The sequence below is a fragment of the Cibotium barometz genome, chromosome 1 (genome assembly GCF_041138505.1).
Source record: "Cibotium barometz isolate CiBa-2024 chromosome 1, ASM4113850v1, whole genome shotgun sequence".
NCBI lineage: Eukaryota > Viridiplantae > Streptophyta > Polypodiopsida > Cyatheales > Cibotiaceae > Cibotium > Cibotium barometz.
Genome location: NC_141046.1, coordinates 35422814 through 35566992, shown reverse-complemented (window position 1 = coordinate 35566992; position 144179 = coordinate 35422814). Strand labels below are relative to the sequence as shown.

Below are 144179 nucleotides of genomic sequence, written 5' to 3'. Positions count from 1 at the left end.
CTTCTTTTATCTATAGCCTGCATGTATTGATGAGAGTGTAATCTTGTCGACATTTTCACTTGTTGAAATCTCTTTCTTTAGAGTTCAACGATTTTATCTTGTTGTGTTTGGATAAGGAAATTTAGATTTTTCCTTTGTTGGCATTTCTTTCTCTAGTTCCGTACTTTAGGTGATTTATACAATCAACCTGATGGTTTACGAATGGACATATGTGACTCATCGAGACGCTGATGACTCTCTATGTTGATATGGGTAATTTGGGACGTTGATTATTCCATGTGCAGATGTAGGTATGTCGGGGCGTCGATAAATCCCTGGTTTTTGCTGTTATAATGCCATGTTTTCCTAATTTATTCCGAATGGTTACAACAAGGAAATTACTTTGAGTATGAATTCCTATGATCATCCACAGTTTTTGATGGGCAAATATAGCATATGAATCATATTGTAGAGGATATGCTTCGTGCATATGTCTCTGGAAAAGCATCAAATTGGAAAAAATATCTTCCAATAATGGAATTCGCCTATAATAGTTTTAAACATACTGCTATTGGTTTTAGTCCGTTCATGCTTATGTATGGGTATCAACCCAGGGCACCTATTGATGTCGATCTTAAGGACATTGAGCTTGATGCATCAACTTGCATGATATGCAGGAAATGCTGACCGAAGCTCGGGATTCTATCATAAGTGCTCAGGATAGGGCACGGTTCTATGCTGATAGAGGACACTCAATTTGGTCTTTTGTACCAGGAGCGCTGGTTTATTTAAAAGTTCCTAAAGATTCTCAAACTTTGTCAAAAGGAAAATGCTCAAATTTATCTCCTAGATATTGTGGTCCATTTTGATTTATACATCGGATTGGCACGGTTGCATATGAACTTAAACTATCTCCACATGTTAGAGTTCATCCTGTCTTTCATATCAATAGATTGAAAGGGAAACTAGGAGGTGAGGATAGCACAGTTACTCCTCAAGAACTCGTTGAAGTCGAAGAATTATCCTATGTTCCACATGAACCTGATAAGGTACTTGAATTCAGGGAAAGGAAACTTTGTAGTTGACTAATCCCTGAGGTTAAAATTAGGTGGAAAGATAGGAAAATAGAGGATTCGACTTGGGAGTTGGTTGAGATTGTTCATCGCAGTTCTCCTTCTTTTCATTGCAAGAGTGCAATGTTCTGAGAGAGGGGAAGTATGTTATATGCACATTATGTGTGCATATACTAGGATGCTAACCCACATTAGGCTTGTGAGCATGGGAGCATGGGAACAAGCTCTAGTGGAGCATGGGTTAAGACTAACCTTATGGGTTAAGGTTAGGGTCAAGCATCCAAGGGTCACACATGGGAAATGGAGAGTCAAGAGTCACTTAAGGGCCCTCCTATATAATAGGGATATGGGGTGTTGGAATTAGGGTTGCAGGAATGCACACACAACTTCAAGAAGATGAGGAAGCTTAAGCACAACACAGTAGTGTATTATGAGTGCCAAAAATGAAAGATAACCAACCCTAAAAGATAATGGGCGTATATACAATGCACAGGGGAAAAAACCTCCTAGTGAGGGAAAAAGTGCCCCGGCGGTCCTAAGTGTGTTCACACACATCACTACTATAATATGGTAACAAATCCCCCCTGGAGTGATGCGGTGAACAAGAGCTAGCACTCATGTATAGGGAAGTGTCTAGCTATGTGGACGAATCCACAAAAGGGAGTAAGCCCAAAGCTTTGCGAAAAGCTTCGAACTTTTCACGAGGCAGAGCCTTTGTGAAAAGGTCTGCAAGGTTATCCTGTGTTGGCACATAAGCTAAACTGATCTCTCCTGCAGAGAGTCTCTCCCTGACATAATGGTAGTGCACCTCAATGTGCTTCGTACGAGCATGGAACACTGGGTTCCGCGCAACTGCCAATGCGCTCTGACTGTCAGTGAAGATGGTGGTGGCAGATGGCTGCCCAACACCCAAATCAGCCATAAGGCGTCTGAGCCACACACACTCAACCATAGCTGTGAAAGCTGCCCTGTACTCAGCTTCACAACTAGAAGTGGCCACAGTAGGCTGCTTCTTGCTCAACCATGATATGCATGAGCTTCCAAGCATGAAGCAAAAACCACTCGTGGACACGCGTGTGTCATAACAACCAGCCCAGTCAAAATCTGAAAAAACATGTAAATCTGGCGGCAATGATCCCCCCTTGGGATAAAACAACCCAAGATGCCGAGTACCACTCAAATAGCGAAAGATACGCTTCACTGCCTGCCAATGCTTAATGCCTGGGCTATGCATAAATCTGCTCACCTGTGAGACTGCAAACTGAATGTCTGGCCTCGTAATGCATACATAAATGAGGCAACCAACAGCTGTCTGATAGAGTGTGACATCAAAGTGATCTCCAGCATCATGAAGACTCAACTTCAAACCTGTCTCCATTGGAGTAGCAATAGGCTTGCAGTCTTCAAGGCCAAATCTCCGCAACAATGTTTCAATATACTTTGTCTGACACAAAGCAATACCTCCATCACACTGCTTAAATTGTATCCCCAAATAATGATGCAAATGCCCCAAATCTGACATCTCAAAAGAGGCATTCAAATCAGCCTTAAAATCAGCAATATGACTCTCATTTGGTCCTGTGAGCAGCATGTCATCGACATAGAGAGCAATGATTAGATGTACACCATCCACACGTTTAACATACAAAGTGCTTTCTGTTGGACTATTCTGAAACCCATGTGCAGTCAAATATGCATGTATTTTTTCATACCAAGCTCGTGGAGCTTGCTTTAAACCATATAAAGCCTTTTTTAACCTGCACACTTTGTTTTCCTGCCCTCTTTGAACAAAACCACGAGGCTGCGATACATACACCTCCTCATGCAAATCTCCATTTAAGAACGCAGTCTTTATGTCCAGCTGATGTACATTCCAACCATTATGAGCTGCTAATGCACAGATGCTACGAACAGTGGTCATACGACATGTGGGAGCAAAAGTCTCATCAAAATCAATGCCCTTCTCTTGAGCATAACCTTTTGCAACAAGCCTAGCCTTATGGCGATCCACTGTGCCATCAGGCTTACGCTTCAATTTGTATACCCACTTAGTGCCAATGGCCTTCTTGCCAGGGGGCAAGTCACATAAAGACCATGTACTATTCTTCATAATAGCATCGTATTCTGCTTGCATAGCAGCCATCCAATTTTCTGAACTTTGTGCCTCATCAAATGAAACAGGCTCACTTTCATCGCACATACTAGAAACAGCCAATGCATAACAATCTGACGCATAAGAGGCACCATGAGAGCCAGAACGAGTGCGACTAGACAAAGGGGCATCCAACTTGCTGTCACGCAAAGTCTGCACCAGCCATCTAGGCATATTCCTAGAGCCCTCAATCTCTTGTCTCTCATCCTCAAGTGCATCATGCACATCTGCAGATATAGGCTGATCTGTGCCATCATTTAAAACCTGCATAGGCTGAAAAACTGCCTCATGAGGTATTGCACTTGACTGTGCACCACTGAAAAGAGGCAACAATGTATCATAGACATCACGTGAGCTGATATCTGTCTCCTTAGTACATGAAACCAAGGGCTGAACTGCATCTTCCACAAATACAACATCACGGCTAACCAAAATGCGCTTTGTCTGTGGATGATACAAACGATAGCCTTTGCTCTCAGCACTATATCCAACAAAAATACATTTGACAGCTTTGTCATCCAATTTTCTGCGATGTTGCACAGGCACTAATGCATATGCCAGGCAACCAAAAACACGTAAATGGCCAACAGATGGCTTGCGGCTATGCCAAGCCTCATATGGAGTGACAATCTGTAATGCTTTGGTGGGACACCTGTTTAGTACATAAGTGGCACACATGACAGCCTCAAGCCAAAAACCATGTGGTAGACTTTGACTCTTAACCATACATCTTGCCATTTCCATGAGAGACCTGTTTTTTCTCTCAGCCACACCATTTTGCTGTGGTGTATACGGCACTATACATTGGTGTTTTATCCCACGCTCAGCCAGAAATGCATTAAATTCTGAAGACATATACTCCCCCCCTCGATCTGAACGGAGGGTGCCCATCTTACTTTCTGACACATTTTCAGCCATAACCAAAAACTGTTTGAAGCACAAAAACACTTCGGACTTTGCCTTCAAAGGATATACCCATGCATGCCTGGTAAAATCATCAATGAAAGTCACGAAGTAAAGGTAGTTTCCAAATGATGGAGTTTGCATGGGACCACAAACATCACTGTGAACAAGCTGCAATCTGCGTTCAGCTCTCACTGATCCATCTTTGGGAAAGGAAGCACGCTGCATTTTACCCAATATGCAGCCCTCACAAACATGCTTGACAGGTGCCTCAAGCTTAGGCAAAGAAGACACCATTTCAGATTTCTGCAGGCGCAGCAAACTTGCAAAATTCAGATGACCAAAACGTGCATGCCACAGTTTTGCATTTGAAATAGCCTGCGTATCCATAATAGCACATGCTGAATCCTCTACACATTTGCCATCCATATTGAGCTTATACAGCCCTCGACATAGTGAACCAGATGCTACAATGATGTCACCACAAGAGAGATCATGAACAGTACATCTGTCATCCACAAATTTTACAACCAAACCTGTTTTGGCAAATGCGGACACTGACAGCAGATTCTTTTTGATCCCTGGCACATACAATGCATCAAAAAGTGTAAAGGTGTTGCAATTTGCAACATTCAGCACAATCTGTCCAACTCCTTTAACGGGATAAGAGGAGTTATTGGCACAAGTGACAGTATTCCCTGTGGGAGCAGACTCAAGGAAAGTGAATAAACTGCGCTGCGAGGTGATATGCTTAGTGGCACCACTGTCAAAGTACCATACATCTGAATCTACTGCAGACATACATGTGTCATGCAAAGATGGGTCATAACTGCACTGCGCATTGAATGCCCATTCTGTATCTTGAACAACATTAGCAGATTCATTGTTAGAAGGAGAGGCATCTGCAACAGCCATACCAGCCTCTTTCTTCTTAGCCTCTTTCGCAGCCAGCTTAGGACACGCTTTGATGACATGATCATTTCCCTTACAGTACTTGCAAAATGTCTTCTGTTTGTCACCCTTCTTCTCATCTTTGTCTTCCTTCTTTGGTTGCGCAGCATTTGCAGATTTCTGCTTACTAGAAGAAAAGCCAGCTTTACCTTTCCCGCTTCTCTGACTAGCAACGAAAGCTTGATCTGCGACACGCATAATATTCCTGTTTTGCCTTGACTGGTCTTCTTGCAGCAAAACAGAAACTAACTCCTCAAATGATAAGGCATTGGGATTGCCTTTCATCATCAAGCGAAGAGTGGAAGCAAAACCCTGATAAGAATCTGGTAGACCATTCAAAACAGTCTGCACAAGTGAACTGTCTGACAGGATTTCATCTGCAGAAATGAGCTACTCTTTGAAATCCTTGATCTTTGTCAAAAAGCTATCCATAGAATCACCTTCGTTCATATGCTCACTCTCCAACTGTTTTCGGAGGTAAGCAACACGAGCCTCATTTCTTGCCTGATACAATGTGGCAAGTACATCCCAAGCATCCTTAGAAGTCTTGCAGGAGCGAATATGTGGGATAATGGTACGTTTGACAGACAGCGCAATCAAGGCATGAGCCTGCGCATCTCTACCATCCCAACGAATCTGCTCTGCTGAAAGTGGTGGTTCTCGAACAGCTGCTACAGCACTTGTGCCTGCACCATCATCAACAGTACCTGTTTCTGATGTGTTTGCAGCATTCCCAGCCACAATAGGACGTGCATCAATACCCTGCACAATGTTCCATAACCCCTTTGCTACCAATACATGTCGCATCATATATGCCCACAATGGATAGTTGGTGCCATCCAACTTATCCTCAGCAGCCAACATGCGGAATACATCATTGTTGTCAGCCATGGCCAATGACTGTACTACTAGATGTAAATGCTGTTTGTAAGAGGTAAACCTGTATAAAATCGACCTGTGCTATATAGCACAGCCCAAAACAGACGAATGGGCACCTGTCCTGCAGATTTTAATCTTGACAGAAAATCTGCACAGTAGGACGATTTTGCCTGCGCAGTACTTGGAATGCAAAAACGGAGGGCGAAATGACTTCAGATCAAAATTCTGAAACGAACAAGCCCTACGGGCTCTCCCACGGCATATACTAACCTACAGACGCTCGTGAAACCTTGTCGCAATCGGAGGAGATGAAGCGGCAGGTGCCGGTGATGCTGCCCGGGAGGAGGAAGCCTGCTCTGATACCAATTGTTGGAATTAGGGTTGCAGGAATGCACACACAACTTCAAGAAGATGAGGAAGCTTGAGCACAACACAGTAGTGTATTATGAGTGCCAAAAATGAAAGATAACCAACCCTAGAATATAATGGGCGTATATACAATGCACGGGGGAAAAAACCTCCTAGTGAGGGAAAAAGTGCCCCGGCGGTCCTAAGTGTGTTCACACACATCACTACTATAATATGGTAACATGGGGTACACTCAAGGGAGGCTTGGAGGCTTGGGGCTTGTGAGGCCAAGGCTATGTTATACTCTCTTATGTAGAGGATCATATCTACTCACCTACCATTTCGCACTATAGCTACATGCTATTGGATTGGAGTTATACCTTTTGATGGTATGGGACATCAAGGTAGAGGTTTGATGTATTTCATTAAATATATTTACATTTCATGTGTGCATCCCTTAAGCTTGAGGGTGGTCGGGTGGATGAGTTTATGCCTGATTTATGCCAATGTCATTTTTGTTCCCTTATGGAGCCCGATAAACACAGGGAAGCGGGCCATGATTGAGGATATAGAAACACCAACCACGCTGACATCAGCTCATGTAGCAAAAAAGGCATCAATTCTGCAATCCCTACAAAAAAAGCAACCCAAATCACAAGGTACACAATAGTGGGTGCCTAAGGGTCAACTTGGAAACCAGTTATACAAAGATGAGAAGAAGGGCATCAATGAGGAATCAAGAAGAAAGGTTTAAAGAGGAGACAAGGGACATAAATGGTCTTCACAGGTAAGCTAGCGGTACTCCAAAAAAAATAGCACTCCACAAAGCCCTCCCTCATAAGCAATGGGTTCGAAAGGACTTGCTAATGGCACAAGGTTATTACCATGGCAATACAACATTATGGGTGCCCAAACTCCACCCAGTGGCCACTATTGCAAATACATCCAAATACAAAGAAAAGGGGAATAAAGGCATTCAAAACCAACTCCCAAACCGTGATCAAGGAGCTGGACAAAGACATTGAAAAGAAGAAAAAGAAGGTGCAACAAGTAGACATCGATACAAACCCCAATCCACAAGACTCAGTAGAAACACTCTTCAGTTGAGTGGATGAAAGAATCAAGCACTCTCACATGGACTTAAAACACCTGCAAAACAACACCTACCCAGAAGTGCCAAAGTACCACCTTGGTTTCCATGGTAATAAAAAGATGAAGGTATCCATTACTCAAAAATGGATACAAGGTAAAAATGGGTATCATTCACTTCATCCAATCTTTGAATGCATGGTTGAGTGACTGAGCATGAAGAGAAATATAGGGTATCAATCTTGCACACACTTGGTCCAAAAAGGTTCACGCCGTGAACTGGTATAAAGCAGTTCACGCCGTAAACTGGTACAAAACAATTCACGCCATGAAACATTCTAAGCTGTTCATGCCGTAAACTAGTCCTAAAAGGTTCACGTCGTGAACTGGTTCGAAAGGGTTCATGTTGTGAAACGATTACTTTTTCTTGACCAATCATAGGAAGACACATGGCATTCTTCATTAAGGCATCCGCCCAGTCCGACGACTGTGCTATAAAATCAAAATTCCTTCCTTTTTTGTCATTTTGCATTCGTTGCTCATCGTGTGCACAATGCAACCATTGAGCCTTGCTCTCATCGATTTCCTATTTTCCTTCATTGAGTGTAAAATCAACATTTACGGGTTTGAGGTGGGAGCTTGTGCCTTGGTTTTTCATTTCCTTTCTTTTCATGTTTTCAAATCTTTTCTTCGTAAAGCATAAAATTGCATGATTAAAAATCATTGATTTTCCCCTTGTAAACAATATCATTCATTATCATCATTGCACAAACTCTGCACTCTGCAGTTCAATAACAGATGTATTGCACACACGGGCGTCCCCGATATAAAATAAGAAATATAATTCCCATTAAACAATAGTAATTCTCATAACATGTCCCGCAAGGCACCCAGGCTATGCTCACAAGTCTCCCCACTGTGTACAAGGAGGATATGATTCCATTTTTGTAGCACTTGGTGGACTTGCTCATCTTATACTGGCAAAGAAAACCTTCAAAGCTTATGATGTTGCTTGATCATTCATCAAGGAGGTCTTCAAGCTTCATGAAATATCAAAAAGGATAGTTAGCGACATCAGGACTTCGGCTTCACTTCAAAGTTCTTGAATTCCTTATTTCAGACCTTGGGTACTCAACTTTACTTCAATACAGGTTACTATCCAGAGACTGATGGCCAAACTGAGAGAATCAACCAAGTAATTGAAGACATTCTCAGAGCATATTACGAGCGGGAGCCAAGAATATGGATTCAATACCTTTCTCTAGTAGAATTTACCTATAGTACATATTATCACTAGAGCATAGGGATGTCACCATTTAAGGCACTCTATGGGCAAGAATGCTTATCTCCTCTAAATTTCTCTGGTCCAACCTTAAGAGTTAAAGCCTCTAGAAAAATGATTGAGGAGATGGAAGAGCAGAATAAGGCTATCCAAAAAGATATTAAAGATGCTTTAGATCGGCAGAAACATTATGCTTACACAAGGAGGTTTGAAAGAATCTTCAAGGAAGGAGACAAAGTTCTTCTACGGGTGTGATCCAAGCATAGTTCTCTATCACTTGGAAAATATAAGAAACTCAGCCCAAGATATTGGGGGCCCTATACAGTCATTAAGTGTTTGGGTAGAAGTGCCTATAAGTTACATCTCCCAACCCCTCAGGGGGGGTTCACCTAAAAATATGTAAGTGTAGCATGTGCGTTCATCAAGAGGGGTATATTAATTCAAAAAAGTTATAGAATTACATTTACATGAGGGTTTTTTAAACCAATTTTTAAAAAAACGTAAGTTTATGGTCATTTTATTCATAAAAGTATGTAAGTGTAAGGTTTTTTTTTAATACCCCTTGAATGCATGTATGTGATACATAAAATATCTTAGAGATGAACCCCCCAAGCCCAGCCCATGTTAAGGTACATAATGTATTTCATATAAGCTTGTTGACGCCTTATGTACCTAGTCTTGATCATATTCTTGATGATGTCGAAGCCTTATGTACCTAGTCTTGATCATATTTCTTAGAGGTGAACCCCCCAAACCCAACCACTATCAAGGTCCATAATGTATTTCATGCAAGTTTTTTGAAGCCTTATGTACCTAGTCTTGAGCAAAGTTCTAATCCCAACTCAAGGAGTTCTTGAGTTGCAACCTAGGAGAATCATAGATTCTAGAGAAATGCAGCTTCGTTAATTAAACCCTTACTACATAACATCTAGTGTAATGAAAAGACTACCCTGAAGAAGATGCAACTTGGTAAGATGAAGCTAAACTCTTAAGATATTACACCAAATTCATGACGAGATGAGGATATCTTGATTTCTTTAAGGGGGGAAGGATGTAGCATGCCCATCTTTAATAATAATATATGTCCATTTTATAGATGAAATTATGGTCCTTTTTATAGTGAAAAAAACATCATTTTAATAATTGAGCTATTTCTACTTAGAATCTTAAAATTTTGAGTCCAAATTTAAAATCTACGTGAAATTTTATTCTATTGTAGGATTTTATAGTACTCAAAACGGATATCGGACCTCTACGTAAATTTCTATTTAAATTATGGTAAACTTCCAACCTTAATAAATGCATGTCCAGGTGTCCGATTGACAAACGGAATGCACCCCTATGACTACGAAATCACCCTAGACAATTTTATTGAAAAAAAATTTGGCAAAGCTTTTGGAAACACCAGCATGCATATCGAGACTAACATCCCAAAAAGGGGATCCTCGCCCCAAAAGATGTCTCCTTGGGAAGTGTGCATCAAAGGACCTTACGTGGACTGTACACATACCAGGACGCCCACACATAGACCAAAAATTGATCGCCCTAGCGTATGGTCTCCACCACTAGCCACCACAGACCACTGCCCTAGAAGGCCCATGTATACCCCACCTTTGGCCCGCTTTACAAGAACCATCCTTTCTATAAGCCCATGCAGCCACAGAGCGATGTACTTTCACGTACATCATCCTTTCCACCCCTCTTTGCTCTCTCCTTACCCGTACCTGTACCAGACCCTATATAAACCTCTTTGCTCTCTCCTTACCCGTACTTGTACCAGACCCTATATAAACCCCCCTGCCCCAGCACCCCCCTCTATGCCCAAAAGTTGATTCTCTGAGTGTAGAATCTCCCTGACACGCCTCTGCAGGCCAACCTCCCAGCAAGCCCTTTTTCAACCAAGTTCCCAATAGCCTCCCACCCTAGTATTGTGGAGGGGGTGTCCTCCACATCTCTCCCCTGTGTGAATAGACTTAAGGGGAGAACCCTTCTCCTCCTCCCCAGCCCTTTGGTTCAGTTTCCAGCGAGCCTTGCTCTCAACTTAAGGACACTCTACTTTTTGCCCACCGCCCCCCATATAAAGAGACTTAAGCAAGCACACTCTAGCTCTTAGAGGTGGTTCCCTCACAGGTGAGTCTTTTACTCATAAAGTGAGCAAATGGATTCCAAATTGTGATCCATTTGGATCGTTGAGTTCATTGATTGCACAAGCTATGAGAAAGTGGAGAATATGGATCCTCCTCAAAGATGTTAACATGTTACCTCAAGAAGCGTGCACGATAATGACATAAGAGGGAATGCTCCGAACACGGCCCCAACTCTTCCCTTGGGAGTCCCTCATGAAGGCAAAGGCTAAACTTATTCTTGTTGAGGACTAGGTCAGCGGCCATGCCTTGCATAGATGGGGGAAAAAGGCATTGCTTCTAGGAATCAAGGATAAAGGTTGCCCAAGATAGGTCGATCACTCTATGGGTGATTTGATTTTTAGAACCATTTAGGAGACCACGCTCTACATGATCAAGATGTTGATGACTAGGAAATTCTTTCAAAGACTTAGTAGACTATCTTAAGGATTCTCCTTTTTAGGTTGGGTATCTTACACATGGCTATATACCTCTTCTTCATGTAAGGATGTTATGAAAATCACTTTTAATTCATTGAGAAGTGTCTTTTTTTTTAAATATCAGGGATGCCCATATGTGTTGTGCTAGTGGGTATGTGAGATTTGATATTATGGTTGCCTATTTCTCATGACATCGTTGTGATTTATTGATGTGTTCAATTAATTATTTAATTAATTAACGTGGATTATGTCTATGAGTATAGGTAGTGAGGTGTGCGAGGGTATTGATTGTGGTGTCTTATTGTATGAGTGTCGTAAGAATGGTGGACTCAGTGTGGTGGTGTGAGGATAAATATCTTGTGCTAATCATGATATTTTTCTATTAACATTTAATTGATCATTTGTAACCTATCATGCGGCTAGAGTTTATGTGTGTACGTACATAAGGTTATTTAATGTGAGTGTGTGTATAAGTAGTTGTGTATGTATAATTCCATTTGATTTATTATTTGGACAAAGGTTTTAGCATGTGTAAACCTTTGACAAGGTTATTTATATTTGAAGAAAAAATCCAAAAGTGAAAAAGGTGCTATTATTAGCTCCAAGGACTAAAAATATGAATATGCCATAAATACCGCATGTGGGAGAAGGAGCCACACATGTTGGGGGGCAGGGGAGGGGGGGAGATTGCACCCAACACTCTTGTTTTTGTGTTGATAAGTATTTGTTTCTTCTTATGCTATGGTGTGTTAATTTCATGTGTTGATTTATTTCTTCTATGCTATTCTGTGGTGTGTTAACTTAATGTGTGCATCATTGTTTATTTGAATTGCAAGCTACGTAAATACTTAGAGAAAAGATTCATGTTTTGATGGTATTAGAGCTAGACCAAGTACAACACAGAGGGTATGATTTGAAAAAACAAATTCAAGAATTTTTGAAATAATTTACAAAATAAAGGTAAGCCTTTTTTCTTTGTTTATGTGCGTAAATTAATTTACATAGATTTCTAATTGTTTGAAAAAAAAATGGGTAAATGCCTACAAAAGTCTACAAACCCAACCGTGAAGGAGTACAAGTCGTGGAAAAGAGAAAAGCTTTCACTTATAATTTTTGGACAAACAAAAAGGGGTTTAACCAATGGTTAAAGAGAAGCAAAGGGGTAGAGACCTTGGGGCAAAGGATTGAAGGCTTTAGTAAATATTCTCATCCATGCATGGGATCATGAATTGAATCAAGGGCAAGGAGAAAATACTCTCGAGAATTGAGCATGGTACCTCAAGCTTGGCTATGAAAGCTTGATATAAACCCTAATCCTACACTAATGGTGATTAAGACTAAGCTAAGGTGGGTGATACCTAATTACATACACGGTGATGTGAATGTGTAATAGACTCAAATCAATTAGGTTCCAAGATAGATTAGCTTGGACTCATAGAGAGACTTGAGATGTGTGCAAGTGCTTGTACTTCCATTGCTTGAGAATATGACCCCTTTTATAGGAGTTGGGTACAATCCTTGAGCTCATGTGGGATAAACTACTTTGCCATATGGCTTCATGCTCGCCTACTCACTCCCTGCCTCTATACGTGCACTATGGCACCACACTTCTCAACACCCCCCCTTGTTGGTGCCATATCTCTGGGCTACTCAAGGTGGTCGGCGGATGTGAGCTACACAACAATCATTACCCCCACCGTGGCTACTCTCAAGTGGTCGGGTAGATACACACAACAAAGAAAAGATGATAAGATAGGTATCTACTCTTTAGAGGAGCTGATCACTCGAGATCTCTTCGTACTTTGGTGGTCGAAGTAGTCTCCATAAAGTGCCTTCGCTTTTCTTCAATCTGTAATCTTCTTCTTTGTGCCCGAACTTATTGTAGTAGTTACACTTTGGCTTGTCTTTGAACCTGCATTCATTTTGAAAGTGTCCTTTCTTGCCACAATTATGACACTTGAAATTGCTTTTGGTGAACAATACCTGCTCACCCTAATGTATTCATTCTATCCACTTTACATCACATCCACATCATCCACATGCACGACTATCCACATCTATCTATACATTCACATCTATCACTTCACATCCACATATATTCACATCACATCACATTTCATCCACATCTCTTTACATCACATCACATCTCATCCACATCCACATCACATTCACATCCACATCTCTTTACATTACATCAAATCTCATCCACATCCACATCCCCTTACATCACATCACATCTCATCCACATCCACATCACATTCACATCCACATCGAGGATATTTTTATTCTAACGTAGTCAAGGTCATCACTAACCAAACTGATCCGACCGAACCCGTAAGTCACATGGTCAGATCAAGGAAAAGACTTGCACTTGGATCATAGAGACCAACGCGTTTTTCCTCATCGAGAGGCATAGCCGTTGATTCTTTTCCATAGAACAAGGATTGTTTGGGATTTACTTCATCTATTGTACCATAACAGAATTGAGTCTCATTTTAGGGATCCATCAGTCCAGCCTAACCCCATCTAGTCCCATGGGTTCGCCAACTGCCCAACCACTGTAGTGATAGAATCCGTTTAGGAATTTGGTTATGTTTTATCCCGGGTACCAGGGAAAAGAGTTCCCAGGCCCCCTAGTCGATGCTTCATGCAAACTTCAAGATAGTCACGCCACTTACACACCCAATATGAAATTGCCTGTTTCACAAATTCAGCTAACTTTAAAACAATCTTTTAATGAAATCATAGTATCACTGATCATAATCCTCCAAAATATCCGGTTGAATTCTAGTTTCTAATCATTCCTTCATCGGTGTAGCTATGGCATCATTGGCAACCAGAACATTCACCACCTGTTCACTCTCAGGGGCCTTTTCAATAGTTCCTAGTTTATAGTACCCGGCATTATAATCACATAAGAAAATCCAGATGGACTGTCCGTTGAAGATCAGCAAGATCAACCAACAGATCCATATAAAAGAGCCATGGACTCATCTGTTGAAGATCAGCAAGATCAACCAACAGATCCATATAAAAGAGCCATGGACTCATCCGTTTTGAGGACTAGCAAGGTCAATCAACAAGATCCATGCCCGAATTCAGAAAACAACTCTTACTCCTTGTTCCAACATCTTTCTCGATGCACGCGTGGGTATCTTCGGCGACCCAGAGCCCAAGCACCGTATATGGTCAGCACCCTCTAGGATCCTTCGCAGGTCACCTAGCGCTTCACTCATAGGCCGCTTCCTTGGTCCCTCATCCAGAGCCCGAGCACCGTATATGGTTAGCACCCTCTAGGATCCTTCGTCGCTCGCAGGTCACCTAGCGCTTCACTCATAGGCCCCTCATCCACCGTACCGGAAGCTCACCATTTAAATCGAACCGAGGCTGGTCAAGACCTCGGCCGACCATGCTACGCAAGACGTCCTCTGTTGACTCTCCGTCAGATGTTGCAACTTTATCACTTAGGTCTCCACAACCTCATTCACAAGACAATCAAAATGCTTCCCCAGCATTCTTGACATAAAATAGTCATTTAAAAATAGGTCATAAATACAGTTTCTATAACGAACTCTCGTCTTTCCACATTGTTCCACATCAATCCACATTACTTAATCCAAGTCCAATCATATATATTCCCATCGTCCTTCATCCATTCTCATCCAATCACATCATTTTCCATCTTATCACATCTTTCCACATTTATACTCATCACATCTCATCCACTCGCATCTACCCATATCCACATCTCATCACATTTATGCTTCCCCAGCATTCTTGACATAAAACAGTCATTTAAAAACAGGTCATAAATACAGTTTCTATAACGAACTCTCGTCTTTCCACATTGTTCCACATCAATCCATATTACTTAATCCAAGTCCAATCATATGTATTCCCATCGTCCTTCATCCATTCTCATCCAATCACATCATTTTTCATCTCATCACATCTTTCCACATTTATACTCATCACATCTCATCCACTCGCATCTACCCATATCCACATCTCATCACATCACATTCATTCACATCTCATCCATTCATATCTACCCCGATCCACATCACATCGCATCCATTTCACCTCACATCTCATTCATTCACATCTATCCCGATTCACATTCCATCACATCTCATCCACACATCCCATCTCATTCATTCACATCTATCCCGATTCACATCACATCACATCTCATCCATTCACATCACATCTCATTCATTCACATTTATCCCGATTCACATCACATCCATTCGCATCACATATCATTCATTCACATCTATCCCAATTTACATCATATCACATCACATCCATTTCACATCACATCTCATTCATTCACATCTATCCCAATTCACATCACATCACATCCATTCACATCTATCCCAATTTACATCATTTCACATCACATCTCATTCATTCACATCTATCCCAATTCACATCACATCACATCCATTCACATCACATATCATGCATTCACATCTATCCCAATTTACATCATATCACATCACATCCATTTCACATCACATCTCACCCATTCACACTTATCCCGACTCACATCCATTCACATTCATCACATTCATTGTATCCCCATTCCATCACATACATTCTATCCACATTACATCACGTCCACATCTATCCACATCATATCTCATTCATTCCATCCACTTTACATCACATCCACATCATCCACATGCACGACTATCCACATCTATCCATACATTCACATCTATCACTTTACATCCACATATATTCACATCACATCACATTTCATCCACATTTCTTTACATCACATCACATCTCATCCACATCCACATCACATTCACATCCACATCTCTTTACATTACATCACATCTCATCCACATCCACATCCCCTTACATCACATCACATCTCATCCACATCCACATCTTTTTTCAGCACATCACATCTCATCCACATCCACATCTTTTTTTAGCACATCACATCTCATCCACATCCACATCACTTTCACATCCACATCCCTTTACATTACATTCTTTCACATACACATCCACATCCATTTACATCACATTCTTTCACATACACATCCACATCCATTTACTTTCCATCTCACCCTTTCACATATCCTCTCATCTCATTCACATCCACATCCACATCCACATCCACACCCACATCCATTTACTTCACATCTCATCCACATTCATTTTCATCACACCATACCCTATCACATCCCATTCACATCTTATCACATCCATTTACATCCTATCGCATCCCATTTACATCTATTCACATCCTATCACATCCCATTTACATCTATTCACATCCCATTCACATCTTATTGTATCCCATTCACATCTTATTCCCATTTAGTAGCTTTTCCTACTTCGATGTATTCAATATTCCTCTTTTGAATATAAGAATTCATGGGATTTACAAAAATCAATTTTACCCATATTTTCACTTTTGATAAATATTCATAAATTGAATTATACTAAAAATTCTTCTTTTTTCATTTAATTTCTTGGATCTCAAATATCATGGAAATTCCTCTTTTTACATTTAATTGCTTGAATTCCAAATGTCATGGGAATTCGTCTTTTATCATCAAATAAATTTATCTAAAATTCCTCTTTTCTTTAATAAAAATATCCATTAATTCAATATGCCAAGAATTTCACTTTTACTATTTAAATGATTGAATTCCAAATGTCATGGGAATTCCTCTTTTAGCATTTAAATATTTCTCATAAAATAAATTTATCTAAAATAAAATATCCATTAATTCCAATATGCTAAGAATTTTAGTTTCACTATTTAAATGATTGAATTCCAAATGTCATGGGAATTCCTCTTTTATCATTTAAATATTTCTCATGCATAAAATAAATTTATCTAAAACTCCTCTTTGAATTTAAATAAAATATCCATTAACTCCAATATGCTAAGAATTTCACTTTTACTATTTAAATGATTGAATTCCAAATGTCATGGAAATTCCCCTTTTATCATTTAAATATTTCTCATGCATAAAATTAATTTACCTAAAATTTCTCTTTGAATTTAAATAAAATATCCATTAATTTCAATATGCTAAGAGTTTCACTTTTACTATTTAAATGATTGAATTTCAAATATCATGGGAATTCCTCTTTTTATCATTTAAATAAAATTACCATAATTTTTTCTTTTCTTAATTATTTAATTATACATAAACCTTAAAAATTAGTTTTCCATTGAATGTTATGAAAATCATTCTTTTAGTCTAGGATATTCAATCCTAGAATATGGTAGGAAGTCCTCTTTTCACGTTATGCATAAGAAATAATTATGTATCAATTTCTTAAACCATAGCTCCGCTGTATTACTGATAATTTTTAATATTTTTAAAAAGAATAAGACTTAGTAATGTAATTATGATAGTTTAACTATCTTTTAACCTTAAATCTAATTTATGGATTTAACTCATAAGATTATCATAATTTACTAGCATATAAGTATTAAAAACCATTTTCTTAACCTCTAGCTTCACAGGCCTAGAGTTTGATTTGTGAATTGAGAATTTCTCCATGAGAAGCATCGATTGAATAGAGAATTAGGCATAGGAATGACCATTCTTTGGGGGAGAGAGAGATAAACATAAAAAGCATCCTAATTAAGCATAAATATAAACCTTTCTTAATTATTCATTATAACTCTTAATAAAAGCTTGATTTGCATTATAAACACTTAATTTAGAAACTTCTCAAGCTTGAGAGGGGTTGAGAAGTGAAAACATTGAGAATAGTAGAGAAAAACCATAAAGTTACACTTTACCTCTTGTTTTTGCTTGCTTCTCTATCTTAGAAGAAGCCCCCAACCAATCAATTGGTTAGTGTGTTGAAAGGAAAGCTCCAAGGATGGTTGAAGAGAGATAGAGGCTCCACTCTCTCCAAAAGTCGAGGATTTTTAAGGAATAATAAAAAATATCATTATTTTAATGTAATACTGGCATGGTATAGTTCATATATTTTTTTACAAAAGACTAAGGATCTATTTATAGGTGAGGGAAGGGAGGCCTCTAACCAAGTCCAACTAGGTTCTAGAATTTTTCGGGTTCAATTTGGCTGAATTTGGACAAGATTTAGACCTAGTTTGGCTCCCTTTAATTTGGTTTGATCCATGAGAGAGGAGAGATAAAAATATCACAATTTTTTTGAGTTAAAAACTCCACCACATGTGTGAAATAGGCGCTCCCTTGAAGTCTCCCCCCCTCCTTACCAAGGTGTCAAAAATGTATCATTATACCAAAATATCTCATTTTTTTAGTAATATCTCATAGTTTTTAACTAATAAACCTTGTACTCAGTCAACTCTTCATCATATGTGGACATTTACTCATTTTTGGGTATTTTCTTTTATTCATTGGATTTATCTCCTCCCCACACTTGGATTGATCCTATTGGCCCATAAGGAACCTTAATTGGACCATAATCCAGAAATTTCTTAAAATCTGGACCCTTAGGCTAAGGTCCTTTACACACGTTTTCAATCAATTCCAAATGCACATTGGAAAGTTGTTTTTGAAATTTTGTTTTAGGGGAAACCATTTTAGACACTAGGAGGATTTTTATATCCAAAAATATCTCAATTTTAGATTATCTCTCTCTAGACATTTTCTCTCTCCAGGAAAAAACAGGGTAAAACAAGATCTTTCTTTTATTCCAGAGAGGGGAATAATTTCAAGAACAGTAGATCCTGTTGATGGTTTCATTGCTGCATGCATATCTGTTCTTATCTTATTCTTGTATGCTGCAACAATGACGTCTGTGCAGGAACAGACCCGTTCTTGGCTAGACAATGGTGGTAGTGGAATAGACTCCAATCTACCAAATTATCATTTGCATTAGCCAAAACATACATGAAATTATAAAAGAAGATTCCCTGTGCTACTAAATGGCTCGGTGGGTTATCATATAGCAATGTGCCTATCTCTATATGGAAGACATTAATTCTTCCACTAATGCACTTTACATTCTGTCACTCCTCCACATTCGATAGGATATAAAGCTGCAAGAAAATTTTAATGCTTAGCTATAGAGCACAAAACAATTACGCATTAAACACAAAAAACAAAGACTACTTATTGAATCTTAATATTTGTCTTAGATCTTGTACTTTCATCGTGGTGATGTAGCATTATGTCCCTATGCATATAAAAATGCTACACAAGGACCTCGATTGCACCATTTGGCCGCCTGTAGAACTCCATGATTCTACCTTTCCAATGCTTGTTAGGATCACCAATGTCTTTTTGTTTTACCTTGAATGCTCCTCGAGTGCTGGGTCTCATCGTGATCCAGACTAACTTCCTAAACCACTAAGAGATCCACTTGTCATCAGCATCCTTCTTGTTGAAAATCTCCATATGTTCAATGTCGCAGATGTGTTTTCTCCTAGAGTCACCTTGCACTCCATTTTCCTTCTAGTCAAGTTGACAAAAAACCCTCTAAGTTTTCACAAATGACATACATCATGGTCAGGAAGATTAACGAACATAACAAACAAAATAGAAATCATGATTAGCAAACATAGCTTAATGAAGTTTACCAGACTATGAAGATGGAATAAAAAAGGAGGCTAAGAGAAGAAGAAGAAGAAGAAGATATGAAGCATATATGGCAAAAATAAGTGATGTTGTAAGAGAGGCGAGAAACGAAAGGAACTAAGTTCAAATTGAGGAGAAAGACTTGAATCAAACTAGCTTTCAATAAGTTTGACCTCTTTTCTTGATATTCCTTTTGGCATACGTTTTGGTAGGTGGGATTTAGGCCTGACATTTTTATATTTTTGAGTTTTATGCCAATATATTTTATTCCTCTTTTTTGAGCTCAAAATTTTGGGGACCACTCTGAAAAAAAAGATCCATGTTACATGGACATATAAATTTTTAATTTTAACAAGAGACGAGACAATAGGTGAAATGAAATGTATGTGTATATCTATATATGTCAATATACAAAATGAGGGGTATAAAGACTATAAAATCCTAAAGGAAATATATGTTGTCTCAAGGGAATATACACCTGCTGCGCGGCCTCGACCCTGACCATGGTCCCGGCCCCAGCCCCAACCATGAGTGTCCTCTGTATCATGAGGGAGGGAGGACTCCTCATCCCCTCTGATGCTTCGCCCATGAAGCTCTCTCTGAAGTCCCTCCTACGTTTGATGGTCCACCTCTACCATATCATGAGGGAGGGAGGACTCCTCATCCCCTGATGCTTCGCCCACGAAGCTCTCTCTGAAGTCCCTCCTACGTTTGATGGTCCACCTCTACCATATCATGCTCACCCCATCGCTCCTATAGATCACATGATGAAAATATAAGTAGCGTTAATTCAAATTTTAATTAAGAAAAATTATATTATCTTACTTATTGAATATACTTACAAATACATTCGGTGGATCAGTAATCTCTGATTTCAATGTTCTATAGCCACGATACGTGGCAGTCTGTATCTCCTCTGCACTCGATGTACGGTCATAATCTTTCGTTTGTTTTTTTTTTTAATAGTGGATGTCAATTGTGTATACATATACACATGTGCACACAAAATAAATTAAACATAAAGATTTAGCTACATACAAAATGGGCAACAAAGCCCCTCCTCCCCATCCTCCCAAGATGGGGTATGGTCACTCTGCACCCTCGCTCGTGCAGCCTCCTACATATAAGAAAATAGATGCCAAGAATATGTTCACATAAGTTTTATGCATTCATTACTTAATTATGAACTCGAACAAAAAAGCTATTATACTTTACCAACTTTAGACGCATCTCTCTCCCGAAAGTATCTCCATGACTTCTCACACATAGATGCAAGTCAATTATTATCTCCATGACTCCTCACACATAGATGCAGGTCGATTATTATCTAGAACGAATGCAAATCGATTACATTGCAAAAATATATATTTTAGAATTAGTATTTTCTAAATCATCTATATATCTATACTAGCTATTAAAAGTAAGAAAATTAAAGACAATAAAATATTATAAACCTTAGTATAAAACAAGAAGATGACATACTATAAGCATAGGCATGGTATAAAAATTATTACGCTTGAAATAAAGGGGGTGAGTCATCTTGCCATGCCATTAATACATAGCATTTGAAATTTGAATTTTCAAAAGATATCATACTTAACATGCGCGGGTTGTTAACTTGTTATTTATTTATGACTTTTCAATCATCCATACAAAATGGCTCCAAAGAGGTTAAGAATGTCCATTACTATGTTCATAATATTTTACTATATCACAATTTAATGTTTCATATATTCTAAATTTTTTGTATTTTAGGTTCGGACTCATCATCCAAAACACCGCCACCTCCATTCTACCTACAAGCACCTACGGCAGGACGAGGTGTGCCCTCTACTTCTGAGCCTCATTCTATGCCTACTAGATCCATGGCCAATGATTACTATGAGGAGACAATTCCATGCTGCTGTGTTGATTGTCGAGGCTTGCATCGACGAGAGCGACGTGTGTCGTTCTCATGAGCTTAGGGTTGGCAGGTGTCGAGATGCACCTGCTTTACAAGGACAAGGGCAACCTAGGGTATGTGATACAATTTCTTCTAGGAATTTAATATTTATGTCATTCAAAAGATAGTATGTTGATAGGCAAGTACATCCATGTAGTTATCATAGGTTCCACTTATTAAGGATGATGATGACACCTATGGGATCGATCCATCTACACATCATTGCACACGACATAGCCAGGCCATTTTACAGCTACAAATGGAGTCACATTCACACCAGTTATCACATGGTCCAAGCCTAGAGACAGCTAGCGATCTTGCCTTGCCTACTCGCTACCATCATCTTGTGCATACTTATGATCGCAGATGTTATGGAGGCTGGTTGTTTGGGATAATCTCTTCCAAATGATGGAGATATTTTCTCATTTTGGGATGCTTGCTATGTCATTGCACTATCTACGATACCTGGTGGAGGACGAGGCCTTTTCATTTCTCATGATTTACATGTGCCTCAAAACTCAGAAGTCAATTTGATAACATTTTGTGGGCCTATCTACACTTGGGGTGCATGGCATCAACTTGTTTGCTATGTCAGGAGGAGTATGACCACATATGGTTTATGTGCTAATGCTGCCTCTCTTGCTAAAAGGGATATTACTCATGCAGAGGGATAGAGATTGTATATAGATGCGAGACCATATGCTCAAGGAAATATATCAGGACTAATCAATAACAATAGACGAAGAAATGAAAGAAGTTATTGTACTTTTGTGGAGTGTGAGAATAGTCATGAACCAATGTACATGAGTAGAGATGTTCCCATTTACATTGTTGTAAATGCAACTAGATCATTGCATGTGGAAAAAGAGTTGTTAGTGAATTATAGTTGGCATAGGCGTAGACCTGCAACCCATAGAGAGTAGATAGTGTTATGGTCAGTTTTGTTTATTTTACTAACACTGTTATATAAAGATGGTCTTTTTGGACTCTATGACATGGTATTTTTTGTTTAAATGACAATGATATGATCCAATCATAATGTATTTTGAGATCAAATATAAAAATTTGTCTTTATCAAATGATATTGTTGTGATATGTTGCTCTTAAGTTTTTTCCTTCCAAGTGATTTTGATCCAATGATAATATGTTTTTGACATCATAAATATGTAAACAAGAATTAAATGACAATAAACATTTCTTCATTTGGCCACAGGTTCCTGACTATGATCATGTGGAGGATGTACCCTTATACTAATTAGGTCACTCGATTATCAATGGAGTGTATGAGACTTCTTCAGGCACAAGATCCCATTGCTTTTCGAAGATTGCGAGAGCAATATTCCTCTCAAACAAAGGAAAACGAAAATGAAGAGTATGACCGTGATAACATGAATGAATTTTTAGATGATTGATTATTGTCATGTAAACAAGAATTACATGACAATAAACATTTCTTCATTTGGCCACAGGTTCCTGACTATGATCATGTGGAGGATGTACCCTTATACCAATTAGGTCACTCTCGATTATCAATGGAGTGTATGAGACTTCTTCAGGCACAAGATCCCATTGCTTTTTGAAGATTGCAAGAGCAATATTCCTCTCAAACAAAGGAAAACGACAATGAAGAGTATGACGGTGGTAACATGAATTGTATTTTAGATGATTGGTTTCAAATTGATCCTCATGAAGACTACCTTCGAAAAGAAGCAAACACAAAAATCTTTGAAGGTTCTTCAATGATAAGACTATCAATCACATTGCTTCTTCTCAACTTAAAAGGCCAATTTTCTTGGAGCAATGCATCCGTTTCAGCATTATTAATGTAAGTATGATACACATAGATGCTCAATAATACTTTGCTTGTAATTTGTTTGCCAAATGTAATTATTGTATCTATTGGTCAGGTTACTTTCAAGTAAGATTCTACCACCCGATAACAAGATCCCAAAAACATATACTGAAGCGACAAAGATGATGACCAATCTTGGCCTTGACTATGAAACAATCCATGCATGCATCAATGATTGTATTTTATTTTGAGGAGATCATAAGGATGCAATTGTTTGTCCTAAATGTCATACGTCACGATTTAAAGAGGCGATGACACTTGTTCCTTAGAAAGTTCTAAGCCATTTTCCATTTTCTACATGTGTGAAATACAAATTTTAAAGCGTAGATTTAGTAAAGCTTATGGATTGGGCATCAACCAATAAGAGCACATATGGATTCCTACGAGTCCCATCTGATTGTGAGGCTTTCAAACACATTTATAGAACCTGGGCAGAGTTTAGAGAAGAACCCCGCCACTTAAAGCTCAGTGTTGGACTTGATGGAATTGATCCCTTCTCAAATCAGTCCACAATATGGTCAACTTGGCCAACATTTCTTATCAACTATAACCTACCACCATTCTTATCCATCTAAAAAGAGCACTTGATATTAAGCTTGATAATTCTAGGTATATGTGTTATTTAGTGTTTTTCTATTTCACTCTTTATGTGGTATTTCCTAGTGCTTAATAAAGGATGCGTATAAATTCAGGAAAATGACAAGTAAAAGATATCAATGTATACTTGGCTCCACTCATCGATGATATGCAAGAGCTATGGAAAGGAATAAATGTGCTTGACATGTCCAAGCTCAAGAGGTGAACACAACTTTATAGTACGAGGCATTCTAACATGGACAATTCATGATTTTCCTACTTGTGGATATTGTTGAGGTATATCATAACAACCACCACATCTCATTTCTTCATACATTTAACAATAAAAAGAGTTGATTGAATAACGCCTGCATAATCACTTTGATCATTCGCAAGTCTATCAACAAAGGAATATAAGGCATGTCCACCTTGCGGTGATCAGTTTTTATGATCAAAGTATAGCAAGAACTTGAAGAAGAACATATATCTTCAGCATAGAAGATTACCCGAGGGACACATATTGAGATCGTTGGCAACAAGCAAGATGTTTTAATGGAAAGGTTGAGACAGGGATGTGCCTGCAATGGATGACTCCTGTAGATTGGTATAGAAAATGGATGTTTGGTCCTATTATAGATCCCAATGCAAAGTTGACAAGCGATGAAGAAGATGATAAATCTCACAGAGACAGAGATAAAATATCAATGGCAGCAAATATTTCTATTTGGTATCAACTAGAGTATAGGAAGGACTTAAAAATTATGCATCCTCTCTCGATCCGATGAATATCTTTAAAAATTTTGGACACTCACTATGGAAACATCTCATGGGACTCAAAGATACTGAAGCTACGCCGAGAGCAAATTTGAAAGAACAAAGAGTCAAACCATTTTATGGCCTATTATAGATAGAAGTACAGGAAAGGCTTCATATCGTGCAACACCTTGGGTGCTTACAAAGGAAGAGATGAGTACTATTAATTCTAGGATAAGATCAATCCGTACACCTACATGCTAAGGCGCTTCCCTTCGCAACATGTTTACTATGGATAATAATTCTTTGTCTGGATTAACGATGCATGATTAGCATAACTTTCTTAAGGTAAGCATTCTCTATTATGATATTCCACACCTCTTAAATTTTGTATATATACCAATATGTATTATGATTATGTTATAGCACGTATCACCCCTTGCTTAACCAAGACCATTCAAGATATAATATATCGTCTAGGTTCATTTATTAGGTTAGTCCCTATGCTCATGTATTTTTATTTATGGCTTTTTATTTTTTTATTTTTTATTCCTTAACTAATTTACCAAATATCATTGACTAGATGGATCACATCAAAGGAGATAGACACCCAAGAGATATCACGTCAAAGGAGATAGACACCCAAGAGATATCACGAAGAAAATTGGAGTGTATAGAGCTCGTATGTCTAATGGAAAGAGAATTGCCTACGTTGTTTTTCGATATCCAAGTTCATTTGCTTAGCAATCTCATTGAAGAGGTAGAGATTATGGGCGTTGTTAGCACACGATGGATGTTTTTTGGGTAGAAAGGTTTATGGGTGTCTTAAAAGGATTTGTGCGTCAAAGAGAAAGGCCTGAAGGCTCTATGACATAGGGATAAATACAAAGTGAATGCATGTATTATCTCAATGAATACTTACAAGTTATGGATGAGGAGGCACCCATTGCTTGGACAATGAATGAGTCAGCCCAATTATCAAGCAAGTTATTATGTGGCAAGGGTCTCCCACTACGTCTCTCACATGAGGAGTGACAGAATTTAAGTGTGTGATTTACAATTCCGAGTGCATGCAAAAGTGGATTGAAGAGTACAACAAAGAATGGGAACTAAGGATGCAAAAAAGATCAAAGAGGCAACATGTGACCCCCGCCATGTCACTGAAATGGATATAAGAGCGGATTAAAAAGGCACAAGTAGAATGCGAATAAGTCACCTGCGAGGAGTTTGAGATGAGCCTCGGCGGATGTGATAAGGAGGTACTATATACTGAGAGTATATAGTTAAAATTTAGTAGATGATCGTATTATCTTAACATCTAACATGTCTTGTGATTATAGGTTCGCACATATAGTAGCATGTGGGCTTATGGCCAACATCTTTGTGTCAAGAGAATAGATGATACTAGAGTTACTCATGACTCATGTATCATTGTTGAATTCCAACAACTATCTTGTGCAAGTTCTCATGACACAAACCTCGTCGAGGATGACCTCAGCTATGTTGGAGAACTAGACAGCATTTATGAAGTAAACTATCGTTACATGAAGCAGGTATTAATAAATCAAGAATTAAATCAATTTTCTCGCCCTTGAATGTCCAGAAACAAGACTAAGTTGGTGGTCATTCCGAAAACTAAAACCGGGAAAATTTCCCATGCCCGAAAAATGGGGACGATTCCACCATTTAATTTCTTAACGAATTTTTCTAACGAGGTCAAGATACTGAACTAACTTTCATCTGAATAAACCAGATAGAAGGGAAACTATTACAGACTTAACTTAAAGGGATCAATGCTTTTTTCCTAATTGAATCAGGCACAGCCGTTGATCTATTCATTAGAGAAGTCTTCAGGCTTTTATTTAACTACTCGAGTTCTAAGCGTACTCCTATTAATCAATTTTATTATTAAAACTCTACTGATTCTAGCCTAACCCCATCCGGCCCATGGGTTAGCCACCACCCAACCACTGGAATTAGTAGAACCAGACAAGTACTCACCCACCTATAATTAAATGCCTTTCTTAACTTTTGCTTTAGAATACAGATATGCACACACTCCTCTTTAAACTTTAACTTTTAAAAACAATCCATTGATAAAAATTATTGGTTACAGATATCATAACTCAAAATTTCCATTCAATCCTTATTTCTCACAAAACAGTATCACTCTGGACTCTCCGTTGAGACCAGCAGGTCAGCAACAACGAGATCCAGTAACAAACAGATTACAATAATTTATCGTCTCATCATACATATATATATATCTTCCACGACATACGCATGGGTGTCCTAACATAAGCACCGCGAGCCCGTGCATCGCTTGGTCAGAACCCTTCAGGATCCTCCTTAGGTGTCCTGGCACTTCACTCAGGGACCACTTCGTCGGCCCTCGCCCATGAAGCACACCATTTTTCACCATACCCAGGCTGGTCAAGACCTGGGCAGGCTTTTGCTGCGTGAGCCGTTCTTTGAACACTCCCCGCCAACTGTTGCAACCGAACTTCCCTTAGAAAAACACATATACCAAATGCTCCCTCCAGCATTCTGGCGTAAGACAATCCTTTAAGAAAACAGGGTTTCTATGCAAGTTTTCAGTTTTGATTTTCTTTTGAATACAATGGGTATATATATCTTAAATCCATATCCCAATACTTCTAGATCACAGGTCTAAAATTCCAACTGAATTTCCTAAATTCTGTAACCTTGATCCTCATATCAGAATCAAGGGTCTTAACTTGATTTCGGATTCGGTGGTGGGTGATTTGAGTGAAATTTTCCTGAACTGGTCACATCGTCTTTTCTTGAAATTGACGTAGGAGATTAAGTCTTGGTCATAGTCTGATTCAGGGTTTGAGTCTGGAAAGGTTCTCCCTAAACTAACTTTCTCGAAGGGTAATATTTCAATTACTACTTTATTGAATTTTATTCATTGAGTATTTTTCTTAACTAAATTTAAAACTAATCATGAATTCCTATGAGGAATAAATTAATCATTTATCTAAAATTCTGACTTCGATGGTTTTTCTGAATTTTCTCATTACCATCCTAGAGAATATGAAATGGTAGAATTTTCTCTCACATAGTATTTACTTATTCATTTACCAATATTCATGGGATTTAAACATAGGATTAAAGAGAACTCTTATTATGATATAAAAAATTTTGTATGCATCTATTTATGCATAAAATCCAACTTCTATGAAAATAATACTTTTATATAAAAGAAAATCCTTTTATGCATCTATTTATGTAAAAAAATCAATTTTGATGAAAGTAACACTTTTATAATAAAAAAATTCTTTTATGCATCATTTTATGCATAAAAATCAATATTGGTGAAAGTAACACTTTTATAATTAAAAAAATTCTTTTATGCATAAAAATCAATATTGATGAAAGTAACACTTTTATAATAATAAAAATTCTTTTATGCATCATTTCATGCATAAAAATCAATATTGGTAACACTTTTATAATTAAAAAAAATCTTTTATGCATAAGAATCAATATTGATGAAAGTAACACTTTTATAATTACAAAAATTATTTCCAATATGCATCTTTCTATGCATAGAATTTAATTCTAATAAAAATCACACTTTTATAATAAAAAAATATCCAATATGCATCTTTCTATGCATAGAATTTAAATCTAATGAAAATCACTCTTTTATATTAAAAAAATAACCAATATGCATCTTTCTATGCATAGAATTTAAATCTAATGAAAATCACTCTTTTATAATAATAAAAAATAACCAATATGCATCTTTCTATGCATAGAATTTAAATCTAATGAAAATCACTCTTTTATAATTAAAAAAAACCAATATGCATCTTTCTATGCATAGAATTTAAATCTAATGAAAATCACTCTCTTATAATTAAAAAAAATAACCAATATGCATCTTTCTATGCATAGAATTTAAATCTAATGAAAAACACTCTTTTATAATAATAAAAATAACATGCGTCTTTCTATGCATAGAATTTAATTCTAATGAAAATCGCACTTTTATAATTTAAAAAATATCCAATATGCATCTTTCTATGCATAGAATGAAAATAACACTTTTAGAAGACATAAATGGTGGGGATTACTCTTTTTGAATAATAAAAGATAAAACTTATTTCACAAAATTTAAGAAAATTTTGCCATAACCTCCTTTGTATGGCTGACCATTTTTCATTTTTTTCTATCCTCAAGTTACTTAAAAATTATCCCAAATGGTTTAAAGCATTCTAAACTAATCAAATTCCACTTTTAAAAGAGAAACAATATGAAAAGTTTAATTCTAACAATTTGATTACTTATCTAGGATAAAGAAAGGCTGAATTTAAGAATGAAGAGAGGGGGAAAGCCTTTCCAACAAGGCATAACATCAATTTTTTCATTTTAAAGAAAATAAAAATTAGAAAACCATTAAAAAGAAAAAGTAGGATTTCTAGCTTACTTGAATTTCTGTGAGCTTTCCTTTGGCTTGATGGTTTGAGGGATCTACCCTTGTTTGTAACAAGAGTGGCCACCAACTCTTTTGAAGAGGAAAAGGTCAAAAACTAATGAATTATCAATAAATTCAATGTTTTTGGCTATGGGGTAGAGTAGAGTGACAATGCATAAAACACTATTAAGCTTCTACAAAGGGGGAGGCTTCTATTTATAGGAAAAAGTGAGCTTCTAACCAAGCAAACTGATTCTAGAATTTTCCAGATGAGTTTGGTCAATTTTTGACCATTTTTGGGTCAGTTTAGCTTACTTTTTGGAACTAGACTTGAATTAGGAGAGAGGAGAGATAAAATATCTCAATATTTGAGAATTTAAAACTCCACCACACATGTGAAATAGGCGCCTCCTTCATGAGGGGGAATCCCCACTCTTGAGGTGTCAAAAATTCATTTTTTTAGTATTTCCTTTGGTCCTTAGTCCACTCTTCATCTTATGTGAGTATTTACTCTATTTTGGGGGGATTTTCTTTACTTCTTCAATTTATCTCCTCCATACATTTGGATGAATCTGATTGGCCCCTCAGAACCTTAATTTAAAATTTTCAAAAAATTTGGACTCTTAGGATAAGGCCTCTTGAACAGATTATAATTTATTTCTAATGCACCTTCTGAAAATCTTTTTGAACTTCTATTTTGGGAGAATTTATTTTAATAAGAAGAGATATTTTTTCATCCAAAAATATCTAAAATCTGAATAACCTCTCTCTAGAATATTTTCACTCTCTAAGCCAAAATAGGTAGAAACAAGATCTTTTATTATTCTGAAGAGGGAATTGATTACAAGGGAAGATCTGGACATCTTGAGGGGCTGGGGAGGAATCTTACAAACATGAATCTGAAGAAGGATACAAAGAAGAAGATATATCCAAGGAGCATAAGAGAGATGAAGATATATTGAACAGTGGCTTAGAACCAGTAATATCTATGCCTATCCCACCGAACTCACAACAAACTCACAACAAAGGAAGTACAAGAAGCCACGCGAGACAACGATGACTTTGTCTTGTTCGTTGATTTGTCTACAGAGAACAATCCTTAAAACCAAGGTAAAAGTATCTATATGAACTAACTTCTAATCGATTTCATGTTTGGATGATATAATGACTTCAAATGATCTTTTAGATTTTATTCAATAGGTTGGCACCTACTAATGCAACCAATAGTTGATATGACATCTAACATGTTGGCAAGTGATTTTTAAAAGTGTTTTTGTACATGTTTCCTTTTTATTGAGAAAGTTACTAACATGGACCTTAGGGTTTGCGAGTCTCTTAGTGATCTAGCCATATTGGCTATGTATTGGGGTTCAATTCCCCATAGACTATGTTCTTTTAATACAATGTATGCAGATGAACGGGAAAACTACATGCAAAGTTTACTCACTCAAATATCTACGTACAAAAAAGGTACACTAGTATTCTAGGGCCATAGTTTTTTTCCATACATTTTCAAGCACACACATTATAGAATCACCAAATATGTATATTTCTATGTCCAACCAAAAATACTATTATCTTACCGTGCATTATCGTGTCGATGTCTCAATAACATAGCAATCTCTGAAAGGAGCGGCTCCATCCCACTCCAAACTCTCTCTCCAATTGGGTGATCACGTATTTCTTTGTTGTCTCATCCTGATCACTGGAATTTAAACATAAACTATGTTCATTAATCACATTATTAAAAATACAATCATCATCTAAAGAGAACAAGTCAAATTCACTTACGCCTATAATATGTGTATAAGTGGCATGTAGAGATCTACAATATCTCTCATCCGACAATGAAAGACTTTGCCACCCCTTGATGCCATGATGCTACCATCGTCTCATCAATGACGCATGGGTCACCTGTACAGGTGCATCATGGAGGTGCGTCATGGAGGTGCGTCTACCAGAGGAGTTGACGCGGTCGGTGGAGTCTCCATGGTTCGACGAGATCCATGTACGCTAAAACTACAATGCGTATTGTATGCAATTACAAATTGTACTAAGAGAATCCCTAAATATTAATAAATACAAAACAAAGTTAATTAAGTTTCATACCTCTCTCTATGTCGCACCTCTCTAGATGGCTGATCGTCAGGGGGATCCCGTGTATCCCTACAAAGTAGTTAATAGCATATTAAATAACCGACATTGATAAATATTATCATCAGTCTATGGTGAATGTATGAAAAATACCTCCTCTCGGATCACATGTCCCTGCATGGCTGTGTCTAGTGCAATAATGTCATGTGCAGAAAACAAGAAGTGACAGGAAATTAAATCGCTAACATTGATAAAATCTATCTTAAATGGTGAAGAAGCAAAAGATACATGTCAACATCGCGAGCTGTCTCATGTCCTGATCTAACTCCCTATGTGTGGTGACTCGATGTACCCTCACCAAGTTGGAAAGGACGTACTGCAATCGTGAGGCGACCTACTATCGCCTCTAGCTCGGATGCACTCAACTGTGCATACTCCACCAAATCCTCCTCGATCTCCTCCCTCAAGTGCCCTAAAGATCGTAATAGCCTCTTAATAGCTATTAAGCGGCCAACCTTCCGTGGGTCCATCATGGGTACACAGGGAAGTGAAAGAACTGCACCCATAGTCCATGGTGAGAGGATATCAAACACAAGTAAACTTGATTGAACTCTATTTATGACTATCAATGTAACCAAAATTCTCAACCTAGCTTACCATTGAATATGAATATGCACTAGTTCTTAACCTATGCACATTGAAGGAATGCACAGCAGAAGATGGGAAAGTGGAAACACATGAGAGAGAGAGAGAGAGAGAGAGAGAGAGAGAGAGAGAGAGAGAGAGAGAGAGAGAGAGAGAGAGAGAAACACAGGTATGGACCTGCTCTCAATCTCACCAAACAAGAAGCACAAGCTAGTACAAGTCTCAAGCAAGAGGGGAAGATGACCTCATATGTGAGAGACTACAAAGCAAGCCAATATGCAAAGGCACTAAGGCATGCAAGAGGCACAAAGCAATGAATGTGAGGGAGGGGAGGCCCAACTATATATAACTACCAAATAGGGTCAGCTGACCAACTCCTCCCGAGACTAGGAATAAAACCTCTAGAGAAGAAAACACAGAGCCAACTAGGGGCCTGCAAACCTAAAAATGTAGGCCGACCAGCTTCCACACCTCATATGAGGAAAAAATGCTGAAGAGAAGGTACCTTCGGGTCCAACTGATGAAGCCCATGTGAGGGTAGAGCTACCAGCAAATACAATCTAGAAAACACAGTAAAACAGGGCTCCAAATCTGAAAACATAGGGGTGAAAGAGGCAATAGATAGGGCAGAATCTGGAAACGCAGAAGTGAAGGGTACCACAAAGCCTCATATCATGCAATCACCATTAGCAAACAAGCTTGTGGGAGAAAAAACGCAGCACATATATTGCTGTTGTCTTGCATAGAGCAGGCCGACACACTATAGTAGTCCTTGGAGACAAATGTTGATGAAGATTGACACCAACAATGTTTTCCTCGCCAATCAGCTTCAACAGTGCCTCTTGTGAACCCATTCAAGCCCAAACCACCAGTCACCCCTAAGCCCCTTTGGAATTATGTCACTCCTATAACTGCATTCAGTAAAGGGGGAAGCAAGAAATGGAAAAGTAGCTTCTACAAGATTGAGTTTGCTGGCTCCTATCCTCGAGTGCGAGCCCATTTGCTTGGCATAACAAGGGAAGGTATTCAAGTTTGTTGCAAGGTTACTCTTGAAGACCAGGCAAATATGGTTTGGGAGGACCATGAGAGTGCTCTCAAGAAGCAAAAGACTTAGCAAGGTGCAGCTAAGAAGACAGTGCTGCCTCAAGTTACACAGCCCTCTTTGCAAGGCATGTTCAAGGAGCAGTCTAGAGAGGAGGTAGATGAGGCGGTGGCTCGTTTCTTCTACACGTGTGGTCTTGCTTTTGCATTGGCTCGCTCCCCGTATTTACATGGGATGGTGTCATTTGGTAAAGGATACAAGCCTCCCAACTACGAGAAGATGTGGACTAAACTTCTAGACAAAGGAAGATCAAGGGTATGTTCCCGTCTCTCTATCATTGAGTCTACTTGGCCTCATTATGGTTGCTCCATAGTTTCTGATGGATGGACAGACACAATTAAGGGGCCACTCCTTAATTTTATGGTCTCAAGTGCGAGGGGTGTTGTGTTTAAGAAATATGTTAACACCAATGGGAGTCAAAAAACAGGACAGTTTATTGCAGAGGCTTTGAAGGATATCATCAGGGAAGTAGGTGTTGAGAACGTGGTGCAGATTATCACGGACAATGCAGCAAATTGCAAGCTTGCAAGACACTTGGTGGGCGAGGAGTTCCCTCATATTTTTTGCACTCCTTGTGCAACTCATTGCTTAAATTTATTATTGAAGGATCTGATCTCTATCACTTGGATGGAGGAGGCAATCACAAGTGGCAAGGAGGCTCAGCAATTTATTGCAAATCATGATGCCACAAGAGCGATGTTTGGTAAGCTCTCCAAACTCATGCTAATCAGGCTAGGGGATACACGGTTTGCCTCTAACTTCATTATGTTGCATCAACTAGTGATGGTAAAGAGTTCACTCAAGCATCTTGTTACAAGTGATAAGTGGGATGCTTGGAAGGCCCATAATGAGCCAGCCAAGGTAATTGAAAACAAGATCTTGTAAGATGCATTTTGGGCCAATGTGGAGAAGTATGTGAAGGTTTTGTGTGGCCAATTATGGCCATGCTTCGTATGGTCGACAAACATGAGCCATGCATGGGTGTTGTCTATGAAGGCATTGATTAGATGCTGGAGAAGATCAAGGAGCTATTGAAATAAGAGAAAGAGGGGGATTCTCATTATGAGGAGATCCGAGCACTTGCACAAGAAAGGTGGAAAATGCTGCATTCACCTCTTCATGCAACAGCTTTCCTTCTTAATCCAAGATGGTTTTCAAAGAAGCCACATACTCACAAGGATGTGATGAGAGCGTGGAGGAAGAAATTGGATAGGGTGGGCAAAGATCTTGCTCAGAAGTCAAAATACAAGGAACAGCTGTCTAATTACATTGGATTGAAGGGGGACTTTGGTGACGGTGCAGAAACTATGCAGACAATGTCTTCTATTGCATGGTGGGAGAATCATGGCAGAGATGCTCCACATTTGCAAAGATTGGGCATTCGGGTGTTGTCTCGGGTGTCCAGTGTCTCAGCTTGTGAGCACAATTAGTCTACTTATGGGTTTATTCATTCGGTTAATCACAATCGACTAGGTGACATGTATGTGCATAGCAGCCTTAGGTTAATATCTAGGAAAGAGGCTTCCTATGTCTCAGGGCCATGCAAACAGGGGTATGTATTTGAGGAGGATGCTTTAGAAGCATGTATTGAGGATCTACTTGATGATGAAACTGTGGAACCTATGTAACTGTATCATGTCATTGATATGTCACCTATGTATTTGTCTCTCAATGTTTGATTCATGAGCATCATGGCATTAAGCAAAGGTATTCAGGCATTATCCAGGTATTCAGACTAAACACTCAAAAGGACTACTCTTGAAGCATAAATGGAGAGGAGAAGCTATGGAAAAGCTTAATCTCCCATCTACCCAAGACCACAATCTAGTCACAAATCAATACACACGAGCAAGTGCACATTGAGCTCTTGTTAAGTATTCAAGCATAAACAAGACACATGCACAAATCAAGCGAATTCGGCAAGTATTCACTTCCAAACTCATGCATGCACTCAACAAGATAATGTAGATTGCTAGGAAGCAAGCATAGATTAGAGAACAGTAGAGAGAAGAGAATAGACAAGCTAGATTTCTTGGGGAAACTCCATTTCCATTGAAATCATTAAATCATTAAATCACTAAATACCTATTGGAAATAGGCCAAAAAATTGGAAGGAGATGCACCGCCATTGCCACCACCACCGCTGTTGCTACCAATCTCTCTCTCTCTCTCTCTCTCTCTTAATTACAAAAAGCGACCTCTCCTTGGCTTGCACAAAGAAGGAAGCCTCAGCACCAAGCACATAGGCCAGCAGTTTATAATGTTCATCAAAGATGGATGCCTGTGCATGTGCTTCAACAACAAGGATACCAAAATCAAACAATGTGAAGAAAACCTTACCACCGACTTCAACCCCAAAGCTTCACCTAAAGTTCGACAAGCATGGAGGCCCAAGAAACAACAAGCAAATCACTCAACCACTCTCGTGCATTCAGCACCAACACAAGAGCTTGTGTGTTCAAACAAACAATCAGCAATCTTACCTACTGCCTCGACAACATTTGAGCAACAAATTCAAGAATAAATACCCACGTCTGCAAACGGAGACTTACGAGCGCATCAAGAACAAAATAACCATGCTCTTGTCACCCCTTTGGATGTGAGAAATAAGTGAACAAGAACTTGTTGCTCACAAGTCATGACCTAGCTGACCCATAAAATCAAATAAAATAAAAAAATATCGAGGTCAAAACCTACAATTTCACGATTTAAGCCACATCATAGATTAAACCATCTCATACATTAACACTTTCCCAACGATCTTCAATAGTCATTATATATTTGTTGAGCTTATTGCTTACTATTCTTATAGCTAAATTAATGTAGCAGCTACTCCATGAGTACATATCCATACTCATGTATTGGAGAACATTTGCACCAAAGCCTCACCACCATCAACAACTTCCAGGTACATCCCTGGATGGGGGGGGCCATGGTCGGCGAAAGCCTGGTCGATGGTACAACCCATCGCCTAGAATTTTCCTTCAAATTATAAACCTCTCCAAACGATGCTACCATCTTCACAAATCAATGATCTTCAATCCTTTATGAAGATATCTATATTAGCCTCGCAAGTCAAAGTAATTCTTTCAATCCTCACCAACACGTGTCTAATTCAACACATAGTAGTTCAATAAGAGTCTATATGGCTCAATTCTTGTACTTCATGTAAATCTGCTTCATAAGAGCACTTAAATATACATAAAAACATAAAAAGCACATGGGTAGAAGAAGACAGGAACAGGTCTTTCTCAACAACATTTGACAAGAATACTGCCACACAAAGGGACATCATCAAAAGCCAATTACTTCAAATGATGAATGTTGCTTCAATGAATCAAATGAGGAATTGAGAATCAATATCTCATTCTGATGATTAAGTCTATGTTCCTCCGGATCCTTCCCTCTCTTCTCTCCCATTATTAACATCTCTTAGTGACTCCACTGACAAAAATCACATGTAACCTTGTCGATGATTGGCAAAAATAAATTAAGCAAAAAAAGGGGCTCACACAAATATAAAAATGCAATCATTTGCAAAAAAATCCCACCCCCTCACCCCGTTAGGAATCCCAATACACCACTAACCTCTTCATTTATTAACTAGCTTTTCTTATTCCTTCCGGAGGAACAAAGACCATTGAACGTCATTCAACATCAAAGCCATCGATGAAGCTTGTTCATTCTCCCCACACAAAGGTCTTCAACGCGATCACGAGGACGCGATCGCCATCAGGAAGGGGGGGATGTTAACCTAATTCTAGGGTCAACAAGAGCTACCACCATTATCTTACATCAAGGAGTCACGATAGATACACCAAAGGGTCAGACATGAAGCAATAGTGTCCAAAGCTACAACTTGGACGGGTGCCCGTAATGGTGTGACGGATTCTTTTGTATCTAATTCCTTGCTTATAGGATTTAGCTTAATAATATAAATTTCCTACTTCTTTCTAAGCCCCTTCAATACTTAAAATGCCTTTAGAAGTTGTAAGGTAGGAGCTCCATGTTAGCTTAGCAAACTACCCTTAGTTTTGTTAGTCACTTATACCTTATTCATTTACCTTAGCTTAGGGGTTGCTTAGGAATGAGACCCAAATAGCTATTACAAATCTTAGGTGATGCTTTGTTCCTCGATTCATGCCATTATGTAAAGCACTAAGTGCTAATGGAAGAGATTATGATTACCATAAGGGATCAATATAGAGAGAAGAAAGCAATATACAACTATGTGTGGTATATATATATAATTATGCATGGTTGTGTGAGTGTTGTGATGCTTAGTAATATGTGTATCACATAATCTTGAATGCTAGAATGGTGATTAATGTTTAATTTATAATTTCTATGTTGGTTTATCCGCCAACACTTTTGGCTCTTGCTATTCTCAAACATGCTCTGGTTGATGTTTTGACAAATTATGCAGTCTACTACATGGATTTTGCTTGGGTGGATTATCTTCTCTTGCTAGTCACAGGATTCCATATTACATGTAGATGTGTTTTCCTTGTATGATAAGGTTTTTTCCATTCTAGAAGCATGTATCTGTTTTGATAGTTTGTTTGTGGCATCTGGTTGATTGCATAGAAGTGGGCACATTTTGTGCATGTTTCTCTTTGGGTCTCCTAGAACGACTTCCATTTTTGAGTTCAAACCTTTTATCTTGCGCGTGTGTGGCTATCTAGTGGCATTTCCAGTCAGCGCTCAATTTGACATGGACTTACTTCTTCTAGAGGTGGAGTGTAGCACAATGACTCTTTTTAAGCCATCATCCCCGTCACTTAATTGTTTCTCTATGATGGACCGATAATGTCATTATTAAGCCATTGTTTGATGTTTTATTGTTACTCTATGATGCTCACCAGGAGTGTTGCAGTTGTGCCACATTGGCAGACTGCACTAGAAGATGATTCAAGTTAGGAGCTAGGTCTAGAGAATCTGTGGGGGAGGATGCACCCGGTGGAAGAGGAAATATATGGTTGCCAAAGAGGACTATGAGCAAATAAAAGAGGAGAATGAGCCCTCATAATCGAATGTCACAAAAAATACATTCAACGACCATACAAAGGTTGGAACGACCCTAAATTGACTCACGTGCAGTTAGGAATCTTTTGATCTTCGGATGTCTACTTGCTGGATTAGAGCAAATCTTCCTTTGACACATCATCTGATAATTCTAGGCTTAGTTGGTCTTCCTTTGATACATCATCAGAGCGATTTCAGGATCAGTTAGTCTTCTGACTATTTTGGGCTCCGTTAGTCTTTCGAGACGACTTTAGCTCCATTTGTCTTTGTGAGAGTGTCATTACCTCAACATTAGTCTTTCGATGACTTTAGCTCCATTTTTCCTTGAGAGAGTGCCATTACCTCAATAGTTACCGATCATGGCTCCACATGTATCCCTAAAATAACCAAAGTTTCATGGTAAGAAGGAGGAGGATCCAAATACACATGTGGAAAATTTTGAGAATATATTGTTGGCTAATGGCATGTAGCCTATGGTTTTGGCATGAATTGTGGAAAAAACTTTTCCATCATGAAAAACGAACCATTTAACTTCTTTATGTGCTGCTTGAACTTTAGCAAGTTTGATGCTTCAGTTGTGCTGAAGTGAGAGTATTCATATGCAATCCACACCTTTGTACCCTTCAATTTTCAGATTACTTGAAGGACATCCATTTTCTTGAGTTTGGTCTCATAGGAGAGGAATGCGTGATGAGTGCCTATCTCAGAGGAGAGGAATGCGTGATGAGTGCCTATCTCAAGTTTTTTAATTGTCGACTCTTTCCATAAGATTTTTGCGCTATTCCTCCCAATCTATCAATCCCATAATTCTCTCATCCTTCTGCTATTACTCCAACTTGGATGAGGGCCAGTGACTCCCTTTGTTTACTTTCCTTAACATGCTGAATTTGACTTGCAGTAACTCTCCCTAAAAAAATAACCATCAAATTGAACGGAAAGCCAAGCATTTCTTGTGATTATGGCACCAAAATGTTTATTGTATTTCCATTAAATATATTCTATGAGATTTGCAAGAATAATAGTGTTTTTCTAAGGTTTTATTTTAGTATGTAATGATTAATGCTTGAAAAAGTGAATGAAATGATGACCATCCATATGCTTTCTATTTGCATTCATTCACTCCTCCATGTCCTCTCTATTTAAGGCAATGAAATGATGAACCCCCATATGCTTTCTATTTGCATGCATTCACCCGTATGCTTTTTATTTCCATGCATTCACCCCATATGCTTTCTATTTGCATGCATTCACCTGTATGGTTTTTATTTCCATGCATTCACCCCATACCCTTTCTATTTGAGGTCTTACAATTCTCTATAAAAGGCCACAAAGGGCTTATTTAACAAGTAAAGGGAGGGAGAGAGAGAGAGAAGGAGGAGAGGGAGGGGTTGGCCAGGGGGACTCATGCCTAAGGTTGTATTAATTAAATGTCACTTCATTGGCATTTAATTAATACACCTACAAAGTGTGAATACATGGATAGACATCCACATAAAACATATTACCGGACTTTATAGAAGTGAATATATAAATTATAAATGTAAAGCATAACCTTTGACCCATGATTTTTTCAAGCTTAGAATATAAATTTTAATTCAAAATGGATGTACATTTCATATGTTTTGTATGAAAAAGCAAAAAATAAATTCAATCGCATGAACATAATTTGAATGGAATAACTCGTAAAAAAATTTACAATTCAAATGTGCAAATTTAAAAAGACAAATACTCAAGAATCTCAAAGAAGAGAACATTTTATTTAATACAAAAGGTCATAAAACATAAGTGGAGTAATTACATACGAGGAGAATTCAAGGATGAAATCAAACAAAACAAGCTTCCTCTTCTATAAGGCCTACAAACTTGCAGATTTCTGGAAAGAGTGGTACAAATTCATCACCATCTACAATAGCTTTTTTGAATTTATATGCTCTCTCCCAAACAAATAGATAAGATGTACTGTAGTCATATGGTGATTGAGGTTCTTCATCATCATCATCAATAATTATTGGATTTGAACGGGTTCCCGGTGTTGTGTTGTTGTGTGCAATTTCATCAGCATCAGCATTGCCTTCCTCTTCATAATCTCCATTGTTTCTTGCATTGAATGGGTGAAGTACCTGGTGGGAGAAGTATCGACAAAGAAAATCTCTTCTATATCTATGCATTGAGTAAGATGTGGGAGTTTCACGACTTTCCACACAACTACAGATCTTTTTTTACTCATACCAGACCCTGTTTTTGGAATAATCCATGAGGTTGACGAGTAGTACTTTCCAGTACGAATCATTTTTAGAAGAGTGTTTTGTAAAGATGCCCCCATTTTATTAGCTATATAATTATCCATGTAGACATAAACTCTCTCAAAAAGATTGATAGGTGATAAACATACTTTATTCTTCAAGTTAGCCTAGCCATATAAGGCATATAGCTGTCGACCTCTAGTAATTTCCTCAACACATGTTGTGCGAGAAAAATTTAAAGTGTGGTTTATGGAAATATTTCATGCAATAACCCACCATCCCTTCAAGAGTGTGCACCTTAACTTGCCTAAGTCCTCTACACATTACTAGTGCACCCTCAGGCTTAAACAAATCCCATCCTAAATATCTTTTTATAGTTTTTCCTATGCTTATTAGAGATGGTGCCATTAAACTAGCTACCATTTGAAAGTGCAAATGGTTTAAGGTTCCTCCTTTTTCTAGTGCAAAAAGACCTTTCATACATTCCATCCTCACAAATTCCTCCAAGGGTTCCCAATAGGACAAGTAAATATCTCTATTTCCTATTGCTATTGTAACAGACACCTCAAAAAGCCTGGTTTTTTTTTAAGCGCTAGAAAAGACGGGACTTTGTGTATGGAAGGTTCTGAATCTGCATTGCAAGATTGTGTAAATAATTAATCATAATCAATTTAATTTGATTTTTTGAGTTCAATATATTTTTCATCGGATTTATTTTGTTATTTTAATCATCTTTTAAAATTTACTACGGTATTTTAAAAAAGTTAGTGAAGATAATTATCTCTTGAAGTTTATTATGAAGATAATCATTTTGAAATTATGGTTGTATTTATAAATAATATTTCATCATCAATTTAATACGTTTACTTCAGTTTATTTTAATTGACCATCTTATTCGATAATGTATGTGATGATATTAACTATAGTACTTTATAGCAGCAAAGAAGAATTACCAGGACGATCAAACATCATGATGTTATTGATGTCGTCCAAAGGCTTCTTCCTAGGAGGCATGATCAGTAGGAACAGAAGGATAAAGGCTTCTTCCTATGATAAAACAAAGAACAAAAAAAGGCATGATCAGCCCAAACAGAAGGGTTCTTTAAATAAGCCACACAATCGTTCTAGAAACAGATTGTAACAAACATAGATAGAGCATGGACATAACGAGGACGGCATGAAACATGTCAAAAAGCACTAATTAAATTTAAACTTCGATACAGAAATCACTTGAGAAGCACATGACCAGAACAGAAACATAGGAAAAGAAAGGAAGTTTGTAGAAGACCAACACATGATCGACAGATGCGAGAGACGCCACCACCATCTGCACTAGAAAGCGAAGCAAAACGAAAAGCTACAGCAGCTGACGTAAACCGAAGACGAAACCGACAGCGCATGAAAGAAAACCTGGAGACAACGCAGAGCGCAGATGAAATTGACAGCACACCGCACGACCTGCAGAAACCAAGAGAGAAGGGCGCCATAGTCAAAAATTGCAGACGACACCAAAGAGCGCTGATGAAACCAAAACAAACCGCAAGACCTGTAGAACCCACGAGAGAGGCGCAAAAAAAGAAGTAGGGGGTTTGCATGTAGAACCCACGAGAGAAAGGCGTGAAAAAAGAAGTAGGTGTAAATTAAATAAATGCGTGTCAATGAGACACATGTCTCAATGACATGCATCCAACCCCAACAAATGTTTGGGGTGCATAGACACGTGTATCAATTTTAATTAATGCAACCATATTACCGGACTTTATAGAAGTGAATATATATATATATCCACACTATTTATATAAATGTATATATGTAGGAATTATTTAAAACTTGTTTTTTTTTTTGGGGGGATACTTGTTCAGATAAACCCTTGTCAGCTAGGCAAGCAATTGCTCATTAGCTTGCGGCTTCTCCTCGGCCATGGCTTCCATGTGAGTTGTCTTCTCATAGCTTTTCTGTAATTGTTGATATGACTGCTTGAGCGTCTGTGTCGTGTTGTGAACTGTCTGACGCCTCTTTGATTTTCTGGGCACTCACATTCTGATGAAATGGCCAGTTGAAATAAACCTACATGGTTTATTGTTTATTGCCGATGTGCTAGCTGAATCCCCTTTGTTTTGTTCTGTCGAAGGGCTTTGCAGTTTTGGCCTGCATTCTCTGTGGTTGTACTGCTTGTTTATCTGCCCAAGTGTTTTTCCCTCTACAGACAACACTTGCTGTTTGCTTTGACAGGTCCAAACAGAGCTTGGATCCCACATCTCAGGAGTGCATAGGCCTTTACACTCTGCACCTCCAGCACAAAGGCTCTTCTTCCATGTCTCCCCTTGCATCTTCACAAGGAAGCAAGGGCATCATCTCCCTTGGTGGTCAGGGTTCCACAAACCCAAAGCGTAATTCCTTAGGTGCAAAGAATTCTGGGCATTTCAAGATCTCGATGAAAACAATGGGGTTGGCCACAGTTGGATCTGCAGCAGGCATTACCGGAGGGTGCCTCTTTCAGCTGATTGGTTTTGGAGGCCTGGGAGGAGGAAGTGGCTTTGGCAGCGGCGGCGGAGGCGGCGGCAGTGGGGGCAGTGGGGCTGGTGGGTTTTCGTGGAACCATTGGGTTGAGAAGTTTATGGCCTTTGCTAACTCAGAAGAGTCGGAAAGTAGCTATGATTCTCATGGGTTAAAAGTGGGCGTGAAGGTCAATGCAACCAAGCTGAATCCAGGAAAAAGGTACAAGGTATCTAGCGTGGACTTGATAGATAGCAGGATAGAAAAGCCTGTTGGCATTGATGATCCTTTCCATGAGCTTATTACACTAAAGCCAGGTGGAATCTTTACAAGAGCACAGTTGCAGACAGAGCTGGAAAATCTATCAAGTTGTGGCATGTTTGAAAGCGTGGACATAGACACATTGCCACAGAAAGATGGGACCCTCAAGGTGCAGATCACATTTGCAGAGAGTGAATGGCAATCTGCAGATTCTATAAGGTGTGTAAATGTTGGGCTGATTCCTCAGTCAAAGCCGCCTGATGTGGATCCTACGAAGATGTCAGATAAGGAGCGGGAGGCATTCGTGAAATCGCAAGAGGATGATTACAAACAACGCCTTAAGAAGACAAGGCCATGCATACTTCCAAAGGCCGTAGAGAAAAACATCATTATGTGGCTTAGATCAGAAAGGCGGGTGACAGCAAGGATTCTACAGAAGATCAGAGATCAGATTCAGAAGTGGTACCATGATCAAGGTTTCGCTTGTGCTCAGGTGGTAAATTTTGGTAATCTTAACACTAAAGAAATTGTATGTGAAGTTGTCGAGGGCGATATTACTAAGGTTCTTGTGAAATATCAAGACAAGATGGGCCTTCCATGTGAAGGAAACACAGAGATGCAGATTGTTGAAAGAGAACTACCTACCCAGGTGCACTTTACCTTCAAATTTTTGACTTGAGTTGCTATGCATTGGTTAGTTGTAACATGCTAGATGTATGCAGAGAGAGAGAGAGAGAGAGAGAGAGAGAGAGAGAGAGAGAGGCTCATTAATGTGAGCAAGAGACCAACAAGGCCTATGAGGCCAAAATCTGAGCATGCTAGGTTAGACACCTCATGTAGGGGAGCTGGAGGTGTCTAATACACCACCATACAATATAATGTAAATTTAAAAAATAATAAACACTAAATATATTTGTATCTGTAACTCCGAGTGGGCCGGTAGTGGTTTCTCAAAACACTTGACCATCAATGCAATTCAAACATAATGCCTAAAGGCGTTGGGGCCTCGTGTGACTGTGAAACATGTCTGAAATCTGTAACTGTCGTCTACTAATCTTCACCATGTGTCATGTGCACACTGTTAGCAGACATCTCCTGTGTGTACCATATTACACAGTAGGGAGTGAGGGCCTCTGTTATGGGTGTGCCTGCCCGGATAGGAGTTTTCTCCATTTTTCCTCATTGTCGATTTTCCCTGTTTTTTTGGGTCGTGGGGGATTGTTTTCTTCTGGCCGACCTGATCTGACACTGGCCGATTGATGTTTCACTGGCCGACTTGATCCAGGTGCTGGCCGACTGGGATTTTCCTAGTCGTGGAGATTCTTTTGTTGCAGTCGGCCTGGTTTGCTGTGGCCGACCAGCAGCCTAGGGTGGTATATATACCACCCTTGCCCCCCCCACACCATTGTTGTACCGGATCCTTTGTATATAGTAGAGTTTATACAGCTTCTTTCTCTCTCCTACAGTTCTGCGTTTTCTTTCTCACAGCAGTTTGTCTCATTTCCGCTGCCCATTCCGACATGGTATCAGAGCCCCAGGTGGCTTGAAGCTTGGAGATAGTGAGAGCTTGAGCGTTTGTTGTTTTTTGGTGCTGATTGGAGATCTTATGGGCTGTTTGGGACATGGAGAAGCAGATAGAAGGCGGCCATTGTTGCTGGACAGCCACCTTGTATAGCAATTGCAGCCTCTTTTTCAAAATTTTTTCCCACCCACGCTCCCTCCCTTCACAAGACCTTGTGAACCCCCGAGATGGCAGATTTGCTCGAGATGGCTGAGAAGCGTGTGAAGATTCCCACCCTCCCGATATTCCCGGTGGACCGATAGTTGGACGGGACCAACTATGGCATCGAGAAGGTAATGATGGAGTCTGTCTTGGGATTTCATTGTGGGTTGAGTTTCACGGCCAGAGTTGGAGGAGTAGTAGCTTCTTTCACTTTCTACTAGGAAAGAGCGGGAGGCTCAGGCACAGTCGTGAGATCGTGTCAATGTCCGTGTGTGTTCTTTCATCTTCTACTAGGAAACAGTGGGAGGCTCAGGCACAGTCGTGAGATCGTGTCAATGTCCGTGTGTGTTCTTTCATCTTTCTTAATTGCACACCCTATGACGTTGGCACGAGGGATTTGGTAGCACTTGGCTTCTTTGTATAGAAGGGTATCGCCCATAAAGAGGATTTCCTTTGAAGTGTAGATGCGAGTGATGAATCATGCAAAGTTTTCGACGATGCGAGAGCACATCAACAAACTCCAGGCTCTTCAGCAGGAGGTTCTTCAGGCTGGGAAGGAGATATCTTCACAGAATATGGCCATCACCTTGCTGTCTCATCTTACCCCACAGTACTTAGCTTTCTATTCTTCTTTGATCATCAATGGGAGGCCGAGCACCATTACATGGGAGGAGCTTGTGCCGATGGTTTTGGACTAGGAAGAGCAGTTTACGAACCCTCCACAGGGTGGAGATTCTGAAGCTTTGACTGGCGAGTGATCGAAAGGCCGCAACAACAACAACAACAACAACAAGGGCAAAGGGAAGTCTTCACCGGCGAAGTCTTTTGAGTAGGACGCGGACTCGGATCGTGATGCCTTGAAGGCCGAGCAGACCTGTAACCATTGTGGCCAGAAGGGTCACTACTGGAGGAAATATCCTCAGCAGAGCACCAAGAGAGGTGCTGATTCCTCAGTTGCAAGCGTGCAGATTCCAGCTTTTGTGCACTTGGAGATTATGGACACGGGAGCTTCATCTTCTTTGAGTAGGGAGGCAGTTGGTCTCACCGCTAGGGATACTCGGGAGTGGATTCTCGACAGTGGTGCTTCTAGGCACATGACTCCTTCTCGAGAGTTCTTACAGATCTTTGAAGGCAAACAAGTCACATCCTTATTGGTGACAAGTCCACTATCTCGATTCACAGTGAGGGCAGGTTCCCGATGGCAGAGGGGGGTCCCTCCCAGGTTCTTTATGTCCCATCTCTTGGTTTTCATCTTTTGTCAGTGCATGAGATTTGTGTTAGAAAATAGCATCTCAGTGTTTTGGGGCTTTACTATTTATCTGGGATTTTACTGGATTTTCTCCTATTTATTTGTCCAGGGCCAGTCGGCCAGCCCTAGAGGCAGTCGGCCAGGTCCCTACTTCACTATATAAGGAGTTCCCCATTATTCACTCATTCATCCACTTCCCTTGCACATAGTTCAACACTCAGTTGCTGGCCATTGCCATTGTAAAGCTTTACTGCTATTATAAAAGGTGATCTTGTCCAACTCTCTCAATCTCCTTTGCACTCTCGCATATGTTTTTTGTTTATGCTTCCGTCTGTGCTATCTCCTTCATGGTATCATACACTTAGGTCCAGGTGGCTCCAAACTCTGCAAATCTGCCCACTTTGCTGTGCGTTCTGCTTCCATCACTTCTCCGGCTGCAGATCAGTCCCATACAGTAGTTGCGTTTCAGTACCTAGCTGCGTTTTTGTCCAGCCCTCTTCTGGTTGCTGTCGGCCAGCCCTAAAGGCTGTGTTTTGCTCTTCAGAGGCAGGTTTTGAAGTGTTTTTTTCTACAGCACCTGTTGGTGGTGCGTTTCTTGCTCGTGGTGCTGCCAGAGAAGTGGCCCTACATTGTCTTCTTCCTCCACGAGTCCCTACCCTTTCCGGTAGGAGGTTCCCGGTGGATCTTGGACTGTTTTGCTGCTGTCTAGCCTCCTCCTCTCTCAGGTTTGAGAGGGGGCTGATTGTTCCTGGTGCCTCGCTTCGTTGGAAAGCACTTGAGAGAAGTGTTTGAGAGCTGAGATTTGTTCTTTGCTGCTGTGGATATGGATCCCCCCTGTATGAACAAGGATGAGAAGTTGAAAGGACCCAACTACGCTCATTGGAAGCTTCAGATGCGGGTCTAGTTCATCGACAAGGGTTTGTGGGACATTGTTCAGTGCATTGAAAGGAAGCCTGAGCGTCCTCAAAACTCTAGGCAGTGGACTCGGGATTAGGAGGATGAATTTGCTGTGGAATTACAAGATTGGGAGAATCGAACTCGGAGGCGGATTCTGTGCTTGTGCGGACCATCACCGAGGAGGTCTCACCGGCAGTGCAAACTCTCACCAGTGCTCATCAGGTATGGTCAAAATTGGAGGATCTCTTTGCTCAAGATTCTTCGATGAGGGCAGTCACTTTGCAGGGGCAGCTCTACGGCTTGTTATTTCCTGAAGGCAATTCAATGCTTGCACCGCACTTGTGCCCGTTAGTTGACCTTTAGTCTCTTTCTCTGTTTCTATATGCCAAGGTACGGGTGAAACAATCATTGGTAAATTCAACTTAATAGGTAGTCTTTTCTCATGAAGGCCAAGGTTATCCATGACTAGTTACTGGCTATGGGTGCTGCTTTGTCCTCTTCTCAGCTGGCTGCTCTTATCGTCACCAGGCTTCCTCCAGACTATAATGTGATTTCTCGATCTTTGCGGTGCCAGGTCACATCCACTTAGTTGGATTTTGATGATCTTAGCTCCTTACTTTTGGAGGAGGAGTCCGTTCTTGTCTCACAGGGTAAGTTGATGGTGTCAGTCAACAGTTCTGACCATTGTCATGTGCAAGTTTTGCCATGGACATTCTCTGGAGCTAATCCTGAAGGGGTAGCCAGAAAAAGAGGCTAGAACCAGGGATTTGGAGCATGTGCTGTTGTTTTGGCAGGGATTTGACTGATTGGAGGACAGTGGAGTGTTGTCGGCCAGAATATGCAGATGTGATATCCAGTCGGTTGCAGATGTGATATCCAGTGGAGTGTTGTCGGCCAGAATATGCAGATGTGATATCCAGTCGGTTGCAGCAAGTGAAATACTGATGTCCAGAAAGCTGGCCGACCAGCAGTCGGCCAGATTTGATTTGTCATATCCAGCCTATAAATAGGCATAGTTGCTCATTGTGTTTTTCATTCACTCCCCCTTTGGGTGTGTGTCTAGACTAGGACTAGAATAGGTATTTTACTACCTTCTCAAGGCAGCCCATGGTTGTAAGGATTATGTACCTTTTTGTACCATATGAAGTACTGGATTTCCAGCCATCTCTCTCCTCTACTCTCCCTTCTGTTTGCGTTTTTGCATCAACATGTTCTAGATGGTGTTTAGGACTGAAAGAAGACTCTCAGAGCTTCCGCGTGTAACATTGGTATTAGAGCATCAGGCTCAGCAAGGCTAAACCCTGATTCAGTCCCATATGAAGGTGTACAGGTCCAAGGTACAGGAAAGTGCACAGGTATGAAGCCCAAGGCAAGGAACACAAGACCGGGAAGAGCTCCCAGGAGGTTGGTTGGTGGTGTTCCACAAAGTCCAAAGGGGATGGCAGTCCTGTGAGCCAGGAAAGGTTTTCAGGCAACGGTCCGAAGGGAGGATGATCCTCCAAGGGGTGGAGTGGTGGAGTGAGTGCGAGACTCATTTCTCAGGAATGAAGACCAAGACGGTGTTTAGAGACAGGGCAGGAATGGATTGGGGACTGGATGGAACAGGTGCATAGATCTTATTCAGAGTCAGAGTGGTTTTGGAGACCGGGCCAGGTTTTCAGTGAAAAGGATTGCCAGAGATGGATGGATGACAGAGGGACTCTGGGAACAGAATGGGATGATGACAGTCATCCAAGAACAGGTTGGAATCCCGTCATCAAGTTTAGCAGAGGGGGATGTCATGTGCAAGTTTTGCCATGGACATTCTTTGGAGCTAATCCTAAAGGGGCAGCCAAAAAAAGAGACTAGAACCAGGGATTTGGAGCATGTGCTGCTGTTTTGGCAGGGATTTAACTGATTGGAGGACATGGAGTGTTGTCGGCCAGAATATGCAAGTGTGATATCCAGTCGGTTGCAGCAAGTGAAATATTGATGTCCAGAAAGCTGGCCGACCAGCAGTCAGCTAGATTTGATTTGTCATATCCAGCCCATAAATAGGCATAGTTGCTCATTGTGTTTTTCATTCACTCCCCCTTTGGGTGTGGGTCTAGACTAGGACTAGAATAGGTATTTTACTACCTTTTCAAGGCAGCCCATGGCTGTAAGGATTATGTACCTTTTTGTACCATATGAAATATTGGATTTCCAGCCATCTCTCTCTCTCTCTACTCCCTTCTGTCTGCGTTTTTGCATAAACATGTTCTAGATGGTGTTTAGGGCTGAAAGAAGACTCTCATAGCTTCGGCGTGTAACACTTTCCTTGGTTGAAAAGAAAGGTCAGAGTCGCTGCTTTACTTGTGGAAAAAGAGGCCATCTGTCCAAAGATTGTTTGTCCAAGAAGAAGGACAAGACCAAGGGCAAGGCTTCATCTCAGAGAAAAGACAAAGACACGACACAGGATAGTGATACAGATTCTAGTACCACTTCTAGGGCTCCCAAGGCGCTTCCGGCTCAGGAGACCCCAGATGGTGTGCTTCTCTAGTACACATGCAGTTTTCTCCCATGTGCTTCCTGCCAGAAGAGGTTTGTGGGTGGGAGAGGGGGCTGATTACAGCTCCACCTACTGGTGCATGGGGACCGTGATTCGGAGTTCCAAGCATTAGACATCTGGCAGGACATGGTTATCTTTGTTACAACAGAGATTATGAACTGGATCTGTTCCAAGTTCATTGTTCGAGGCTTTTGGGACGTGATGTGTTCTGTCCAATGTTGGGGATTATGGGCACGGTGTGTCCAACAGCTCATCATCTATTCTTGGAGTTCACTGCACACTTGTGTAGGAATTTGTGGCCAAGCAAAGTTTCTTGCTGTTCGTGGTGGCATCTTGTATCGAGGAAACAGGTTGGTGGGTGCTCTCTTCGAGGTGATTCCAGTATTCGCGGTGTTGGAGGGTCCATGGTTGCATCTTCATCGACTTATGTCCTTCCGACTCTTGCACACACTGAGCTGCAGAGAGGGTGTTAGAATTGTACATCTCAATGTTTTGGGGCTTTACTATTTATCTGGGATTTTACTAGATTTTCTCCTATTTATTTGTCCAGGGCCAGTCGGCCAGCCCTAGAGGCAGTCGGCAAGGTCCCTACTTCACTATATAAGGAGTTCCCCGTTATTCACTCATTCATCCACACTCAGTTGCTGGCCATTGCCATTGTAAAGCTTTACTGCCTTTATAAAAGGTGATCTTGTCCAACTCTCTCAATCTCCCTTGCACTCTCTCATATGAAGATTTTGGCTGGTGACATCCTGCTTGTCTTTTGTTCGACGGAGGACAATGCGGTGAACCTCTTCACGTAGCCTCTACCTTAGCAGATGCTCCATCAGCACTCCAGCTCACTGGGGTTGGTTCCACATCGAGGAGTTGAGAGGGGGTGTTAGCAGTAAACTCCTATCTGTCTGTACCGTATTACTCAGTAGGGAGTGAGGGCCTCTGTTGTGGGTGTGCCCGTCTGGATAGGAGTTTTCTCCATTTTTCCTCATTGTCCATTTTTCCCTGTTTTTTCTGGTCGTGGGGCACTGTTTTTTCCTCATTGTCCATTTTTCCCTGTTATTTCTAGTCGTGGGGGACTGTTTTCTTCTGGCCGACTTGATCTAGGTGCTGGCCGACTGGTTATATGCTGGCTGATTGGTATTTTCCCAGTTGTGGAGATTCTTTTGCTGTTGTTGGCCTGTTTTTTGCTGTGGCCGACCAGCAGCCCAGGGTGGTATTGTTGTACCGGATCCTTTGTATATAGTAGAGTTTATACAGCTTCTCTCTCTCCTACAGTTCTGCGTTCTCTTTCTCACAGCAGTTTGTCTCATTTCTGCTGCCCATTCCGACACACACATGGTCATGGATGATTTCTAGTGCTAATCCCTGATTGGGCAGCATATAAACATTGTTTTAGGGCACTAGCAAGGCTCAAGATAATCTTTTTCTGGGCAGGACATCATGATCAGTTGGCATGGTGGACAAGAGCGTGCAGATGAAGTCGGGATGATCTTGTATTTTTGTGTGTTTTTGTCCTTGCTGCTGGCCGTCACTAGGTTGGCCTGTTGATGGGCATGTGAAGAGCCTATATAAGGCTAGGCTAGATCAAAGTCCTTTCATTTGACCCCTTTTGCGGTAGGTCAAGGGTCAAGAGTCAGTGAGTAGAAGGTCTTTATATTTCCTCTCTTGGAAGGCCAAAGGCCATAGCCTTGTATAGTCTTTATGCACTATATAACAAATAGAGAATATAGCTCTCTCTCTCTCTCTTCTCTTTGTCTTTGTTGGTGATTTGCATCAAGGTTCCTAGTGCTGGAAGGTTGGCGATTTCGAGCTTGTGATCTATGGCTAGAGCGTGCCTTGGATTATCCCATAAGTGGAAGCATGGGAAGTTGAAGAGCCATATATAGGCTTGAGTGGCACCTTGTCATAATCATCTCCTCCGGCCGGTGTTTTGGGAGGCAGCTCACTGGGAGATGGGAGCCCGGTGGAGGGATGCTGCAGTGCCTGTTGGGGGTGTTTGTGGAGCTCGATGGTGATGCGTCTCCTACGTGCGTTAGTCTTCTGCTGCGTCATTCTGACATGGTATCAGAGCCCGGGCGCGTGTGGTCCTGGGCGGCTCAGGCGCGTGTGGTCCTGGGCGACCCCCTCGTGCCTCGGTGGCTTGCGAAGCTCGAATCGAGGGAGGGTGTTGGAAGGTTGGCGATTTCGAGCTTGTGATCTATGGCTAGAGTGTGCCTTGGATTATCCCATAAGTGGAAGCATGGGAAGTTGAAGAGCCATATATAGGCTTGAGTGGCACCTTGTCATAATCATCTCCTCCGGCCGGTGTTTTGGGAGGCAGCTCATTGGGAGATGGGAGCTCGGTGGAGGGATGCTGCAGTGCCCGTTGGGGGTGTGTGGAGCTCGATGGTGATGCGTCTCCTACGTGCGTTAGTCTCCTGCGCATTTTGACACCTAGTCAATTGCTTAGGGTTGGAAGAAGACACTCAAAGCTTCTGCACATGTGCATCAGTATCATAGCATTACGCTTAGCAAGGCTAAGTCCTAAAAGTGTCCAAGGAAGATGCAGAGGTCCAAGGAGAGTAACACAGCTAGGGTGGAAATCCCATGGGCTGGTTGGTGTTAGAAAAACCCAAGGGAATGGTAGCCCTAAGGGTCAGATACCATTTGGGGCATTCCAAGGAAGGCGCTCGAGAAAATGGTTCCAAGGGGGTGGAGAAGGATGCCATGATCAACCTCGAGAAAAGGGACCGGACAGGGCATGAAGGCAAGGGGACAAAGTGGAATAGATGCACACCGGATTTGGAGTGGAGTAGACATGACAAGGTTTTCAATTAAAAGGTTGCTAGGAAGGAAGGATGACAAGTTTGGGAGTCCAGGAAGGGATGATGATAGTCATCCAAGGTCCAAGGTTGCAATCCCGTCATCGAGTTTAGCAAGAGGGGATGTCATGTGCACACATGGACATGGCTGATTTCCAATGCTAATGCTTGGGTTAACTAGATGCTCTCCACCATATATATGAGAGTGAAGAATAAATGTCGTGCAAAGGCATTATAATCAACCCAATGAAGGGGCTTCCCAAGAAGGAGGCCAATCATCAGAACATCTCTTCTAATTGATAAGAGGATGACACGGGGTGGGCAGGAGCGTGTAGATAAAGTCGGGATGATCTTGTATTTTTGTGTGTTTTTGTCCTTGTTTCTGGTTGACAGCAGGTCAGCCCGTTGATGGGCATGTGAAGAGGCTATATAAGGCTAGGCTAGATCTAACTTCTTTCATCCGACCCCCTTTTGGGACAGGTCAAGGGTCAAGAGTGAGTTAGTAGAAGGTCCCGGAAGGCCAAAGGCATAGTCTTGTACAGGTATTGAAAATACAGCTGTGTGTGTGTGTGTGTGTCATTGTTTTTGATTTGCATCAAGGTTCCCAATCAGCTGTGTAGGGCTGAAAGAAGACACTCAAAGCTTCCGCACATGTGACACCATGAATCTCAATTGTGGGCAATGTGCCAAAGTTTGCCGTGAGGTAGTCTGATGATTGGAGGCAAATGGGCTCAACCCAAGATTTGATGTGAGAGATTGGAGCTGTGAGTGAGCTTGGCTAGGGTCCCAGCTAGCGCCTTGGTGCCTCTTGAGTATGTATGATACTTGTCTTTGTTGTCCTTGTTAGAAGTCATCTCCTGTCTTTATTGAGACGCCAGGGCCTCTGTTGTGGGTGTGCCCGCCCTCATAGGTGTTTTTCTCATTTTTCCTCACTCCCCGTATTTTTTCCCATTTTTCCCATTTTTCTATGGCTTGGGTGGCTGGCCTGTGGTGGTTGGAGCTCACAGATTTTGGCCGACTGCTGCATCAGGTCCACGACTTCACCTATGTGCTGGCCGACTCATTATAGCTGGCCAACTGGGTGTCTTCAGCAAGTCGTGGAGGTTTAGGGCCTGTCGGCTGCTTTTGATGTAGGCCGAGTGTAGTATGGGGGCCATATAAAATGGCCCCATTGCTCCCTTGTCATATCATCTTATATCATTCCGGGATCTTGTGTATATAGAGTAGAGTTACACGTCTATCTCTCTTGTTCTCTTGTGCTGTCTATTTTCTGCACTCTACTTGCTCTTGTGGTCTCAGATTTGGTTATCATCTCCGCTGCGTATTTTGACATGGTATCAGAGCCCTAGGCTCTTGATAGATCTTGGGAGTTGTGTGAGCAAGAGGGGGATTGTAGCGTTGCTGATTGGTGGACTGTTCGGGAAGAGAAGAAGCAAGAGGACGGCGGGCTGATTTGCTGGACAGCCACTTGCAGGTGTAAGTTTTTTTTCCCACCCACCCACCCTTTTCAGTTACATCCTCGCAATCGTAGATTTGTTAGAGATGGCTGAGAGGCATGTGAAGATCCCAACACTCCCCACGTTCCCGGTGGACCGTCAGTTGGACAGGAACAATTACGGCATATGGAAGGTTATGATGGACTCTGTGCTGGAGTCATATGACCTTGCTGATTTCATTGTTGTCGGGGTTCCACGGCGGCCGGAAGCAGACGAAGGGGAGTTACCGTCAACTAGAAAGGACCGCGAGGCATAGGCACAGTTGTGGGATCGTGTCAAGGCCAAGGTTCGTTCATTTATCTTCCTCAACTGCACACCGCAAGTAATCAATCATGTAAAGCATATGACGGTGGCCAGAGGCATATGGCAGCACTTGGCTTCTCTTTATAACAGGGTATCGCCCATGAAGAGGATTTCCTTGGAAGTACAGATGCGGGTTATGAACCCTGCAAAGTCTTCGACGATGCGGGACCATATTAACAAGCTGCAGGCCCTTCAGCAGGAAGTCCTTCAGGCTGGGAAGGAGATATCATCAGAAGATATGGCCATCACTTTGCTGTCCCACTTGCCTTCTTAGTATTCCGCTTTCTACTCTTCGTTGATTACTAGTGGCAGGCTCAGCACCATTACATGGGAGGAGCTTGTGTCCATGGTCTTGGACCAGGAGGAACGATTCACGAATCCTCTTCACAGCGGAGGTTCGGAGGCCTTAACTGGCCAACGGTCCAAAGGCTGGAATAACAACAAGGGCAAAGGGAAGGCTTCATCGGAGAAGTCTTCTGAGAAGAAGCCTGACATGGATCGAGAGAAACTCAAGGCCGAGAGGGCCTGCAATGATTGTGGCGAGAAAGGCCACTATTGAAGGAAGTGTCCTAAGCGGACTGGGAAGAGTGCTGATTCTTCAGCCTCACCTGCAAAGACTCCAGCATTTGTGCACTTAGAGATGATGGACTCAGATGCTTCATCGTCTTCTCCGCACTCTCCTCATTGATAGGTTCTCAAGTGGGAGATCTGTGGCACTTTTGGTTTGGCCACTTAAATGTGGATGCACTGCGGCGAGCTTTTCGGGACCAGATGGTGGTTTGCTTGCCAGATGTTGGCAGCAGGCAAGGACGTTGCAGTTCTTGCATACGTGGTAAGCAGCACAGGGAATCCTTTCCGAAGCAGGCTTCCAAGCGGGCTTCAAAACCATTGGAGTTGATTCACACCGACTTGTGTGGACCTCAGCAAACACCATCATTGGGAGGTTCTCTATATTTCATGCTGCTTGTTGATGACTGTTCCAGATTCACATGGGTCTATTTTCGTTCACAGAAGGACCAAGCTTTTTCACGGTTCAAGGATTGGCATGTGATGGTGGAGAAAGAGTCTGGATTGGAGAGGGCTGATAAAGGAGGCGAATTCTCTTCGAATGCTTTCGTCAGATTTTGTGCAGATCATGGCATCAAGCGGGAACTGGCCAATACAGGATCGCCTTCCGAGAATGGAGTTGTCGAACGCAAAAAACAGGACTGTGGTGGAGATGGTGAGGACGATGCTGGAGCATCGTGATCTTCCTCGTCCACTTTGGGGAGAGGCTGTGGCGACGGCTGTCCATACCCTCAACCGGTCTCCAACGACTTCACTACCTCACATGACTCCTTATGAGGCATACTTTGACACAGGAAACTTCATGTCTCCCACTTCCGTGTGTTTGGGAGCGATGCATATGTACATATTCCGAAGAAGCAGAGGGGGAAGCTTGACTCCAAGTCCCGTAAGCTTATTTTTGTGGGGTATAATTCTCTTTCCAAGGGATACAGATTGTATGATCCAGAGAGGGATGAGATTATTGTCAGCCGGGATGTGGTTTTTGATGAGCATGTTCGAGTATCCACTGTCGAGGAGCCACCACTTCTTGGAGACCTAGAGGAGTCTGATGATGATTCCCAGTCCATTGTTCCAGCTGGACAACCACAGTGAGAACAGGAGGTTGAGCCCGCAGCTGGAGTAGAGTCCCCACAACAGCAGGAGGGTCCGCGGTCTGTTCGAGTACCCAGGTGGTTGATAGACACCCTTCGGGAGTCGGGTGTCACGGAGCTTCCCTCCGAATGGACCACAGAGGACAGCCCTCGAAGATCGCACAGAATCCGAGACAAAAGTCATTCAGCAGAGCTTCTTTAGGTAAACTATGCTTTGATGTCTCGTATCATGCGGGACAAGGAGCCCACTTTTGTTAAGGAAGCCCTTTCACAGGATACTTGGAGGAAAGCCATGCAGGTGGAACTTGATGCCATCGAGAAGAATAACACATGGGAGTTGGTACCGAGGCCGTCGACACGGTCAGTCATTGGTGTCAAATGGGTCTTTAAGACCAAATATGCGTCAGATGGGTCGGTGGGCAAACACAAAGCCAGGCTTGTGGCTAAGGGGTATGCTCAGCGGCCAGGCATCGACTACAAGGATAGCTTTGCACCGACAGCAAGGATGACCACGATTCGGACCGTTCTTGCCCTTGCTTCTTCTCAGAGGTGGATTGTGTATCAAATGGATGTAAAACCTGCGTTCCTTAATGGTGACCTGCAGGAGGAGGTGTATGTTGAGTAGCCTCCAGGCTTTGTTGTTCCAGGATCAGAAGGGATGGTTTACAGGTTACGTAAGGCCTTGTATGGTCTTAAACAGGCTCCCAAGGCTTGGAACCAGAAGATTGATTCCTTCGTTGTTCGGACTGGTTTCCAGAGATAGGTTGCAGACCCCAACCTGTATCTCTTTCGGGAACGCGGCATGGTTACGATTATCATCCTTTATGTGGATGATCTCATTCTCACCGGCGGTCATGTGGAGCACATTGGCGTGACGAAGGCTATCTTGTCAAAGGAGTTTGAGATGATCGATCTAGGCTTACTCCACTTCTTTTTGGGATTGGAGATCTGACAGACCCAGAGGGGGTTTTTCGTCTCTCAGTAGCGATATGTTCATGAGTTGCTTGAGGCCTTTGGGATGGAGAACTGCAAGCCTATACTTTACCGATGGACCTGAATACAAAGTTAATCGTTAATGATCCTTGTGAGCTAGTTGATGCCTCGCAGTGCCGGAAGCTGGTTGGTTCATTGATCTGGTTGCTGAACACCAGATTGGACTTGAGCTTCTCCGTGGGACTGTTGAGCTCTTTTATGCAGACACCATTTAAGGCTCATTGGGACGCAAGATTGCGGATCTTGCGCTATCTCCGAAGTACGAACGATCTAGGACTCTTCTACACAAGAGGGGATGGAGTGAGACTCCAAGGTTGGAGTGACTCAGATTGGGGAGGAGATCCAGACACGAGGACATCTACTTCAGGTTACAGTTTTACCCTTGGCTCAGGAGCAATTTCTTGGAGAAGTAAGAGGCAGCCAACTATTGCCCTATCTTCGACAGAGGCAGAGTACCGGGTTGCTTGTGGTGCTGCTTGCAAGGTTGTGTGGCTGTGGAGGCTGCTAGGTGAGATTGGGTTTCCACAGAAGGAGCCCACAGTCATCTAGTGTGATAACCAGAGTTGTTTAGCTATTGCTCGGAACCTGGTCTTCCATGCTCGGACCAAGCACATAGAGATACTACGTGAGAAGATCTTGGCTGGTGACATCTTGCTACTTTATTGTTCGACGGAGGACAATGCAACGGACCTCTTCACGAAGTCTCTACCTCAGGCTATGCTCAGGTGGCACTCCAGCTCCCTAGGGTTGGTTTCTTAGCCAGGAGCTGAGAGGGGGTGTTAGAAGTCATCTCCTGTCTTTATTGAGACACCAGGGCCTCTGTTGTGGGTGTGCCCGCCCTCGTAGGTGTTTTTCTCATTTTTCCTCACTCCCGGTATTTTTTCCCATTTTTCCCATTTTTCTATGGCTTGGGTGGCTGCCCTATGGTGGCTGGAGCTCACAGATTCTGGCCGACTGCTGCATCAGGTCCACGACTTCACCTATGTGCTGGCCGACTCATTATAGCTGGCCGATTGGGTGTCTTCAGCAAGTCGTGGAGGTTTAGGGCCTGTCGGCTGCTTCTGATGCAGGCCGACTGTAGTATGGGGGCCATATAAAATGGCCCCATTGCTCCCTTGTCATATCATCTTGTATCATTCCGGGATCTTGTGTATATAGAGTAGAGTTACACGTCTATCTCTCTTCTTCTCTTGTGCTGTCTATTTTCTGCACTCTACTTGCTCTTGTGGTCTCAGATTTGGTTATCATCTCTGCTGTGTATTTTGACAGTCCTTTGGCTGATCGATAAGCTCGACTCATGGGCGTCAAGATACAACCTATTGTTGTGAGGCCGATTGGAGGGTACCCAAATGGGATGATTGCATGCTGGTTTTCTCTCTCTTTGTACCAGTCTAATGTGTATGGAGGGCTAGCCTAGGATTGCGTGGTCGGCAACGATCACTAACTATAGGCTTTTCTTTTGCGAAGGAGTCCGTGATGTGGCCAAGTCGCGAGTGTTTTTTAAGCGAGTGACCTCTGACACGTAGAGAGTGGCGCATCGCTACTTGGGATAGTCAATGACTAGGCTCATGCTATGAAATCGATGCTCAAAGAGACTGAAGCAGCCCCTCAACTCTCGTGCCGCTTCTCCAAGACAGATCACATATACAAACCAATGAGATGTGCTGGCTGCTCTACGTCCATAGTACCTCCGACATTAAAGCATGTTAGACCGACTGGAACATGTGTTGCGGAAGTGTGTCTATGATTAACTCTAAGAAAAAGACATGAACACTAATCCTATGTTTAGCAAACACACACAAGACAAGGTAGACCTAATCTACTATATATTCCAAACATGATTATGAATATGCACAATAATCTTGGATCTTGACCTAGATCCAATTCATGCATGCTAATCTATGTGCATACTAAAGCTTGCTAACTCCACAGCTTGGTTGTGCTCTCAAGAAGCTTGTCTTCTTGCCTAGAGCTGCCTCGGGCTGCCTCTATGCGGGGGTTCTCGCCAACACTTGTGAGATGCCTGAGAGATCTATCTGATTTCTGCCTTTCCATGCCCTTTGACCTCCTTTATATAGGGATAGGATGGAAAGTCGTGTTCAGGTCGGTTTTCCCTTTTTGACCTACATAATTGTCACATGCGGAAGCTCTGCTAGTCTGCTGTGTATTCAGTATATTCATATAATACAAAAAGGTGTATATGTCTGTACCAATTCCATGGCCTTTGGCCTGCCCAAAAGGGTGACTAATGACCTGCTAAATCCTATTTATGACCTATCTCCATATGGGAGAGAGATTACCAAGAATGAATTATGCGTAAGCCTTACATAGGCCACTTGTGAACCCCCAAGTTCCAACCTGGCCGACCTGCTTTCGGCCAGCAGAGAGGACAAATAAATGTCATCATGTTGCTGACCAGCCCTGTAGCACTGCTCTTACCCTGCCAACCTGGTCTTGCACCCATAGGATGGCTTTTGGGATCCTCTTGTGCTGTGCTCATGCCCTAAACATCTGCCGCCCATCAAGGATTAGCCTTGGATTAGGCATGTCCATGTGCCTGCACATGACATCCCCTCTTGCTAAACTTGATGACTGCTAAACTTGATCGCGGGATTCCAACCTTGACTTTGGACAATTATGTCATCATTGTCTGTCTCCACATATGGTCTCCCATACTTGTCATCCTTCCCTTCCTGGCAACCTTTTGCCATATGTCTCTGAATCCACTCCAAATGTGGTGTAGAGATTTGTGCATCTGTTCCACTTTGTCCCCTTGCCTTCTTGCCCTGTCCTTCAAGACAAACATGAATCCTTCTTGTTGAAATTGATCATGGCATCCTTGGCTCTATCCCTTGATGATGATCATCACTTGGAGTTGCTCCATAAAAGCCTTCCTTGGCAGCTCCAACTGGCTATTGACTCTCATGAAACCCTCCCCTTGGGTTTGTGTAACACACGGAAGCTCTGGGGGTCTTCTTTCAGCCCTAAACACCACTGGCAACATGCTGATGCAAAACGTAGACATGAAGAGAGAGTAGAGAGAGAGAGATATGTTGGAAATTCAGTATATTCATATAGTACAAAAAGGTACTCAGTCCAGTCGGCCAGCCGACTTGCTTATTTTATTCATAAAATTCAGTGCATGCAGTTGCCTTGCTTCTGGTACAGCCGGCAATTATTTGTCCCAAACTCTGCTAAACTTGATGACGGGATTCCAACCTATTCTTGGATGACTGTCATCATCCCAATCTTTTCCCGAAGTCCCTCTGTCATCCATCCATCCCTGGCAACCCTTTTCTCTGAAAGCCCGGCCCGGTCTCCAAAACCACTCTGTCACAGAATAAGATCTATGCATCTGTTCCATCTAGTCCCCAATCCATTCTTGCCGTGACTATGAACACTGTCTTGGTCTTCATTCCTGAGAAATGAGTCTGGCACTCTCGCATCACCCGTTGAAGGATAATCCTCCCTTGGGACCGTTGCCCGAGAACCTATCTGGCTCACAGGACTGCCATCCCCTCTAGCTTTGTGGAACACCACCAACAAACTGTGTGGGAGAAGGAAGAATTAGGGTTAGGTTAATTCATGTGTGGGAGACATACACAGAGAAAACAACAAGGGAGAGAGAGAGAGAGAGTTGTGGGGATAAGTCAACTCATGAAGATATGAGTGTGTGACTCCCCTATCACACATGTATATTGCACTAGTACACAGTGCACTTAGTACATTAAAAGTACTAAGTGTACTATGTACTATAACTTATGGGCTTGTACACACTATAAGGGTGGGCATAGTGCCTTTACCCCAACAACCTCCCACTTAAAGGCAAAGTGCCCTTAAGTAAAGGAAAAGAAAAATCAGCATGTACATGATAATATACAAGGCCATATCAAGGCTGAAAATGGCCTCATCCAATGCCCATCAAGTGTCTGCAATGAGCAAACCGCTCCGGAGGCAAACTCTTTGTCAACAGATCAGCCGGGTTGTCATCCGTATGAATCTTAACAAGCTGAATTTGCTTGTTCTCTATCACCTCTCTGATGAAGTGATACTTCACATCCACATGCTTCGTCTTTGCATGAAAGACAGGGTTCTTTGCCAACTGGATGGCACTCTGACTGTCACAATGCAACAATGGAATATCCCCTGTATAACCCAAATCAACCACTAACCGAGATAGCCATAATGCCTCCTTGCAAGCCTCTGTGGCTGCAATATACTCGGCCTCTGTAGTAGATAAGGCTGTGCACTTCTGCATCCTGGATATCCATGACACAGCACCTCCTGTGAATGTAAACACATAACCGGTAGTAGACTTCCGGTTATTTGGATGACCGGCATAATCCGAATCCGTGTAACCATGCACTAATGCATCCTGTTTGCCAAAACATATGCACATATCCTGTGTGCCCTTCAGGTATCTCATGAGACCTTTCACTGCTTCCCAATGCTTCTTGCCAGGGTTGGCCATGTATCTAGAAACCACTCCCACTGCAAATGCAATGTCCGGCCTAGTAGCAACCATGGCATACATGAGACTGCCACATGCTGAAGCATACGGAATCTTGGCCATATCAGCCCTGTCTCTATCTGACCGTGGGCTGTCCATAGCACTGAGTTTCACATATGGAGGCAAAGGAGTACTAGTCTTCTTCCCCCCGTCCATATTGAACCTCTGCAAGACTTTGCCAATGTATTCCTTCTGAGACAAATACAACACATGCTGATTTCTGTCCCGAAGTATCCGCATACCCAAGATGTGATTTGCATCACCCAAATCCTTCATATCAAAGGTTTGATGCAGCCTCTGCTTCAAGGTATCCATCTCCTTACGAGATTTCCCGGCAATCAACATATCATCAACATACAAGATGAGGATCAATAGACTGCCATCGAAAGCTTTCTTGGTGTACAAGCAGTGATCTATGTCACTTCTCCTGAATTTCTGGGATTTCATGAATGTATCAAATTTATGATACCATTCCCTTGGTGCCTGTTTGAGCCCATAAAGACTCTTTTTCAGCTTGCATACAAGCTTCTCCTTTCCACTCACTGCATAACCCTCTGGCTGCTGCATATATATCTCCTCATGGAGATCACCGTGAAGAAAAGCAGTCTTCACATCCATCTGAATCAAGTCCAGATCATCATGCGCAACCAAAGCCAATACAGCTCTAAGTGTGGTCATTTTGACCACTGGAGAGAAGATCTCATCAAAGTCCACACCATATTCCTGCTTGAAGCCCTTAGCCACTAACCTGGCTTTGTATCTTGGCTTTGCATCTGGTGCAACTTTGAGCCTGTAAACCCACTTGCATGGCAAAACCTTCTTGCCTGCAGGCAAAGGCACCAACTTCCATGTTCCATTTTTATGCAGAGAATCCATCTCTGACTTCATGGCACGCTCCCATAGAGCTTTGTCTGCCCTCTGTAAAGCCTCCTTATAACATGAGGGCTCCCCACAGTCAGTAAGCATCAAGTAGTCAACCCCTGGAACAAACCTGTCAGGGGCTCTGGAGGGTCTTGTGGACCTCCGTACCCAATGACCATCATTTGCAGGTTGCTGTCCAGCCTGCATATCACCCATTGGTGGCTCCTGTTCCATGCCATAAGGCTGAAAAATCATGCCCGGTATCTCCTCTAACTGTGGTATATCCATAGGGATATCTTCTGCCATCTCTGGCTGTCCATTTGGACCATTTTCAGCACCATTTAAGGGCTGGTTTTCCTGCTGTAATGGCTGATTTACAGCCCTTTGTTGTTGTCCATGATGTCCATCATCATCAAAGATGACTCTGCCAGGCTCATGTTGCCTTGCAGGCTCCTTATACATGCATGTTTCATCAAAAATGACATCATTGCTGCGTATAATCTTTCTATTCACGGGATCCCAAAGTCTACACCCCATTTCACCTTTGTCACCATATCCTAGGAATATGCATTTGTGAGACTTAGGATCAAGTTTGGTGCGCATTTCCCTGCGTATGTGCACGTACGCAACGCAACCAAACACTCTCAAGTGCTTGTATGACGGAGGCTTCCCTGTCCATACTTCTTCTGGCACTTTCCCACCAAGCCTTGTGTTAGGTGACCTGTTTATAAGGTGAACGGCTGTCATAACAGCTTCAGCCCAAAAACCATGAGGTAATGCAGCATGTGACAACATAGAACGGACCTTCTCCTGAATGGTCCTGTTCATCCTCTCTGCTGTCCCGTTTTGTGGAGGATCATAAGGAGTAGAGAGCTCCCTCTTGATGCCTTTAGCATCACAAAAGTCCTGAAACTGTTTGGACATATACTCTCCACCATTGTCGGAACGCAAAGCTTTCAGTGTTTTGCCAGTTTGATTCTCAACAAGAGCAACAAACTTCTCAAACACTGAGAATGTATCACTCTTCAAATGAAGAGGATAAACCCACACCTTGTGTGTGGCATCATCAATAAAAGACACAAAGTATTTTGCCCCTCCCAAAGAAAGCTGAGGCATCTCACATACATATGTATGCACAAGCTCTAACTGAGCATCTTTCTGTCCAAGAGCTTTCTTGTGGGGGCACTGTAGTTGCCTACCATATATGCAATGCTCACAAAACTGAAAACTTGAAAACTTTAGAGAAGGCAAGTAACCCAAATGAGACAATTGCTCCATTCCTTTGACACTCATGTGTCCCAACCGGCTATGCCACATAGAGATTTCCGGCAGCTCGGTTGCATTTACATTAGCATGGTGGCAAACACCTGCATGCATGAAGTAAAGAGTGTCCACTTTAGAGCCTCTGGCAACAACCAGTGAGCCCTTACTAATTTTCCACTTTCCACTACCAAATGTGGTAACATAATCAGCATCATCAAGCTGTCCAGTAGAAAGCAGATTCTTCTTGATCTCAGGCACATGCCTGACATCATGGAACATAAGCTGTGAGCCATCTGAAAACACAAGCCTCACATCACCTCTGCCAAGAATCTTGCATGCATGGTTATCACCCAAATAAACCACTCCTTCATTGCCAGCAGTATACCTGACAAACAAGTCTCTACTACCTGTGACATGAAAGGAGGCACCTGAATCAATGATCCATGAGTGCATACCATGACCACCTGTAAGAAGTGAATGGGCATCAAGTGAAGACGTAAAGAGAACCTCATCCTCACTGCCACCTGCATGTGACACATTGATTTCTTCAATCTTGACTCCACTTTTGCCCTTCGGCTTTACATCTTTGGCTTCATCTTTCTCTTTGTCTTTGCCTTTTCCCTTTTCTTTTTGATCATTTTTCCATTTGTAGCATTGCTTTTTAATGTGTCCCTTCTTGCCACAATAATGGCATTCCAAATCCTTTTTGGAGCGAGACTTGCTCCTTCCCCTTTCTTGGCTTTTTCCCCTTTGATGGGATCTCCCACGTGCATTCATTGCATTGGACTTTCCAACAGAGTTGTTTTTCCTGTTCATCTCTTCTTGAAGAAGAGCACCCTCAACATCTGCATATGACAGCATAGCATGCGAATTGCTAGTGGCTGTCCTGAATGTGTCCCAACTCTCTGGCAAAGTGCATAACAGAAAAGTGGCTTTGAACTCATCTTCCATTGCCAACTTTTGATTAATGACCTGGCTGACAATACCATTAAACTCATTTAGATGGGCTGTCATAGACGCCCCTTCCTTCATCTGAAGACCTATGAGTTTCTTCAACCAATACACTTTGCTTGAGGCACTTTGTTGGGCATACAAGTCCTGCAATCTCTGCCACATTCCCCAAGCTGTCTTCTCTTCACGAATGCTGAAAAGTAATGAGTCTGACACAGACAACATGATAGTAGATCTTGCCAGCTCATCCATATCTTCCCACTCTTCAGCAGTAAGAGAAGCGGGCATTACACCCCTTTCTTTGATAGGCTTGTGTTGCTTCTTCTGGAGCAACACATTGTAGCACTGGGTTTGCCAAATATCATAATTATGCGAGCCTTCAAGCTTCTTGATGTGAAGCAATGAAGAGCTCTCACCTGTGGTTGCCATAGCAAAATGCAACCTGTCAATGCCTGACTCCCTGCAAAATGTGCAAACACTGCACCAAAAGCACACAAAGTGCTCACAGTTGTTCTCCCAAGATTTATCTTCCACTGCGGAAGCAAGAATGCAACATTTCTCCCACTGTATGTGATGAAATCACAAAAATCTGGTTGCTGCAGATTTAGGACAGCACCTTAAATGTGCTCTGTTGCCCTTCCAAAGTACTGTACAGCAGTACCAAGTGCTCACCAATGATGTACCAAACCTGTACCGGCAAGTACAGCAGCTGAAATCGAACCTTTTGGTCACTCAAAACAGTGTACAGCCATGCCAAAACTTGCACAAAGCTGTGCCAAATCTGTACCAGCAGGTACAATAGCAATAAATGCTCTCCTGGCTGTCCAAATGAGTGAAAATCAGACTTTTACAGTCCTGTACATTGCATACAACAGTCCCGAACAGAAATTGGGCAAAAGCCCCTTGACTGCAAGCTGATTTTTGAGGATTCAAGGCATAAATGTCTTGCCTGCTGCTTTGCCAAGCTCAACAAGCATACAAACTTGAAAAACCCCTTGATTTAAGATCAATTTCTGATCATGAATGGTACTTTGACGCACATGAAGGCATCCAGAGTGTTCACGATGCTTCCCCCTGGCCACATATACATCAAATACATGAAAGCCCCTTGATTTACAGGCACATTGAGTGCTTGTAAGGCATCAACACATTATCCACAGCATCAAATGCGATTGCCTGCATGCAAATCAACCAAATCGGCACAAAAGCCCCTTGATTTGCACTGCAATTTGCTGCAATTTTGCCCAAATGTGCGATTTCTCACATCATACAGCATGTATGAGTGCTTAATTGCACAATTACATCAAAAGCCCCAAATTTCGACATCCAATTTCCTGCAAATTGATCCTGATTGTGACCAATTTCCTGCAAATTGATCCTGATTGTGACCAATTTCGTGCAAATTGATCCTGATTGTGACCAATGTCTTGCAAATTGATCCTGATTGTGACCAATGTCACCCAATTTTGCCAATTTTGCTCAAAATTGAGCAATTCGACACCTGTATCTGCTCAATTGTTGATTGTACTTGCTCAATTGCAAATCCCAAAAAAAAATTGAGGAAAATACCTTGTAATTTTTTGATTTTTTTCTCTGATTTGCAGGCGGGTTTTGTTGTTGCAGGAAAAGGGGTGATGATGCTGCTGCTGTTCTGTGCAGGTGGGGGGGGGGGGGGGGGGGGGGGGGGGGGGGGGGGCACTTCTTGCTGCAGATTTGATGGCTGCTCCAATCAAGATGATGCGTTTGCTGGTGTTGATGCTGATTCTGTAGTGGGGCTTGGGCTGGTCACAGACGTGGCTGGTTTGGGCAGGCGAAGGAACAGACACAAGGAGTTGGGCGCCGTGAGGATACAGCCTCGCGAATATCTGGGAACACGTAGGAGTTGTTACGCTTAGGAGAAGGAGCAGTTGTGTAGGAGAAGGAAGAATCCCCTACGAGCGAGTGATTCAGCACTCGAGAACAAACCCTAAACCAGGGCTCTGATACCAGTTGTGTGGGAGAAGGAAGAATTAGGGTTAGGTTAATTCATGTGTGGGAGACATACACAGAGAAAACAACAAGGGAGAGAGAGAGAGAGTTGTGGGGATAAGTCAACTCATGAAGATATGAGTGTGTGACTCCCCTATCACACATGTATATTGCACTAGTACACATAGTGCACTTAGTACATTAAAAGTACTAAGTGTACTATGTACTATAACTTATGGGCTTGTACACACTATAAGGGTGGGCATAGTGCCTTTACCCCAACACAAACCTCTTGGGAGCTCTTCCCAATTCTGTGTTCCTTGCCTTGGGCTTCGTATCCGTGTACTTTCCTATACCTTGGACCTGTACACTATCATATGGGACTTAATCAGTGTTTAGCTTTGCTGAGCCTGATGCTCTGATACCAATGTAACATGCGGAAGCTTTGGGGGTCTTCTTTCAGCCCTAAACACCACTGGCAACATGCTGATGCAAAACGCAGACATGAAGAGAGAGTAGAGAGAGAGAGAGGTGCTGGAAATTCAGTATATTCAGATAGTACAAAAAGGTACTCAGTCCACAGCAGGCTGCCTTGTAAAAGGGTGAACATCACCAAAATTCTGCCCTACTCTAAGGACCCTAAGGATCCACTCCATAAAGGAATGAATGACTTAACACAATGAGCTCTTGTGCCCTTTATATGCTCTTTGGACACAAGGGCTGGTCGGCCAGCCGACTTGCTTATTTTATTCATAAAATTCAGCGCATGCAGTCGCTTTGTCTTCTGGTACAGCCGACAGTTATTTGTCCCAGCCGACAGCACCCTGGTCCTCCTCCAAGTCCAAACTTGCCTCTTCTGCACCTGATGCTCCTGAATTCTGGTTCTGTCTGTCTTTTTCTGGCTGCCTCTTCTGGATAATCTCAATGTAACACGCAGAAGCTCTGGGGGTCTTCTTTCAGCCCTAAACACCACTGGCAACATGCTGATGCAAAACGCAGACATGAAGAGAGAGTAGAGAGAGAGAGATATGCTGGAAATTCAGTATATTCATATAGTACAAAAAGGTACTCAGTCCACAGCCCTAGGCTGCCTTGTAAAAGGGTGAACATCACCAAAATTCTGCCCTACTCTAAGAACCCTAAGGATCCACTCCATAAAGGAATGAATGACTAACACAATGAGCTCTTGTGCCTTTTATAGGCCCTTTGGACACAAGGAGAGCTGGCCGACTGCTGGTCGGCCAGCCGACTTGCTTATTTTATTCATAAAATTCAGCGCATGCAGTCGCCTTGTTTTTTGGTACAGCTGATAGTTATTTTGTCCTAGCCGACAGCACCCTGGTCCTCCAAGTCCAAACTTACCTCTTCTGCACCTGATGCTCCTAAATTCTGGTTCTAACTGTCTTTTTCTGGCTGCCTCTTCTGGATAATCTCTGAGAATGTCCATGGCATATTCATGCACATGACAATTTGCCTGACACCAACCAGCTTCTAGGGGTCTTGACACATGCTGAGTTACTCTCCTTGGACTTGTGTTGGACGACAACGGATGTTGAGCTGCAGGCTGGATGACGAAGGTTGGAGTTGCTAAACCTGCAAGAAATATGAGCCCATGCCAAAGCGGGCTGAGCGCTGCCTGCTGCTGAGAAGCAAGTACTGCCTCAGGATTGGGCGCAGGTGGCTCTCCTTGCAGTATAGCGATGGGCTGAGCAGAGGTGTGGCACGGAAGTTGGGACGCGTAGCAGAGTAGGATCTGCAACAGGAGGAGGAAGGGACTCAAATGCGCATAGGTCGAAGGGGAGGAATGGGCAGCTCTAGTAGAGTCAAGCTCTGATACCAAATGTTAAACACATGAGATTGGGCTATGCCGGAGGCACACAGAAACACGAGACAGAGAGAGAGCATAAAAAGCTTAACATGATATTAATCCTAAACTAATGAGGAGGAGATGCACAAGGGACTACATCATTGCAAGTGTTATTTTACATTATAATGATTTTCCTTTAAATAGGAGAGACCCCCTTTACAAGGTGTGGCCATAGCCTGCCACCACATATGCCACATGTCAAGATGTTGGAATGAATTCTTGCCCTCTTGCTCCTCACGTTGCCATGTGGCAGTGTATTATCCCACATAGTGGCTTGGGGTCAGCTTGACCCCTCTATATAGGGCTAAAAGCCCATTGGTCTCCCCTCATCCAGTAGAGGCAAGCTTTGATACCAAATGTTAAACACATGAGATTGGCCTATGCCGGAGGCACATAGAAACACGAGAGAGAGAGCATAAAAAGCTTAACATGATATTAATCCTAAACTAATGAGCAGGAGATGCACAAGGGACTACATCATTGCAAGTGTTATTTTACATTATAATGATTGTCCTTTAAATAGGAGAGACCCCCTTTACAAGGTGTGGCCATAGGTTGCCACCACATATGTCACATGTCAAGATGTTGGAATGAAATCTTGCCCTCCTGCTCCTCACGTTGCCATGTGGCAGTGTATTATCCAACATAGTGGGTTGGGATCTGGTAGAAGTCATCTCCTATTATCTATACCTATTTACCAGGGCCTCTGTTGTGGGTGTGCCCGCCCTTTAAGGTGTTTTCTCATTTTTCCTCACTCCCCGAAATTTTCCCCCAATTTTCCTATTTTTTATGTGGCTTGGGTGGTAGTCCTGTGGTGGCAGGAGCACCTTGACCTTGGCCGACTGCATCTGTGTGTTTGCTAGAGGTGGCCGACTGTATGTGGTCGTGGACACCTCTGATGCTGGCCGACACCCCCTGCAGTTGGCCGACTGGTGTTTATGCTGGTCGTGGAGATATAGAGCCTGTCGGCTGTCCTATGAGCAGGCCGACTGCAGTGTTGGGGCCATATAAAATGTCCCCACAGCCCCTTGCCTCGTTTGTGTTGTATTTTGGGATCTTCTTGTGTATATAGAGCAGAGTTACACGCCTCTATCTCTCCTTCTCTTGTGCTGTTTTTTCTGCACTGTTCTTGCTCTAGTGTTCTCAGATTTGGTTATCATCTCCGATGCATATTCTGACATGGTATCAGAGCCCTAGGCTCTTGATAGATCTTGGGAGTTGTGTGAGCAAGAGGGGGATTGTTGCGTTTTTGATTGGTGGACTGTTCGGGAAAAGGAGAAGCAAGAGGACGGCGGGCTGATTTGTTGGACAGCCACTTGCAGGTGTAAGTTCTTCTTTGTTCCCACCCATCCACCCTTTTCAGTTACATCCCTGCAATGGCAGATTTATTAGAGATGGTTGAGAAACATGTGAATATTTGACCTTGCTGATTTCATCGTTCTTGGGGTTCCACGGCCGGAAGTAGAGGAAGGGGAGTTACCGTCGATTCGTAAGGACCGGGAGGTACATGCACAATTGTGGGATCGTGTCAACGCTAGGGTTCGTTCATTCATCTTCCTCAACTGCACACCGCAGGTAATCAATTGTATAAAGCATATGATGCTGGCCAGAGGTATATGGCAACATTTGGCTTCTCTTTATAATAGGGTATCGCCCATGAAGAAGATTTCCTTGGAAGTACAGATGCGGGTTATGAATCTTGCAAAGTCGTTGACGATGCGGGAGCACATTAACAAGCTGCAGGCTCTTGAGCAGGAAGTTCTTCAGGCTGGGAAGGAGATATCATCAGAGGACATGACCATAACGTTGCTGTCGCATTTGCCCTCTTAGTACTCAACATTCTACTCGTCTTTGATTACATTACATGGGAGGAGCTTGTGTCCATGTGTCAAAACCCCAAAGGATCTCCTCGTAGAACGCTCACGGTTCGAGACTCGAAACCTGCAAACAAACCAAACAAACAAGAAGGGGGTGCAGGCCTGACTCACCTCCCAACCATGACAGCCGTGGGCAAGCCCACAGTCTTTGCTGTCCCCACCGAGCCACGAGCTGAGCTAACTAGGTTGACGTACCGACCAATCTCTACCTCGCGACGTCCCATACCGCCATGAAGCTATCCTCGCGGGCCTCGAGATTGTTGCTGGCCTCGGCTGCATAAAGCAGGTGCACGTCTGCACTAGATCCAGGCTCCAGACCATAGAGCTCTCTTAAATCACGCGAGACTCTATGTGACTAATGACTAACCTTGGCGATCCTTTTATAGGCTCTTGGCCGGTCATCGGGTGTCCACACTTGGGCGCCCGCCCGTCCATACTTGGGTGCCCGCCTGTTAGTCTATCCCTAACTAGCTCGCCAATCTGCTTGCCTAGCTCCAAGCTTCCCCAAACCTCGAAGCTAGTCTTGTGTGCGTGTAGCACATGGTAGAAACACACTGTGCACATGACATACTCCCCTTCCTCTAAGAGCTCACTCCTGAGCTCACTAAAAAGCCAGGGTAATCTCTCTGAAGAGTAGTCAATGTCTCCCATGTAGCGTCCTCCTCAACACGATCCTTCCACTTGATCTTGTATTCCGTGATAAGCGTATTACGCAATCTTCTTTCACGAAATCCAAGAATCTTTTCAGGATCGTGTGGAACAAATGTCATGTCCTCGACATCTATGATTTCTTGAGGAGTAACTAACTGGTCTGTGCCACCCAGTACTTCCTTAAGTCTACTGACATGAAATACAGGATGAACTTTAACATGAGAAGGCAAATCCAATTCATATGCAACTGAACCAATCCGTTGTGTAATACGAAATGGTCCACAGTATCTAGGGGATAATTTTAAAGATCAACCTGTCCGTAAAGTCTCGGAATCTTTCGGGAACTCGCAAATACACCATCGTTCCTTCAGAGAACTCTCTGGGTGAACGATGTCTATTAGAATAAAATCTGTCTCGGTCTTGAGCACTTCTAATAGATTCCTTCGCAACTTGTGACATTTCTTGCATATCTTGTAAAAAATTACGTGCTGCATCATGCTGAAGTCTTGAGAATCCTACTGTAACAGGTGATCTAGGTTGAAAACCATACATAAGCATGAAAGGACGAAAACCTGTACTCGTATGCTTAGTACTGTTATATGCAAATTCTAACATAGGAAGATAATCCTCACATGAACTCTGTCTTTTGGATACATATGTCCGAAGCATATCCTCCAAAATCTGATTCACTCTTTCAGTCTGGCCATCAGATTGTGGATGATCTGAGGAACTCAAATTCAAAGTTGTGTCCAACTTCTCAAAAACAAGTTTCCAAAAATCACTCGTAAACTTAGAGTCCCTATCACTGACTATGTCCTGCGGTAACCCGTACAGTCTAAACACTCGATAAACTGCCGTGCTAATTGCGTAGCTGTAATAGTCTTCCGGGTCGATAAAAATCTAGCCATTTTTGTCAAGCAATCTACCACAACCCAAATAGAATCGTGGCCTTGATGTGTTCTTGGCAATCCGGTAATAAAATCCATGGAAATACTTTCCCATTTATTACCTGGGATTGCAAAGGATGCAAGAAACCAGCCTGTCTAAAGCGTTTAGCTTTATTTGCCTGACAAATTTGACACTTGAGAACATAAGCTTCTACATATCCTTTCATCTTTGGCCAATAAAAAGTGTGTTTCACTAATGATAGCGTCCTGTGTACCCCAGGGTGTCCAGCAGAAGGGGCATTGTGACACTCCTTAAGAATCTTGGACCGAATGTCCGGGATCTGTGTGGTACACAAATTTTGTCATTACGGAATAGTAAACCATTCCGAATTATCCACTGGCCTCCTGCAGTCTGAATGGAAGGCTGTTCAGTCATTGAGTCTTGGTCAATCAATGAGCTCCCGTCTTGGATCTTCTGCCAAAATGGACCGAAATAACTATCAGTCTTGCAAAGCCCTCTCAATGACTGAAATAAGTCAGTAGAAATCTCGGTGAACGACAAAGTATTCACCTCTCTAATTCGACTAAGCGCATTTGCAACACTATTCATGGACCCTTTCCGATAACGGATCTCAAAATCAAAATCTTGCATTAACTGAGCCCAACGAGCTTTCCTTCCTCTCAAATCATCCGCATCACACACATACTTGATTGACTGATGATCAGTCAATACTACAAACTTGGAGCCATATAAATAATGTCTCCAAACCTTGAGAGCATGAATCACAGCATAAAGCTCCTTCTCAAGGGTTGGCCAACGAGATTGAGTGTTGTCTAGCTTTTCACTTTCAAAAGTAACCGGTCTACCATCTTGAAATAGAGCAGTTCCGATGGCATAGTCACTGGCATCAGTTTCAAGAACATAAGGCCGACTAGGATCGGGTAATGCTAAGATAGGTGCTTCCTTGACTTTATCTTTCAAAAGTCTGAAGGCCATATCCAAATCGTTATTTCAAGTGATAGGCTGATTTGACTTACGTCCACGACCTTTCAACAAGTCGGTCATCAGTAGTGTGAGCTAAGAGTACTCCCGCACAGATTTCCGAAGAAAAACAACAAAACCGAGAAAAGAACGAAGTTGTTTCATTGTTCCCGGTATAGGCCAGTCCAGAGCCTTCTGAACTCGGTCATAGTCAATGCTCAATCCATCTCTAGTGATCTTGTGTCCCAAGTAAATGATTTCTGTCATAAAAAACTCACATTTACTTAATTTAGCATATAGTCCATTCTGTCTTAAAATAGATAAGACAATCGTGAGGTGTCTAACATGATCCTTAAGAGTACGACTATATATCAAAATATCATCCGGGAACACCACCACAAATTTCCCCAAATGTTCAGGAAAAAGATCGTTCATCATTTGCTGGAAAGTGGCTGGAGCATTGATTAACCCAAAAGGTAATACGAGAAACTCGTAATGGCCATACCTAGTCCGAAAGGCGGTTCTTTCGACATGCCTTTCATGAATACGTATCTGGTTATAGTCAATACATAAATCTATCTTCGTGAAATATTTTGCTCCTGCTAACCGGTCAATCAAGTCATCTGATCTAGGGAGAGGATAACGATTCTTAATTGTCAGCTTGTTCAATCTCTTGTAATCTATACACATTCTCCAGGTGTTGTCCTTCTTTCTCCTAAGCAACACAGGTGCACCCCAAGGTGATTTACTTGGACGGATCTGCCCCATCCTCAAATAATCTTCGAGTTGTTTAGCCAACTCATCTTCCTCAGCTTCGCTCATCCTATAAGGTGGAATACTGACAGGATGAGCACGAGGGATCAAGTCAATACGATGATCTACTGCCCTTTCAGGTGGTAAACCCGATGGCAGTTCCTTTTTAGGAAATACATCTTGAAACAAATCAAGTATCTTCTGTAATTCTTTGCTTTCAAATACACTTAATTCATTGACATCCATGGAAGGGATGAGAAATGAAGAAAGTGGAATCAATACACAATGGAAAGCGGTATACAAAGAAGAATCCATTATATTACCAAAATCAACTGTATTTAGAAGAGGTCCCTGAGAGGGATGTATACAATCACCTAAAATACTATACTGGGTGTTCCCATGGTGAAAAGAAAAATATGACTAGACCAATCTATCTGGACTTGAAGAGTCTTAAACCACTGAATCCCTAATAACAAGTCTACATGTTCTAGGTGCATAACATAGCATTTCAGAGTATCTTTGTAGTCCTGAATCCGGATTGGTAGCATCTCCACCTTTCGATCCCATACTTGCCTTCCCGCAAGTAGGCGTACCTCATAGGTATGATCGCTAGGTGTCGTATCAAGACTCAATTTCTGCACAAGTTTGTAGTTAACAAAATTGTGTGAGCTGCTAGGGTCTAGAAGAATGTGGATTCTATGGTCATTCACTTCTCCATAAACTCGGAGAAGATCATGCAAGCCAAAAACTTTAGAGTTGAACAGACAATCAGAACATGTACTAGGGCGAGAAAGTACAGTAACTGACGTACATGTCAAAGAGAACTGGCTAGCTGCCTTTGGCTTGGGTCCTGCGTTGGTCTTTGCACCCTTTTGCTTCGGGCACTCGTTACGCATGTGTCCTTTTTCTTTGCAGATAAAACAACGTCCCTCCTTCTTGAGCTTTAAAGTCTTAAGGAGTCGTTTCTTCTTCGTTGGTGTCGAGCTTGAATTCTTCGAAGGTTGGTCCGAAGACTTTCCTTCAGTCGTGTTAGCCATAGGTGCGGAGAACTTTCTTTTATGCTTGTTCCCCTGCTCGGTAACGGGTTTAGACTTGGAAGAGACTATTGTATCGTCACCGATACAATAGTCTCTGTGACTTTCCTTCAGTCGTGTTAGCCATAGGTGCGGAGAACTTTCTTTTATGCTTGTTCCCCTGCTCGGTAACGGGTTTAGACTTGGAAGAGACTTGGAAGAGACTATTGTATCGTCACAGATATGAGCTGAATGAATGGCCTCGTCCAATGTTTTGCATTTGTTATTTTTAACCTGTAAACGGTATGAGTTTGGTAAATCAGCTACGAAGAACCCCAAAAGAGTAGTGGGATCCATCTTTGTAGCTTTCATCTGCAAGTCCCTAAACTTTTGGAGGTAGACCTCATAAGTGAAGTGCTGCGAGGTCATGGTCAAAGCAGTAAACCGGGCAACAACATCATAATCATCCTCTTTCTTGAGGAATTCCTTCTTGAGGACGTCTTCAAATTGTGCCCAAGTCGTTGGCTTAGGGTTGAGTTCCTTCCACCAAAGCAAAGCTTTGCCTGAGAGGAAACCTGTTGCTAACTGGATCTTTTTTCCATCATCATATGGATGAAACTGAAAATGGACCTGCCACTTATGTTAGCCAAGTGTCCACGATCTCCTTGGTACGTTGCTTTTGCTCGCCCCCGAACGGTTCCGGAGTAATGTTGGGGCCTAAAGCAGAGGCCAAGGTATCCATACCCGAAAGAGTAGATAGGGTAGTGGTCGAGAGAGATGGAGTTCTGCAAAGCTTGCATCTAGGCGGCGATTTGTGCTTGACGTTCCGAAGAAGAAGCTTCGAGAGCTACTTTGAACTCTTGGAAATCTGATTTTGACACATAATCGTCAAAAAGATCGGCAACGGTGTCTTCCGTAGCTGGCAAGCCTTCGCGTTCGACAAGGGGCTCCAACTCCGATTCTTGGGTCGACATCTTGAAGAGGGTAAGTGGAGAGAAATTTCGATCTTTGCACAATAAAAGTGCGAGGGAACTTGAGAGCTTGAGAGCTTGAAAACTTGAGAGATGTGTGGTAAGAAGCCCACTTAAGGGGTTTATATAACCTTCCCCAAAAGCAACTTGAGCTTTTGCTTTTATGTTTTAAAAAAAAATATAAAATATAAAAAATATATAAATATATATATATATTCTGTTTTCTTAAAAAAAAACACCTTTAAAACTTAGGGGCCTTTAAACTCTTAAAAAAAAAAAGTTTAATCAGGTGGGCTTCCAGGGGGATGCAAGACCTCATGGCCATGGAATTGCAAGGTGGGTGGTTCGGCCTAGTGGTATGGAGTGCAAGGTTGGGGGTATCTACTATCGGTACCAGCTTCCAAGCAGACTCATGGTAATTAGACTTCAAGCTCGGGGGTGGTTTGAGGTATTGAACCCATGGTTGGGTGGGGAGTCGCTAGCCACTGTCACCATTTGGCCACCCAAAGGGTTCTCTCTAGTGTCTTGTGCCCATGTGTGGCGAGTTTGTGGATCTGAGTGTCCAGGATCCTAGTTTCTCGTGCTTGTTTATGGCTAGTTTGTGGATCGAGTGTCCTGGATCTCAGTTTCTCGTGCTTGTTTATGACCAATGTGTGGATCCGAGTGCTCGAGATCCCAATTTTGTGCTTTTTGATGTGTCAGGTTTGTGCTTGGAAATGCCATTGTTGTACTTGTTCCATATCTGGGAGATTGGCTCATAACAAAGTGCACATGCACACATGTTTGCATGCTTGAAACTGTTTTTGCGTGAACTGTTTTCGTGGGTTTGCCTACTATGAATGTTCAGTTCATGGGGTATCCTGACCTGTTTTGTGGCTTGTGAACAAGTAGTAAGTGCACTCAAATATCCTTGTATTAGTTATTAAAATGCTTTGTAATGTTTATAACCTTTGCAGGTTCACATTATTTAAAATGGGTGGACATTTCCTATAAAGTGCTCGGGGCCTACCTTGGTGGGCACACCCTAGTGGCCACTGTGTGGGGTGGGCACCGCATAAGTGAGGGGTGACCACCCAAGTGGCCATTAGTTGGTGTGGGCAACTCAAATCTCATGCACGACTCATTTTCACCACTGAGGGAAGCAAATCGTCACTTCTCTCCCTCTCTTGCTCAAAAATGTTTTTCCTCATACTAGGAGCTACACCATTCACAAATACGAGCATACATTTGTGGTCAGCATCATAAAAACGTCCATCTCCACCTCTCCATGCGCGCGAATCAACAAGTTGACCTGGAGGCCCCGTACGGCTGCCACGTCAATAGGTTAAACTGAATGGACTGTGTGGACAGCACTTCGGGAGGTGTGCCATGCGTCTGGTGAGCCCTACAACATTTCTGAAATTTCAGGTTTGGATTTTTTTGATTTTCACGTTATTCTGGGTGGCATACGTCCTTGTTTGTGCTTGTGGGTGGTGCCCGTGACTAGCCAGTTGATCTTGACATGCTCAAACTTCGTCAACAACATTGTAGCTGCTTGAAATTGTGCCCAGGAGTTTCCACCGGTGCCAATTCTCCATTTTTCAGCATTCCTGCGTTGTGAGAGGGCAAGCCAGGCGCGCTAGTACGAGCACATTAATGTCGTGTGTGGATCTGGATTGCCAAGGATGTGTTTGCTTCTCTCCAATGAGTGACAGGGAATTACTGAAAATCTTCTTCGACGGAGTTCTTCTCTGACAAATACTATTTGGTATTTGTATTCATTTCTTTGTTTATGGCAAATCTGGCTTTTAAAGCTTGTGGAACATTGTACAAATAAAATACTACAATACTATACTTGGTATTGAGGGGGGGTCGGCTTGGGGTCCGGCCCCAATGTGGTGTACATGTGTAATTTTCAGTTTTCAGGTTTGTTAAGTTTTGTGCTATGTCCATTTCATTAAAGTGTTTAAGTGACTGTTATTTACAAGACGGTGCCCAATACGTGCTCACACCCAGTAGGGTGAACTACATTGGTATCATAGCACGATTGTTTTCCTCTCCTTAGTGGGGAAACGATGTTGTGGGCTTTAACACCGTGTGAATAGCACGCTTGATACTATGGGCAGCCAAACAAGGCGTGAAGAAGTATCCAACTCTAGAGGGAACTCTACTGCTACTCATGTTTCGGATGCATCTCATGGCAGGTATGTTCATAGTTGCAATGAAATGTGTTTCATTCAGTATGAATGAAACGAAATGTTTCATAAACGTTTCATATGAATGAAACACGTTTCATTCGTGTCCACCTGGGTAATGTACGATTTAAGCGTTTTTTATCCAGAGAGTTCGTTTTCGAAAAAATGCCTACCTATGCCTGTGAAAACATTTGAAGGAGACCTTGCATTTTCACCATACATCTTGCCATCTCCATGAGAGATCTATTTTTCCTTTCAGCTACACCATTCTGTTGCGGTGTATAAGGCACAGTACATTGGTGTTTGATGCCCTTTTGAAGCATATAATCCTTGAATGCATTTGACATGTATTCTCCACCTTTATCTGAGCGGAGTGTTTGGACTTTACATCCACACATATTTTTAGCCATTGCTACAAAGTGTCGAAAGCATGTAAACACATCTGCTTTCGCTTTCAAGGGGTAAGCCCAAGCAAACCTGGAGTAGTCATTAATGAATGTGACGAAGTAAAGATGCCCCCCTATGGATGGTGTCCGCATTGGACCACATACATCACTATGTATGAGCTGTAATTTACTTTCAGCTCTAACAGCTCCATCTTTGGGGAATGGTTTTCGTTGCATCTTTCCCAAAATACACCCCTCACATACATGTCTTGGTGGAGACTCAAGAGGCGGCATATTATCAACCATATGATGCTTCTGCAAAAGCATCAAACTCCGAAAATTTACATGCCCAAAACGAGCATGCCATAGCTCTGCATCATGCATAGCAGGAGTGTGGGCAGCCACTGTATTTGCATCATAAGTACGCTTGTCATAGCTGTCCAGCTTATACAAGCCTTTGTATTGTGTTCCGGAAGTGACTATTTCATAACCCTTTGATGGGTCTTTTACCAAACACTTCCCGTCTTCAAATTCAACCTTTAAACCTTGGTCGTTTATGGCTGAGACGGAGAGCAGATTTTTCTTTATCCCTGGAACATACAATACATTTTTCATACAAATATTGGCACCATTGGCTGCAACAAGTATGACATTGCCAATTCCCTTTACTGGATATGTGGTATGATCTACACATGATACAGTGCGGCCATTTGAAGCATAAACCAAGTGCTGAAATACATCTTTGCATGAAGTGATGTGGCTCGAAGCACCACTATCAAAATACCATGATGCATTCTGTCTGTCAGATGCAATGCAAGACATATCAGTGTCTGAAGCACTTGGTGTGCCACTAGTGCATGTGACCAAAAAAGTGTACTCTTCCTGGATTACATTACCTGATTGCTGTGCTTTGTCATCAAAAGAGTCTGCTATTGCATTGCCTGGTTCTTTCCTTTTCTCTTTTGCAATCCGCTTCCTACATTCACTGATGTAGTGTCCAGGCTTATGGCAGTAGTGACATTTGCCCTTCTTTTAGGGCTTGTTTGCATCCCCTTTGTCAGACTTTTCACCACCAGAAGAGGACTGTCCATGACCAGCCTTGCTAGACTGTTGTCCCCCATGCTTAAAGCTCTTTACTTTACCCTTATCCTTGGCTGTAAATGCCTTGTCTCCACCACGGTTGCTCGATAAGTTTGCTCTTGTTTGCTCTTCCTGCAAGAGTAAACCCACTAGCTCTTCAAAAGTGACGGAATCACCACCTCCTCTCATTGAGAGGTTGAGAGAGGTGTGAAAGCCCAAGTAGGAAGGTGGTAAAGAATGAAGAGTGTTGGTGACCATCTGTCTGTCTGGGATAACCTTATCAATGTTGAGCAATTGTTCCTGCAAATCTTTCACTTTGGTGAGATGATCTGCCATGGAGTCACCCTCATCCATAGAAAGAAGATCCAATTGCCTCTTCAAGTAGGCAACTATTGCCTCGTTGCGTACCTGATACATTGCTTCCAATGTGTCCCATGCAAGCTTCGATGTCTTGCAAGAACGAATGTGCAGAATAATAGTCCTTTTAACTGAAAGGGCTATCAATGACATGGCCTGTGCATCTCTAGAGTCCCATCTCTTCTGCTCTTGTGTGGGAGCAGGTTCTACATCAGGAGCTCTTTGAGCACCTCCCCTTTGAGGCGTGGCTGGCTGTATGGTAAGTGGGCGTGTGTCATCACCACACACGATGCCCCAAAGCCCTTTGGCTACCAGCAAATTACGGATCATGAAACTCCAGAGGGAGTAGTTAGATCCATCCAACTTGTCCTCCTGGGTGAGCACACCAAATACATCTGTAGCATTTTGTGCCATGTCAACAAAATATACCTGCAAGCAAACCAAGCACCAATGTGCACTGCCAGGCAACCAAATGTCCTGTGCAAATGTATGCCTGCAAACCAAAGCAAGTGTAAACCTGCACCAAATTGTCCAATTACACACAATGTGTATACATACGCGACAAATCACAGCTGTAATGCCCAATTACATGCTCCAATCTGAAAATCCCCAATTTTTATGCACTCCAATCGCTTCAATGTGCATTTAATTGGCCAATTTTCACAAAAGCCCCAAATTTCTGCAACTGAAAGAGGTTCAATTTGCTGATTTTGACCTCAATTTTGAAAACCCCCAAATTCCAAACCAAACAAAGTGAATGGCACCACCTGCAATTTTTTTGGCAGAGGGCAACTTCTGGCAAATCCCCAGAATTTGTTTGAATCTGACCTGCCCTGAAATGGCTGCAAAATTTGTATGTGTGTTTGAATAAAAATGTGTACAGAGAATACCTTTAGGCAAGGGCAGCACGTGTAAAGCAAGTGGTAGGCGGGGAGCACACTGGCGCATATTTTGACAGGCGTAGGCGTGCAGAGGTGAAGATGGCCGTTGGAGGGAGTTGCCGGAGATGCACAGGAGCACACGGGGTCCTCGTACGCGGCGGTCAGGCGAAGGCGGCACGCAGAACAGACGGGCCAGGCGGAGGCGGTAGGCACAGGGCGAGCACTGAGCGGACTGGAGTCGTCAGCTGGGCACGTGCGGAGCTCCGGGTGTCGGACGGAGTAGCGACACAGTTATTGCCGGCCGGAATGGAGCACCGACAGACGGCGGCGGCCGGAACGGAGTAGCGACGACGGAGGCGGGCGGATGGGAGGTGCTCTTGGGTGGCGGCGGTTCTGGGCGCACTATCGCCGGTGGCCGGAGAGGGAGGTGCCGCCCGCGGGCTGAGCGGCGGTGGTGGGCTCCCCACTAGTGCCACCGGCTGTTGGTGGCTGGAACCAGTGGCGACGGAACCGCCGGCCGGAACTGGCGGACGGAGGAGCAGCGAGACGGAACCAGGTCTGCAGGCGACGGAATTTCGCGGGCTTGCTGTAGCTTTCCAAGGGGCAGAGTTCTAGCTCCCAGCTCTGATACCAATATTTGGTGTTGGACTCACACACTCACACACACAAACCTTCACATTAGGGTTAGGTGCAGGATAGAGAAGCTCACACAGAAATGCGAGAGAGAGAGAGAGCCAAAAGTGTGGTATCCACAAAATGCAAGTCAACCCTTGCATGTGTGCCACATCCATATAATATAGAAGTACAAAATAGAGTGTCCTTTCACACTTGATATCCAAGGGGAAAAACCACATGGGAAAAAGTGCCCTTGGTTAAGCCCTGTTCACACATAGCACTACCATAAGTGAGCATATGCCTATAGCTATGGCACCACGTCTCGATTCCCGCAAGGATTATAAGACGAATAGAATTTCAATTATGCATAAAGACCGCATGCATAATTATGCATAAAGACCGCATGCATGTTATTGATGCTGGCAAGGAGGGAGACTCTATTCCCATTGTATCCCACATATAGATTAATAAAGCAATGGAAAAGGGTCTTTCCACATACTTGGTTTTTATTCGTGATAATGTTGAACATAGTGATGTGCATAGTTGCATTCAAACGCGTTTGATACGCGAAGCAAACGTTTACAAACGTTTGAAAAAAAAAACGTTTGAAAAAAATTTCAAACGTGGACTTTTTTGGGGGTTTTTTTTAACGCTTCGTCGCCCATCGCATCTCTTGCGCCCCCGCCCACCGTCTCTCTCTATTTCGCCCCGCCCATCGTGTCAAGGGAGTCGAGCGTATCTCTCTTGCAAGTTGCGCCCACTCTCTCTCGAGTGACGAATCTGCCCGCCCATCGTGTCTTGAGTCTAGACTCTCTCGAGTCTCTCTCTTGCTCGACTGTGCAGGCACAGCAGGTTGAGGCAGCCCTGCACAGTACACACAGCCGGGCAGCCCATCTCTCTCTCTTGCGTGATTGTGTAGGCACAGCAGGCTGAGGCAGCCCTGCACAGTGCACACAGCCCATCTCTCTCTCTTGCGTGACTGTGCAGGCACAGCAGGCTGAGTCAGCCCTGCACACAGTGCACACAGCCCATCGATTCTCGAGCAGCAGTCTTTCTCTACTGAAATTTGAAGGCCCAGCACTGCCACTCGCCAGCAAGCAGCAGCAAGCACCTTCCATTGGTGGGACTCAGCAGGTGGGAGTCGGGACTCGGGACGAATATACAGGTAAGTTGGTAACAGGGTTTTAACTTGTGCAAATGGGACGAAAGCGCAAAGCTGAATGGGAGCATGTGTCCATTTTGAAAACAACTGAAAAAGGCCAGACTACATGTAGATGCAAATATTGTGGGCACACTTGGGATGGTGGTCCATCGCGAATAAGGGCACATATTCTTGGTTTATCAGGTCATGGTGTGGGAAAATGTAATGCTGCATCCCAAAATGTAAAAGATGTATGTCGCAGATTGCATGTGGGTGGAGTGCAAGACTCCATGGCAAACATTGATGCATGCGTATCTGATTTGGGAGAGGCTTCTCATGGTAGTGTCGATGTACATGCATCAAATGTTGCAAGTGGTATTGGGCCTTCTAGCTCTCAACAGCACGTGAGCAGAAAGAAGGTGTCAAAGACACAGGGTGCTCTAGCTAAAGCTTGGGATGTACAAGCACGAAAAGAGGCAAACATTGCTCTTCGTCGCTTCTTCTATGCGGAAGATGTTCCTTTTTGGAAAGTTAGAAGCCCATATTTTCTTGACATGGTGAAGGCAATTGGGCAAGTTGGGCCAAGCTATAAGCCTCCCTCATATAACAGCTTGCGTACAAAAGAGCTTGTGGATGAAGTCAAATGCGTTGATCGTGACTTGCTAGACATTAGAGAAAAGTGGAAGAGATATGGATGCAGCATTGTTTGTGATGGATGGTCAGATGCAAGGCGCAGGCCAATTATCAATGTAATGGCTACATCCATATATGGGTCTGTTTTCATAAAAGCAGTTGATACAAGTGGGGAGTTCAAATCTGGCGAGTATATTTTTGGCATCTTGAAAGATGTAATCCTTGATATTGGCCCCGATTATGTAGTGCAGGTGTGTATGGATAATGCCTCAAATTGTTTGCGGGCTGGTGATTTGATCGAGCAAGAGTGGCCTAACATCTTCTTCACTAGATGCACTTGTCATTGTTTGGATCTATTGTTGGAAGATATTGGCAAGCTTCAATGGATTGCTCCTATTTTGGCTCAAGCAAATCTAATTGTGACATTTGTTACACGGAAGCACACAATCTTGGCTTTGTATCGTCAATTTAGTAAAAAGGAATTATTGAAGCCATCGATGACGCGCTTTGCTTACTCTTTTATAATGCTGGTGAATTTATTGGATGACAGATGCTACAATGGGTTGCGTCGTATGGTTGTTAGTGAAGCTTGGACAAGGAAAAAGGTCTCACGTACCGTGAAAGGCTTGGATGTGGCTAACATTATATTGGGTGCAAGCTTTTGGCAGGAGGCTAAAGTGATTGTGAAAATTTGTGCACCTATTTTAAAGATCCTTCGTCTTGCAGATAGAGAAGGCGCCACCATGGGTCTCATGTATGAGATGACAGATCGCATGGTTGAGAAGCTGCAGGTTGTAGGAGGAGTGGATGCAAATAAACTGCAAGACATTAAGAATCTTAGTGTGGATAGGTGGGATATGATGCATTCACCTTTACATGCTGCAGCCTATGTTTTGCATCCTATTTGGAGAGCTAAGAATCCTGGTGGTGACAGAGAGGTGCATGAAGGTTGGATGACTGTCATGGAGAGATATACAAAATATGATGTGGATATGCAAGGTGTTCTATGTGATGAACTTGACACTTATAAGTCCGAAGCAGGTGCATTTGCTCGTGCTGTGGCTAGAGATGAGAAAAGAATGCATCAAGCTGTCAAATGGTGGGAAACATTTGGGGCCCAGACACCCAAATTGCAACAGCTGGCTATAAGGGTGCTCTCACAAGGGACTTGTGCCTCCCCATGTGAGAGAAATTGGAGCACATTCTCTCTTATCCAAACAAAGAGAAGGAACAAGTTGCTTCCAAAAAGAACAGAGCATCTTGTATACATTCACACCAACCTTCGCCTTATCAACAAGATCAAGCAAGGAGGCTACGAAAAGATGGAGGTCACATTGGAAATGATTAACAAGGAGAATGATGATGATAGATTTCTTGCATTGCAAGAGACACAAGAAGAGGAGCAAGAGGATGTTGTAGCCTCATTATCGCATACGGGGGCAAGCAGAAGTGATATCGTTGGCACTAGTTCCCTTGGTGAGCATGATGATGATGATGATGATGATGATGATGATGATGACGATGATGATGATGATGATGAGGAGGAGGAGGAAGAAGGGGAGGATGACTCTATTTCAGAGAATGATCTATCATGATTCATTTAGGTGAAGACTCGCGTAGAGTCTAGTTTGTATGAGTCATGACCATCTCCCCTTCCTTCCTTGTTGTTTAGTTCTGTAGTTGCCAGGGCACTTTTTACCTTCTTTAGGAGGGGTTTTTTCCCCTGGCTTTATCATTTTGTATCAGCTGGCTTTTGTTCTCTAGAGTCTAGACTCTACACTAGTCACTCTAGAGTCTACACTGCAGTTTGAACTTTGCGCAGTGCACAATGCGCATTTCAATTTTCAATTTTCATTTGCTTCAATTCAATTGCTAGTTTTGAGGTGCTTCATGTTATGATGTTTTAATGTTCAAGTAAATATGGATTTGTTTAAAAAATGCTAAAAAATTAGGGTTGCGTTTGATTCAGGTCAAGGGTTTGAATCAAACTCGTATCATACTTTCATACTCGTTCGCGTTTGACGTTTGATTGACGTTTGAAAAAACTATGGTGATGTGCATGTGGATACTCTCACTTAAGAGGCTGAATTTTCTTGCTGAATTTAAAGATTGCTTTGTTGACACTTTGCTTGGGGGTGCTACCACATCAAAAGCCCAAGGATCATCACATTGACTTGGTTCTAGAAAGTTCTCCACCTAATAGACCCACGATTATGAAGCAAGTAAATCGCGGAATCTTACAGACAGGATTATACTTTGATAATGAATATTCTACACCTTGGTTCTTGACGATAGCACAATGTAACGGAGATAAGAGTGTGTGTGTGTGTGTGTGAGAGAGAGAGAGAGAGAAGAAAAGAAAGAAAAGATATATTAACGTCTACGGAAGGCCAGATTGGCCTATAGACAAATCTGTATACAACAAGTCCATGTCTTGAGTATCATGGAAAGAAAAACTGAAATGAAAAGCTAATCCTAGTCATATGTAGCTCACTATGCAGTCACTGTCTAGCATGCTATATATGTACAATCATGAGAGAGAGAGAGAGAGAGAGAGAGAGAGAGAGAGAGAGAGAAGTACACACGATAGGGTCCCAAATACCCTTTGAAGGTCCCTCACCAAGGGCTGGTGTATTGTGTATTTGCTTTATTGAATGAAGTAAAAGACTGACTTCTCGGAGACCTTCCTTGGCAAGAAAACAATAGTCTGAAGATGTCCTATTCTTGACCTTCAAGTTCACCTTGGCGTTAGCCTCCCTTTGGCTGAGATATAATACCCCATGACCTTGGAGTGCTTCAACAATTGTGAATAATTAGATGATTTAGCCCTTTGCGAAGCCCATGCTTATGGAGGTCATATATATGTTGGTTGGTTTGTAGAGGGGTTGTCGGCTTGTTGCTTATTGCTCCATGACTAGGATAAACACTATAAAATAGGTGCCTTTTCACATGTGACTTCATGGGCTGGCCAACAGGTTGTTGCTAGGTGACTGTGGCCTATGCCCTTCCATGGGCCGACCGACTGTGCTTAGGGCCTTTATGGGCCCAAATAATGGCCCATAGATTGCCCAAGGGTAGCCCAAGTGTAGAGCAACATAGACATACTTGTCAAGCCAAACCCCTTCATGTGTCTCGTGATCTTGAAACTTTGTGAGGAACTATCTTTCTCTTCTGCTGGAGCCATGCTTGAAGGGATGCAAACTTGTTCATCTTGGACAACAGAGGGAGCAGGTCCAGTATAGGGCTTCAAGTGACTGACATGGAACATGTTGATGAGTAGGATTGGGTCATGGCGTAGGCACACAGGAAAACTAGAGAGTGAGAGCATAAAAAGCTCAACATGATATTAATCCTAAACTAATACGGAGATGTAGAAGGGACATCTTTGCAAGTATAAAATTTACATTATAATGATGGTCCTTTAAATAGGAGAGACCTATTGGATATTTCGGAGTCTTGTGTCCTGTATGTCCACCACGTATACTTGTCAGTATGTGTGTAACCCCATCTCTATGTGTTTGTATAGGTGTGAATACCTATTTATACACACGTACCTGTCAGTATGTATAGGTGTCAGTATGTGTGTAACCATTTATATGTGTTTGTATAGGTGTGAACACCCCATGTATGTGTAAGTGTGCCTATATGTGTGTGAACACCCTCTTACCTGAGATAAGTGTGCCATGTGTCATGTCCCCATATTGGAGTGTGATTTGTGAGAGTCAAACGATAAGGTTTGCAACTTATAAAAGCATGCACTTGGTGTACTTCAAATCATATCAATTCAATCTACATTGAGTCGTGCAATCATCTCTCTCTAGAGCATTGAGTTTCTGTCTCTAACTCTCTCTCTTCTCTCTCTCCATAGTAGCAATGGAGAGGTTCCATCCTCCTTAGAATTGCAAAACCCCAACTCTATTAGGGCTTACAATTGGTATCAGAGCAAGGCTTTTAGAGTTTAGCAGTTTAGGGTTTCGTTGTTGCTTGCTAACCACGAGCTGGCCGCCTGTTAACGCTCATCATCACTAGCCCATCTCCTCCTTCGCTAGTCCACTTGGAGCTTGCACCTTCTGCTGGTTGCTTGTCACCATCACCTATTGCACGACGATGTCCAGCATAACCTGCCGCCTTGTAAAATCCATCTCAGACTTCTCGTTGCGTGACTTCTGTTTGCCATTTTTCTTTGTTGCTCGTCATTTTTATTTAAGGCTTTAATAAGCCTCAATCAAAGGCTTCAATAAGACTTACTATAAGGCTTAATTAAAAGGCCTATTAAAGCCTGACATCCACACTCATCGTTGCTGCTCACCGGCCAGAGCTTCTCTGCCGCTCTTGCTCGACGACCTACAGCTATTGCTTGGTGGGATATTCTTCAAACATCACCAGGACATATTGTGCCTACATGACATCAACAGCAAGAAAACCACCTCGTACTGGACCTCAAATGTGAATTTGCGGCTTTCTAAATAGTAAAGTGAAAATCTTTTAATTGATGGTCTTGCAATCTTAAAAAATTGGGGGTTTTTTATTTTCAAAGCAAAAATCATCGAATTGAAGCTACAACATCTGAGAAAAATTGGGCTTTTACAAAAATTGCTTTCTACTTCGAAAATCGAAGCTTGTAAAAGCTCGGAATTCAAGGGTTTTGCTCTAATTGGTCTCTTGAGCCAAAATTGAAGAGTGCACTTTTTACATTTTGGGGCTTTTTTAGAAATTGGCCATCTGCATAAAATTGAGCAAAGAGCCGAGAATGTTCAATTTATTGGAGCTTTCCCAAAAATCAACATTTTCTCACAAAATCGATGCCTTCTGCATCAACCGACATCACCCCCATGCATACCAGAGGCAGCAGTACTACCTTGAGGCATTTCAGTAGCACTAGAACTTAGCTTCATCAACTATCTTCTGGCCATCGCTCCAGGTGACGGTGTCTTGGAAGAGATGCTAGAAAAGGCGACATCAGCGGCATTGAGGGGAGATTTAATTTTCCAAAATCATTTTCGTGTTTTTGTGTGTTTGAGTTGGGTTCTTTGCCCGAGATGTCTCCCAAAATCTGAAAAATAATCTTGTATGCGTGTTACGTTTTCCCGTCTAAATGTTTGTATCGCCTTTTGTTATAAAAGGATTTGTAATTTCCTTGATTACCTTGTTTTGAGTCAGGGGGGTAGTCTAGAAGGGCTTAGGAATCTTATGTGTGGTCAAGCTCCATATGCAAGCTTGGCTGTGATATGTTGTATCACGCTAAGTATGGCCATTGTGATTTTTTGCATCGCGTGGTGCTAGTGAACCCAAATCATCTTAAGTATGAAGGTCACTTCATAAGATACCACCTTCACTCCGAAGGCGGGTTTGTTGGATATTTCGGAGTCTCTTGTGTCCTGTATGTCCACCACGTATACCTGTTAGTATGTGTAACCATCTATATGTGTTTGTATAGGTGTGAACACCCCATGTATGTGTAAGTGTGCCTATATGTGTGTGAACATCCTCGTATCTGGATAAGATAAGTGTGTGCCATGTGTCATCCCCATATGTGAGTGTGATTTGTGAGAGTCAAAAGATAAGGTCTGCAACCAAAAAAAGTATGCACTTGGTGTACTTCAAATCATATCAATTCAATCTATATTGAGTCATGCAATCATCTCTCTCTAGAGCATTGAGTTTTTGTCTCTAACTCTCTCTTCTCTCTCTCCACAACAGCAATGGAGAGGTTCCATCTTCCTTAGAATTGCAGAACCCTAACTCTACTAGGGCTTACAATTGGTATCAAAGCAAGGCTTTTAGAGTTTAGTAGTTTAGGGTTTCATTGCTGCCTGCTGACCATAGCTGGCCGCCTGCCAATGCCCATCATCACCAACTCATTTCCTCTTTCGCGAGTCCACCTGGAGCTTGCGCTTTTTGCTCATCACCATCACCTATAGCATGACAACATCTAGCACAACTTGCCGCCTTACAAGGTGTGGCTATAGGCTGCCACAAACATATGCCACATGTCAAGATAAGGTGCCAAGTGTCCACTCAGGTGTCACCTTTACACATCATTGCTTACATAATCCTTAAGGGGTTGTTCCCATGTACAAAGAACCCTTACACGCGGTTGTTCACACACAGGAACCGCTTTATTTAAGGCCTAGTTCACACATACTTATACAAAACTCGTTTTACATTGATTTTCCCAACAAACTCTTCCTCAATGAAAAGGAGGTGTGAGCCGAAGATAGCATATATAGATCCAATCTGAAGTAGACGTATTGATGGTAGCTACTGGATGTCAAGTCACACGAACAATCTCCAAAAGTAGCCTCGAATAGGATCTAGCTTTTGTACAAAGCTTTGAATGTGCCACGAGTGAGGATGAGACCACGAATAGAGCCCTTCTAGAACTGGAACTTTGTAGAAGAGTGTGAGGGATGGAGTGGTTGAAGTGGATGATTGACTTGTTCCATCACGAGCAAGGGAAACAAGATGGAGTGATACAAGAAGTGTGTATAGGCATAAACATACTAGATAAGCCTAAGACCCAATAGAATCACAAGAGCTTGTGAAGCCTAACGAGGTGTCCCATGTGTGGGTGAGCTCTGCAACATTTCTGAAATTTCAGGTTCTGTTCTGATTTTCGTGTTATTCCGGGCAGCCTATGTGCTTGTTTGTGCTTGTGGGTGGTGCCTGTGACTATCCAGTTCATCCTGACACGCGTAAACTTCGTCAACAATGTTGTAGTTGCTTGAAATCGTGCCCAGGGGTGTCCATTGGTGCTAGCTTTCCATTTTTCAGCAGTCCCACATTGTAAGAGGCACATTGTGAGAGGGCATGCCAGGCGCTAGTATGACCCGGAACACCAGGGATCTTCTCTCAGTGAGTGACGGGGAGTTGTTGAAAGTCATCATCGATGGATTTCTTTTCCGACAAACACTGTTTGGTGTTTGTATTGATTTCTTTGTTTACGGCAAATCTGGCTTTTATAGCCCGTGGAAGATTGAACAAATAAAATACTCCAATAGTATACTTGGTATTGAGGGGGGGGGGGGGGGTTGGCCCGGGTTCCGATGTGCTGTACATGTGCAATTTTCAGTTTTCAGCTTTGTTAAGTTTTGTGCCTTCCATTTCATTAAAGTGTTTAAAGTGATTGTTATTTACGAGACGATGCTCAATACGTGCTCACACCCAGTGGGGTGAATTACAGCCGCAATCTATCGCTGTCATGTGATGATGCATACAATGTCGGGTCTATGAAACTTCGTTAGGGTTACAGTTCTAGGTCAGATAATTTTTGGGCGTGGTTTGTGGAGGCCTTACACACAACCCAAACACCCCCCCCCCCCCCCCCCTTCCGTGCCTATTTTGGACCTGGAGTGCGGCCTCTCTCTATGTGCTGAATCCTAAATTGCATGCTCTGTTAAGGTCCTAGCTGTTTACTCTCTCACGAATCTTTCTCCACAGAAATTTGCCTCAATTTTTTCTGATCAAGATACTACAAGAGTCATCGAATCCAAACAACCTGCTGTGAGCTAGGTTTTTCATAGGAAAAGGAGCCATTACAAGGGCTGATCCATTAATGACGACGTGATCTTTTAAAGACATCTTTGAATGTGTCTTTAGACTTTGTTATGTACCACTCAGCATTGAAATTCCACAAATCCTTAGCCAAAAGAATATCTTGATTTGTTTTGTTTTGCTTGGTGTGTACTCAGACAAATAAAATTTGGTCTATGCTCACTCATCATGACTTTGCAGCTACAACCTGGATACATTTTCAACATTGAAGCAGGAAAAAGGGCGCTACGGAGTGTGAATAGCCTTGGGCTGTTTTCGAACATAGAAGTTAATCCTCGCCCGGATGAAGAAAATGATGGTGGCATTGTCGTTGAAATTAAGCTTAAAGAGCTTGATCAGAAGACAGCTGAAGTCTCCACTGAATGGAGTATTGCTCCTGGAGGGTCTGGTTGGCCCAGTTTGGTATGTGTGGAAAATCTTTGCAGATCTGATTTGTATTTTGCCTAACTATACGACTTTTTTAAAAGGGTGTGAGGACTGAGGAATATGGTTTATTTCCCTCGTTTACAGGCATCAATACAGCCAGGTGGAAGTGTTACGTTTGAGCATCGCAATTTGCAAGGGCTGAACCGATCACTCTTTGGCTCTGTCACATCAAATAACCTGCTCAATCCTCAGGTATGAGAGTAGCTTTTCGACAATACTTTAACTGGCTTTTAATAGTGTGCCAGATTCTGGATGGATTACGCACGCACATGCCCACATACATACGCACCCTCGCATACATACGCACATCCATGTGTACGTACTACGTACATACGTGCACACGCTCTCATGCATGCGCGCACACAGTGAAATTGATTTTTTGCAACAATGCCTTACATGCATTAGTTCACTTGGCTATCTTTAAGTGAGATGTAAACGGTTTGAACCTGTATGGCTCTATAGCTTCTGCAATTTGTGGCATTGACAGGTTGTTTTTCTATGTAGGATGATCTTGGTTTCAAAATGGAGTATGTGCACCCTTATCTGGATGGCCTGAGTGATCCTCGCAACCGAACTTTCAAAGCTAGCTGTTTCAACAGTAGAAAGCTGAGTCCAGTGTTTACTGGAGGGCCTGGACTCGAGGAGGTGCCCGCAATCTGGGTTGACCGAGCAGGTGTGAAGGCTAATATAACAGAGGTCAGTGTTTGACAGCCGGACGATATATCTGCTGAAACTGTGTTCTTTTCCAAATTTTAGGTTTCTTATCTTCAGTGGGTGGAGGTCAGAAGCTAATGTAGTTTCTTGCTTTCCAGAGCTTCACAAGACAAAGCAAGTTCACATATGGACTGGTGCTTGAAGAGATTACAACCAGAGATGAGACAAGCGCTATTTGTACGAATGGGGGTCGTACACTTCCGAATGGAGCGCTCAGCATGGATGGCCCTCCTACAACTCTTAGCGATACAGGCATTGATCGGATTGGATTTTTCCAGGCAAACATTACGCGTGATACTACTGCTTTTATCAATGGGACGCCCGTAGGGGCTAGATATATATTTCAGGTCAGATTCTTCTTCTTCTTCTTATTCTTCTTCGAGAGGATTATATTAATATTTACTAGAAACACAAAGTCTCTATGAGACCAAGAAGATGCTACATGTGGTCCATGTGTAAACTGAAAGTCAAGAGAATATGAGAAGAAAAAAAGCAGGACCTACGTACTATGTGTTAGCAGTCATCTCCTGGCTATACCTATACACCAGGGGCCTCTGTTGTGGGTGTGCCCGCCCTTAGTAGGTGTTTTCTCATTTTTCCCCGCTCTCCGTATTTTTTCCCCATTTTTTCTTGGCTTGGGTGGTTGCCCCGTGTTGGCAGGAGGGCCTATGAGCTGGCCGACTGTACCTTCAGGTCCCCGACCTCATATCTGTACTCGCCGTCAGAGGACAACTGGCCGACTGGTGATAAAATGGCCCCATAGCCCCTTGCCATTTCATCTTGTAGTTTCTCGGGATATTGTGTATATAGAGTAGAGTTACACGCCTATCTCTCTCCTTCTCTTGTGCTGTCTATTTTCTGCACCGTTCTTGCTCTAGTGTTCTCAGATTTGGTTATCATCTCCGCTGCATATTCTGACATGGTATCAGAGCCCTAGACTCTTGATAGATCTTGGGAGTTGTGTGAGCAAGAGGGGGAATGTTGTGTTGCTGATTGGTGGACTGTTCGGGACTGTTCGGGAAGAGGAGAAGCAAGAGGACGGCGGGCTGATTTGCTGGACAGCCACTTGCAGGTGTAAGTTTTTTTTCCCACCCACCGACCCACCCTTTTCAGTTACATCCCCGCAATGGCAGATTTATTAGAGATGGCTGAGAAGCATGTGAAGATCCCAACACTCCCCACGTTCCCGGTGGACCGGATAGGTCGGTGGACAAACACAGAGCCAGGCTCGTGGCTAAGGGTTATGCTCAACGACCAAGCATCGACTATGAGGATAGCTTTGCACCGATAGCAAGGATGACCACGATTCGGACCATTCTTTCCCTTGCTTCTTCTCAGAGGTGGCTTGTGTATCAAATGGATGTAAAATCTGCGTTTCTTAATGGCATAGTCACAGGGGACGGAGCCTTGGAACGCCGGGATCGCGAAACGGGACGGCGCAGGGACGGGGACGGACGGACGTCCCCCGACGGACGTTTCTCACAGGGGACGGCGACGGGGACGGCGCTGTGCGGGGACAGCAGAGAGCCGTTGCGCCTGCCTGCCGCCTGCCTGCTCCTTTCTAGCCGTTTATGGCTGTTGGGCCTTGGCTCTTCTAGCCGTTTATGGCTGTTGGGTCTTGGCTCTTTGAGGCTTGGCCCTCTCTCTCTCTCGTGCCCTTGAGGCTTTCCTCTCTCTCTCTTGCCTATCTATATAAGAACAAGCCTCTACAAGGCTACAAGCACACACAAGTTCACAACTCTCAAGGCTCATTGCTCAAGCTTTCAAGGCTCATTACTCAAGCTTCTTGAATCTTCTCTCTTCCAACTTCCAAGTTCCAAGCTCTAGGGCCTAGGCTCTCACCTCTCCCTCAAGCCTCTTGAGTCTTGACTCTTCGAGTCTTCCAACTTCCAAGTCTCTAGGCTCTCTCTCTCTCTCTCTCTCTCTCTCTCTCTCTCTCTCTCTCGCACACACACACACTCTCTCTCTACTTGTGAGCTCTCTCTCTCTCTCTCTCTCTCTCTCTTCGCTTCCGTCGCCCTCTCCCTCTGTTCGCTTCTCTTTGCGCCCCCGTATCCCCACCCGCCCTCTCTCTCTGCGCCCGTTTCTCTCTGCGCGCTCTCTCTCTCTCTCTCTCTCTCTCTCTCTCTCTCTCTCTCTCTCTCTCTCTCTCTCTCTCTCTCTCCCTCTCTCCCGCCCGTCGACTGTTCGCTTCCGCCGCTTGCTGTTCGCCCTGCTCGCTTCCGCCGCCTTTCCTGTCCACCGCCTTCCCTCCCGCCTGCTGTTCCCCCTGCTCACCGCCACCGCCCTGTTCGCTTCCGCCGCCCTGTTAGCGCCGCCTGCTTCGCTTCCGCCGCCTTCCCTCCCGCCTGCTGATCGCCGCCCCCTCTCTGTTCGAACTTTCTGTCACCCCCTCCCGCCTGCTGCCCTGTTCGCTTTACGCCGCACAGTTCTGCTGGCAATATGCTGGCCAATCTATCTATCCGTTAGGCTGTGTGTCCCCCTTTCCCCACCCACCCTTGCTCAGGCCCCCAAGGCAGCAGCATAACTCTCTCTCTCTCTCTCTCTTCTTCCATGGCTTCCCCCTTGTGCAACCCGACGAAGGCGACCTTTATGGTCACAAACAAGAGGATAACAAATGTGGAAAAGGAGATGAAGGAATGGAAGGCGGAGATGGAGGGATGGTGGAAGGAGAAAGCCAACTTTCTCCAAATGGTATTCAATGAGGATAAGCGGTGGAAAGAGGAGAAGGAGGACCTCATAGCGGAAGTCAAAGACCTTCACGGGGAAGTCAACACGCTCAAAGGCGTAATTTCAGCTCTTCAGAGGGAGCTTGCAGAGGCCAAGGCAAATGGTGGACTTGAAGAAGGTGAAATTCAGCCATCCATGATAGAAGAGCTCAAGGTTATCAAGGAACAAGTACGGGCAATTAAGGAAGAAGAGAAGCAACACGAAGCAAAGACTTCCTCATGGGTGGAAGTCATCACCAAGACTCAAAAGAAGATGGATGAAGCGGAGAAGTGGATAGAGGTCGCCAAGAAGGGTAAAGCTAAGGAGATAACAACCCCTACACCTACAATCATTAACATGACTTTGGAAGAGGAACAACGAAGACGTACACGTGCTTTGCATGTGAGGATTACTGGCCTTAAAGACGGGGATAAAGTTGAAGAGGAGGTGAAAGAGCTTATGGGGTTGATGGGGATTGACAGTCCGGCACACGCAAAAGCCTGGAGAGTGGGCAAAAAAAGCGGAGGCAACGGGGAAACATCAAAGGAAAGAGCTCTCATACTTCGCTTCCCCTCTATTGAGGTGAAGAAGGAGTTCTTGAAGAGACGACCCACTTTAAAGAATACAGGCATTTTTCTTGGTGATGATCTTACTCTTTCACAGCTTGCACATATGAAGGAAGTCATGCCAGAGATTATAGAGCGGCAAGAGAAAAGGGAAAGATAGCATTTTATAGAGAATGGAGGGTGGTCATCGTGGAGCGACGCTCTACATGACGGTGCGAGACCTATGGGACCAAATTAAAGCTGGCAGCCTGGAACTGCAATGGATCCCTCAGACTTGATGTAGGTGCCTTTGAGGACAGCTTTAGAGATAGAGATATAGTCTTCTACTCGGAGACTCACCAGGCCCCTGGTCAGATGATGCCACAGGTGACAGGATACAGATGGGAGACAGCTTGCAGAGTAGGGACGAGATCGGTACACAGTAGTAGAGGATCAGGAGGGGTGGCAGTTCTTTTCAGGGAGGCGCTGCAACCGCTTCTACACATCGTTCGGAGAGATGATCAGGCTAGATATATGTGGGTGAGACTGAGGGCCGACACAGGCAGATTCTTGTATATTGCCATATGCTATTTTGCTCCTAGTACCCTCTGGAAAGTGGTCCAAAACCCTCTCTGAATAAACAGTGGAAACGACCACGTATCTCATAGTATGCAGTACAATGGCATATATAATGCAGCTCTGTCTCTGGCTCCCCATGGCATACTCGGCATATCCTGGCCTCAGCTGGTATACCTCTATATCGGCCAATCTCAATCTCAAGCTGGTGTGAGGATGTGCGAATCTGACCAATAGCACATCGCACTGCATGAGACAAGTGTACACCCATGTAACTGGGTCTGATCACAAAACCATCTGCTGTGAGCTGAAGAAAATGCTCTCTGTAGAAAGCCATCTTCGTGCCCAGCTCCTCAGTCGGCTGTATCCATGTCCTCCTAATGTCCAGCTGAACTAAAATCCTGACGGATGAGTCTGGTAATCTCTGTCCGTGTGAGAGTGAGAAAGGGTGCCTCCAGAGAATACTGGAAGGGAGGCAATGTGTCCATGCTAAAACCATGTGCCTGGAACCAAGATGTCATCTGTCCATACCAACAAGCCGTGTCTCCTTGTAAAGCTAACTGTCGGTAGGACTCCAGGGCGAGGTGTGCATATTTGTCTCGGGGGAGATCCCACAAGCCATGTATGTAGGAGACTGATCTCGTAAGAGCCTCAATCACCAGAGGGGCAGTCGTCAGCTCTGCTCGAATAATCTCATGAGGTACCACGGCCTTGGCTCTAATAATCCTAGCAATCATAGATACCAAAGGCCTCTCCATACCTCTCCACCCGCCTGCGCTGTGATGGCCCACTGAAGGTCCCCATATCTGCACTCCATAAAGCATAGTTGATGTCACTAGAGTGTCAAAAAGCCAAAGTTTCGTTCTAGGTTCCTGAAACTGAACCTGTGAACACATCCTCTCCAAACCACCCAGGGCTGCATGTGCTCTAGTCAATCTAGTCTCTGCTGCTCTCCTCATCGAAAACACTGGCCCACTGAATACTACCCCAAGATATGTATATGCATCTGTATACTCCACAATCTCTTGCCCATATGTAAATGTGGAAGCTGATCGCCTAACCCACTGTGGCGTGGTGTTAAACACCATAACCTTGGTTTTGCCAAGGTTGACAGACAATCCACTATCATGTGCAAACTCATGTAAAGCATCCAGATGACGCTGCATACCCTCAGGGGAGTCAGAGATCAACACAATATCATCAGCATACAACAATAGTGGGATCCATGTACCTGCTAGCTGGGCTCCTCTGTCCCCCAATCTCTCAATGTAGTCAGAAGCCTCATCCACATACATACCAAACAATGAAGGAGATAACGGGCAACCTTGCTTCACTCCTATAGTGGAGTGAACCAAAGTAGAGACCCCCTCTGGGGTGCGTACCTGTCCTGCAACTGATCTATATAAAGCCATAATCCCCCATATGAGCTCTGTGGGTACCCCCATCTCTTGTAATCGCCTCATCAATCTGGCTCTGGGCACTGTATCAAATGCTTTGCGGAAGTCCACAAAGCTACAATAAATCCGTCGCCCATGCGACCTGCCCTCCTCAATAATGGCCCGCAGAGTCAAGATGTGGTCAAGAGTAGAGAAACCTCTCCTGAACCCTGCCTGTCCCTCTGCTCGAATGCCAACTCTCTCTGCCCATCTACTCAACTGCTGCTCAAGAATGGATGCATACAATCGTGCTAGTGTGTGACCAATCATAATAGTGCGATAATTCCCTGGCTCCATAGGGTCCCCTGACTTGAAGATAGGCACGATGGTGGACCTACTCCAAGTCTCGGGTAAGCCTTTGCACATAGCACGATTGAACATCACTGCTAGAAGCTCTGCCAGCATGTCTCTCGCATGAATAAAGTGCTCAGCGACCAATCCATCATGATCATATGCTCTCCCAGTCTTCATCCTATCAATGGCCTTCCTTACCATCTCTGCGGTAAAGAAAGTACATGTCTGTGGGCATGGTGCTGGTGGGTCAGGAAAAGGTGTCTGTCCAGGAACTGTATATAGAGATGCTGCATAACTACCCTAGACCTCTGTAGAAGTGATGGCCAAAGCAGGGGAGGACTCATGAAACAGACGCCAAGCCTCCCTCGAATCCTGGCTCAAGAACAGCTGGTATAATTCCTGCTCTAGCTGAGCAAGGAAGGCCCGCTTCTTCCTTCGCACAAGGCGTCGGAAGGCAATACGTGACTGTCGGTGAGTAGTGACTCCCAAAGCAACCTCCCGCTGCAGTCGGGCTCTGGTCTCTCTGCACTCCTCATCATACCAGACTGCCCTCTAGGTGCTGCATATGTCGACATGGGGTACCAGGACCAGAGGTGTTTGGGATTGTTCTTGCTTGAGCTGCGGAGACATAGAGATAGCCTGCTTAGGCGCACAGAGAGCCAGACTCAGAGGCACATTACAGACTTCTTTAGTCCAGCCATCACTGCGCCAGATGGACCACAGCAGCAGCAGGACATGGATACCGCCCACACCAGGGGTACACTGACTGATCGTGCGATTGAGCTTGGGTGGTCCAGACGCCCATGACTACGGAGGAGGGCATCCCAGCATAGACGGAGGTTGCAGCGGCGGATTCGGATTATTCTTTGCGAGGCATGCGGGACACCCAGTCAGGGTGTTGACCAGAGAGGATATTGAGGAGATCCGCCAGTGTCCGATGCGGCACATATTATGAGATGGAGGCACCTCCATAGTGTACCCCTCCGTCCCACATGATATTGTATCCCCTCACTATATTCCACTCACCTCCATAGCGTACCCCCCCTCACTATATTCACACCCTATAAGGGTTTCTGTTTACCTTCCAGTTCCAGTTTCATTTTCTAGGTGCCAGTAGTATCATCTTTATTTTTCATTTTCTGGGTTTTTTTATCTAGACATTGTATCAGATCCACCATGATGTAACTTTTGGTCTCATAGGTCATTATGGCCTTTTGAAGACGTTAATATAACATTTCATTTCTCTCTCTCATTCCTCAAGGCTCTCTCTCTCTCTCTCTCTCTCTCTCATTCCTCAAGGCTCAAGAGTCAAGCCATCTTCAACCATGGCATCCTCCTCACGTGCCAGGGCTTCTCGTAGAAGGACAACGGGATGGACATGGTGGGAGGAGGTTAACTACACCACATCCGTTCATGGAGGCGGTTCTCGGCCATGGGTATGCAAGCTTTGCCCGTACCGGCGAACGGGTGGCGCCGACAAAGTGCGAGCCCACCTCTTGCATGAGAGTGGGCATGAGGTGAGGTTTTGCACGAATGTCACGCCCGAGAAGAGACGGGAACTTCTTGACAAGCTTAGCGTCTACGAAGCGGTCGAAGCGACAAGGACACCACAAGTGGCCGTGGATCCCGCGACGATGGGGAGAGGAACTCAAGCCTCTACAATGGAGTCATGTGGTGGATCGGGATCATGCACACCATCACCTTCACCATCAAGTCGGAATGTTACTCCATGGATGCTGCCAGCCGAAGACTCAATTGCCCTGTCCTTGGATGCCTGAACAGTGAAGGGCGCCCTTCCATCAGGCAGGCAGACATGACTTTCTTGCAGCTTGGCCCAGCTTCCCAACTCCAATGAAAACTGGGTAAAGGTTGTTGGCCTTTTTTTGGCAAACTTTTCCAAGCTGGTCCTGGTCTGTGCATGCTGCTTGTGTTGTTCGGCTGCTCTACACCTGCCCTTGGGCTGAGATTGTTCCCCTGCTCACTGCTATGTCACATGTTGGTCTGCTTCTTTGGTCTGGCTTCAACTTTAGTACCCTTAAACCCCCCCAACCACCCCACCCCACCCCCCTCCTCTACCTACACAAACCCCCCTCCCCCCCCCCCCCAACTCCAACTACCGTCTGCCCTTCCTTCCTCCCAAACACACACTCTCTCTCTCTCTCTCTCTCTCTCTCTCTCTCTCATTCTCCCACTGGTATGTGTGTGTGTGTGTGTGTCCCCATACGTTTTGGATCTATATAGATGATTGTCTGGTTTGGATAATGCAGATTACTTTATGGAAGACTGGTGTATGCTAACCCTGTTTCAACCTTCCGTATGATACCTGATGATCTGATTTGGGCAATGCAGGTTGATCAGGGACTCGGAGTAGGTAGCAAGTACCCCATCTTCAACAGGCATCAGATAACATCCACCCATTTCCTTCAGCTAAAGAAAGTAGAGGAGGGGGAGAAGAAGGCCCCACCTCCAGTCCTGGTTTTGCATTGTCGCTATGGGGGCTGTGTCGGTGACCTAGCAGCGTATGATGCATTTACTTTAGGGGGTCCTTACTCTGTGAGAGGCTACAACATGGGCGAATTGGGAGCTTGCCGAAACTTTCTGGAGGTAAGCCACTCTTGCACGGCATTTGTGCTGTTTTAACTTCTACAAGAAAAACCTACCCAATTTGAAGTCACTGAATGAACTACATCAATTTGCAGCTGGCCACAGAAGTGCGTATGCCAATCTTGAACACTCACTCATATGGGTTTCTTGAGTACGGAACGGATTTGGGAAGTTCGAAGGATGTGAGGGGCAACCCAACTGAATTTTTCCGCCGTGCTGGGAATGGCATGTCCTACGGGTTGGGAATAAAGCTGGGATTAATCAGGGCCGAGTACACGAAAGATTGCAACACAGGGTCAGGATCATTATTTGTCCGATTCGGGGAGAGGTTTTGAGATCTCTTACAGGGGTAGTTTGCAGCATGATGGTTCTAGAGTTGCTGTTACCATGTGAGTTAGCTCCCATGAACATGCTCGGCACTCGCAAAGATTCAATCCACTTTTCATTTGAATTTTTCTTTGATTTTAGTGCCCCCCAATTTTCATTTATGGGATAACTTACACGTCAACTTTTTCAAGATCCAATTAACATTCTGCACTCTGCCTGTTCCCACATTCCAGAGCTCTGTGTGTTATCTTCTGCCTCCGGCTCACCCTTCATTTGAATAAATTTATTGAATTTTTTATGTAGCACTCATGATTGGGTCTTTTCAATTAACCACAACATCAAGCGTGAAGAAAATATTTAGGATGTGAAAGATGTGTTTTTAGGAAGGTAGTGTCATTTTGCATTTATTCCATGGTACTTTAAACTTTGCTTGAACACAATTTACATGCAAGGTTACCTTTAGGCTCTCCCATGTAAAATCAGGAGTTCAAAATTTTTCACCAATTCCTCACAATCACGCTTTCCTCTGAGCAACTATATATTTTGCTGCTGCTTTGTAGGCATAAGCATGTCATGGACGACTTGCCATTCTAGGAATCTCTCTCTCTCTCTCTCTCTCTCTCTCTCTCTCTCTCTCTGTCTCTCGCACACGCGCATGCACGCGCGTGCGCGTGCGCGCGCGCGCACACACACACACACACAATAAAACATTTCCATTGGACAAGCAGCAAAAAAGAAGAGTAGTTTCAGGGCCCTCTGCAAGCCCTCAACTCTTGCACTTTCATTTTTGTGTTTCTCTTGGATAGAACAACAAAGCCTTTTGTTTTTTGTTTGTTTGTCTGTTTTTTTGCTGAGCACATCCGATAACACTTCTAAAGATGTTAATGTTCTCTTGATGTTCAATGCCTTTGTTGAGGGGAGCAATCATGAGAAGTGATGCACATCCCACTGCTAGGTGGTGTGAGACATCTCAAAGATGGAGATAGGCAAGTTAAATGGCAAGGTGTGAGCAATTGAGAGATGCCCAGTTGATGATCTGGATTTTGGATAAGCATGTTTTACCATCTCTTGATGACAAGATCCCCCATAAGCAGAGCCCCCCCCCCCCCCCCCCCCCCCCCCCCACACACACACACACACACACACACACACACAAAGCATCCAGTCCTATACTTTTACATTCATGGCATTCGTTTAATTAGTGGTTGGCCTTTATATTTACTTCCGAGATTTTAACTCCCTTTCTTGCTTGGCTTTAAAATAAAAGGAAGGTGACTGATTTAAATAGTCGTAAGTTGCTGCAGGAATACCAGTAGGTATTATTATTTTGAATTGTTTTTCAAATCAACATTCGACATCATGGAGATGTTCTCACATGACTTAATATAGAAAACGATAAAGGATCTACAATACTTGGCATAATGGTACATGATACATGGTGAACATATGAGACTCATGATATGTGACATATCATGCATAATTTACTCTAGAGATAATATTAGCAATTGAACTATATGATACAAAAAAAAGCTATCCACCAGAACACATGAAATAGGCATGATGATAACTTATAATATTACAACTTAGACAAACATAACACGGATAGAGGTATGTTACCATGCCTAGTACGAACTTGTGTTGGTAGTGTTTTCATTTGGGTGTTTGACCTAAGTTTACATTCATTTGCCCTTTATGCACTCATACTTTGGTTTTTTCGAGCCGGGGTCTAACATGGCTTAGGATGCCGCCAATGGACTCAAACAGAGAAACGCTTTTTGTCATTCTCAATCATGAATAAAGGTTGCCAACCATAGGGTGTCTTGTATAGCATTGAAAATCAAGTGAGGAAGCTTTCTAGATTGTTCTATCATTAATAGACTAGCTAGAGCATGTGAAGGTGAGCAATCTAATGATTGTTTTATCTTTCTTCTTGGTATTTTTAAAAGAATCATGTCCTTAAGAGCATGTTTAAGCAGTTTCATGTTTAGTGAGAAGTAATGGGAGCTTAGGAGAGAAGTAATGGGAGCTTAGGAGAGAGACGATGAACATTATTGACATTATCCTTTCCCACTATGATGAGAAGCTTTGTCTTGAGGAGTGGAGAAATCTAGACTTGTGCTACAGTAAACAAGAAAAGAAGCTACATTGATGTAATTACCTTTTTTTTGTCCTTCCCTTTTGAAGTCATTCATGTGATAAACATGAGGCCTATGTGATAATTATTTTCTTTGAAGTGGTGTTAGGGTTTTGAACTTGCAGCCTCACTTTGGAAGGGTGCAAGGGCCTCACTAGTGTCTGGGAAAAGGGTAGCCTATACGCATGCTGCTTAAAAGTTTCATGCATGACTAGTGTGGCCTAACTTGATTTTGGTTAACCATCTAGGGCAAGATATTGTGATTTTCATGCTGAGAAATCTTATGGCTTACTTAGGATGTAAAAGTTTTTGAACAAAGAAAAGCCATGTTGTACATACAAAAATTGATGATTGTTGAAAACACATGCTTAAAAAACAAGGGTTACAAATGTAGACAAAAATATAATCATGCATGGGGGTTTTAAATCTATCTAATAAATATTATTCTAGATTTAATTTGTAAAGAACCAGTTGGTCCCAAAATCCTCATGATTGGAACCTTAAGACAAAGGTTTGGTAAACAGGGAAAGCATGAGGATGTTATTGAAATCGTCTGCATCCACTACGCAAATGGTCTCAAAATGTTGCAAGTACTTCAATGCATCCCCATGGCCTTGGTATGTCTCCATGTGTTTTGTGATGGTAAGCGACCTTAGCATTTGCTGAGCAATGAGTTCCTCTTCGTCTGATTCAATCCCTGGTTCTAGATCTTAGTTTTCTATAAAAATTGTTATCTAAGAGAAGCTATTCAAAGGTGATGTCAGGTTTTCTCCACCATACAAGTATATTAGCATTTCCCTCTCTTTAATACTACTCTTCCTTGCTATCTTGTCACTCTGTGTTGTGCCTTCCTTCCTCTCTTCACCCTAAATTATAACCACAAAGGGATCTTGTATGCTGTTCTATTTGTAGTGAAAACTAGTGCCTGCTCTAGGTCTTAGAGATACTATCGTCAAATCTGTGATAGTGGCAAACCATGACACCCAAAACTACATGTATGGGGCAAGAAGGCAACCCCCCATACCAGGCAGGGTCCACAGTAACCCCAAGTTCATTTCTAAAAGTTCTTGCCAAGAGCCAGTGAAACTTATCCAGGAGGAGTGCTACCTACTCCTCAAAGAAACCTGCTTCTGCCTCCCGTCTTCCCTCATCATTAATGTGACATTGCACTAGTAGCAATAAGTATGGAATTGACAGGAGAATGCTGTGAAGGGGAAGAGCAAGAGGCCAACACTACAACCAAACCCCCTCTCCGATAGTGATGGAGGGAAAATGAATAGTTAAGCGACGACATGTTGTTGTTGCTAAAGCCGTCGTATAAAAGATGGATAAAAAGCGTCGTTTATGCGACATTGTAAGCGATGTCTGCAAACTGACATCGCCTCATTAGCGACGTTATTTTAAATTAAAAATTCACATCTAGGCTATACCCACAATTGTTGACTTGGTGGAGTTCTTTGAGAAACTCGCATAGGCTTTTGTGGACGGTGTTGTGGAGTAATTTTCTTTTTCCTTGGCCTCTGAGTGCTGTGTTGAGGAAGAGGCTTTGACTGTCGAGGCACCCAAATTTAATTGGCACCTTCATAGTAGCCTTGAGCTACAAGCAGCTGTTTCTCCACCCACATCTTGATACTATTAAGGTATCCTGATCGTGGTTGTCTTAGTGGAGTTTTCTTTTGGGCGGATGTGGAAGGTTTGGGGCTTTCCTTGACTTTGGCGGTGCTGAGGCCGCAGGTTTGAGACTCATGGGCATTGTGACGATAATGAGGCTAGAGTCTCTTGTGGAGTGGCCGTCGATGATACGAGTGTTGAAATTTGAGCAAAATGATGAGCTACGGTGGATCATACACTAGAATCAACATGATTAAGAAAGTGATTAGCAAGTGATTAAGACGTAATTAGTGAATAATTAGCAGATAGATTAATGTAGGCATGGATACTCAAAAACCAGCAAATTCTCATTAGGGCTATGCCTCAATTTATAGTGTTTACATCAAGCATCAAATCCCATTGATTTCTCCATGATTCACTCCCTGAATATCTCCACCTTTTGCCTGATTCTCTCCACCTCTTCTCTTTTCCCTGAATATCTCCCAGAATATCTCCACTCCTAAATTCCCTCATGCTACCCATTATTCTCTCCCAGTAGATTCTTCTAACCTTTTCACAGGTTCTTTCACAATTACATCTCCTCTTTTACAGCCTCTATCCAAGAGCTTGTTCCCACACACACCCTATTCACTTGTATTTTCAACACCTCCCCTCAAGTGAATACTCTTAGTACACCTAGACCCTATACCAAGTTTGCCTCCCCTTACTTGGAAGTCCGCGACCAGTGTCTACTCCTCCCCTCAAGTTCTCTCAGCACACCTGGACCCTGTATCAAGTTTCTCTCTTACTTGACAGTCCGCGACCAGTGCCTCAGATCCCTAAACCCATAGTCCTTGACACTCTCTCTCTCTATGTGTCCAAGGCTTACTATAGTTGCCCGCGACCTTGACTAAAGTGCTCACACATACATCTACCACGTGGCCTACATCATCGGTGGCTCAGAGGTGGTTTTACTTTATTGGGGCAGGTTACATTGGGTTGTGGGTTCTCTCTCTCTCTCTCTCTCAGAGATTTTCACATGGCTCCTCACTCTTTGGAGCCTCACATCTTCTCTTCTCTTCAGTCTTCTTCTCGTGGCAGCATCTCTCCACGCGTTCGTCTCTTCTTCCAGTCTTCTCGGGGCAGCTTCTCTTCTTGTGGCAGCTTCTCTTCTCGTGTCCATGTCTTCCTTCAGGTCTTCTTCTCGGTGTGGATCCTCTTCTTGGGAAGAGATATTCTTCTTCTTTCATGGCTGGGGCCATGAGCTCGTCCGTCAGGTCATTTTGCTCTATGTGAGCAACATGTTTCAATGTTTTGCTGACAGTTCCTTTGGGCTTTTTATGTTTATTTTGTATCATTATGCAATGCAAACCCAAATTTATGCGGGAGGTCTTACCTCTTGCCTTAATCTGGACAAGGGCAGTGTCTGTTCCCATTTTTACACTGATAAAATGTGCCCAATACATAATGCGTATAGCATTCATTCTCATGCACATTCCAAATGCAACTCTGGCTGTGAATAATCTTGAATTTGAGTGAGATTTACAGGCATTAACCAAGGGTTAAATGCAAAATGATGATTTTCACAAATTTTATCAGCACAATTTTCTAGAAATTACACTAAATTGAGAGTAACCAATTTGTACGGGATGGTTGGAGTATCAAACCAACTCCGATTTGAAATCTGAAGTTATAGGGATCTGTATCAGATACCTAATGGTTAATTTGAACCCTCAATTGCACCAAAGTACAGTGATTAGCACTGATTAATCATTGATTAGCAAATTAATGCTCTGGTTTGTGTGCAGAAAACAGAGTATGCGGGGAGCTCAGATCTGGTGCCTTCCACTTCAAATGAGCTCAAATGCTTTCAAAGGCATCAATAGAAATGAGTCTAGTAGAGGATTAAGCCAAGAAACACAAGATTTGACCAAATAATGAAAGCTTAATCTCTGTTTTACCAAAGTCACCTGCAGATTTGATGAAGAGCTTTGATCTCTCTGTAGACTTGATGAAATTGATTTCTGTCTTCACCAGCTTGTAGAGCATGCTTGATTACCCTTTGTGCTAAAAGGAATTAGCTCAATTTGATTTGATGGAGTGTAGATCTGCATTTTACTCAGAAAAAACAGCGCTGGAAAAAACGCGGATTTCTCCTAAACGCCTTCGCGTTTTGCTGCGCCGCTTGATGAGCTTGTAGCTAGGGCTAATGACTAGCTTGTGTTAGAAGGGCATAGACTAATGTTGACTGTGCATGGAGAATGGAGTCCTCCACTGACTGGGGGTGAAGGGGAAATGAAAAAACTCACTAAAAATTGATTATTTTGCTAATTTTCTACTAATCCTAATTAATTCACTAATGGGCTCATAAATCTGGTTGATTCTAGGCATGGCTCTGATACCATGTTGAAATTTGAGCAAAATGATGAGCTACGGTGGATCATACACTAGAATCAACATGATTAAGAAAGTGATTAGCAAGTGATTAAGACGTAATTAGTGAATAATTAGCAGATAGATTAATGTAGGCATGGATACTCAAAAACCAGCAAATTCTCATTAGGGCTATGCCTCAATTTATAGTGTTTACATCAAGCATCAAATCCCATTGATTTCTCCATGATTCACTCCCTGAATATCTCCACCTTTTGCCTGATTCTCTCCACCTCTTCTCTTTTCCCTGAATATCTCCCAGAATATCTCCACACTCCTAAATTCCCTCATGCTACCCATTATTCTCTCCCAGTAGATTCTTCTAACCTTTTCACAGGTTCTTTCACAATTACATCTCCTCTTTTACAGCCTCTATCCAAGAGCTTGTTCCCACACACACCCTATTCACTTGTATTTTCAACAACGAGGCCTTTGAGCATGTGGTTGTCTCCTTTGGTGAGGTTTGTCGATGAAGATACATAGGCTCCGGGGCCTTCCCTTTGAGTTCCTTGTTAGAGATAGATGGTTGGGCTATGGGAACTTCTTCAAGAAAAACTATTGATTGCAAGGTTTTGGCATCAAACTTTGTAGGTTAGGATGGGTTTATTGGAGTTAGTCGTTGATGGTAGGTCATTGTGTAGAGGGGCTTCTGTGGAAGAGGCCTATATCCTTTTGCGTTCAGCATCATAGAAATCCATTAAAGTTGGATCCTCTTCCTTGCAGTATGGTACTGTCAACTTTTTGTCATTGACCATCATGATGACTCTATCGCTAGCAAAGCACAGTGGTGCTTGGGTATCAATAGTCCATTTATGTCCCAAGATCAAATCTGCTTCCAGCACATACTCAACCACAAAAAACATGGCGGTAAGGGGGTTAGTTTCAATATACATTGTATGTTCAAAGTACCCCAAACATGCCATATTCAAGTCTTGTGTAAAGTTTATTCTTTCTGGATGGGCTGTGAGTGTTGGAGGACCTAACAAATCCCATAGCTCAAGGGTCATTAGATTATATTCTCATGTTGGATAAAGCTGTACTTGAGCTGTGGTGATTTTATGGAAAATTTTCAATCCAACCAAAATCCTAGGGATCTTTTCAGTAAGATATGTTGGAAGTTCCAGCTCCTCTAAGGTCTCTTTCTCCCTTTAGCAATTTTACATTGCTTTTGCACGAGTGTTCAAGGTGATTGTTTGCATGGATTCATCTATTGAATACAACGATTCACCTATCCAAGTTCCATCAAGGATGACATCATACTCAAGGGAATCTATGGTAACATGGAATGTAAATTCCATATCGCCATTGATTGTTTGAGTAGTGTATCTGAAGTAACCTAGAACTTCAATGTTTTGTCCATTGGCTCCTCTTGCCAGACTATCGTCTATAGGGATGAGTTTAGGTTGTCCTAATGACACCCAAGTGTCTATTGTCAACGATGTTATGACTAGCTTGAGGGCTAATCAATGCGCGTTTGCGCTTAACATCATTGCCTATAGGGAAATCCAACTATACCATGATAGAATCTTCCAAAGGATCTATGGATGTTTCAGTTTTTGTTTCGGCTTAAGATCCCATTTCTGTTCCATACTCGCATTCACTTTTATCCTCATTTTGGCTCTCAGCTTTTTCAAGAGTACCCAATGTGTACACTGACACACTTGGCCCTCTGACAATTCTTAATGAGGTCTGTTTGGAAACTTGCGAATTCTCATAGTCCTGTTCTATGGAGTTCTTTATGTCTTGGTATAACTCAGGTTGAGCCCTTTAAAGGTACAAGTGCGGATGTTATGCTGGCTTCACCATGAGAGAAGAGCATTCATCCCAATGAGGTTTTGAGAGACTGTTTTAATCTTGTAAGGGAATTATCGAAAATTCCTCACATGCTTTCACAAGCGTATAGTTTGTGCAATCTGTCTCAAATGACTCTTCTGTAAAGAGTATGTCTTCCTCTTGAAAGGGGAAGCGGTACTCCTCTGGGCTTTGTATTTTGGTTGCTGTTTTAGGATTGGCATTATGAGGCTCAATCACAATCGGTGACCCTGTAAGACATTCAACCAAGCTAAGCATACTCTCTCGAGCTTGCTTTTTGCGTTTTGTATATGTCATGTGATCATTATTATCCATTTGGGGTGGTTGGGTGGGTTCTAGTTTCTTGATTGGTCTATGTGGTGCACTGAGTCAAGAGTAAGAACTTGTTTCACCCTCACTTAGTGACGTACTAGAACTTGTTTCATTTTCTGACTTTCTTTGGTTTGTGAGTTTTTCATTATGTTTACCCATGTAACAAGATCAAATTTTCTTTTGGGCTTTTATATCATGTATCATACATATAGGTGTTGTGGTTTATGTGGTGGCTTTTGATGTGGATACTTCTGCATCTTGTATAGCTTTTGGCTCTTTTGTGTTTATGTCCTCTACAGGATCCTTTTTCCTATCTTTTAATTCGACCTTGGTTTTGATAGTTTGTTGTCCCTTGTTTTTCTTGGGTTTAGAAGGTTTTGTTTTCTCTTTTGGGTTCTGCTTCAAAGCATGTTCTTCTACCCATGTTCAGGTATTATCTTTTGCATTCTTTTTTACTGTTTCTCGTGCCTTGGGCTTATAAACGTGTAAGCACATTCAAGGGCACCATGGACAATTGCTCGTTTTGTACACTACTCAAGATGTTAAGAGATGCATTTTGTGAGACGAGTTGCATTCACACAACTCGTCTTGGGAAATCTTGGAACATGTGTTCAATGCCACATCGTTCACACATGGGTCACAAGTGGTCAGTGACATGGACATGAAAGTGTTCCAAACTGTGCAGTCTGCCACCTTGTGAGGTCCACGACAATAGAAACACTAAAGTGTTTGATTAACTATTTCCTGAGCAGTTTTTACCCTTTGGACGATTTCTGTTTGGTGCACAAGAGATGGAGGTTTTGAGTCAATTGTGGATGAAGCGGGACACTTTTTAGTATCGTGATGGTCAAAGATCTTACAATATATGCAGTATAGAAGAATAGGTACCTTGTATGCACAATGGGGATTGGGATGGTCGTAAATGATTACACTCAACACAAGGCATTTCGTTCCTCACTTGTAGAGGCATTAAGGATGTCTGCTTTTGAAGGTTTTCATCCTCTCTTAGAGATGTTGGCTATAAGGTTTTAAGCAAGGCTGCATAGAATTCTGGGAATGTCAATTCCGAGATCGATCTTTCTTTTGCCATTGCTTCACTTGGTTTAGATGAGGAACACCTCGTCGCATGATCATCTTCTAGCATGTTGTCATCTAAATGTATTGCTTCTTTACAACATTGATCGAATGTTTTCGGATTGGATACAATTACTAAGTTGTGTAAGCTATTATTCTTCAAGCCTATCATGAAACATCTCTTCAATTGAACATCGTTTAATTTTTTCCATGACTCACAATGTGAGTCCAAGAGTTTTATCCGAAGGATAAAATCTCCAATAGATTCATTTGGTTGACGCTCAATTGAATAGAGTTCTGTTGTTGCACTTCATTGATCACCTTGTCTGGAAAAGCCATGTATAAAGGTTGGTTTCAAGGTTTTGAAGTTGGTCTTGATCGCAGGCATCAATGTGATGAACCATTGACTAGCTTTTCCCTCTAAGTATAGGTTCAACGCATGTACCTTGGTGGGACAGTTGGGATTTTCAAAGGCTTCACATCTTTGTTCAAACATTTGAATGAATTGAACAGGGTCTGTTGTTCTGTCATATTTGCCCATAATTTTAAAAATTTGTAAGGCCGTATTTCTGTATGTCATTGAGGTCGTATGTGAGTTCTCTTGTTGGAAGAGACTCACTGAGTCCTTGGGCTACCCCCCTTCCTAGACTAGTCAATATGTCCAAGGTGTGAGCATCCAGGAAAGGGTTGGTACTTATAGGATTTTTGGAGATGTTAGGTAAGGGACCAAAGCTCGGTGTGGGATCGAAGCAATAGGGGGTGTAAAACCCAATGACATGCTTGTTATAGGCATAGCCAATGGTTAGATCTCAATGGCTTGAAGATGTCAGCCATTGGGTTCAGTCCTTGGGTGATCCCTGGCAATCCCTCCATCGTGGCCATGTCACAGTGCCTAAATGCTCGTTAGTTAGCAAACACAGGTTTTTTTTTTGGTTTTTATATTCTCACAGCCCGTTACAACCTCGAGGCCTGGCGTTCTCTTCGTTGGGTCAAACGGGTGTCCGTTAGCCCTAAATAGCTTAGGCTACGCACGTGAACATTGAGATAATTTTTCAGAAAAATTGATGCTAGTAACTTCCCAGATGGAAGAGGGGGTCCTAAAACCTATTTTCCATCACTATGTCAAGACAAAAAAAAAATTCAAGAATTTTTTTCCTGTTTCGCAACATGTTTTTGAGGGTGTTCTAAAAGGAATTTTGAAAAACTCTATACGAGGGAGTTGTAGTATTTTTGGACTACTACAACTTTGTTTCCCTGAGTCAACCGTGATTTTATCGTTTAGACCTTAAAAAAGTAGCCCGAATATGGCTCAACGTCGTTTTCGCGTTGTTTTTTTACGATTTTCATGGTTTTTGGACTGTTCTTTGCCTCGAATTTTGAGGTTGCTGGTCGGAGGCCAAAATGGTCGATTTTGACTTTAGACGATCAGTCCAAAGTTGAAGAGCTCGATGTCAGCTTTCCGATGAGCCCTGGAGTGCCTTCATCGGATATACGGTTTAGGAGATACGGGCCTCCAAACAGGGGTATTTTCTAGAGTTATTTTTTTGGACCGACGGGCCCCTTTTCACGCCGACGGACTTCACGGATTTTATAATTTTTTTAAAAAAATATTTGGACTCTAGTGGGAAATACAAAATTTTTTTTTGGGGTGATGTTTTTTGAATTTAAAAGGAAAGGAATATGGGCATTTTTCCAAAAAGATAAGTGGAAATAAAAAGAGAACCGTTTAATGACACCCCTTACACCCTTTATAAATGACCCCCAAATTGGACAATTTGACAACTCATGAGTATCTACTCATTGAATGCTCATTAGCCTTAATGAGTTATATAAAAAAGTGATTAAGAATTAATCTAATATTAATTCTTTCACTAATCTTTCTCTCTTTTACACTAATCAAGGACTCTAATTAACCAATAATCCCTAATTAATTCACACAATTGAGCACATCATTGGATAGATAAAGGAAATGCTAATTTTGTGTATCAACAAATGTGTAAATTAATCTAAAATAGGAAATTAATTAGACTCTTAATTATTGTCTCCTCTCTTAAGGTAAAATTAAGCAAAGAGAGTCAAATTTCTCCAATTAATGAAAATAGTGATGTAATTAGGTATTTTGATGCATCTAGATGCTCTCAAAACACTCAAAAACACCAATTTCGCCTACTCATGATTAATTTGGATCCCAATTAACACATTTTCTTAAAAAAAATTCTCTTGAGGAAGATTAATCACCCTTAATGACAAAAACCAGTCCATTAAGAGAAATTAGTCAAATTCAAGGCTTTTTTGATGGTTTTAAGAAATTTTTTGAAAGATTAAGCTACTCCTAATGCTTGCTAACACTCTAATCCAAAAATTTCAACAATAAACACATAATTAAACTAAAATTAATGATCTTAGTTCTATGTTTAATACTATAGAGAGCTAACATTCACTAAAAATTACATTCTATTGCATTGTTTGATGCAATGGATGCAAACTAAGCCTAATACAAACTATGTGTAAGTCCTAAGAACATGACAAACCATAAAAATAACAATAAAAATAATAAATTAATCTAAAAATTAAGCAAAAAGCATTCTTTTCAACAACAAAAAAGAGCTATTTTATAACAAATCTCACACAAATCCACATCTTTTTCATGGGAAACTATTAATAAAGATAATGGGCAATGGGTAATGCGTAGATTAGAGAAAAAAAGATGAAAAAAGCCAAGGGATGGCTCCCCGCCGACAGCGGCGTCAAAAATGTTATGGCTCACCCTAACCCTCCACATCCAAAAAGAGATTACCTGGTGAACCGAACTATCGTGAGGATCTTTTCAATGGCCGAGCTCGTAACCCTTGAGGTCTCCAAGCCCTATAACTCTTTAAGAAGCAATTCCACTGCGCCTCCTCGAGTGTTGTCACATCGCCGTGTTGTACTACGGGTACTCGCCCCTCCTCTCACCTCACTTCACTCACACACACTCACTAGCATGCATTAGGGACAAAGATTAGCAAGAGGATTGGCAAGAGCAAGACTTAATTGCACAATGGGAGAGTATCCTCTATTATGACAGAAATTCACTTATATATATGGCCATAAGTGTTCACACTCACTTAAACTGTGGCTGACCGGGCACTTTAGGCTCATAAGAGGCCTAATGTTATTATAATGACTACTCTCATAATATATCCATGCGCCATAAATACTATGTCAGACCATTATGGGCGCCTGTCCAAGTTGTAGCTTTGGACACTATTGCTTCATATCTTGAATGTATGACCCTTTGGTGTATCTACCGTGACTCCTTGATGTAAGATAATGGTGGTAGCTCTTGTTAACCCTAGAATTGGGTTAACATTAAGTTTTGGGATCATGTCATACAAATAGGACACTATTGACATAGCTCGACGGAGTTATACTTCTAATCGAATCATCCCAAGTGGTAGTCACTAGATGCTCGAGAGATAACTCGATTGAGCTACTGTCCTTGCCACCTAGGATACCGTTGAAACCAATTGCTCAACAAGTGACACATGCTATAAACATTTGCTGACTTCCAATCAAACACTATTGTAGATGTTGCATCTTCTAGTGGCATAGTAGATAAATACTAAGACTTCTCTCCCTTTTTAAGATGCAATGCCCACAATGATCTCTCAAAGTTTAGAAACTAAGTAACACATCCTTTTGGAATATGCCCAACTTCTGCCACTAACTAATTCTTTAGGATAAGAATTTATATAAAAATTATTAGCCGAAGGATTATTCTAAAGCTATCATTGGTAAATTAATTTTTGAATGTTTTCCCAATACTATGTGATCCCAATGAGATCACAACACTTCATCCTCTAGAACTAATTAGATAGCATGGCTAGGCAATGTCGGCCATGTGGTTTAGAACCACTGAAGTGTTGGACGGCAAAACTTTTAGCAATCTCGCTGGGGAGATTTTGTCTAGCTCGGGGGGACCAGCTAGCTGAGAGGATGACAACTAGAAATTAGACATTATGAATTTAGAAGTAGGGAGGTTATGAAGAATTAAGGGAGTAGCCTAACTGATAGTGAAGAAAGTAGGATCATTGTGTCTAAATAGGAGGTTTAACAAAATGACAAGTGATGCTTAGAAGTTGTGCACATCGAAGTTGCATGGAGGACAAGGGACACTCATCCACCAGAGCAATACAAGGTAGCTGGTAGAAATGGTAGTGAGCCAAAGCATGCTAATCAGCTATGGGGGGAAACAGTAGGAGCAACACCAATAAGAAGTTATCAGGGAGACTGGGGTCATGTGATTGCTTTGAGGTGTGGTTAGGCTTAGCAGATGTAGTGGTCACCTGTGGTGCTTCAATCTCGACTGCCCTTACTTAGCGAATGACAACCACCATGACATGTGATTGCTTTGAGGTGTGGTTAGGCTTAGCAGATGTAGTGGATAGTTGATTATGAAAGTTTTTAGATGTTATGTTTCACTTCTTGATCGAGCATGTAGATAAGGTCTAAAACTCCCAAAGATCTTGCAATTTCTCCCATGAGATTTTCTTACCTAAACCATGATGTAATCCCACTTGTTATACTCCAAGTCACACTATTCACTTATTCAATAAAAATAAATATTTTTCAATATTGAGAGAGAGAGAGAGAGAGAGAGAGAGAGAGAGAGAGAGAGAGAGAGAGAGAGAGAGAGAGAGAGAGAGCATATTTCTATACTTAAATATATAAATTAAAAAACTTAAAAAAATATAAAATATTGAGTAACAACTCTCCTTTTGTATTGAAAATTTGATCCTTTTTTGTAATATGCCAATTCATTGAATCAAGATATTCTTCAAACCAAGGTTGGAAAAGATGAGTTTTCTCAATTTGTATTCTCAAATTTTGTTTTGCTTTCTTGATTATTTTTTAATTATTTAGCGGCTTGTTTTTTCAGGACAACAGTCCTTTTTTATGCATTTTCCTCTCCGGTGGTCATTCCCTTGTGCAAAGGGGGATTGTGGTGGTTTGGGCTTTGGTGGCACCCTTGGTACCTGTGGAGGACACTTCTTATTCTGAGATTGTGCATATTTCTGAGATTGAGCCCAAGCTTTTGTGATGGCTTCTCCGACTTCTCTTCATATGTTCTCTGAGTCTGCAAAGTTGGATGGTTCCAACTACACCTTATGGAAGGTGAAGGTGAAGGTGAAGGTGAAATCAGCCTTGTGTGGTGTGGATCTTTACGATTGGCTTGTTACACCACCAGCCAATGCCACCCCTCCCACCCTTGCTTTTGGTGGTGTGACTCAGGCACAGATTGATACACCTGGCAGGCAAATGATCGTCACGTTTTCTCCTTTCTAATGTTGAACTGTTAGGATTCTATCCTCTCTCATGTGCATACAACAGATGCTGCACATGAAGTTTGGAAGGCTTTTGCTTTATGAGATTAAGTCTCCGGTCGGATTTTGGCGTTAGAAAAGCAACGTATGAACTTATCAGTTTCCACCTTTCAATCTTTGTCTACTTTCATCTCGAAGATGAAAAATCTCTGGGATGAGCTTGTTGTTTGTGGTGGTGGAAAGGACATCTCTACAGAGGACATGGCTATTCGGCTTCTCTCCAAGCTTCCAGAAAGGTTTGATGCATATTTTCAGTCTCTTATTTCTTCTCCTCGTCCTGTTCAAGTTACTTGGGAGGAAGTTCTCCCCTTCGTTATGCAGATTGAGTCTCGCTTTGAGGAGTGGATTGGCAGTGCGAGATAAAGGGAAGAATCAACAAAAGAAAGGGAAAGGGGGTTCTGACAAGAACTCTAAGGATTTCGACAAGGATAAAGACAACAATAAATCTTCTAAGAACATGGACATTGAATGTCAACAATAAATCTAAGGATTTCGACAAGGATAAAGACAACAATAAATCTTCTAAGAACATGGACATTGAATGTCACTATTGTGGCAACAAGAAGGGTCATAAATCACCCCAATGTCACAAGAAGAAGCGGGATGAAGCAACAAAGAACTCTTCCTCTATAGCAATGTCTTAGACCAAGAAGGATGATGGCATTCTTCTATTACCAGGTACTCATCATATACTTGCTCTTGTGACTTCTCAGTCACACAGTCGTGGATTGTGGATAGCAGTGCTACTACTCACACGACACCCCATCAAGATTGGTTCGAGGACTTCACTGCCAGGTTAGGCGAGATCACTTTGGGTGATTCTTCTTCCATGCCAGTACATGGTCATGGCACCATCCCCATCTTCCGCTCTTCTGAGGACAAGAGGTACTTCTCTGACGTTCTGTATATTCCACATTTGGCTTTTAACCTTTTGTCAGTGTGAGTGCTCTACAGGTCAGGATGCGGAGGTGATCTTTTCTCGTTATGAGATTACCATTCGTGATAAGGCGACTGGTAGCATCTTGGCTCAGGGAGGAGTCCAAGATAGTGGTCTGTACAAGTTGGCTGCTCTGCTTTCTTTTGGTGCTTCTTTTGCTCTTTGGCATGCTCAGTTTGGCCATTTGAGCTATCAGCTTCTATAGTGCGCTTTGAAGGATGGGTTAGTTGAGGGTTTACCGACCATTAAGGCTCCATCTTCTGCTTGTTCCTCTTGTTTACAGGGGAAGCAACACCGAGCTGCCTTTCCAAAGGAGGCAACACATAGATCTTCGACACATCACTTGCTCTCATTTATGCAGACTTATGTGGTCCTATGAGTACCGCGTCTTTAAGGCGTTGTACATGCTCATGATGGTGGATGATTCTTCCAGATATACTTGGGTTTTCTTTTTGAAGACCAAGGATGAGGCTTTTTAGCACTTCTGTGATTGGAGAGTTGAGGTGGAAAAAGAGATCGGTCGTTCGATCAAGGCTCTCATGACCAACGGAGGGGGTGAGTTGACATCCCAGGAGTTTCAGCAATATTGCAAGACCCATGGAATTTGGAGATAGCTTACTACAGCATATACTCCATCACATAATGGAGTTGCAGAGAGGAAGAATAGGACCATTATGAAGACAGCCCGTGCTATGCTTGAGCATTCTTCATTACCTCGACGTTTCTGGGCTGAGGCAGCTTCCACTGCTGTCTACATTCAGAACAGGTCTCCTACTGCTGCTCTTCTCGATAAAACTCCATATGAGGCTTTCCATGGTGAGAAGCCCTCCATTGTTCATTTGCGGATATTTGGGTGTTCGGCGTATGTTCATGTGCCTAAGGAGCATCGCTCCAAGTTGGACTCGAAGTCTCAGTGCATGACTTTTCTCGAATACAGCACTGTGTCCAAGGCATATTGTCTTTATGATCCTCAGGCCGACAAAGTTGTTGTGAGCTGTGATGTGGTGTTTGACGAGACTCCTACATCTTCAGAGGGGGGTGGTGAGCTTCTTCTTTCTCCACCTCCATCTCCGCCTTCTCCTCCTCCTCCTCCTCCTCTCGCTGCTTCTGTTACACCTTTAGCTGTGGATTCTTAGTCAGATGATAATGACTCTGCTCCTCCTCCAATGAGTTCAAGCAGATCTGTGCCTGGATGGTATTATTACATAGTTCGGGGATTCTGGGTTACGTGAGCTTCCTTCTGCTCCTCCGCCTGGTTCGCTCCTCCAGAGTTCTTCCAGAGTTACAGGCAAACAAATTCATGAGGACAACATGTTTGTTAATTATTACACAGGCGGTTTATGTTGATCAGCTCTGCTGGCTGCCGGGATTTGTTGTTCCAGGCAAACACGATCAGGTCTACCGGTTGAAGAAGGCTTTATATGGTCTGAAGCAGGCTCCACGGGCTTGGTAGCAGTGGATTGATGAGTTCTTTTAGAAGCTCAGCCTACACTGTTCTCGTGTAGATTCGAGCCTCTATATCCTCCTTGAGAGGGGGTTGATTGTTATCATTGTGGGCTATGTTGATGGCCTCATCTTTACAGGTTCTTATTCTGTGAGGATCCATTCAGTCATGGATGCTTTGGAGACAGAGTTTGAGATGACGGATCTTGGCCTTTTGCATTATTTTCTCAGATTTGAGATTTGGTAGACCTCGAAGGGCATTTTCTTCTCTCAGCAGAAGTGGATATTCTTGACAGATTTCAAATGACTAGATGCAGACTAGTATCTTCTCCTATGGATATTAGTGAGAAGCTTTCTCTACTTGATGCTTCTCTAAGGATTGATCAGGGACAGTATCGGGTTCTCGTTGGTTGTTGGTTGACCTAATCCCAATTGGACATATGTTTCGCAGTCAGTTTATTGAGTTCTTTCTCATCCAAACCCCGTCAGTAGCATTGGTGGTGTGTTCTCAGAGTTCTTCGGTACTTGTGTGGCACTCTGGGACTTTGGCATCTTCTATGGCCAAGGATGCACTCTTGTTTGATGGTTTGATTCAGATTGGGCTCGAGATCCAGATACTCAGCGTTTGACCATTGGTTGTTTTTTTACACTCAGGTCAGGAGCCATTTCATGGAGCAGTAAAAAGCAACCTACTGTGGCGCTTTCCCCTACAGAGGCAGAGTATCGTACGGTTTGTTATGCTGCATGTGAGGCGACATGGTTGCGAAGATTATTGGAGGAGCTCGGCCGTCCTCCTACTGGATCTACTCTTCTTTGGTGTGATAATCAGAGTTACATCACCATCACCAAGAACCCTATGTTACCCTGTGTTTCATGCTTGTACACGAAACACATTGAGATACAGTATCACTATGTTCGTGAACGGGTTCTTGTTGGAAATTTGTGTTTGGAGTATTGTCCTTCTGCGGAGAATGCTGCAGATTTGTTCACCAAGCCGGTTTCTTAGGCTTCATTGGCTCCTCATCTTTGGCTTCTCGAATTTGTTCAGCATCTGGTGCGCTGAGAGGGGGTGTTAGCACATTCATCCCCAGTTTCTGCCCATTTCTGGTGTCCTTTTGGTTCCTTTTGCATGGCCCTTGCTAACCACCCCTTTTTTCTTATTTTTCTGGGATTTTTCCCAACACGTTTGGTATTTTACCAGTCGGCCAGCTTCTCAGCTCTAGTCAGCCAGCTCATTCAACTCCAGTCAGCCAGCACTACCCACCTATAAATAGGTGGGGCTGGCCTATCACTTTTCATTTAGTCTTGTACATATTTTGCTCCCTCACTTATGAGACTACTTGTGTCTCTTGCTTGGGACTGTTTTGCTTCAGTATATTCAGCATAGTTGCTCCATATCTCTCTCTCTCTCTCTCTCTCTCTCTCTCTCTTGCACTCTCTATTCATCAGCACACTCTAGTGCCCCTTTACTTCTGCTCTGTGCACTCTTTCACAACCATGGCATTCAAGGCAATTACACAAGAAAATGCTAGTAAAGGAAATATGGATTCCAAGAGTATTATTTGCAAGTCCAAGGATCTCATGAAGGTGCAACGCAACACACACTCTAAGCTTTCCATTCTTTTTGGAAATAATCACCATCGATGACACCCACTTAGTGTGCTTGATTTCATACACAAATCTCGCGTCGATGAGCTTGTCTAACTCTTCTTTGACCATTTGACCCATTGGGATTCATATGGTAGGCTCTCTATTTGGATGGTTTCATGCCTTCATATGCAAGTGGATGGTGTGTCTCACCACTTCCAGAGGAATTCCCTTCATGTCAGTGTATTTCTAGGCAAATACATCCTGAAACTTTTTGAGCAAGGAAATCAATTGCTTAAGCATTAGCTTAGGTTCTTTATCTTAAAATTCTTTGAGCAAGGAAATCGATTCTCCTTCTTGCTCAAGGGTGAGGTCCTTGACAATAAACATCGCAATGCTTGGGTTCTTCAACTGGGCTAGTAAGATTTATTTTTTTAACCTCAGTGGGGCCATCATATCAGGCATGTGGCTCTCCACCAGGGCTACTTTGAACCTTCTTCGTTGTAAACCCCTCTATCCCCAATGTTGTAGGACTTATAAAGTACTCAGGCGCACTTGCCTCAAATCTTCCTCTTGAGGTTGGGCAAGATCTTTGAGTTTTTCTTCCTTCTCTACCCTTAGCCTTGACCTTATTGAGCTTTTGTCTAGCTACTTGGTAGAGCTTAGCTTGCTTAGAGCTCATGGTCTCCTCATCACTTTGAAAGACCATTATCTTGGTCTGAACAATTTTCTTGTTTAAGTTAGCTTCCCACAGGTAGGTGTAGGTTTCATGTGAATCCACGGCCTTAAGATAACAAAGCCAATAAAGATCGGTCTCCCCATGAAAGCAAGCATGGAAATCTAGGAGCTTTCCTAGTCCGATCTAGCCCTAGGTCAGGTTATGTGTATAGGTCCTCTTCCTTGCAACCTATTTGATTTTCGTCCACCCCCATTGGTGAAAAGTTATGGTGAGGCATAGAAACCCATTTTGTTCAGGAGGCAAATGTCCATCTGATTTCTAGGTTGTCTATATGATGCTTAACAATGTCGCTTATCAGACCCACTTTTTTACTTATAGCCTACCAATTTTAGCCATGCATGAAAAACAGGTGAGATGGAGCACTGGAATCATACTTATCCGTTTGGGACCAAACTTGACTTTGGTGCTAGTGCTTGTATAGCCAGTAACACTACGTATGTTTCCTAATTGGTGGATCTGAGAGGGACATAGAAGCATGTGTGGAAACTTGGCCTGACGGGCTTGTTTCTTAGTCAAGGTGCTAGTGCCTATATAGTCGGTAACACTATGTAGATGTATGTTTCCTAATTGGTGGATCTGAGAGGGAGATAGAAACAGGTGTGGAAACTTGGCCTCACAAGCTTTTTTCTTAGTTATGTCAATTCTCTAGCCCTAAGACTCCATTCAAGGTTTTCATTTAATGGTTGTGCAATCCCTATGCTAGTCAAACACTGTGCAAAGTATTACTGGAAATTGATAAATCTAGTGGTCACTAGGTCAACGTAGAATGTCTTTGAAAGAGGAAAAAATCTCATAATCATTAAGCTCAAAAATTCAGCCCTTAGCTAACGGAAAAGCCTCGACTACTATCGACTCCAGCAAAGCAAACTCCAAAAGCAAGCAATGTGCACTAGAAAACCCAATTATTTGACTACCTTTTGAATACATGTCTAGAGCATATCTATCAATCCGACTGCTGCAGATGTGAAAGAGTTCAAGGATTGGAACCAAGGAGCCAGAAAAGTTATGTATTGGCTCTCTATCAGTATACAGGACACCATGATTGGGCACATACAGGATGCCAAGTCCCCCAAGGAGGCGTGGGACACTTTGGTAAAACTCTATGAAACGAATACCAAGGCACGAAAGATACACTTGAAGAATGAACTTCATACTGTGGAGAAAAAGAGTATGTCTGTGAATGACTGCATTGAAGATCAAGCGTATTGTGGAATCCCTTGCATCTATTAGTGTTTCAGTAGATGATGATGATAAGGTGGAAGTCTGTCTACGTGGTCTCGGGCCACAATACAAGGCGTTCAAGACGTCTATTCAGACTCGGGAAAACATTCCCAATTTCACAGATTTGGTGTCTATGTTGATTATAGAAGAGAAGAGCTTGGGTGAAGACCAACAGTCTTCATAAAACAAAAACAGTTCAGAGCAACAGGCCTTCTACACAAGTTCAGGAAGAGGACGAGGTAGAGGAGACCGTGGATGCGGCCAAGGAGGTGGCCGAATAGGTAATCAGAATTATGGCCAGCAGCAACAACAGTCCCAGAATTCACAACAACAACAACAACACGTAGGTGGAAAAGGCCAATTCAGAGGCAGGGGGAGTCAAAGAGGTCGTGGAAATTGGCAAAGGCAGTATAATGATACACGTGGATGCTTTTATTGTGGGTGGTAAGCCTCGACATGTGCAGGCAGATTGTTATAAGAAGCAGTCTGACATGTAAAATGGGAAATTGCAGCAAAACAACTAATGCATCCTCGAGCAAAAACAATGAGGATAATGAAAGGTTGTTTGTTATGCAGCATGTCGTTAATGCCATGTCTGAAAATGTTGAAGCAGCACATAAAGATGATGTATGGTACGTTGATTCAGGTGCTTCGAACCACATGACAAGTCATGGGGAGTGGTTCAAGGAGATGAAAAACCTTGAAAGACCATGTTTTGTGGAAACAAGGGGGGATGACACTGCTCATCCAATTGCCCATGTTGGAGATGTGCCATTGTCTATGCAGGATGGCAAAGTGAAGTACCTTGCAGATGTACTTCGTGTTTCGAACATAACAAAGAATCTGGCTTCAGTTGGCCAGATGATTGAGCAGGTTTTGCAGGTTCCGTTTAATCCTGATGGTTGTTATGTTGAAGACTTTAAAGACAAGTGCAGGTTGGTTGCAAAAGGCAACAGAGTGGGCATAATGTTTACATTGAATGTAAACATGCCTGAAGTGAGTGCTGCAATGTTTGCAAATGGTTTAGGAATTGTTGTAGACACAGACATTTGGCATAAAAGAATTGGACATGTGAATGTGCAGAGAATGAAGTCTATGCAGACTAAAGGAATTGTGACAAGGCTACCAAAGTTTAAAGTTGAAGGGATGCAGAAAATATGTGAAGCATGCCAATTTGGAAAGCAAACAAAGCATGTATTTCCACATGACAGAAATGTGAGCAGAAATGCACTAGATGTTGTGCATTCAGATGTATGGGGTCCTACGAAGACCATGTCTATGGGAGGCTGCAGGTATTATGTGACATTTATTGATGACCACACAAGGAAAGTGTGGGTATACTTCATGAAGGAGAAGGGTGAGGTGTTCACTCATTTTCAGAATTTCAGGGTTATGGTTGAAAAGCAAACAGAGAAATATGTAAAGTGCCTAAGGTCAGATGGAGGGGGAGAGTACTTCTCCAATGAGTTCTTTGAATTTTTGAAGAAGAATGATATTCGGAGACAGTTTACATGCAGATACACTCCGCAGCAAAATGGAGTTGCTGAGCGAAAAAACAGGCACATTGCTGAGATTGCGCGAGCATTGATGGGAGAGAAGAATATGCTGCATAGCTATTGGGCTGAGGCTGTTTCTACACAGCAGTTTACATCATGAACAGGACTCCAACTGCAGCCATACATGATGTAGCTACAGAGGAGAGGTTTACTGGCAGAAAACCTGATTTGTCTCATCTGAAAGTCTTTGGATGCATTGCATATGTGCATGTGCCAGATGAGCTGAGAACTAAGCTGGATTCAAAAGCTGAAAAATGTGTGTTTATTGGATATTCCCTTGAGCAAAAGGGATACAGGTGTTATAACCCTGCTACACATGAGTTGAGGGTAAGCAGGGATGTTGTTTTTTATGCGATGAGTAGCTGGTATGCTGCTAAAAAAGTAGCTGGTATGCTACTGAAAAAGTAGCTGGTATGCTGCTGAAAAAGAAGCTGTTGGGACTGATGTGAGTGGAAATGTGGTTGCACAGAATGCAAGTCAGCAATCACAATCTTTGAGTGGACAAGGAGAGTCCTCATCTAGTGGTTCAGTTGATAGACCATGGAGTGGCAGCAGGCTGCATCATAATACCAGCCCTGCAAATGTGATTAGTACATCACATAAAGGCAAAGAGAAAGTGGTTGAGCCCCTTAGTATGCTTGACATTTCTGTAGGGCATTCTCATATGTTGATGGAGAGTCTAGTGGCTCAGAGATGAGTCTTGATGAGGATCTTGAGATACCAGCTATGAGAACACCTGGTGTAAAGAAGGCTATGGAAGCCATGAATGCAAAGTTGCGAAGATCTGGAAGAGTGAAGAATCCTGTGCAGAGGTTTACCTATGATGGTTATGTGGCACATCACTATGCATATATGGCAAAAGTTATACATGTTGTAGAGTGTAAGCCTATCTCAGTGCCATTGGATCAGAATGGCAAGTTGAGTGCAGATTCAGGAGAGATTTTGGAGGATCCTACTATGTATAGGCGTATAGTAGGAAGCTTGATCTACATGATGATGATCACCAGGCCAGATTTGAGCTATGCTGTTGGGTTGGTGAGTCAGTTTATGCAGGTTCCTCGTCGGAAGCCGCATTTGGATGCATTGAGACGCATACTGAGGTATGTGAGGTCTACTTTGCATTGTGGACTATTTTATGAAACTGGGACAGAGATATGTGTACATGGGTACATAGATGCTGATTGAGCTGGTAGTATCTCAGATAGAAGATCTACTAGTGGCTTCATGTTTTCTTTCGGGAGTGTTGCTGTGACTTGGAGCAGCAAGAAGCAACCTACGGTTGCTCTATCCAGTACAGAGGCCGAGTACAGAGGTGCTGCTCTGGCAGCATGTGAGGTAGCTTGGTTGAGAAAGCTACTTGCAGATTTGGGTCTATCAGTGGATAGACAAGTTGTCATTTTCTGTGACAACATTAGCAGTATACAGTTGGCTAGGAATCCAGTTTTTCATGCTCGCACGAAGCATATAGAGGTCCACTACCATTTTGTCAGAGAGAAGGTTTTGGCAGGAGACGTTGACCTTGTTTATGTTAGCACACAGGATCAAGTCGGACATCTTCACCAAAGCATTGGGTACAGAGAAGCTCCGCAGATTCAGGGCTTCGCTTGGTGTACATGAGATGGAGTTGAGCTCGAGGGGGAGAGTTGAGATATCGAGCTCATCTAGTGAGGCGGTGGATACTGATGACCCGCCTGGGGGATAGGCCCCACACTTACACCACTAGCATGGTTGGTGAGATCATGGGTGATATGCGGCCAGTGGGATGACAGGCTGTGTGACAGCCATTCTAGAGACTAGCATAGTTATAGCGCCAGCTTATTTAGTTGGGTTCACACTATAGAGAACCCTAGTATGTATTTGGTTGAGTATATGTGTGCTCTTATCTTTGTATATGGTGTGTTGAGTGTTGTGTGAAGAAGAAGAAGATTTTTAACCTCTCACCTTGTGTGTTCTCTTTTAGGGTTTTGTGAGTGTGTGTGTGCTTGCAAGAGCTCAAGCTCTCTTCTCCCCCGCATCTTTTCATGCACACCTTATTTGAGGCCCTTCCTATAGAGGGATCTGTCGACACATAGAGGGTGGGCCAAGCTACTAGCAAGAGAACCTAGTGCAGGCCAAAGCCATGGAGGCAATTTTAGAAATTTATTGTGGACATGCTTGCAACATGCTTTGGTTAACATTAAAGAGGAGGTCAACATGCATCAAGTTTTTGGCCTAGAATTGAGGGGTTGTGCCAAAAATGTATGTCATAAAAGTTGGTTGGGAAAACAACACATTGAAGCAACCTTACCTAGATAGAAGATTTGAGAAGTTGGGAAAATAACACAGTGAAGAAACCTTTACCTAGATAGAAGATTTGAGAGGTTGCCTTTCATGTGGCCCAAGATCAAAAGCAACATTTGCCTAGATACAAGATAAAAGATATGAGAGGTGGCATTTATTGGCAGGACTCCTTTTTCAATCCATGATGGTAGTTCACTTTTAAGAGGGACTTCACCTGTACACACAATGACCACCCTGCATGCCCCATATGTAGGTCCACAAACTCTTGAGGTAGGCTTGCATGTACTTGATATTCCTTTGTGGCCTTGGCAAGCCTAGATGGACTAGCTATGTCCCTTTGTAGCCAAAACCTCTAATGCCTGCAGCTTTTTTACCTCACAAAGTCGAATCTCGATGCTTGGCCCAAGCATACGGTACTCTCCAATGGCCTGTGCGAAATATTTGTGCTTCTTGTGGCGATTGCCCTCCCTTATCTACAACCCTTTTCATCTCAAGCTCTCCTTCCCACTTACCCAAGTAGGCAAGATGACCTCCTCATCCATCCCTTCCCAATCGTCTCTCCCTGACTCTTCCACCATGACCCCACAATTCGGTATGTATACATACGCTCAATAGAACCCCTATATATATATATATATATATATATATATTAATGCAAAAGGAGACCTACTTTATATATAAATGTTTTAAGGCATAGGAGAAAAAGGATGAAAGTAAAATAAAATATTAACCTTTTTCCATAAGCTATAAGCAAATGTGCAAAATTAGGGTAGAAGAACTGGAAATCATTCTGTAGCCATGGCGCGACCTTCACCTTCCGTGTTTAGGTCCATCGCGGCGCTCTCACAAAAGGCAGCCAGCAGGACGCTTAACCTCAAGGGCACGAGCACAGCAGCACCAGCCTCATTCGAATTGCCAGCGGCGTTACGGCAGCCTTCCTTTCGGATCCTGCGGTGAGCTTTTCTCCAGAGTCCCATTTCTCTGCATTTCTTTTTTGTCTTTTTTGTCAACTGCCCTGTGTTCCATGCTATGAGAACCCTGGATGGATGCTGTGATGTAAAGAACAATAGTGAGAATCATGTGTGCATGCTTTGATAACTAGGTAGATGCTGCAACATCAAGAAATTTATTTTCATGCTGTCTGATTAGAACTCTTGTGATTTTAAGAACCTTGAAATGAAGGTCTGCCTAATCTCCAAAGCTCTCTTTTGCAGGTTTCGAGGCGCTATTGTGTCGCTTCAGCCACTGCATGCAGCCAGCTCACAAGCTTTGTTTGTTTCAAGGCTGAGCTTTGGATCTCAGGATCCTGTGTTTTTTATTCAAGGTCAGCCTCTATGTGCGCTGACAGTTCTCTAGTAGAGGTGTAGATACCTATGACCACTTATGATGTGATTAGGTATGTTTGAGCGCGACATGATGCATGGTTCCTGTATTCAATACAATTACATCACCTATGGGTTGGATAATTTTCAAGTGGAGCCTTGGACATTTTGAGGTGTACCAGGGTCTATTTTAGATGCATTGCATTTTATTAGAAGGTGGAAACAGTTGTAGGCTCATTTGCACTTGAAATCTGAAAGATATGAAAGAATTTTGTTCCTCGAGCGGCTGCAATACTTGCTAGTTAGTATAATCCACCACACTTGGATGTTAATAGGGGTGTGAAGGTAAAGAAATTTGTAGTGGGCAGTAGCGTAAAACAAAGTTTTCACCTTATATTTTTAATGACCAGATGGTGAAGATGGGACTTAAGTCATCAATTGGCATCTCAACTCGTTAGTCCTCTTTATGTGTTGGCTCCCATTGCTGTTCTTACCAGATGAACCTGATGGAACGTGAATGTCTTCTTCGAATAGCATCCGGAGGTTTAAGCAAGTAAGTTTTGTTGTTAATGCTGCCTTAAAGTTCCGATTCGGGTCTCTTAAAGGCCATGTAGCTTTGTCCCTCTTGGTTCTTCCAAGCTTGAACTGCTGATATTTTTTCCAGGTTCTTTCCTTATTCTCAGGCACCATTTCCCTTCTGATTCATGAAGCTTAAACTGTCTTTTCTTGTGAGCAATCACATATTATCCTTTCTTGCAAATAAAATTTTAAGTGGGTTTGTTAACAGATGTTTGTGGCTTGCAAAGATGGGGTGAAGTGTTTGGGAGCTAGTTAACAGAGTAAAATTACCATTTGGATGAGAGTTAAAGTTGTCAGTGCTCTCACCAGATCAACAAGGATTTTGCTGTTAGGATGTGTGACTTTGAAAAGTATTTCGCAATTTGGTTGGAAATCCATTCCTGTCAGAATGGTCACTTGTGCAATTGTGTGTGTGTGTGTGTGAGAGAGAGAGAGAGAGAGAGAGAGAGCAGCTTACGAAAATTGACTCTCACACTTAAATTGCATGCACTTCAGGTGGTGATGTCACTGCTTACTTGTAACACTATGTGGGACTGAAAGGTTGCAAATGTGGGTTGCGAATGTACAAAATGAGTAGTTTGTTGGGAGTGCAAGGGAAGTCAAATCTTGAGTTGAAATAGCTCATATGCAATTGCATGTGGTTGTTTTTTAGGGCAGTTACAAGTAGAAGAAAGCTCTTAAGCTTATCTGGTCAGTGTCGTACACTAGTTTTTTCTTGCCACAGTTAAAATTATGGGATGGAAATATGAGTCAAGCTTTTAGAGGAGAAGTTGAACTGTTGGGATGGATCTGTCTTTTGAGTTGTGTTGGAACAGAAATGTAGTGCGGGATTATATGAATTGTTGGGTGTGATTTCAATGAAGAACCTGGGTCACCCATTAACGTAAGATAATTACTTATCAGTTTTTTCTAGTTGAAATTGTAGGATGGAAACTTGTGCACTAGCATTGGGAGCTTTAAGTTTGTCATGTAATTTGTTGGGTGTAATATCGAGGAAAAACTGGGGTACACCCTTGGGAGCAAGATAGATATTGTCATGCCTACCACTTCCCTCCAATATGAAGCTAGTCTTGGAGTGGCTCTTGTATGGAAGGCCCTTGTATGAAAGATGATTGTCTGAAGTGACTGTGAAGATGTAGAAGTCTGCTATAAAGTTGATAAGTAAAAACCTGTTTGTTCCCTCTACATCATCCATCTATATCATCAGTAGAGCCAGTGTAATCTGTGGGCCATAAGGTAGAGCTAATGCAATTTGTGATCTTTTGACCGTCTCATCATCAGTAATGCTACTTTAAGCTAAAAAAGCGATACAATTAGAAGTGTGTTTTTAAAAAAAAACCTGAAGTATGAAATTAAAATTGTTGGCATAGAGTTCAGAGCTTGCACCACCCTTTGCGGGTGCAGCAGACACAAACACCCCCCCCTCTACATCCTTATCTCGCCCTGCACCTCCAATTCTCATGCATCCTCGGCCCCCACTTTCTTGCTACACCACCTGCCTCTTCACATGTCCGCCTCTTCACACGTCTCTCCGTCCTCACCCCTGCTTTCATTTTTCTTGCTATATCCTCTACTTACTTTCCTGACCCACCCTCACCTTATTGCACTGGGCATTCATCCTTCCTCGTCTCTGTGCAGCAGTACGGTGGTGCTATTTTCTTTGTCCATTCCCTCGGGTGAACTTCATGGCACACACTCTGGCATCCCTACTTGATGCAGTCCTCGGTGCTTATTATTTGATTCAGACTTTTGACTCCTCCCCTCCTCAATCACTGAGCTGTTGGCCGGTACACTTATCTGCAAGCTTGTTGGCAGTCATCCAGTGAGGGAATAGTTCGTGACGCCCTGTAAGAGGCGACCACGGTCGGACAACTGACATCCAATTCTTGGGCAAATGCCCAAGAAGAAGAAGAAGAGAGAGGGAGTCAACGGAGGACACCTTTTGGTAGCTAGGTGGCGTAGCACTAACACCTAGCTGCTACGCCACCTAGCTGCGAGGGCAACTCCCTTGTATTCAGACTCTCCCTCTAGTTCATTGTCCCTACGATGAAGTTGTAAGCCTAGTGGGGCGTGTTGTGACGATGATAACTGATTGAGAAACAATGGAATTGCATTATTTTTGAGTGATGATATTTTGTAATCAATGTATTGGTGTGATATTTGGTGACTCTTCCATGTTTTGAAAGAGGAGTGTGTCCGTGTACGAGGTGTGCGTGCGTAACTGTTTTCGAAAGCTAAAGTTAAAAATGGCATTTTAATTATAGGTGTGTGAGTAACTGAATATTCCACTAAGTACAGTGGTTGGGTAGTCGGTTAACCCATGATGGGATTGGATGGGGTTAGGCTGGAACGGTAGAAGCTTTATAAATTAAATAATAAAGGTTAATCTCGGTAGGAGTTCGTTTTAGAATGTGATCAGTAGCTTAGAAACCTGGACAATCTGCTTTAAGAGATCATATCAATGGCTGTGCCTCTATTGATGGGGAGAAAAGCGTTGATTTCTATGAATCAAGTATAAAGATTTTTTCTCTTTTAAGTCGGTCATCTGAGTGAAGGATAGTCTAGACTCTTGACCCCTTTAGATAAATTTTCGTTAGAAGATTTTCAAGGAGAAATCGCATATGCTTTCTTGGCGAGGAAAGTTTTTTTCCGGGGTTGGTTTTGGAAGAGCCGCCGGACTAGTCCCTTGCCCGGACATTCATGGGCGAGGCCCCGAGAGTAGGAAGCTCTGCTCTGTGCATGAGGTTGCTACTTCCACTGCTAGCACTCCAGAGTTCGATGCGCAGAGATGACAAGGGTCTTATAGTTAGTATTAGAGCTTTGTTGAAAGCTTAAGAACCGAAGACGAATTTTGTCAAGAATTTAACAAAGATGAATGAGTTTCTTGAGCTAACCCAAGGGAGCCGAACTACTACAGAGGAATATCACCAGGCATTCCCTCTCCTCCTCAAATACTCGCCCCACCACTGGATGAAGAACAGTTGATGGCTAGGTTCATTCGGGAAATGAACGAACCCTTGGATACCTTGGTGAAGAATGCTAAGCTAGTTTTTATGGCCAAGCAGTGCGGATGGGGAAGGATTTCGCCAAGGCCTTTGTTGTCAAGGTCTTGCCGAAGCCAGCACCCTCGTCTTTCAAAAGATTCCAAACCCCGAGAAATGCTTCTAACTTTTCGCCTCCTAAGAGAAACAGCAAGTTCCTAATCAAACCCAAGATATGGGAAGTTTCAGAATGAAAGGAAGGCCTTTTCCTCGGAACACATTCTCTGGGAACATACAGACTGCCAGTTCAGAGTCTTACCTTTGGAAATTTATGATGGAATCCTTGGAATGGATTGGCTCCATAAGAATCAGGCTGACATTCATTGTCACACAAGGGAACCATCTCTTTTCTCGACCTTCACGAGAATAAAGTTCAAGAAACTAGAATTTTCAGATTCCCAGTTCTATAGTTAGTCAAAGCTTTTAAGTTGCTAAAAGGACTAAGAAAGAAGCAAGCTGTCTATGTCATTAAAATGAATCCAGTAGGCAAAGAATTCGAGGCTAAGGAGCCAGAGTGGTTAAGTGAGTATGCTGATGTATTCCTAGAAGAGCTGACTGAGATGCCTCTGACTCGTGAAGTAGATCATGAGATAGAGCTGATCCCCAAAGCTTAGCCAATAGCCCAGCGTGCATAGAAGATGCCAGTTCCAGAAGCCATAGAACTTAAGGAGCAGTTAAAGCAGTTGTTAGAGCAAGGATTTGTAAAACCCAGTGTTTCACCTTGGGATGCGTCCGTTCTCTTTCAGAAAAAGAAAGAACGTTAAGACTTCAGATGACCATGAAGGTCATGTGCGTAAAGTCCTAGAGATCCTAAGGAAGCACCAACTCTTTGCAAAGAAGAGCAAGTGTACTTTTCTACTGATCGTGTCGAGTACTTGGGTTTCATAGTGTCTAAAGATGGAATTTCTATCGACCTTGTCAAAGTTCAAGCAGTTATAGATTGGCCAGAGCCTAAGACCGTAAAAGAAGTCAGAGGATTCTTGGGTTTGACAGGATGTTACATAATCTTTATACCCAGGAATGTAAAGATAGCATCTCATTTGACCAACCTTCTCAAGAAGAGTACCCTATTTCAGTGGACCGCTATGTGTCAGAGTGCTTTTGATAAGCTGAAGACAACCTTAGTGACCAACCCTATTCTTAGACTACCAGATATCTTTAAGCCCTTGGAGAGGTAGTAACAGATGCTAGTGGATTCGCAACAATAGGCGGTGTACTCATGTGAAGGGTAAGTTCATGTAGTGGTCTATGAATCCAGAAAGCTCAGGTCGCATGAGAGAAATTATGCTGTCCATGACTTGGAGTTACTCTCAGTATTTTATGCTCTAAAGATGTGGAGACATTATCTCTTGGGAAAGAGATTCACCTTGATGATAGATCATCAAAGTCTGAAGTGGATCTTCACTCAGAAGGATCTCAATATGCGTCAAAGAAGGTGGATGCAGACCTTGCAGGAATTTGATTTTGAGATTAAGTACCAGCCAGGAAAGGAAAATGTGGTAGCAGATGCGCTCAGTAGAAAAGCCTCCTTGCTTGCAATAACTGGTGTCAAATCCGTTGGTCAATGAAGCAAGAGAGAAGATCATGCAGGACAATTTCTTTGCCCGTATTGCTACACTACTTATGTAGGAAAGCAAGACTCCTCAGGAGATGAGTCAAGTTCATGGGTATAGATTGGACGATGGATGTATGTATTACAATAATTGGCTATGCATTCCCAATGATGAGGGAACAAAGGGTAAAATTTTGAGAGAAGCCCATGATAGCTCGATAGCTGGACATCTAGGTTTCATAAAGACCTACATGTCTGTAAAGAGGAGTTTCTTTTGGCTAGGACTAAAAAAGGATGTACTTAATCATGTGCATCAGTGTTTAGTATGTCAAAGAGTCAAGGCATAGAGAGTTAAGATGCCAGGAAAGTTGCATCCCTTAGACATTCCATAGATGAAGTGGGAGTGTGTCAGCATGGATTTTGTTACTGGACTATCCTCCCATCAGTGCAATCAGGTTACAACTCCATTTTTGTGGTAGTTGACAGATTAACCAAGGTTGCCCATCTGATTCCAGTAAAAGAAACCTACACTGTAGTAGATGTTGCCAGAGTCTTCCTCAAAGAGATTTTTAGGTTGCATGGATTACCCAGAAGGATAGTGAGCGATCGAGATCCTAAGTTTACGTCAAGGTTCTGAACTGCATTCTTCAAAGCAGTGGGAACTTTCCTAGATCTCAGTACAACCTATCACCCCAAGACAGATAGCCAGACAGAAAGAGTGAACCAAGTGATAGAAGATATCCTTTGGTCATGCTGTGGCAAAGAACCCAGCAAGTGGTTAAGCTACTTGCATCTAGTTGAATTTGCTTATAATGCCTCATATCACCGGAGTAGCGGGATGAGCCCTTTCAAAGCTCTATACGGATAAGATTGCCTTACACCATTAACTTGGTCCGACCCATTGATCAGGGTCGAGATGTCCAAACAGATGCTTGATGATATGGAACAACATATGCAATCAATCCGCAAAGATATTAAGGCTATCCAAGATAGACAAAAGTAGTATGTTGATAAGAAGAGAATGGATAGAGTGTTTGAAGAACCAGATATGGTCTTCATTATTCGAGTATGACCCAAAAGAAGTTCTTTATCTCTAGGGAAGTACGAGAAGCTATCTCCTAGATACTATGGACCGGACACCATTACGAAGAAAGTAGGAGACCTAGCCTATGAACTTCTTCTACCTCCGCATCTGAAGGTACATAATGTGTTTCATGTAAGTTTGCTTAGGAAGTATGTACCCAGCTAGAGTCATGTGCTAGATGATGAGCAATTGACTTTTTCGACTCAACATCAGTGGAACTCCAGCCCAAAGAAATCTTAGATGTTCGGGAGAAGGCTCTTAGGAATAGATACCTTAGAGAATTTTTGGTCAAGTGGAAGTTCTACTCTTTAGATGCTGCCACTTGGGAAAAAGAAGATGAACTGGTGAAGAATTATCTCCAGTTTGCGAGATGAGGGCATCTCACGTTTTTCAAGTGGGAGAGAATGTAAGATTCCTCCCCAGCTCCTAAAGATGTGTAAGTTCTCCTTTCAGTCCCCAGTGATGATCATCCCCTTTTCATAATACAAAAAGGCATTATTTTTCCTTGTTTTTGGCCTAGAGAGAGAAAATATTATAGAGGTAATAAAAATTTAAAATATTTTTAGATAAGTATTTTCTTCTAGCCAATAGGAAGTGATCCCCTAAAATAGAATTTTAATCAAAAATTTCTAAGTTGCATTAGATTTAGACGATGGGTGGACTAAAGAGACCCCTGGTTCAAAGTTCTAAGCCTTATTAAATTATTTTGATTTTAAAAATGTGATATCCTAAGGAGGCGCCTAGAAGTCCCATCAATTTTTTTTTAAAATTAAAAAATACTCCAAAAAGATGGAATATTTTATCTCTCATCTCTCCTCTTCCAAACTAGATTAGAAAGTGGGTTTAACTAGTCTAAAACTTGCCCAAATTGGATCAAACTGAAGCTGGAAGCCTCTAGATCCCAGTTGGGCTTGGTTGGTGGCCTCACTCACTTATAAATAGAACCCCATTCCTTTGTATTTTCATCTTAGTTTATTTTCATGCTAGTGTAATTTTCATTTTAGTGTATTTCTTTCATCCCTCTTCCTTGCCTCTCCATTGTGAAGCTTTGGTGCTTCACTAAACCTCTTTTTCTTTTGAAGACTACCCTCTTCTCTTGGTGGCCAAGCCTCTTCCTTAAGAGCTACACATCTTCTTGAAAGATAAAGAATCAAGCCCAAATCAAGGGTAAGCCTATAGACAATGATGTTTATACTATCTTCTTCTCCTCTATATGCTTGGGAAGCATTCTATCTCATGGTTTCTTCTTAAAACCATGCCCTTCTTGATTTATGTTATTGTTAAGATGAAGTAATGTTAATCTCTTATGCTTAAGTGTATTGTTTATGATTTATATTCACTCTTTATGAAGGAATACTCACTTCTTATGGTGGCTAAATCCTTTTTGGAAGGTTAAACCTTAATTCTAATCTCATTTTCTTACCGTAAACTCTAAGCTTATCAAGTTAGAGATGAAGGTTAAAATTTTTTATGTTTATTAACCTACTTAGAATGAGGTTAATTCATTTAGGCTTGTTTTTATGATAAGAAATCTTATATTTATTCATTTTATGATGAATGAGAGCTTATGATAACATTAATATATCTATTTTCATATGGAAGTTATATTTGAATATTTTTATTAAATAAACAAAATGTTTAGATGCAGTTATGTTTATGTTTATGCATAAATAATTTTTATATTAAAGGAGGAAGTCTCATCATATTCAAAGCATGTTATGCATAAATATTATAATGCTAAAAGAGGAAAGTTCATGATATTTTATGCATAAATACTCTAATGCTAAAAGAGGAAGTTTCATGATACTTTTATGTATAAATATTTATGTATTTCTATGCATAAATATTCTAAATGCTAAAAGAAGGATTTTCATTATATTTTTGTGTATACATTCTTAGTATGTGTATACATAAATGTTTAAATGTCAAAAAGAGAAATTTTTATTATATTTTCATAATTATATTCATGCATGTGTATGCATGATTATTTAGATGACAAAAGAGGTTATGTGAATATATTATTATGTATATTCATGGTATGCTTATGCTTAGACATTTTAAATATTACAAGTAGATGTGTGAATATATTTTAAATATGTATATTCATGGTATGTATATACATGAATATTTTTGTTTATCAAAAGAAGAAATTTTATTATATTTTTAAATATGAATATGCATAATTACTTTTAACATCAAAAGAGAATGTTTCATTATATTTTTATGTCTATATTTATGGCATGTTGATGCCTAGATTTAAATGGAAAAGAGAATGTTTAAGAATATTTTCATGTGGATATTTTAATGAAATGATGTATGAATATTTATTGAAGGATAATTTAGAAAAGAAATATCGATGTTTAAATTTCATTATTTCATGAATAGAATTATTTATAATTCTTTTATATCCAAAGTAGAATAAATTTTTATATTATTGGATGTTTATCCATGTGATTAGAATTCACATTTATTTTATGAGATAAATGGAGAAATATCTATAAGAAATAAATCTAGGAATAAATTCAAGCATTTTGGTGCTAGACCATGACTACGTGAGAAAGGTGGGACAGTAAGATGCATGCCCATCTCTTTAATCGTAAATTAAGCCAAAGACTTGTGACCATTCCCATTTCTTCAGTACGAAGAGGGATACCCACCTAATTTAGAGAAGTTTTCCCTAAGACCTGAAATCGTCTAGAAATAAGTTAGAAATTCATTTTGATTTGTATTTGATGGATGGATCACCCGAGATACGAGATTCACGATTTCCATTAAGGAAGTTTGGGTTTTGAATGAAAGGTCTTGTGAAACCAATAATACTAGAGATGTTTTCTCGTGAAATAGCTTTTTGTAAGATGAAAATAAACTCAATGGAAAAATCCTACTTGCATAGAAACTCTTTTTTTTTTGGGTAAAGGACAATCTTATATCAGAATACTGGAGGAAGCATTTGGTTTATTGTTTAAATGAGGTCGTGGACCTAAGGAGAGTTTATGTTGTAACAGTCGGCGGGAAGTAAAAGAAGGACGTCTCTCATGGCAAAGCCTGCCAAGGTCTTGACTAGCCTTGGTATACGGTTAAAAATGGTGCGCTCCTGGTACAATGGACGAGGGATCGACGAAGGGACATCTGAGTAAAGAGCTAGGACACCTAAGGAGGATCCTAGAGGGTTCTAACCAGGTGATGCTGGGCTCCCAATTACCCAAGACACCCAGGTGTATATTGAGAGAGATCTTCATGAATTAGTGAGAAATTTATTTAAGTAAATTGGAAACTATGAAACTGGATCTCATTGGTTGACCAGCCGATCTTCCAACGGAGAGTCCGAAGGACACTTGATTGGAAAACAATGGAACTGGATTATTTTTGAGTTATGATATTTTTGTAATCAATGTATTGGTGTGATATTTAGTTACTCTTCCATGTTTTGAAAGAGGAGTGTGTGCGTACGAGGTGTGCGTGTGTAACTATTTTCGAAAGCTAAAGTTAAGAATGTCATTTCAATTATGGGTGTGTGAGTAACTGAATATTCCACCAAGTACAGTGGTTGGGCGGTCGGCTAACCCATGGGATTGGATGGGGTTAGGTTGGAATAGTGGAAGTTTAATAAATTAAATAATAAAGGTTAATCTCGGCAGGAGTTTGTTTAGAATGTGATCAGTAGCTTAGAAACCTAGACAATCTGCTTTAAGAAATCAGATCAACGGCTGTGCCTCTTTTGATGGGAAAAAAAGCATTGATTTCTATGAATCAAGTGCAAAGATTGTTCCTCCTTCAAGTCGGTCATCCAAGTTAAGGATAGCCTAGACTCTTGACCCCGTTAGATAAATTTTTGCTAGAATATTTTCAAGGAGGAATCGCCTATGCTTTCTGGGCGAGGAAAGTTTTTTCCGCGTTCGGTTTTGGAAGAGCCATTGGACTAGTCCCTTGTGCCTAGACATTCATGGGCGAGGCCCCGAGTGGGAAGCTCTGCCCTGCGCGTGAGGTTGCTACTTCCGCTGCTAGCACTCCAGAGTTCGATATGCAAAGAGGGCAGGGGGTCTCACAAGTAATCTCCACAACTCCTATAGCCTTGTCCATGAAGAAAACCATGGAAAATCTCTATCTCACAAGAAAACTGATATACCACCTATTTGAATGATTTTTCGGGCGATAAAAACCTCCAAAAAGTAAATTTTAGGATTTTTTTGGAGCAATTTTAGGGTTTTTAAAAATTTTAGGATTTCTAATTTTTTTTGTTCGTACAGCTCCGTATAGGCCTCCGTATCACCAATGCATATGCCCATACAAGTCTAGGGCTAACCATACAGCTGAAAAGCAAGTTGGAGAAGGTGTTGATGGCGAAGAAGAAGCTCTCCATGATCATAATCATGTCCACACATACACTTCACGATCTCATTCATGATACTACAAGAGAGGTTCATGTCTTTTTATACTTGGGGAAACCTGGCTTTTGCCAAAAAGTGATGCTTTTGCTTTGCTTTTATCTTTTACTTTGCTTTTGGTCTTTTTAATAGTAAAATATTACTCAACTTTAGTCAAAGGTTCTTGTTTTGCTTTTCTAGCTTTAGAGCCTTGCTTTTTGGCCTTGGAGCTATTTTTTGAGAAGGTGCCTTTTAGCCTTTTTTGTCCGATTTAGTCTCCTCTTTCCAATGGTGCCCTTGGCTCCTGGTTAACCCTGTTTGACTTTTTGCTTTTTCTTACTTTTTGACTAAGGATGGTGCTTTTTCTTAATCAAACCTTATGGACCCTATCCCCATGTTTTCTTCCACCTATTTGGTATCCAAGCATGGGTTTCATCATGTGAAATAGAACTAGGAGGGCCAAACAATTACAAAAGTCTCGTTGTAGGTTCCATTCTCTGGCGTTATGGTGATCCGTATTTACTCTACACTACTACTAGCAGTTGTTTCTCTTCACATCTGATTCGAGCACCGTTCATGGCACATGGGGTGCAGTTGCTTGGATAGCAGAGACAAGTCAAGCCATGCTCTATTTTATGAGGATGACAGAAAGTGGCTTCTCACTCTTCTTTGCATCTTTGTGGTTATAGTGGCCACTGCTCCGGTTTGAACATGGGAGCTTAGCATAGCGATGGGAGCTCATCAGTAGCTTGGCACATTTGGCGTGCTCCCTGCAGTGAAACTACCGTTGGAGTGACTACCCTACTTGTGGAGACAATTTGAGGCATATGCGTGGATGTCATTTGTCATAGAGAGGGTCCTTCGAGCATTTGATTGGTAGGTTGGAGCACATGCAATAGAGGTGAGAGGCGTCATTTCGAGTTAGGACCCTCGAACCTTTCTTTTCCAAGGATGGAGAAGTTTCCTGGCATTATAGGTCTTGCGTGGCTTTCCCTCCTTCCCCCCACATGTAACCTCCCTCTCCAAGAGTTATCAACCATGGACGGAGCTTCCCCTTTTATGTTTTATGTATACGATTGCGTTTGTACTTTGCCACTTAGGCATGCTTTTTCTTTAACTAGGAAAGGATCTTAAAATTCTCAACACAAATCTAGCCTTAATTGCAATAAAATTAAGGAACGTATCTATTTCAAATCATTATTTTGTAAATAGCATACTAATTATATACTTCTTAAAATAACTTATTTTGAGATAAATCTTGGTTATGTATGTAGCATGACACAATTGATGCATTGCAATTTTCATTCTTGTCAATGATATATTGCTTTGCTTGTTTGGCCCTACTTGCTTAGCCAAGTATTTTTACGTAAGGTAATCTTGGGTTTTATTATTATTATTTGTGAAGCGATGTATCAAAATGCTTATGGTGCTTAAACAAATAAAGAAATTAAAGCTTCTATAGATTTCATACGAGGGCATTGATACACACACTTAGCCACAAAGGGTTCGTTTGAACGCCACATGAGCTTGCAAATGAGTTAATGTGGATGCATAGCCAAATGGTATAATTTTGCCACCCAGCAATTATAACTTTTCCTAAATCCGCCTTGCTCGGCGATCCTACTAGGACAGAAAGAGAATCACACTGCACATAAGAATAAACCAATCTGTCTCCTCACCACAGCTCAGAGGAGATGTTTGCACATACCTTTCTGAGATTAGTATCCTTTCTCTGCGTCTATGTGTTCAATCTTGCCAATATCCAGTCCGGATAAATCCCCTCTCCCTTTCTTCTTCTTCACGATTTCTCTTCATTTCTTCGTCAGGATCCCAATCCCCCCTAGTCCCCATCACCAGCCTCCATGCTTTGATCCCAATCAATAGCCATCTGTCAAGTGTCACCGCCCCGCCCACCTAGCATGCGCGAGTGATACGGCAACCACCCACCAATGCAAGGGTGCATGCAATAGCATACATTGAATTAACTATTAGCGACCACCCACCACCAAAGCTTCCCTCCTTGACTATTTTCTAAAACATGCCCTTATAACATCATTTTTCAACCAAACCACTTTTAATGAGAATAGAAAATTCCAACAAAAAGTCCTATGGTTTTTATTAAGTTATCAATAAGGAGGTTGCTGAAAGAAGAGGAAGAAAAGAGAGAGAGAGAGAGAGAGAGAGAGAGAGAGAGAGAGAGAGAGAGATACAGTGGGTGGATAGTCTAGGCTGCTGTTAAATGGAAGATTAGTTGGGGGCTTTGAAATTAGAAGATCTGTGAGAGGCAGGGATGCCCCTTATCGCCTTTGATGTCTGCTCTAGCTTCCCATCCTCTAATTGTGGCTCTAGAAGATGCATGTAATAGGGGGGATAACTGATTTAAATTTGAGGGGTGGGGAGCAGCTGGTCATACAATGCTTTGCAGAGATGACCCATTGCTTTTTCTCAAGACAGATAATGGTAACTTGAGGTAGGCCCTACTGATTTTGCAAGAATTTGGAGAGGCCTCAGGCTCTAGGTGGTGTAACATCCATAAATCCAAGATCATTGACTAAAGAAAATGACTTTGACTTGGAGAGATGGGGGTGTGAAGTAATAAGAAGGGGGAAAATAGTTACAGTTGGGAGTTCCTTTTGGAGTGGGGGTGTGAAGTAATAAGAAGGGGGAAAATAGTTACAGTTGGGAGTTCCTTTTGGAGTGGGGGTGTCAAACAAATAGCTGACCAATTGCGCAATTAGATTTTAAAAAAACTTGAAAGAGTGGAAGGGTATTCGGGTTCCATTCCATGACACGGTGGCTATTTGCAATGTGGTGCTAAATGCTTACATTATGTTTCTCTTCCCGTGTACTAGATTTTAGAAAGTGTCACTGGAAAAAGATTGTAGCCCCTATTAGGGACTTCTCATGGAGAAATGGTGGGAATGATAGAAAACCCTCAGCCTGGTTAACCTGGGAAAAAATGAGCTTGCTTAAGAGGATATGAGGTATTGGGATTCTGCATTTGCCCACCCATGCTAAAGCAAGGATAGCTATGAGTCTACCTAAGTGTCTCCATCAAGAGGAGATGTGGACCAGGTTAATTAGAGAGTTGGTTGATGACTCTAATATGTTGCTCAAAGGTAGGTGGATGGGACTAGACTAGAAACATAAGCTTCTATCTTATGCTCCCTTGAAGGCCATAGGTTCCTCTTTTTGCAAGTTTTTATGTGATAATTAGAAAGAAGTGTTGGGACTAGTGAAATGGACTAGTGAAATGGGATGGTTGTACTAGAACCACATGAAACTATTTGTTTGGTCTTGGACTATGGTGGACCCACAAGTTTAATCCCCCTCAGGCCCATCTAGATATCAGGATAGCAAACTGGATAAAAATGGAGCCAAACTGGAACAAAAATGGAGCCAAATTGATCCAAATCTTGTCCAAATTGGGTCAAACAGAAGCTGGAAGGCTCTAGAACCAAGTTGGACTTGGTTAGTGGCCTCCCTCACCTATAAATAGACCCTCATTCCTATGTATTTTTATATTGGAGCATTACCATGCGAGTATTATCCTCAAAATTATTATATTTCTATTATCCCTTTATTTTGCCTCTTCTCTTTGGAGCTTGGAGATTCTCTCTCCTTCGACCTCTCTTGAAGATTGCTCTTCTCCTCTTGGTGGCCAAAGGATTGCTTGGGGGCTTCACTTCAAAATAAAGAACCAAGCCAATTTTAGAGGTAATCCTAATTTTTATGGTTTTTTTCAGTTATCTCAATGATTTTCTTCTTCTCAACCCCTCTGAAGCTTAAGAAGCTTTCAAAGTAAAGGTTCATTCTTCAAATCAAGCTTTCCAAAGATTCATAATGTCCAAATAGAATTATGTTAATCTTTATACTTAATTATAATATTTTCTTTAAGAATCTCTCTTGATAAGATTAATCATCTTTATGGCTAGATCCTTAGTAAAAGTATATTTTTCAATGATAATCCCTTATTTCAATCTAAACTCTAGGCTTGATGAGCTAGAGAATGAGAATTGATATTTTCATGATTTTAAATTAGTAAAAATGATGGTTAATTCCTTTTAGATTGATTATTAGTAGAAAAAATTACTTTAACTTATTCTAAATGCAAAAAGGATTAAACTAATAATTTTGGAAATGAGGAATGGTTAATTTAGTTTAATCAAGAGGAAAATAATCATAATTATGCTTATAATTATGGTTATAATTATGCTAAGTATACATAGTTTAATTTTAAGCTTAAAATAAGAGTTTCTATCATATTTTCATTACAAGTTTTCATTCAATTAGAAAATTGAAAATTATCAGTAATAGCAGCCGAAGCTATGGTAAAATTTTTAGAAAAAAATTACATATCTTATGTTTATGCATAATGCTAAAAGAGGAATTCCTACCATATTCTAGGTTTAGATAGTTTGTGTTAAAAAAATGATTTTTATCATATTCATGAAAAAATACTTTTTAGTATTTACGCATAAACATTTAATTAAGAGAAAAGATAAATTTTTGATAAATTTATTTTTATGCATAAGAATTTAGATCGAGATCCAAACAATTAAATGTTAAAAGAGAAATTTTTGGCATAATTTAAAATATGATTATTTATCAAAAGTGAAATTCTCAGTATTATCATTTTTATTAAGAAATATGGGTAGAACTGATTTTGTAAATCCCATGAATCATTTATTAAAAAAGAATAATATTACATATATCTTATTTGAGAAATTTGAGAAAGAATGTGAAAATTGTCCATCGAGAAAACTTGGATAATTCTTAATCAGAAAGGGAATGTGGAATCCGTGAGAGGATCAAAGATCCAAAATAAAAAGTAAACAAAAATTTAGATTTAGTCTTCATTAATGAAATTTAAGGAATGAAAACACAATACGTAAATGCTCTTTCTGAGTTTTAACTATAAACTTCTAATAAGATTCATTTTTCATTTTAAACCTTCAACATTACTCTGATACTTAGACTTAAAGGAATCGAGAAAAAAAATTACCTTTATCTAAGTCAAATAATTAGTAGAAATTTAGAAAAAGTTCTATCAATATCGAGAGTAGAGTAACTATACTTTCAACCTGAGTTAAATGGATGTGAATAGATGTGATGTGATGTGGATCTGGATAGATGTAAATGGATGTGATGTGATTTGATATGGATGCATATAATGTAATGTGGATGGATGTAAATGGATGTGATGTGATATGGATGCATGTGATGTAATGTGGATGGATGTAAATGGATGTGATGTGATGTGATGTGATGTGATGTGGATGGATGTGATGTAATGTGGATGGATGTAAATGATGTGATGTGAATGGATGTGATGTAAAGTGGATGGATGTAAATGATGTGATGTGATGTGGATGGATGTAAAGTGGATGATGTAAATGGATGGATGTGATGTGGATGGATGTAAATGGATGTGTGATGAGATGTGGATGGATGTGATGAGATGTGGATGGATGTGATGTGATGTGATGTGATGTGGATGGATCTGAATGGATGTGAATAGATGTAATGTAAGGTGAATAGATCTGAATGGATGTGAATAGATGTAATGTGAGATGAATGGATTTGAATGGATGTGATACGTTGAGAGTGGATGTAAATGGATGAGAATGGATGTAGGACGATGGGAATGGATATGAATGGATGTGGAATGTGCGATGTGAATTAATGTAGAAGAATGTGGAATAATAAGAAATGACGTGGAACGATGTGGAAAGATGGGAGTTCGTTGTTGGAAACTATATTTGTATATGAAATCTGTTTTTAAAAGAGTGTTTTATGTTAAGAAAGATGGGAGTTCGTTGTTGGAAACTATATTTGTATATGAAATCTGTTTTTAAAAGACTGTTTTATGTTATGCTAGGAAGCATTTTGACTATCTTGTAGATTAAGGTCGTAAAATAAGGACGTAAGTGAGAAGGTTGCAACCAGCTGATGGAGAGTCAATGAAGGACGTCTCACGTGGCAAGGTCGACTGAGGTCTTGACCAGCCTCAGTTCGATTAAAATGGTGAGCTTCCGATACGATGGATGAGGGACCAAGGAAGCAGCCTATGAGTGAAGCGCTAGGTGACCTGCGAAGGAGCCTAGAGGGTGCTGACCATACGATGCTTGGGCTCTGGGGGTCGCCAAAGATACCCACGTGTGTGTCGTGGAAGAATAATGAGTTGGAGCTGTTTTCTGAACATGGGCATGGATCTGGTTGGTTGACCTTACTGGTCTTCAACGGATGAGTTCATGGCTCTTTTACATGGATCTTGTTAGTTGATCTTGCTAATCCCCAACTGAGAGTCCATATGGTTTTTATGTGATTAAACTCATAGGTACTATGGGCTAGGAAGTATTGAAAAGGCCCCTGAGTGAGCAGGTGAGCGTTCTGGTTGTTGCCGATGATGCCATAGGTACGCTAAGGAAAGGAATGACTGAAATTGGATTTTATGGTTGGAAAGTGGAAAAGTTAAAAATTGGATCTGGATATTTTGGAGGACTATGGTATCATTAAAATATTGTTTTAAAGATAGCCGAATCTGTGAAAAATGCAATTTCATATTGGGTATGTAAGTGGTGTGACTATCTTGAATTTTGCCTGAAGTGCCGGCTAGGGGGCTTGGGAACTCTTTTCCCTGGTACCCGTGGCAAAAAATAACCAAATTTCTAAATGGATCCTATCAATATAGTGGTTGGGCGGTTGGCTAACCCATCGGATTGGATGGGGAACACTGATGGATCCCTAAAATAAGACTCAATTCTATTATGTTACGATAGTTGAAGTAAATCACGGATAAACCTTGTTCTATGGAAAAGAATCAACAGTTGTGCCTCTTAACGGGGAAAAAAAATCATTGTTCTCTATGATCCAAGTGTAAGTTCCTCCCTTGACCCAGCCATGTGACCCGCAGGTTTGGTCAGAATGAAAAAGGGTAATTTAAGGCTCTTGACTATGTTAGAATATTTTTTCTTGGAGGAATCGCCCATGCTTTCTAGGCGAGGGAAGTTTTTTCCGGGTTTGGTTTTGGAACAAACTAGAGATTAGTCTCTTGTCCAGACATCCGTGGGGGCAAGGCCCCGAGTGAGAGTCTCTACCCTACCATGCAAGAAGTGCTACTTCCGTTGCTAGCACCCCAGAATTCATTACACAGAGGGGGCAGGGATCTTTCAGCTGGTATCTGAGCAAATTGGCTAAAGTTGATCAACCGAGAAGCAAGAAATTCAAAAATTTATGAGTCACCAGCAAAAGATTGTAATTGTGTGATGAAATTCATACAAATTGATGTTTAGAATGGAAATTCATAAATTAGGAATTGGGTCTTTTGATGGAAGTACCACAATTGTGTGGAATCCCTAACTTGCTTGAGGCCTAGATATGATGGTATTTACCTTATAGTTCCAAGGACTGTGATTACCTATATATACCGTGGTGGGTATAACTGCAGCTCTTTACTGGCAATATATACGAGTAAATCTAAGACCTTGAAGTTATAAGCAAAAATGCTATCCAGATGATGAAGTTAAATGCTAGTTGATATATGATTTTAGAATTTTGGTTGAGAATTGATGAATTGATTTGGATTCTAATTGTTGAAAGATGATGATTTCTGAATTCTGGTTGGAAGAAGATAAGTTGAATAAAGCCACAATGAGGATGAATGGAGAGAATCCCATCGATGATGTTAGTAAACAGGAAGACGATTAATACTTTCAGTAGATCACTTGAGATTAGTGGATTGTGCTGACAGATTGTTGCTATTTGACCTTTGACCCAGTAGACCTAATCAAGGAATGTCAAATTGAGAACCTGCATAACTGAAATTCCCGTGGGGGAATGTTTAGATGAATTTTTTGGTCTAATGGACCATTATTGTGTTAAAAATAT

The 144179-nt window shown here is 42.1% G+C and overlaps 3 protein-coding genes and 1 long non-coding RNA gene across 12 annotated transcripts; all 4 read left to right on the top strand.

Annotated features, from left to right (window-relative positions):
* The first annotated feature begins 31286 nt into the window (after positions 1–31286).
* LOC147641927 (uncharacterized) lies at positions 31287–34615 on the top strand. The gene is made up of 7 exons (XM_086791568.1): positions 31287–31352; positions 32665–32737; positions 32911–33105; positions 33208–33440; positions 33579–33722; positions 33792–33888; positions 34314–34615. Exons 1-7 carry the CDS (start codon positions 31287–31289, stop codon positions 34613–34615), a joined length of 1110 nt encoding a protein of 369 aa, XP_086647694.1.
* Positions 34616–42271: 7656 nt separating this feature from the next.
* On the top strand, positions 42272–100168 carry LOC147641925 (protein TOC75-3, chloroplastic-like). Its single transcript, XM_086801274.1, has 8 exons — positions 42272–42384; positions 42686–43859; positions 90413–90634; positions 90743–90850; positions 91163–91354; positions 91471–91719; positions 99282–99536; positions 99632–100168. The coding sequence occupies exons 1-8, from the start codon at positions 42374–42376 to the stop codon at positions 99869–99871; spliced, it is 2451 nt and encodes an 816-aa protein (XP_086657400.1). The 5' UTR covers positions 42272–42373; the 3' UTR covers positions 99872–100168.
* Positions 82067–84725, top strand: LOC147641926 (uncharacterized). The gene has a single exon (XM_086801261.1). It carries the CDS (start codon positions 82102–82104, stop codon positions 84271–84273), a length of 2172 nt encoding a protein of 723 aa, XP_086657387.1. The 5' UTR covers positions 82067–82101; the 3' UTR covers positions 84274–84725.
* A 24908-nt stretch (positions 100169–125076) lies between the features above and the next one.
* LOC147641924 (uncharacterized) lies at positions 125077–127160 on the top strand. 9 transcript variants are annotated; one of them, XR_015266446.1, is made up of 4 exons: positions 125077–125300; positions 125562–125671; positions 126167–126222; positions 126457–126609. It is a non-coding gene; the product is annotated as an uncharacterized LOC147641924 (long non-coding RNA). The 9 variants fall into 9 exon arrangements; XR_015266445.1 differs by having other exon boundaries at positions 126334–126609; XR_015266444.1 differs by lacking the exon at positions 126457–126609 and adding an exon at positions 126744–127160 and having other exon boundaries at positions 125078–125300.
* Positions 127161–144179: the final 17019 nt, after the last annotated feature.

Bases quoted from the DNA above. Each gene is read 5' to 3' on its own strand.
- LOC147641927 (XM_086791568.1), top strand. From the start codon at position 31,287: ATGGAGGTGCGTCTACCAGAGGAGTTGACGCGGTCGGTGGAGTCTCCA. The intron at 31,353-32,664 runs GTACGCTAAAAC...ACAGTAAAACAG, and splicing joins CATGGTTCGACGAGATCCAT to GGCTCCAAATCTGAAAACAT. The intron at 33,441-33,578 runs GTATGTTCCCGT...GTTGTGTTTAAG, and splicing joins TAGACAAAGGAAGATCAAGG to AAATATGTTAACACCAATGG.
- LOC147641925 (XM_086801274.1), top strand. The intron at 43,860-90,412 runs GTGCACTTTACC...ATGACTTTGCAG, and splicing joins AAAGAGAACTACCTACCCAG to CTACAACCTGGATACATTTT. The intron at 91,355-91,470 runs GTCAGTGTTTGA...CTTGCTTTCCAG, and splicing joins TGAAGGCTAATATAACAGAG to AGCTTCACAAGACAAAGCAA.
- LOC147641926 (XM_086801261.1), top strand. From the start codon at position 82,102: ATGGGACGAAAGCGCAAAGCTGAATGGGAGCATGTGTCCATTTTGAAA.